Genomic DNA, 142,175 nt, shown 5'->3' with positions numbered 1-142,175 from the left:
TCATTGATGTTAAGGTCCCAAGTCAAGTTGCAAGTCCTTTTTTGATTTTGTCTAGTCGAGTCATCAAATTTATGACTTGAGTCTGACTCTAGTCCACACCTCTGCAACACGAGTGATGACCATGTCTGCTATATGCACAAATAAAACCAAAGGTAATGCACAAATGTATTTGAAAGGTAAAAAATACAAGAAAAAAGTCAAAATGTACATGGCAAAATAGTAGCTGCAATAACAGTTTGTTAAAGTTGGTCTGTATGCACATTTGTATTGTCTGGGTGAGCCAATCGGTCGCCATCCTCTGTTTCAGGGTGCAGAGTTCTACGTTTGAAATAGACTCAGCATTCTATCACACAGTGTTGCCGTAGAAAAGGCTTGCTGCTTCCTGTCCCAAGACATGATCCAGGAGGCACCTCACTGCGGGTCAGTGCTGGACTCTCCCACAATACTGTTCTGCATCAACAGGTTCCTCAGGATCTGGTTCTTGGACTTCAAGTCCTCCACCTGGACCACCACATGGAACCACACAGAACCAAGAGGAACCAGAGAAAACAAAGCAGACAGTCAGTTAACAGAGAAGTAGACAGATACAAAGTTCTACTAGGAACCCTTAAGGCCAGAAGAGTGTAGGCTAGGGTTAGGTCTATTTTACCACCTGTCTCAGTAGCAGTGTTACAGGCCTTTACCTCCTGTCTCAGTAGCAGTGTTACATGCTGTTACCTCCTGACTCAGTAGCAGTGTTACAGGCTGTTAGCTCCTGACTCGGTAGCAGTGTTACAGGCTGTTACCTCCTGTCTCAGTAGCTGGTTGTCGGTGCGGTGGCTTTCCAGGACGCCCAGGTCATCTCCTAGCTTATGGTTGCTCTGACGGAGCTCCTTGATGTAGTCACATGCTTTAGAAAGGATCCCTCCTTTACTCTGCAACACAGGCAACCCATCAGACCAGGTGGAATATCACAGCTCTCCTGTTACAAGTTTCTGGTTTATTTCAGATGAAAGTGCATTTAACAACAGCATGGTCTCAACAAACTGGCATCGCTAGAGCATAAGGCACACACTGGTAAATATGCTAGTCCATACAGAGCCTTCTCTCCCTTAGTCTGCCCTCAAGACCAATTCTACACCTGGTTATCTTCTTCTTCATTCACAGATTGAAAATTCAACACAAGATTGTCACCTGGTCAGTCTCCATTTCGGGTCTCACCTGGCCAGCCTTGGTATAGTCTACATTACAGTCTGGGATGGTCTTAGACAGCTGGACCATCCAGTTGTTGATCTTGTCTCTACGCCGACGCTCGACTAGGAGAGAGAACAGAAAGAGTGTTATAGGGCTGAGTAGGGCAGCAGGGAAGAAAGCAAGGTGCCAGGTGTGTGTGTGTGTGCTTGTGTGTGTGCGCGCAGGTGTGTGTGTGTACAGATCATCTAACCCTCGTTGTGCTGGGCCCTCCTTTTCTTATCCCTGGACGTACGAGGAACCTCAGGCTCCCTGCAGCACACAGCAACAACAGGAGTCAATGCAGACACTCACAGGACCAGAGTCAATACAGACACTCACAGAACAGGAGTCGATACAGAAACTCAGGGGACAGGAGTCAATACAGACACTCACAGGACAGGAGTCAATACAGACACTCAGGGGACAGGAATCACTGCAAACACTCACAGGACAAGAGTCAATACAGACACTCACAGGACAGGAGTCAATACAGACACTCACAGGACAGGTGTCAATACAGACACTCACAGGACAGGTGTCAATACAGACACTCAGGGGACAGGAGTCACTGCAAACACTCACAGGACAGGAGTCAATACAGATACTCACAGGACAGGAGTCAATACAGACACTCACAGGACAGGAGTCAATACAGACACTCACAGGACAGGAGTCAATACAGACACTCAGGGGACAGGAGTCAATACAGACACTCACATGACAGGAGTCAATACAGACACTCACAGGACAGGAGTCAATACAGACACTCACAGGACAGGAGTCAATACAGACACTCAGGGGACAGGAGTCACTGCAAACACTCACAGGACAGGAGTCAATACAGACACTCACAGGACAGGAGTCAATACAGACACTCACAGGACAGGAGTCAATACAGACACTCAGGGGACAGGAGTCAATACAGACACTCACATGACAGGAGTCAATACAGACACTCACAGGACAGGTGTCAATACAGACACTCACAGGACAGGTGTCAATACAGACACTCAGGGGACAGGAGTCACTGCAAACACTCACAGGACAGGAGTCAATACAGATACTCACAGGACAGGAGTCAATACAGACACTCACAGGACAGGTGTCAATACAGACACTCAGGGGACAGGAGTCACTGCAAACACTCACAGGACAGGAGTCAATACAGACACTCACAGGACAGGAGTCAATACAGACACTCACAGGACAGGAGTCAATACAGACACTCACAGAACAGGAGTCAATACAGACACTCACAGGACAGGAGTCAATACAGACACTCATAGGACAGGAGTTAATTCAGACTCGCACAGGACAGTAGTCAATGCAGACACTTACAGGACAGGAGTCAATACAGACACTCTACAGGACAGGAGTAAACCTACGCATAGTATGGCTCCGTGCGAGGTGCTATGGTCCTTTGATTGGCTGCTGTCAGCACTTCCTGGGGCGACATCATCACATACACTTGCCCTGGAGAACAAGAGAGTGCCAGTGACAATCTCGTTCATTCCTATGTCTTTGTGATTATTTTTTTTGATTAAAGCATGTCTCGACAAGACACAGGGGAAGAAAGGTATTACACAAACAGTACAAAATTACACCTATACAAATGGTAAATGGTTAATGGACTGCGCTTATATAGCACTTTTATCCAAAGCACTTTACAACGAAGGCCTCTCATTCACACGTTCACACACACATACACACACAACGGCAGCATCTGCCATGCAAGGTGCTAGCCTGGTCATTGACGTTATTCACACGGCGGCCATTTCGCTCGTACTGTATGTCATGCTCAGGGTGGGAGAATGCGGAAGTATCCATAGACCATATAGTACAAGTTTGTTATAAAAATAACACTTCAAGATTCAAAATAGTCAAAAATAACATTAAGAATACACTACTGGAATTACAAACTCATGATTACTGGACTCTGATTGTTTTTCACCGTGGTAGTTTTCACGTTATGAAATACATAGGAGCACATTAGTCATCAGCTCATTCCCGTCCATGTATTTCATAATTTGAAAACTACCGCGGTGAAAAACAATCAGAGTCCAGTAATCATGAGTTTGTAATTCCAGTAGTGTATTCTGGATGTTATTTCTGACTATTTCAAATCTTGAAGTGTTATTTTCATAACAAACTTGTACTATATGGTCTATAGATACTTCCGCATTCTCCCACTCTGAGCGTGACATAAGAGAGAAATGGCCGCCGTGTGAATAAGGTCAATTGGGAGCAATTTTGGGGTTCAGTGTCTTGCCTAAGGACACTTTCACATGTCGTCAGGAGGAGCCGGGATTCGAACCGCCAAACCTACGATCATTGGACGATCCGCTCTACTTCCTGAGCTACAGCTCCTGACTGTACGCCTATACAGTGTGCATTATTATACCTCCTGCTCTCCCATATAATGTTTCCTGACATGTTAAGAGGATAGGTGGAACCTGTGGGCTTGGCCTGGCCGAGCAGGGCGTCAGAGGCCTGTACGGTGGTAGCAATGCTAGCAGCCGTAGTGTCTGCAATGGTGGCAGGGTAGTAGCTGTAGTGGGTCTCTGTCCCATCTGCCTCCAAACCCTCTGACTGGGTGAACACAGCCTGTAGCAACGAAACATTCATCATGTCAAATAAACTTTCTCTGCTGTTATGTAGAAATGGTTGAGTTGAATCATTTTGCATCCATGGAGTAGGAGCCCCTGAACAAGAAATGGCATCTGTTTGACATCTGACCTGTGTGGCAGGATGAGAGACAGCAGGAAAACCTGTGAGCTGTCCATCCGCGACCTGGATCACACGATAGGTCACCTGCAACAGAACACACAGGGTTAAATAGCTAAACAGAAGGGTTGAGTTGACTCATTAAAAGCAGGGTTAACTACTTTTAACAGTAGACACACAGGGTTGACTAAGAAGAAGAAATGAATAAAATACTTTGTCATTAAGTTGTACAAGCAACTGAAATGTATCTTCTGCTCTTCTATCAAGTCAAGTTGAGACTAACACGGGGGTTAGCCACGGTGCAGCCCTGGATGGAGAAGCTAGTTGAGGGGTTAGGTGCCTTGCTCAAGGGTACAGCAGTATGGCTGAAGCTGAAATCTTAATCCAGTATCCCCCCAGTAGCTCAATCAACTCATGCTATTTCTCCAGCGCCTGGATTGGAATTACAATTTCCTACCTGCACCACTCATCCCTCCCTGCCATTAGAACCTCTGAAACTGTCCTCCAATCTGCCCCAAGGGAGGGCAAAGCCTCCTCCATACCTGCCCTCCGGGCCCTTCCGTCTGAAACAGGTATTTGATTTGCTGATTGTCAGATGACAACATGGTAGCTGATTGGATTGCTGCAATTGCTGATGGATCCTCTGCCGTGGCCACTGCACCTACACACAGCAGGGAGAGAGACCTGAACACCCAGCAGGGAGATAAACCTACACACAGCAGGGAGAGAGACCTGAACACCCAGCAGGGAGATAAACCTACACACAGCAGGGAGAGAGACCTGAACACCCAGCAGGGAGATAAACCTACACACAGCAGGGAGAGAGACCTGAACACCCAGCAGGGAGATAAACCTACACACAGCAGGGAGAGAGACCTGAACACCCAGCAGGGAGATAAACCTACACACAGCAGGGAGGGAGACCTGGACACAGCAGAGAAAGACACCCAAACACAGCAGGGAGAGAGACACAGCAGAGAGATATACACACAGCAGGAAGAAAGACCTAAAGACAGCAGGGAGATATACACATATTGTAGCAGGGAGAGAGACCTAAAGACAGCAGAGAGATATGCACATAGTGTAGCAGGGAGAGAGACCTAAATACAACAGAGATATACACATATTGTAGCAGGGAGAGAGACCTAAAGACAGCAGAGAGAGAGAGAGAGAGAGAGAGAGAGATTTACACACCGCAGAGAGGGAGGTCCTTCAGTCAGGGAACAACATGGCTGTCAACAGCATGTGTTTACACTTGGTGACAGTGGGTTTCTTAACTCAAGTGGTTGTTAGCCTACCTTCTGCCATGATTGTGATCTGCCCATCTGCGTCTGCACTCTTCTGCTGACTACTGGGCACGGAAAAAGAGATGGAACACACTATAGACTGCAAAATACCATAATTACTGTTTCTGGATCCAATAACTGTTCAGGCTGATGTTTGGTGTACTCCGGCGACTGAGAAACTCACCCCTTCATGACCTCTGTCCTCTAGAGCCAGGCGAGCTGCAGCAGGGAAGAAACAACCCGATTGTCATTGTTGGTAACTCGGCCATATGCTACGGTAGCTCGACTCTAACAATTAGGCTTCTGTACGTAGCACAGTCCCTGCTCAGAAGATACAATGTTGCACTGACTTCCAACGTCGTGGACAAATAATACAATGTTGCACCGTTGCCCGTTGACATATAGGCCTACAATGGTGGGTCGGGTCGGGTAAGTTTAGGATATGTAGGCTATCGCTTCTGAATTACCAGTGGTTTACAGCTGCGTCAACAAACCCATCCGTAGTTTTTCCACTGTCTGGTTGTAATTTATCCTACACAACATGGCCAACAGAAAATTCGTGTTGCCTAAAGTCGGACTGGTTCGGAGCATATCTAATTTGAAAAGGCTAAATGCATAATAGAAGTAGTTTCTTACCGTAGGCTACAGTCGCCCTGTTGTCAATAGCTGCCTGACTGCGTAAGTGCGCATGCACCGACATACGATTCTGCCGCCCGGACCCATCCTGATCACGTGAGCTCACATTCTGTTTCTCTACACGGATCATAAACCACGATCAGTTTGTCCGCCCAGAATAAATACAACCTCCTTTGGTAAGACTACTGCACATTAGCCTACCCGTGGAGCCGTCGTTGTCTATCGATCGATCAATCGATCTTAAACTGACATTTTGCCTCCTGAGCCCAAGTCAAAATGAATGGAGGTGAATGAGTGGCCTTGTTTGGGCGGCTTTGTGGCGCACCCCACGGGTCGGAGCCGGCAGGGGGCGGTTCGGTGCACTCCAGGCTCTCCCCCGCACACTCCTCCACTCCAGTCCAAACCTGTGTCTCTAGCGCCCCCACCCAAGTCCCCACATGGGGAGCTGGCTTCAAGGTTTACATCTTGTGGTGGCCAAAGTCACCCTGCTTCTTAGCAGACCAGCACTCTGGGAACACAGATAGAGGGGGAGGCAGTCAGCCAGTTTGTGTTGTTAATATAATCATAATCTTCAACTATCTATAGCCTACAAGTGGGAAGCCCTATAAGACCACAGCATGTGCTTTGGAATTCCACCCTCACTACTGGACGAGCATGCGCTTAGATCAAGGCACTCTAGACGGAACAAGTGTCTCTGGGAACTAGAAACTAGAAGAGGGCGAACTAGAAATGGTGCTCGGAGAGCAAAGACCTCTATCCATTAATGCATTTTGTGGCTCTGCGAGCAGGACATGTTTGGTATTGCTGCATTTGTTAGGCTGAGAGCTTTATGCCAGACCAACCCCCTTGTCTCTGTGACCTTCCCACGTTGAGATATAGCCATTTCAACCCCCCCCTGCCCATTGACAATGAATGGTGGGAAACTTTTACTCCTGAGCCCAAGTCCAAACCAGACCAGGTCAAGCCTGGCTTATGTGCGTGGCTGGCTTGTTTCTGTTCAGGACTTGTAGGACGGAAGCTAGTCATGCCACTGAAAAAGCTGTGAATTGAAATGACATTAAATAATGTGTGATAAATTAAGATAGGTCTTGTCGCCTGGACACATCAGTTCCAATGCTTCCAATGCTAATCCAGCACAATAAGAGCGGGATAGCCAGTTAGCTCATGAGCTCACAACAACTAGCAGCAGCTTCCATAACATTAATTGGGATTAGAATAAGGGTTGGGACAGGATCTGACCTATAAGGAAAGGGGTAAAGGTTGGAGTGAAAGGATGAAGGTTTCGGGTATAGTCCCATCAAGTCATCCCCACCAGGTCTTGAACCCTGGTCTCCTGGGTGGGAGTCCAATGCTCTGACCACTACTCTACTTGTGCAGTGGAGATTGGTGGATTGATTTTGGTGTCCTTCTTGATTTTGATGTGATGGGTCTACTGCCTCTTGTGGTGCCAACAGAGAGATGCAGGCCAACATTGTCGAGAGTAACGGAGTAAGGGACAGACTCTTTTTAATGAAGAGTCCAACAGACGAGCGAATGGCTTACACATGTGATGTTGGTTTTATTGACAAAGCAACATCCGGGTTCATTGCAAACAACTGACATTTGAGAATACACAACAGCTTATAAAGGCTTGTAATGATTACACAACTTCTTGCTATCAAAGTAGAGAGGAGGTGTTTACCGGTACCCTATTGGATATCAGCTCCAAAGTTGGGCAATAAAGGAGGGGTGATATTATTCCAGGCCACACAAGAGAAACACTGAATCATCATTAGGAGCTATTGGGCCCAAGGAGGGAAGGACTTCCCTATGAGCCATTTCAGAGCAGCAGGCACTGGTCAGCTACTCTAATATTAGGATGGTATGTAAGGTTAAGGTTAAGGTAAGGTAAGGTTACCGGGTCAAATATCAAAATGGCACAAGACTCAAAACTACCTTTTTAAGGAAGGGAGGGAGGTAAGGGAGGGAGGTAAGGGCGGGAGGGAGTGATAACCAGACAAATGCTGTACTAGCTGTGAGACTGGCCAGCCACGCACAAAAATGAATGGAGGTGAATGGGCAGGCATGTTCGGGCAGGTCTCTGTGGTGTCCCCCTCGGGTCACAGCCAGCGGGGGGGCAGTCCGGTGCACAGTGGGCTCTCGCCCCGCCTCCTCCAATCAAAACCTGCTGTCTCTTGTGCTCACATACAGGGAGCTGGCTTCGCTTAAAGTTTTGTTTTAATTCGTGGATCCACTCCAAAACTAAATGGATTCTAAGTTTGGCTTTGCTACACCCCTCCACCAAGTTTCATGAAAATCTGTCTGGTCGTTTTTGCGTAATCATGCTATCCAGTCAACTAACTAATCAACCAATCAACCAACCAACCAACGAATGAAACAACCAACACACACCACCACCAAAAACAATACCTTCCATGTTGTGCTGTTGCCGGGGCAGAGGTAAGGAAACGCAATGGTCAGAAGCTACATAATTGGGGCGCCCGGTGGCTTAATGGGTTGGGGAGCGTACCACGTGAAGGCCAGTCCTTACCACAGCGGTGTGAGTTTGAATCCAGCCCACGCCCTTTGCTGCATGTCTTCCCCACTCTCTCTCTCCCAGCTTTCCTGACTGTCCAATCACAATAAAGCAGAAATATCACACACACAAAAAATAATACAGTACATGAATGTATCATACTCAAGGGTGGCCAGGGAGGGCCGTGGCCATCATTAAAATTAATGGTCCCCCAACTGAGAAGCCCCAGTCATTCTAATCTTTTCTGAGCCCCAAGACTTTCACTGGCCCCATCAAGCCCCACCACTAAATAGTTCCTGTAGGTGCCACTGATCAAACTACTCTGAATCCTTTAATGAACGTGCAGACAGTCACAAATGCATGAACAATATAACACAGCGTCTGCTTCGCGTTGCCAAGATGCAATCAAAAAACGGAGTGGTGCACATTACTTCAGCACCACTGTCGGACAATTAAGGAGGGTCGTTTGTAACCTGACGCACCACGTTGTTTGATCCGCAGGATGCACTGCAAATTGTTCTGTGCTTGCCAAGATTTAAAATCTTACATTTGGAAATATCAGATGAATTATCTTGTTTTAATAGTTATTTCCTAGTTTCTATCTTATTTCTAGACTCGAACCCTCTTATTTTAAGATTTCTTATCAAGTGAAATTATCTTGCTGCATGGACAGATAATTCCACTAGTATTAAGTAATTTCTCCTCAAATTCAGTATTAATTTATTGTATTTTAACTAATGTTTTTGCAGTGTGTAAGCTCAAAAGATCGTGAGGCTTAGTCATTTGTGGGGTTTTCTGGATTTCCAGAAATGAAAAAAAGTGCCCTTTTACTTCTCACAAAGAGTCTAGAGCTCTGGGAGTTAGATACAGTACTATCCACATAAATGAATGACACTTAAAACATTAATTATTCATATTCATGAAGAAAATATCATGTTTCCCCTTAGACACTTTATTACCACAAAGGAACATGCATCATGGGTGGGTGTCCTCTTGTTTCTGAAGGAAACTCAACGAAGTAACCACTGAACTATGCCGGTGTGAGACAAACTCTAAACATTTACAAGCATGAATATACACAAGATGCACTAAAGAAATTAAGGCTACTTGTCCAACTGTTTCAGCCTTTTATTGGTCATTTGCTCTGACTTCCCCTTCTGGGGTGAAGGTTCCTTCAGGAGAGGAGCCTCTTCAGCAGCTGGAGTATCAGGGGCCACAAAATGGAGGGGCCCTGGTGCAGCAGCAGGCCTGCAGAGGAACAAGGCTTGATGTGATCTGAGGAGAGGGGTGGGGGTGGTCCAGGGGAGGGGAGAGGGGTGGGGGCGGTACAGGGGAGGGGAGAGGGGTGGAAAGATGTCATTCACTTTGAGCCAAGGAATTTTCATCAACATCTATGTTAGAGTTAAGGTCAATTCCATTTCAATTCAGTTGATTCAATGTGTGAGATTAAACCACAATACAAAAATCAAAACATGTTGGTGATGAAAAAAGCTTTCTCTTACCAAAAGAATTTGAAATAATTTGCGTAATTGAAATGATGGAAGGGTACTTCAGTTTAAAATCTCAATTAAATGTATTGAAACTGAGTTGACACCAGCCCTGATCTATGCTTTGACCACTTTCTGTCTGTCAGGACAGAGATGTCAGGAGATTCTGTATTCAACAGTGCAACACTCATCTATTAATCAAAACAGTGTATATAATATATTAATCAAAGTAGTAGGTATAATATATTAATCAAAGCAGTGGGTGTAATATATTAATCAACGCAGTGGGTATAGTATATTAATCAAAGCAGTGAGTATAGTATATTAATCAAAGCAGTGAGTATAGTATATTAATCAAAGCAGTGAGTATTGTATATTAATCAAAGCAGTGAGTATAATATATTAATCAAAGCCGTGGGTATAGTATATTAATCAAAGCAGTGGGTGTAATAGCAGGACATTTCTTTGACTTTCTGTTGACTAGTCAGTGACCCCCAGTCAGTGACCCCCAGTCAGTGATTCTCTAGTCAGTGTTCCTCTAGTCAGGGATTCTATAAAAAAAAAAAAGTAAAGGTAAAATGTATAATTTCAATGACATTGTTATGATTGAATATCACCAAGCCAATCACATCCGTTGGTGTTGAGATAAATGTGTTGGGCTAACGTAGCTAGCGAACATTCCCTCGGATCTCATGTATTTGGGAAGGTGGTCTTCTGAATTTTTTTTTTACAATCAAAAGTGGGGCCTTAAGTTACAAAAGGTTGAGAATCCCTGCTCTAATCAGTGATCCCCATTCAGTGAACCCCGTGTTTGATCTCCAGGCTGATAGCGACCCTTGCCAGTCCTGATGCTGTAGTTGATGGTGATGTATTTCTCCTCTCTCCGCTGTCTGCGGACCAGGGTGCAGTTGTAGCTGGTGGTGTCTTTAGCATGGCTCTCCTTGTGGCCCGGGAGTAGAAGCGTGCACACGCCCTCTTTCCTGAAGAAGACAGAGTCGCTCCTGTGGAGATGGGGCCCCTGGGAGCTAGCCAATAGGATGTCCTCCCCTGTCTTAAACTGGCAACTGAAGTCCGTGGAGCCAATTGGGCAGGGTGGGTAATAGCACTCCAGCTTCAGGCTACTGTTTTTGGTGAAGCAGCCAGTCAGCTGGCCAAAGTTCCCCTGCTTCCTAGCAGAACAGCACTCTGGGAACACACATAGAGGGGGAGGGAGTCAGACAGTTTGTGTTGTTAATATAATCATAATCTTCAACTATCTATATCTTACAATAGGGAAGCCCTATTGGACTGTTGGCTAGATGAATGTCTAAGGACAGCCCCTCGTCACCTCAACAAACATGCTTCTGTTGGCACATGGCCGAAGAGAGAAAACAGACAGACAGAAAACCATCAACAAGAGACAGAGAGAACCTACTATAGCACGGGCACTCTGGGCTAATCCAATCAGAGAGCAGATGAGATTAGAGGATGTTACCAATTGATGGGTTTGTTATAAGGGCGAGGCTGCCTTACCCATGAAGAGGAGGAGCAGGCTGGAGGAGAGCAGCATGACGTAAACACTAGAGACCGTCTGTGGGAGAGAGTAGTCACTAGAGAGCTACCGTACCCTGATCAGCCTCAATATAGTATACTAACGTTATAATATACTATCTGTTTTAATGAGTATCATATAAACCACATCCATACGGTCAGTAAGTATTGGTTCACACTCAGATTCAGTATAATATCAAGCACATTTCATGCACAGTGGCAACACAATGTGCTTCACAGAAAAAAATAAATGATTTTTTTTAAAGGCAGAAAAGACAGTAAAGTTAAAAGCAAGTTGTAAACAAATGCAAAGTTCACACAGATTATACATTTAGCTTCCGTTCACAGAGAAAAAGGACAGAGTATCATACGTATTGTGCCCCGTACAACCTCTCTCCCTCCCTCTCTCCCCCAGTTCAAAACAGACTGTATACTGTATAACAGTACAATATCATGGAGACACTCAGACTTTCAACAGTCTAGCAACTCCACCTCTGCAACACAGGAACCACCGGGGTGTGAGCCATGTGATCGGCCTCCTGGAGGGAACACAGGAACCACCGGGGTGTGAGCCATGTGATCGGCCTCCTGGAGGGAACACAGGAACCACCGGGGTGTGAGCCATGTGATCGGCCTCCTGGAGGGAACACAGGAACCATCGGGGTGTGAGCCATGTGATCGGCCTCCTGGAGGGAACACAGGAACCACCGGGGTGTGACCCACTAAGCAAAGAAACATCTAAAAGACATCTTTTAGATGTATTTTTCGGACGTCCAAAAGACATTCAATTAGGAGCCAGAATGAAAGTTTTTTAAGACGTTCAGATATTGAACCTGTTCTGCACGTCCAGAGACGTTTTAGAGGGGTACAAGCCAGACGTTTGAATATTGAGGGTTGCAGCAGACGTACAAATGGGGTTCTGGGCCGACAGACGTTATTAAGACATGATCTGAACGTCTCCCTGACGTCGCATGTTTGCTGGGGAGCCATGTGATCGGCCTCCGGGAGGGAAGCCTATAAGACGCTGATCATCTGCAGGTGGAGATCCCTGCTCTCTCTGTTCCTCCTTCCCCCTCCTCTGCCCCTCTCCCTCCTTCCTTCTCCACTCCTAGTTCTCTACTCTTCTCTCCTCCCTCCTTCTCCTCCTCCACTCTTCCCTCCTCCTCCTCCTCCTCCCCTCTCTCCTTCCCATTATGTCCTACAGCTACTGGATCCATTTGTCATCTACTGAACCCAGACCTGCCCTGAGATGAACTGGTGAAACTACATCTATGGTTACTACCATACAGTACGGTACATCACTATGGTTACAGACAGCCATACAGTACAACTCTATTGGTTACCACCATTACAATACTATTATGTTTACTGTCGTCCAATACACATCTATGGCAGTAATCTCTCTCTGTCTCTGTGGTCATAGCTTTATAGTCAATACAGCCTTTCTGCTAAAGCGGCTCCCTCTACCAGAGCGGTCCCGTCCACAGCGGTCCCCTCTACCACAGCGGTCTTCTCTAGCCATCGCTAACGCTGCCCCTGCTGCCGTGGAGTCTCCGTGCAACAGGTTGGTGGTCTCGCAGTGTCCTCCTGGCGTCTCTCGACACGACAGAGTCTCATGAGTCTCTCTATACGCGACAGGCCTCGTGAGAGTCTACGCAACAGAGCCGCTCCGAGTGGACCAAATGTCCTACCTTGGATCCAAGGCGTGTCTTCAGTTTCCCCAGGGCAGTGCTCAGCAGGGCGGGATGCACTGCTGTATGTCCTGGTACTGTACTAGGGCTCTGGAGGAGAGCAGATATTACACAGGCTCTGGTGGGCAGGGCAGGAGAGAGGGAGAGGAGGAGGGAGGGGGCTTTAAAGAGCTACTGTACTGTTGAGTCAAGTGTGTGTCACTGTGTGTGTGTCACTGTGTGTGTGTCACTGTGTGTGTGTGTGTGTGTGTGTGTGTTTGTGTGTGAGAGACACTGTGTGTGTGTGTGTGGGGGTGGGGGGGTTGGGGGAGGTCACTGTGTTTGTGTGTGTGTGTGTGTGTGTGCACATGTGTGTGCATGTGTGTGTGTGTGTGTGTGGGTAGGGGGGTCACTGTGTGTGTGTGCGCATGTGTGTGCAGGTGTGTGTGTGTGTGTGTGTGTGTGTGTGTGTGTGTGTGCACGTGTGTATGCATGTGTGTGTGTGCGCACGTGTGTGCATGTGTGTGCACTCCTCCGCAGGCTCAGGGGACAGGTTCAGAGGTCATCTCCCAGAGGACGGTAGATCTGGGTTCATGTGATCACGTTCTCCTCTATACACACACTCTTTCTCATGAACTTGTGAGGTACCTGAAGGTTTTCAGGATGATGCTTCTCAACAACCCAGATACAACAGGTTGTTACTGTGAAGGTTCGTTTGGTAGCCTACTCACTGTATGCGCATGTGTGTGTGTGTGTGTGTGTGTGTGTGTGTGTGTGTGTGTGTGTGTGTGTGTGTGTGTGTGTGTGTGTGTGTGTGTGAGAGGCATTTGCAACCACATGTTCTAACCACATCTTTGTATCCTAATGCGCTCATGCAGAGCATTAGGACTGATTCATAATGGAGCTTACTGAAAGGATGTTTACAGGGCAATCAGATCAGGCCATGACGTTTGTTGATGAGGTTTGGAGTGTTTATTTACTGGCCCTCAGTCCCTGTGGATGAATATATACCAGTCCCACACACCCAATGAAAAACGAGGAAAGCTATTGATTAGAATGTTTCTTTGCTGCTTTGGGACGCGGGAAGGTGGGAAGGAAAATATCACATCAACAAATGTGGCAACGACTTGCAAGATCATGAGATCATTTCATAGGGTAAATCACTGACTAGAGAATCACTGACTAGAGGATCACTGACTAGAGAATCACTGACTAGAGGATCACTGACTAGAGAATCACTGACTAGAGGATCACTGACTAGAGGATCACTGACTAGAGAATCACTGACTAGAGTCTAGAGGATCACTGACTAGAGGATCACTGACTAGAGGATCACTGACTAGAGTCTAGAGGATCACTGACTAGAGTCTAGAGGATCACTGACTAGAGTCTAGAGGATCACTGACTAGAGGATCACTGACTAGAGGATCACTGACTAGAGTCTAGAGGATCACTGACTAGAGAATCACTGACTAGAGTAGATGATCACTGACTAGAGGATCACTGACTGGGGTTCATCAACAAAAAAAAAAGAAAACAAAAAATCGTAAAAGTAGGTCAGAGTGAATGAAGATGCTCCAGATGTTTAATAGATAGTTGCCAGCCAATGAGCTGTAGGAGAGCTGTGGGCTCTGCTCCACTGACCTGCACTGAGGCACAAGCAGTGCCTTTAACCTGTATGGGGTACCTCCCCGCCAGGGCCTGCAGCGCCCTCTCCTGGTAGAGCAGCTTGTTGCTCTGGTTGACTTCAAAGAGCTGCACCTCCCCACTTGGAGGCTGGACTGACACTGAGCTGGAGCCCTCTGGACTGAACACCAGAGTAGAGAAGCGAGCCAGGGCCTGGAGCACCACCACTGTGTCCTACACACACACACACACACACATACACACACACGCACACACACACACACACACACACACACACACACACACACACGTGCACGCACACACACACACACACACACACACATACACACACACTCACAGTTTATCAGGCATATTAATCAGGAGCTAGTAATGGTGCTCAGAGAGCACAGACCTCTGCCCCTGAATGCATTTCGTGGCTTTCATGGCATTTTGTGCGCCAAAATTGAATGAGTGCTAAATTGTTCCATGCTACACTCCTCCACCAATTTTCATGAAAGGTGGTCTGGTAATTTTTGTGTAATCCTGCAACAAACAAATAAACCAACAAATGGCTCGTGGACCCGCCCTGTGATTCGGATCCACTCCCAAATTGAATGGGTTCTACGTTGGCCCATGCTGCATCCCTCCACCAAATTTCACTAAATTCGGTCTGGTAGTTTTTGCGTAATCCTGGTCCAAAAACTGAATGGCCGGCCACATTTGGGCGGCTTGTGGATCCGCCCCGTAAGTCGGATCTGCTGTCGCTGGGCGGAGGTAAACATGTGACCAGGACCGCCCAGCCAGGTGTGTCCTCTGTGGTGCTGGGGTGTACCTGGGTGGAGGAGAAGCCTCCGTAGGCGTTCTGCTGGCGGACCAGCCACCTGACGATACGGGAGGCATAACCCTGGTCTGCAGCCGACACAGAGGAGGAGCTGAGGGTCGCCAGCAGCACGTAGGAGCTGATCTCTACCGACAAAGAGACTGACGAGGAGGAGGAAGAAAAAAAAGGTGCAAATTGCTGGACAAACGTTTCGGTCATGTTGGACGCTGGTCGCGAAGACCCAAACAGAGCTTCAACTGTCTAAGGAGTCTTCCTTAACGTTTTTGTGGTGTCCAAGTCTTTCCATACTCTGTGTCTTATTATTTTTGAGACTGCCGCACCTGGAACAACTAAGCGAAAATGGACAAAGAAAGGTGCAACAGTTTACCCTGGACTCTAATCTAGATTCATATACAATACAGTATTAGTATTAAAATATGTACTGTAATATAATTACTTTACAGACAGATGGAGTCTTACGTGAAGCTTCACAGTGCTGTAATGGGAGAGACCAACTTATAATACAGGTTTACTGTGTGAATCCTGCGCCTCAAAACGAATACTGGTGGCTCACGCTAGAAATACAGGAAGTGGTGGTGCTCATGGGAAATGCAGTCATCTTTCTGGGAAAACACTACTGCTTTAGTCCACAGGTGCCGCTAAAATCAACACAAACTGAAAACTCCTTAGTTGCTTTAAGAGGCGACAAATGTTGAAGAATAAGGGTGGTGCATCACTGTTTCAGTTTATGAGCAGCTAGGTTTGACACAGCTGGGGTTGGCTGAACAGGTGCTCTTGGGCGCTGCTCTCTGATGTATCTCAGCTACCTAGCTACCTAGCTAGATATGACAAGACTGACAGCAGTAATCTACTGCTAGCGCTACAAGCATAGCTAGCAAAGCAGTTGGTCTTAGCCATCATGAAATTATTTCAGTCCTAATACCTGCAAAATAGCTAGCTGAAACAGTCCTTCCCAGCATGCTATTGATACCTACAGTATATTGATGTCTATGCTAAAAACGCCTTACTGCGCATGTCTGTGACGGCACTGTCAAGACCATGTCCACGACAACTCTAGTAGTTTCGGGTGGCCTATCACCCCCCCTGAAAAAATCTTAGGGGAAACACTGGGACTGTTTATGTTTTATTATTTGTTGTTATTAAAGTTGTTCATTATTATTGTTCCCCTGTGTTCCCAGTTCCCTTACTTCGTTGATTGTCCAAGGTAATTGTTCAAGCCATAGAGGGCCGCCTGGTAATGGTGGCCAGCCCATTAGTTTAGTTTAGTTTAGTTTAGTTTATTAGGACCCCCATTAGCTGTTACAAATGGTAACAGCTACTCTTCTAGAGGTCGACAAAAAAACAATATTGTCACCTTCTTAAAATAATGGCTTAAGTCTTATTTTCAAATTTTTCAAAAAACACAACAATACATAGTAAAGTGACAAGAAAAAAATCACAGATAAATAATGTTATAAATAAACACATTAAAAACAAATTAACATTGCCATTGAGTCAGTAAACACTAACATTGGTCCTGAATCCGTGAACAGAGCAGCTCTGCTGTACCTTAGCCCTTAGATGTATTGCATGGTTACAGCTGCAACTCTGACCTCTTTGTGTGCTGTGATCAAACAAAAAAGACAGGCTAAAGAGCAACGCTTGCCTGGTTCAAGACCTTTCAATCCACCCACTCCATGTTAGAGTTGTTGCAGATGTCCACAGAGATGACCCTGAAGTGCACTGCAGAGGGACAGAGAGAGATGCTAGCCTGTGATTTAACCTCTTCTACCACTATTATAACCACCACATAACCAACCATTATCAACCTTGGATAACTCTAATTCTGTTAACAGTGGAGAACAGCCTTGGAGTTTCCTGGCTGACAGACAGCAGGAGGAGCGAGGTCAGTAGCATCCACCTCCATACCAGAACCACACGATCCATCCGCCACAGCTTACAGTACTCTTCATACAGTAGTCAGTTGAGAAACTACTGGGTATACACAAAGAGACAATTTTACTGTATATTAGTCTTGGAATAGAGGAATAGGGTTTGGAATGGGTGATGCACAGGGAGAGCCCGGAGTGCACCAAACCGTCCCCTGTTGGCTGTGACGCGAGGGGGATGCCAAACATGGCTGCCCACTCACCTTCATACATTTTTTGGGCAGGAGTGAAAAGTTTTCAGTGGCATGTGTTTGTTTGTTCGTGCGTTTATTTGTCTGTTGGGGTGTAGCATGGGCCAACATAGAACCCATTCAATTTTGGGCGGATGTGGCTCAGGAGGTGGGTCGTCCAATGATTGTAGGGGTACTGTAGCAGTTTGAATCCCGGCTCCTCTTGTCCACATGTCGAAGTCTTCTTGGGCAAAACACTGCACCCCAAATTGCTCCCAATGAGCAGGCTAGCACCCTGCATGGCAAACACAGACGGCCATTCACCTCCATTCATTTTTGGACTTCATTGTCAATGGGGAGAAATGAAATGGCCATATCTCAACATGGGAAGGTCGCAGAGACACTGAGTTTGGACTAGTATAAAGCTCTCAACCCAAGGGTGAGTGGGAAGATAGCAGCAAGGAGAATGAGGCTGGTTGGGCACTGCTGCATACACCATGAGCTTCCAGCCAGGAAGCTGGTGTTAAGGGAGCCATATGCATGGTGCAGACGCAAGTCGTGAGGAACGTCCTACCAAAACATTTGTGGACATAATCAAGATGGATGCTGGAGTGGAGACCAGCGATGAGATGGCCGGGTGTATGGAGGGCCGGGATAACTGGAGACAAAGATGGGAGGCCCGTCTGTGGACGACCCGATGATAAATATCACACATGTCCATGGTTTTGTGCTGGAATGTCAAAACACTCTGAGTTGCAGTCTCCGTCTGAAAAGTGCTATACAAATAAAGCTCATTATTGTTATTATTATTATTATTATTATTATTATTATTATTATTATTATTATTATTATTGCTATTATTGTTATTATTGCTATTATTATTATTGTTGTTATTATTATTATTGCTATTATTGTTATTATTAGTATTATTCAATCAACTTTTTTATGCAGACTCATGGTCCATTACAAAACACATACAACAAAAATTAAAAAAGGCAACAACAGTGTTTCCACATAGGTGACTGGTATCTCACCGCACTGAAACCAGGATTCGACAGCAGCACAATAATGGAATTCTGAGAACCATTCAGTCGGCATATACATTTGTACATCAGATTCCTCAACAGGGCATGAAACGTATTGACACCTGCACTACAAAACAGTTCACTTGCACTGCACCACCTTGGCTTTTTAAGCAATATACGCATGCAGTCATTATAGGCAACCTTTAGCTTATGGATGCTAGCGTTATTAAACTTTATCCACAAGGGAGCAGTGTAGAGAGGAGTACAGTACGCTCTAAACAGGCTTATCTTGACATTGTCTGAGCACCAGTGGAATTTCCTAACCAACATGTTAGCTTGTGCATATAACATGCGGCGCTGTCTATACAAGTCATCATCATCAGACATTTGATCTGTGATGACATGTCCCAGATACTTAGCTTTACAGCAGACAGATAGAACTTGCCCTGACAGGTAAAATGATGTGAAGATTAGATCTTTGTCCCCTTATTGCTATTATTATTATTATTATTATTATTATTATTATTATTATTATTATTATTATTATTATTATTATTATTATTATTATTATTATTATTATTATTATTGCCTTCCCTCTCCCTGCCTTCCCTCTCCCTAGTGCCTCTCTCTCTCCCTCCTATCTTCTAACCAGGTCCAGTGGATGCCCCACTGTCACCAGCAGACCTCCCGAAGTCCGATAGATACCCCTGTGTCTGCTGTAGATGATGTAGCATGTCCGTAGAATATTCTCTCTCCTATTATGCTTTTAACCTCTCACTCTGAAATGTAATTTAATGCAATGTATTGCTTTATAAATGTTCTTAGCCGGTAGACAAACATACTCCTGGAGCTTGCTCGATCGCCTCTGTTGAGAGGGGTCAGGGAAGAATTTTTACAGCTCACTTATCTGGCCCCCGGGTGATTACTGTTTTTTTGCTTCCCTCTGGAATATGTAGAGAGTGGGTCGTATGCCCACCTCCCTTGTTCTCTGTAAAGCGCATTGTGTTGCCTCTGGGTATGAAATGCGCTATACAAATAAAGCTTTGATTGATTGATTGATTGATTATTGCAGCTCTCAGAAGAGCCTTTGGACTGTAGCCAAAGTTCATGATGCTGGTCTGTACTGCTCAGTGTGCTGCAAGCCCCAGGTATTGACACAAGCCTGTTAATGATTGGTGCTCCTGACTCCTCCGGGGCTGTATAAGTACCTCTGCTCATCCCTCAGCTCAGTGTGCTGTAGGAGTTGTGTGTGACCAGTTTTACACAGGCGACACAGCAGCTTCAGATATGGTTGTTCCTGGGGTATCGATGTGGAGGTGGATGCTGCTGGCCTCGCTCCTCCTGCTGGCCGTCGGTCAGGAAACCCCAAAGCCGTGAGTAAACCTGCACTCTTAAAGATACCAGGCATAACAGTACTCTACCCTTTATGCTACAGTAGTCACCAAATAATAGATACTTTAAGCCAACATGTCTGTGTGCATGTCTGTGTGTGTGTGTGTGTGTGTGTGTGTGTGTGTGTGTGTGTGTGTGTGTGTCTTCTCCCTGCAGGGCTTACATGGTGGCCATCCCTGCGGTGATCCCAGCCGGCTCTGAGGCCCAGTTGTGCGCCAGCCTCCTGAGGCCCAGCGAGACTCTGGTCATGACCATCTCTCTGCTGTCCGAGGGGCAGAACCGGATCCTCCTCCAGGAGACCTCTGACCAGGAGTTCCACCGCTGCTTCCAGTTCCAGGTCAGTCCAGCAGCCATGCTGTTCTCATTGGAGCACAGACTCTCTGGCCAGGCCACCTGTTGCTTCTCCTCCACTGCATCTTCTGAGTGCCGTGTTTTTGGTCGTATCAATGTAAATGGTTAATGGACTGCACTTATATAGCGCTTTTATCCAAAGCGCTTTACAATGGCCTCTCATTCACCCATTCACACAACAATGGAGGCAGCTGCCATGCAAGGTGGTAGTCTGCTCATTGGGAGCTATTTGGGGTTCAGTGTCCTGTCCAAGGACACTTTGACATGTGGACAGGAGGAGCCGGGATTCGAACCGCCGACCTTAGGGTCATTGAACGACCCGCTCTACCTCCTGAGCCGCAGCCGCCCGAATGTGATCTGGTGAAATCTATCTGGTTCTGAATATGTGCTGTTTTTTGATTGACTCTCTTTCTCTCTCTCTCTCTTTCCCTCTCTCTCTCTCTCTCTCTCTCTCTCTCTGTCTCTCTCTCTCTCCCCCCTCTCTCTCTTTCTCTCTCTCTCTTTTTCTCTGTCTCTCTCTCTGTCTCTCTCTCTCTCTCCCCTCTCTCTCTCTCTGTCTCTCTCTCTTTCTCTCTGTCTCTCTCTCTCTATCTCTCTCTCTCTCACTCCCCCCCCTCTCTCCCTCTCTCTATCTCTCTCTCTCTCACTCCCCCCCCTCTCTCTCTCTCTCTTTCTCTCTCTCTCTCTCTCTCTTTCTCTCTCTCTTTCTCTCTCTCTCTCTCTCTCTCTTCCTGATAGGCTCCAGTAGTGCAGGAGGAGAAGGTGCAGAACTTCAAGGTGGAGGTTCGAGGTGAAGCGTTTTCATCGACAGAGGAGAGGAAAGTCATGATTAGACCCTATGGTCCCCTGACATTCATCCAGACAGACAAACCCATCTACATCCCAGGACAGACAGGTGATTTGTCCAGTGAACATGTCTCCTGTGTCAAACTATTGACAAAGCCAAGACAATCATATGTCAAACAAAAGAAAGAAAAGTTCATCCACCATTGTACTGTATCTGTTTAGAGCAGTTTTGGATGCTTTATATCATCTGAAGAGTCTGTTCCCCTATTTCTCTGCAGTGCATTTCAGAGTGGTAACATTGGACACTAGCTTCAGACCGGTCAATCAGCAGGTGAGTGTTTGATGTGGACCTCCGACCCCTCTGTTTACACAGAGCTCTGTTTGGACGACCCCTCGATAACTAGTCCCTTCCTCTGCTAGCCAGCAGGATCATAAGTGTGTGACCACTGTGTGAGCAATATCAATCAGATAAACATGTAAAGATACTGCATCTGTATTGTCAGAAATGCTGCTTTTGTACAGGCTTTTGTACAGTGAGACAAAACCTTTCATTATCCAACACTGCTATGACTGACTGGGCATCCTCCATGAACATCTAGGCATTCTGTAACTCTATAGTACTGCTCTTTAGCCTGCCTTGTCTGTTTGATCAGGCTACACAAACAGCTCAGAGTTGCAGCTGTAACCGTACGGTACGTGTCAGGGCTAAAGTACAGCAGAGCCCCTTGAAAAATAAATCTATAGAACCAGAAGTCATGACACTGTTCCTGACCATATGACCCCCCCCCCCCCCCCCAGAGAACACCATGAGATACCCCCCACACCCCAGAGAGCAACATTATGTAATCTAGGAAGCTCATGTTGTTTAGATCATTTAGACATTTAGACAGTGGAGATGTACTGTAGATGTATCTCCTTGAGACATCAGTATAAAGATGGTGTGAATATCAGACCAGTTGACTGACAGAGACACATACACTAGTGCAGTGATTCTCAACCGGGGGATCCCAAGAACATTAATGAATCACACAATCCTTTCTCTAAATGCTTTCCTAGAGATCTACTGTAATGTATCTAAACAATTATTTGTGAAAATGACAGACAATAAATAAGCAGGTTTGTTTTTGCCTAATAAAATCTCATCAAAACTGACTTTTTCACGGCAATTATGATACAATGTCATAGATGGTAGACTAGTGGACAACTATAGATAGTAGACTAGTGGACAATTTTAGATAGTAGACTAGTGGACAACTATAGATAGTAGACTAGTGGACAACTATAGATAGTAGACTAGTGGACAACTATGGATAGTAGACTAGTGGACAATTTTAGATAGTAGACTAGTGGACAACTATAGATAGTAGACTAGTGGACAACTATAGATAGTAGACTAGTGGACAACTATAGATAGTAGACTAGTGGACAACTATAGATAGTAGACTAGTGGACAACTATAGATAGTAGACTAGTGGACAACTATAGATAGTAGACTAGTGGACAACTATAGATAGTAGAATAGTGGACAACTATGGATAGTAGACTAGTGGACAACTATGGATAGTAGACTAGTGGACAATTTTAGATAGTAGACTAGTGGACAACTATAGATAGTAGACTAGTGGACAACTATAGATAGTAGACTAGTGGACAACTATAGATAGTAGACTAGTGGACAACTATGGATAGTAGACTAGTGGACAACTATGGATAGTAGACTAGTGGACAACTATGGATAGTAGACTAGTGGACAACTATGGATAGTAGACTAGTGGACAACTATGGATAGTAGACTAGTGGACAATTTTAGATAGTAGACTAGTGGACAATTTTAGATAGTAGACTAGTGGACAACTATAGATAGTAGACTAGTGGACAACTATAGATAGTAGACTAGTGGACAACTATAGATAGTAGACTAGTGGACAACTATGGATAGTAGACTAGTGGACAACAATAGATAGTAGACTAGTGGACAACTATGGATGGCTGGCAGACTAGTGGACAACTGTGGATGTAGACTAGTGGACAACCATAGATGGAAGACGAGTAAGGCTGTCATAGATAGACTAGTCTAGTCTAGTACTGCAGAGGGCAGCTTAATGTTGATCCTCTGCATCAGTACTCTGATTCAGTACTGGTATTGTGTCATGCGCCGACAGATTTTCCTCACCAGCTAAAATATCCCACATGCCTCCCACCACCATTCTGTTCTCTGGTAATACTTCAGAAGGTTGTCGTTCTGAAGGGATTTTAAATGTAACTCTTCTGCTTTGTGTTTGCTCTTCACAGTACGACGTCATAGAGGTGGAGGTAAGATAGTCTCCAGTCCTTTACTTGATAATGACAGGCACATTGGTCATCATCCACCTTTCATGTACATCATCCAAATACATCATCCATGACAGGTATTGTAGTAAAAGGAACTGTTGAACACTTTCAGAACTTTTGAATAAGATATGTTATGTGGCTTCTAGCAGACAGTGGCACACTGAGCTGTCATCCATATCCATCATCCATGTGCACTACCCCCCCCCCCCCCCAGCTGTTCCTCAGCTCTACCTCCCTGCCACCCCCCCCCCCCCCCCCCCCCCCCCAGCCCATACTCAGCTGTTTCTCAGCATTACCAGGGACATCAATCATTGATATATGTCTTTCTATCAGTCTTATTTTCCCCAATTCTAAACTTGAATTCTAACTGTAATTTTCATGTCTTTCACATCCTGTCACTTAACCAGGATGTGAATTCCAACAGGATTGGACAGTGGATCAACACGACATCCAATGGCAAAATACTGCAGCTTTCTCACCCGTTGAACTCCGAAGCTCCCAAAGGAAGTTATTATGTTGTTGTGGTTATTGGTGAAAAGAGAATCTATCACAGCTTCAAGGTAGAGAAGTATGGTGAGTTGTGCTACTTGACCTTTAACCTGGATGGCAGTCTGCTTGAGTTCCCAGGCTGATGTAGTGGAGTAGGTGGTTTAGAACTACACTATCCTGAACTCAGTTTGCCCTGAGAGATTGTCATTCTGAAACCATGAGGATATCCTTTTAACATAATGGCAGATATTTGAGTTAGCGTGCAGAAAACCAAGGTTCAATCCAAAATCAAGACACTGACCCTGCCTGGTACTCTCTGTGTTCAGTTGACCCTACCTGGTACTCTCTGTGTTCAGTTGACCCTGCCTGGTACTCTCTGCGTTCAGTTGACCCTGCCTGGTACTCTGTGTTCAGTTGACCCTGCCTGGTACTCTCTGTGTTCAGTTGACCCTGCCTGGTACTCTGTGTTCAGTTGACCCTGCCTGGTACTCTCTGCGTTCAGTTGACCCTGCCTGGTACTCTCTGTGTTCAGTTGACCCTGCCTGGTACTCTGTGTTCAGTTGACCCTGCCTGGTACTCTCTGTGTTCAGTTTTGCCAAAGTTTGACATCAAGCTGAAGATGGAAGAGAGCATCAGCATTGTTCAAGAGCAATTCAAAGCTGAAGTGTGTGCCACGTAAGTCTTCCTCATCACAGTTAAGCAATGTTTGATTGATTGATTGATTGATTGATTGATTGATTATGGATTGAGTAAAAATCATTTGATATACAAGACAACAATAACACAACACATTACTTAATGACCCAAACAAAAACAAAACAAAATTATGGATTAAGATCATTTAAGAAAAAAACAGGATAAAGTAGGCTAGATTTAGGCTTTCTTAACTGGTCACCTTAGTCCAGAGATACCTCAAAGAAGGGGGTTAACACTGAATGTTAACACTTTATCTTTAAGTGTACATGTATTACTCCATAGCAATACCTGTAATAATAACATTGTAGTTGCATAAGAGCTGCCATGTCACTATAAACTGCTTATCTGAACACCCATGAGGTGGGATTTATACAGGTTTGAATGGGCTGTCAGAATAGTTTGACCTCAGACGTTTAAGGTTGTTGTTACGCGTGTTCTGCTGCCAGGTACACGTATGGCCAGCCAGTCCCTGGAACAGTGGAAATGGAGATCTGCAGACCGCTGAACCAACACTTGTTTAGACCTGAAGATTTTACAGAAACCCTAGAGATCACTGCCCCCTGTCACATAGAGGCCACGCAGGTATGTACAGGACTGTATACGGTGCTGTATGTAGCAGAGTAGCTTTGCCTGCAACCAGAAAAGCACAAATATCACCCTTGGACTTCTGGGAATTCCTGTTTTAACTAGCGGTCTGATATTTGGGTTGCCATGCAGAGTCTTGGCGGTCAAAGGGGTAGTTAATCCTCAGTTGCTGTGTCTGCTTTCCTTAAGCCGGACTCATCAGGACCAGCTGTGGCCGGCACACAGTAATACTATGTCTGTGTGACTGTATGATGCTGCAGATACAAGCCCAGTTTTGCTCTGTTCTCAGTTGGACAAGACTGGCTGTGGCTCTTATGTCTTCAACATGTCAACCTTCACAAAGATGGACCAGAAGGCTGTCAGAGACACACTCATACTCAGCGCCAAGGTAGAGGAGGAGGGGACAGGTGAGCACTGATGACTTGGTCTTTTCATACAACAGTGTTACTATATTGTATTATGTACAACACTGTATTACTACATTGTATTACTACTTCTTTTATTTTATTTTTTTTACACTATACTGTATTAGTGCACTGTATTTATTTCTACACTATTCTACAGTTCACTCTAGAGCACTTTCATCTTGTGGTTTTAGAAACACTCAGGGTTTGTCCACTTTGTCCACTGGTGCTGTTCTAACATGTCTCCCCTTGACAGGTATAACAAGCCACCAGGTGAAACATATTGAACTTTCATATGTGAGGGGAACACACACGTTTATCGAAACACCAAAGGTTTTCGAGCGTGGAGCAATAGTCCAGGGCAAGGTAAATACAAATAGGATTTATTCAAATGACAGATTACTTCCATTAAGTGTAAACTATGAAGTGTCATTCTAAGGCTTGTTACTGAGGTAACAAAGACCTTACATCCAGCACCGTATCTTCCCCCGCTCAGGTTAAAGTGGTCCACCTCAACAACAGCCCCATAACTGACCAGGTGGTCTACCTGTTTGAGGGGGAGCAGTGGTCCCCACGCCTTTTACAGAATCTGACCACTGACAGAGATGGCATCGCCACTTTCACCCTCAACACAACGGACTTCCGTGAAGACGATATTAAGCTGATAGTAAGATCAAGTCTTTCTAGCTTTTTGAAAGACAGTCTTGCCAGGAGTGGAAGTAGTGTTTAAATAATGCTTTTTTATTTATTTTTTTACAGGCAAGTGCCACAAGAAAAGTTGAATATTATGGATATAGGTCTCCCTACTTTAAAACAGGAGTACACACACTGTCTATGATCCAGCCCACCTCAGCCGACAGCAAAACAATCAGCTTTCTGGCCATTCAGAAGAAAGACGAACCTCTGCCTTGTGGGGGAAAAGAGATGATCACCGTCAAATACACCCTGGTTGGTGAGACAGTCACCAGGGGCTCTGTGGATTTAATATACCTGGTGAGTCAGACCAGGAAACACCTGGAGATCCTAACTCTGCCCCCACCCTCACCCTCACCCTCACCCTGCCCTCCCCTCCCCTCCCCTCCCCTCCCCTCCCCTCCCCTCCCCTCCCCTCCCCTCCCCTCCCCTCCCCTCCCCTCCCCTCCCCTCCCCTCCCCTCCCCTCCCCTCCCCCTCACCCTAACCCTGCCCCCACCCTCACCCTAACCCTGCCCTCCCCCTCACCCTAACCCTGCCCTCCCCATCACCCTAATCCTGCCCCCACCCTCCCCCTCACCCTAACCCTGCCCTCCCCCTCACCCTGCCCTCCCCCTCACCCTAACCCTGCCCCCACCCTCAGAGGATGTCTTGCTCTTCCCCTCAGTGTGTGTTGTAGAATATGTAGGGGTGGGACTTATGCGCCCCCCCCCCCCCCCCCATTTCTCTCTGTAAAGCGCATTGTGTTGCCTCTGTGTATGAAATGTGCTATACAAATAAAGTTTGATTTGATTTGATTTGATTTGTGTAAACAGCTGCTCTCCACTCTCCCTCTTCCAGGCGTTATCCAGGGGCGTCATCGTGCAGCAGGGACACATGAAGGTGGAGTTTGGGGACAGTCCTGGTGAGTAAAGAGGAGTAGGATTGTTCCAGGTGAGGAGGAGGAGGAGAAGGATAGCCCTGCTGTATGAAGAGGAGGAGTAGGATTGTTCCAGGTGAGGAGAACGAGGAGTAGAATTAGGATAGTCCTGGTGAGTAAAGAGGTGGAGGATTGTTCCAGGTGAGGAGGAGAAGGAGGAGGATAGTCCTGGTGTGTGAAGAGGAGGAGTAGGATTGTTCCATGTGAGGAGGAGGACGACAAGGAGGAGTAGGATAGTCCTAGTGAGTAAAGAGGAGTCGGATTGTTCCAGGCGAGGAGGAGGAGAAGTAAGATAGTCCTGGTGAGTAAAGAGGAGTCGGATTGTTCCAGGTGAGGAGGAGGAGGAGTAGGATAGTCCTGGTGAGTAAAGAGGAGCAGGATTGTTCCAGGCGAGGAGGAGGAGGAGTAGGATAGTCCTGGTGAGTAAAGAGGAGTAGGATTGTTCCAGGCGAGGAGGAGGAGGAGTAGGATAGTCCTGGTGAGTAAATAGGAGCAGGATCGTTCCAGGTGAGGAGGAGGAGTAGGATAGTCCTGGTGAGTAAAGAGGAGTAGGATTGTTCCAGGCGAGGAGAAGGAGGAGGAGGAGTAGGATAGTCCTGGTGAGTAAAGAGGAGCAGGATTGTTCCAGGTGAGGAGGAGGAGTAGGATAGTCCTGGTGAGTAAAGAGGAGCAGGATTGTTCCAGGTGAGGAGGAGGAGGATAGTCCCTGTTAGTGAGGAGGAGTAGGATCGTCTTGGCTAGTGAGGAGGAGGGTCTGACTGGAAGGGTCTTGACCTACTGTGATGTTGTAGTGTCTGAGGGGGAGGTGACCTTCCAGCTGGGCGTGTCTCCGGAGATGGCTCCCCTCGTCCAGGTGCTGGTCTACAGCGTCCTGCCTAGTGAGAGCATCATTGCTCACAGCATGGACTTCCCCACCCAGAAATGCTTCAAACACAAGGTGAGTTTGTAATGTCAGATTAAAGAATGCATGTAGATACAAATGGTGACATGATATAGATTTGGTGTGTGTGTGTGTGTATGTGTGTGTGTGTGTGTGTGTATGTGTGTGTGTGTGTGCGTGTGTGCGTGCGTGCGTGGGTGTGTGTGTGTGTGTGTGTATGTATGTGTGTGTGTGTGTGTGTGTGTATGTGTGTGTGTGTGTGTGTGTGTGCGTGCGTGCGTGCGTGGGTGTGTGTGTGTGTGTGTGTATGTATGTGTGTGTTTGTGTGTGTGTGTGCGTGCGTGTGTGTGTGTATGTGTGAGTGTGTGTGTGTGTGTGTGTGTGTGTGTGTGTGTGTGTGTGTGTGTGTGTGTGTTTCAGGTGTCGGTGGCGTTCTCTCCGTCCAGAGCGATCCCGGGAGAGGAGAGCAGTCTGCAGGTGTTGGCCCAGCCGGGCTCCCTGTGTGGCCTCAGCGCCGTGGACCGCAGTGTCCTCATCATGGAGCCTGGGAAGCAGCTGGATGTGGACAAAGTAATAATAATAATAATAATAATAATAATAATTTTAAGCCTTTTTTTAAGGCTTTTTAGCCTAGGTAGTAACACCAGGACTCACACACTCAACACACTCAGAACTCTCAACACACTCAACGCACTCAGAATACCCAACACATTCAGAAGTCTGGTCTGCTGCTGGGCTGACAAACCTAATGGGTTCATGTCTGGTTTTCTGAGGGACCTCTGTCCTCCCTTCTGCTCCTCACTAGATATTTCAAATGCTGCCGGTCACAAAGGCAGATTCCCCTCCCTACGAGGTGAACGATCCTCAGAGCTGCCTCCACGTGCGTCCCAGGAGGTATGTGCTTCCCTACCCCGGCCGTGCCGACGAGGGCGCCTACGCCGTGTTTCAGGTACGTTCCTCCAGGGATTATTTCACCTTTATTCATACATGTTTGTCTTATTGAGGTAAATATATTTTGCCAGACAGACCTCTCCAAGATAGTACTGCACATCTGCCCCCTCCGGTTTTGGACTGAGAAAGTGTGGGGCTGTGTGTCTGTTCCTTCAGCCAGCTGGTCCTAGATGTAATGAGACCAGGACACTCCTGGCCCCCTGCCTCACTAACATAGTACAAGTTTAGTTTACTTTCGTTTACATATATTTAATAGGACAATGTGCACATGCATTAAATGTTTGCAAGAAACAAAAAGATGGCCGCACCAGATTTTGCTAAAAGCTTCATTCCATCTGTAGTCCTTAACAGGAGTAAGAAACATGATTGTTTTGTTTAGAGTTTGGGACTGAAGGTGGCAACAAACCTGTTGCTCAGAGAACCATCCTGCCTAAAGTACAAAGGAAGAGATTATTATCATCACAGTTATGGTGAGATTTTTCTTTGTATTGTGTGGTTTTCATAGAGCAGACATGCAGTTGGACGTAACAGAAGGACCTTAGAAGACATGAATGTTTCCTGTGGGCATGGCAATTATTTAGGGGAATAAATTCATTTATGAATACGTTTTAGTATTGTATTACTTTATATGGCATAAAATGTTTTTGTGTGTTTTTGCTGTTGTATAAAAACAGTATATGTTGTGTGTTTTTTCCACAGTGGGGAGGTATGGAGACAGTGGTCCTATAGCAATGGCCATTGATATGGCTGGAGCCGGTCCGAAAGGCTCTAGTTATGGTCCTCCTCCCCCAGTCCTGACAGTCCGAACCTTCTTCCCTGAGACCTGGATCTGGGACCTGGTGGAGGTGGGGTGAGTAGCACACAGCTGATACTCTTTATGCCGGATCAGACTACAGAATTTGTAGGCCGATTTATCCCCGATTCACCCCTCCCGACAATTGGAGGAGAAATCTGGTCTGGAACGTTGGTCGGGGCCGATGATCGGTCCAGATGATCTTGTATTGTGAGGGGTTCACAGAACCAATCTTAAACCTCCCGATCGGCTCGCAGACCCATCGGAGCGGCCCCGATAATATCAAACATGTTTGATATTTAAGATTATTACGTCCCGACTTTACAAGCGAGACAGCCAGACCAGTGGTTCGTTGCTCCCTCGGGCACGATAAGATCCTGTAGTGTGTGCTGGGACGTTATTTTCAAGGAACACACTTGCTGTGTGTGCTTGTTTGAGATGCGCAAGAAGAATATCTGTTAAGATTCTCCTTATGTGCGTGATGTAACCCGATTTCGAAATTGGTTAGGATTTGAAAAATCCTGTAGTGTGAGCTCGGCATTAGTGTTTCTGTCTTTCTACCATCTGACCTCTACTGTACATACGGTATATCACATCTTTCTATCTGTCTGTCCAGGGAGTCTGGCTCAGCAGATGTAGCCCTGACTGTCCCAGACACCATCACCACCTGGGAGATGGAGGCGTTCTGCCTGTCCCCTGGGGGCCTTGGCCTGGCTCCTCCCCAGCAGCTCAACGTCTTCCAGCCCTTCTTCCTGGAGCTCAGCCTGCCCTACTCCGTCATCCGGGGAGAGCTGTGTGAGCTGAAGGCCACCGTCTTCAACTACCTGCCCAGTTGCATCATGGTACTCTGTCTCTCTCTGATGATGTCACCACCTGACCACACCAGCAGGGTTCTAGAACTGGTTCCATGTTAATGTCAGTGGTTTAAATGTGCTTCTCCAGATAGACCTGGGTCTTATGGTTGGTTCTGTCAGGTGTTTCTTCTCCACAATTGAAGCAGCGTTCTCCTCCTGGACTCTCAGCGGTGTTGGTCTCTTGCAGGTGTCTGTGAGCCCAGCTCCCTCCTTGGACTACACTCTCACCCCCCTCACCGGTGTCCAGTACTCCTCCTGTCTGTGTGCTAACGGACGCAGCACCTTTAGCTGGACTATGGACCCCACAGTCCTGGGTGAGATACAGTACTAGCCTCCATCCAACCTCCATCCAACCTTCATCTAATCTCCATACTGTATAGCCTCCATAATCCTGCATACAATATTCATCCAACCTGTATCCAACATCTGAAATAGAATTTCCGACAACCTCCTTTGTACATTGTAATTTGTGTGCTTGTGTGTGTGGGTGTATGTGTATGTATGTGTGTGTGTGTGTGTATGTGTGTGCGTGCGTGTGTTTGTGTGAGTGGGTGTGTGTGGGTGTGTGTGTGTGTGCGTGCGTGCGTCTGTGTGTGTGCGTGCGTGTGTGTGCGTGTGTATGTGTGTGTGTGTGTGTGTGTAGGGTCTTTGAACGTGTCTGTGACTGCGGAGGCTGTGCCGTCTCATGCTAGCTGTGACAATGGCATCGTCAGTGTACCAGAGAGAGGCCGCATCGATGTGGTGACACGCAGCCTCCTGGTGAAGGTGGGTCAGAACCATGGGTCAGAACAGGAAATGGAAGGTTCTGGGTGTCAAGTAGCCTGCTAGTTATAGTGTTGGACCAGTAACCGAAAGGTCAAGCCCAGTAGTTGAAAAATCCATTGATGTGCCCCTTAGCAACTTACTGTAACACTAATTGTTCCTGTAAATCACTCTGGATTAGAGTGTCTATTAAAGGACTAGAATGTAAAATATAAATCAAATCTCTGATCTGGGATCAGTGCAGCTCACATGACTACTGGTTTAACCAAGATGGAGACACTCCGCTGGTTGTCTCTCTGATTATGGCAGTTCTCTACATACCTTGCTGCTCTCCCTCTCTCCCTCCTTCCCTTTCTCTCTCTCTCCCTCTCTCCCTCCTTCCCTTTCTCTCTCTCTCCCTCTCTCCCTCCTTCCCTTTCTCTCTCTCTCCCTCTCTCCCTCCTTCTCTTTCTCTCCCTCTCCCTCTCTCCCTCCTTCTCTTTCTGTCTCCCTCTCTCCCAGGCTGAAGGAACTGAGAAGACAGACACCTACAACTGGCTGCTATGTCCATCAGGCAGTGGTCAGTGTTGTGCAGCGTTGACTGTGATTGAGTTGGTGATATCATCTCCGTGTCTTTAAGCTGCTAAGTGTGTGAGTAGATGTGGTGTGCTGGTCGTAACCCTCATTAAGGTCTGTCCTCTCCTCCGCTGGGCTCCTGCTGGTTCTCTGCTCCCAGGAGGAGTGACAGAGGAGGTCGACATCCAGCTGCCTAAGGTAGTGGTTGATGGATCTGCCAGAGCTTCTGTCTCAGTCCTGGGTAAGTATAGCAGACTAGTTCTCTGAGAGCTCCCAGTCCTTCATGGTGATGCTTGGTTAGGGTCATTTTATTAATAGGGAGACGGGATGCCGTGGTCTTTGCTTAGAGTACACTTAACTAAGATGAACGGAAGTCACACCACAAAGCCCTATGGGTACTGTAGTCCCTCTGCAGGAAGAGCCAGTGTTCCAGTAAGGTGTGTGTTTCGCTGCAGGAGATATCCTGGGCCGGGCCCTGCAGAACCTGGATGGGCTGCTGAAGATGCCCTATGGCTGTGGGGAGCAGAACATGGCCCTGCTGGCCCCCAACATTTACATCCTGGAGTATCTGAGCAACACCCAGCAGCTCACCTCAGCCATCCAGGAAAAGGCCAAGAACTTCCTCACCAGCGGTCAGACACCAGCTACCATCTGTCTGCTAACCCTGTCTGTCTGCTAACCCTGTCTGTCTGCTGACCCTGTCTGTCTGCTAACCCGGTCTGTCTACTGACCCTGTCTGTCTACTGACCCTGTCTGTCTGCTAACCCGGTCTGTCTACTGACCCTGTCTGTCTACTGACCCTGTCTGTCTGCTGACCCTATCTGTCTTCTGACCCTGTCTGTCTGCTGACCCTGTCTGTCTGCTAACCCTGTCTGTCTGCTGACCCTGTCTGTCTGCTAACCCTGTCTATCTGCTGACCCTGTCTGTCTGCTGTCCCTGTCTGTCTACTGACCCTGTCTGTCTGCTGACCCTGTCTGTCTGCTGACCCTGTCTGTCTGCTGTCCCTGTCTGTCTGCTGACACCTTCTTTCTTGAACCTTTCCTCAGAAGCTGTGTAGACTCTCCCTCTTTATAGCTTATAGGTCATCCTAGCTTTATAGACAATAGCTTCAGTACATCTCTGAATACATGGTTGTGTATATAGCACATTATAACCACTGACCTTCTAATCCCCATTGGCAGGGTACCAAAGGCAGCTGAACTACAAGCACTCTGACGGTGCCTACAGTACATTTGGACAAGGAGCTGGAAACACATGGTGAGCATTGATAGGGTCATTGTCAAGTCAAATATACGTACAGTATGACAGCATCCTGTTAGCTTCATGACAGAGCCAGTAGAATGCAGAGTCACCGAATTTCCTTCTCTGTCCCCCCCTAGGCTGACTGCCTTTGTCTTGAGGTCTTTTGGCAAAGCCAAGTCTTTCATCTATATTGATCCCAATACTATTGAGGAATCTAAGAAGTGGTTAGCAGATCATCAAAAACCCAATGGCTGTTTCCTCCGACTGGGAAAACTCTTCAACAACAGAATGAAGGTATTTCTGCTGAGGTGGATCAGGCAGACCGATGAGATGATGTCAGAGAGGCGTCCATGCTGGTCCAGTGTGCACATGTCAGTTAATTAATTAATCAATTAATTAATTAATCAATCATCCTGTTGTATCTGCAGGGAGGAGTGAGTGATGAGGTCACTCTCACTGCCTACATTACTGCTTCAATGCTGGAGCTCAACAAGTCAGTATCGGTGAGTAGGGACTCCCTGAACTTCCTGTAGTTGAGTGTGTATACTATTTATAAACTGTACAGTATGTGTCGACAGCAGCTAGAGACATCAAGACGATGCGAAGAGTAATGTAATGTTGCTGTGTCATGTTGTTGTTGTTGTTGTTGTATAGGATCCTGTTGTTGCCAACAGCCTGTCCTGCCTGAGGAACTCCAGCAGTGATATGAGCAACACCTACACCACAGCTCTGCTGGCCTACACCTTCACTCTGGCTGGGGACATGGAGACCCGGGCCACGCTTCTGAAGCACCTGGACAAGATGGCTTCCACCCAGGGTAAGCCCTGCTCTGCTGGCCTACTGCCCTCACCACTGCTGCTTCACACATATAACACTGTGTGTGTGTGTGTGTGTGTGTGTATGTGTGTGTGTGTGTGTGTGTGTGTGTGTGTGTGTGTGTGTGTGTGTGTGTGTGCGTGCGTGTGTGTGTGTGTGTGTGTCCGTGTGTGTGTATGTGTGTGTTCCTGCTTCCTCAGGGGGTCTTCACTGGTCCCAGTCTTCCTCCCCCTCGTCAGTCTCTTTGTCGGTAGAGATCAGCTCCTACGTGCTGCTGGCGACCCTCAGCTCCTCCTCTGTGTCGGCTGCAGACCAGGGTTATGCCTCCCGTATTGTCAGGTGGCTGGTCCGCCAGCAGAACGCCTACGGAGGCTTCTCCTCCACCCAGGTACACCCCAGCACCACAGAGGACACACCTGGCTGGGCGGTCCTGGTCACATGTTTACCTCCGCCCAGCGACAGCAGATCCGACTTACGGGGCGGATCCACAAGCCGCCCAAATGTGGCCGGCCATTCAGTTTTTGGACCAGGATTACGCAAAAACTATCAGACCGAATTTAGTGAAATTTGGTGGAGGGATGCAGCATGGGCCAACGTAGAACCCATTCAATTTGGGAGTGGATCTGAATCACAGGGCGGGTTCACGAGCCATTTGTTGGTTTATTTGTTTGTTGTAGGATTACACAAAAACTACCAGACCACCTTTCATGAAAATTGGTGGAGGGGTGTAGCATGGAACAATTTAGCACTCATTCAATTTTGGCGCACAAAATGCCATGAAAGCCACGAAATGCATTCAGGGGCGGAGGTCTGTGCTCTCTGAGCACCATTACTAGCTCCTGATTAATAGCCTGATAAACTGTGTGTGTGTGTGTGTGTGTGTGTGTGTGTGTGTGTGTGTGTGTGCGTGTTTGTGTGTGTGCGTGTTTGTGTGTGTGCGTGTGTGTGTGTAGGACACAGTGGTGGCACTCCAGGCCCTGGCTCGCTTCTCTTCTCTGGTGTTCAGTCCAGAGGGCTCCAGCTCAGTGTCAGTCCAGCCTCCAAGTGGGGAGGTGCAGCTCTTTGAAGTCAACCAGAGCAACAAGCTGCTCTACCAGGAGAGGGCGCTGCAGGCCCTGGCGGGGAGGTACCGCTTACAGGTTAAAGGCACTGCTTGTGCCTCAGTGCAGGTCAGTGGAGCAGAACCCACAGCTCTCCTACAGCTCATTGGCTGGCAACTATCTATTAAACATCTGGAGCATCTTCATTCACTCTGACCTACTTCGCAAGTTTTGTTTTTCTATCTTCCTTTGTGATAGACTATGAATCTCATGATGTCACAATCTTTGCAAGGCATTACGTTATTTGTGGCATTTCCTTCTAGCTTCTTATGATCTCTAGATGCCACCAGAGCAGATGATTGGCTAACTGGCTTCCTGCTTCCCAGGTGGCTGTTCACTACAACATCCCCACCCCTACTCAACGCTCTACACTCAGCATCCAGGTGACTCCTGAAGGACTCTGCAACTCCAACTCTATGAGGCCCAGACTCACCCTGAAGCTCCAGTCCAGGTAAGCAACGACAGCAGTCTGACAAGAGCAGACACCTTCCTCAGACAATAGAGGGACCTTCTGAGGAGGTCTGGGGATCAGGAAGCTCTCCTGTGTCACCTGGAGCTCCCCGAGTGGCTGTGGAGACTCAGCTGGGTATCCAGTACTGAGTCTAATCAGTCTAGTGTGTACCTAGTACTGTGTGTAGCCAGTCTAGTGTGTGGCTAGTACTGTGTTTATACTGTATTGTGAGTATCCAGTACTGTGTAACCATTTCTCTGTGTACCCAGTATGACATGAGGTACATTTATGTACTCCTGGTCTCTCTGCCTTCTCAGATATAGTGGAAAGGAGGCCACTACCAACATGGTTATAGTGGATCTGAAAATGCTGTCTGGGTTTGTCCCAGACCCAGAGTCTTTGAACAAGGTGAGTTCTAATCAGAACATTCCTTATTGTCCTGGGATGTGTTTTTTTGGTATAATTTAGGAACCATTTCAGAAACTTCCCCTGTCCTTTCAAGCTGGATATCCATCTCTCTGCTTGTCTTCACAGCTGAAGCACTCTCTCCTCGTCGACCGTGTTGAGACCAAGAATGACCATGTGATCATATACCTGAGAGAGGTGAGAATCTGACATTCTGGAACAGTAGCCTATACTGTACTGTATCCTGCTGTCGGTTGCTCCCACACGCCATGATGAGTCAAAATGAGAGCCATGCTTTGTCTCTCCACCAGTTGCCATCAGGCATTCCCATCAACCACTCCCTAGACATCATCCAGGAGCTCCCAGTCCAGAAGCTGAAACCAGCAGTGGTCAAGATCTACGACTACTACCAGCCAAGTAAGACAGCCTCAACTAGTCCGGTCATCCTCAACGACGCTGAACCAGTCTGGACCTCTCTAATTAGTCTTACTGAACACTGGTGTCCCTCTTCTAACCAAGCTCTCTGCTCCTCCCAGGTGACCAGGCGGAGGTAGAATATGTCTTCCCCTGTGCTACAGGTCAGTCTTTAAATCTGAAATGGATTTAATCTGCAAATGTTTGATTAAAACACATCCTCATACTCTGACATATAGCCTAGATGTAACTGAGTCTTGCTGGTTCATCCATGTTCAGCTGAATATGTGTTTGCTCTGCCTCTACAGATGAATGAAGACTGGATTTTATGGACGTCGTGCTTTAAAACGAGACTGTTGAGACATGCTTCAGCTCCTACCCATGATGTTGAAACCCTTTGTGGTGTGGGGTTCATTTTGATCAGAAATGTATCATTTCCAGGATTGAAATGTTTGTGGCATTAAGTCCTAGTTAGATCAAAGGCTGGTGTGCTGAAATATGTCAGATACATAGGATAAAAGACATCTACTTGCATCATGATTATACAAATCAGTATGGTATGATAATATGCAATCAAATAAACCTGTTCTTCCGCAAAAGCCAGTTTCTGCTTTGATGAATCTTGTGTGTGAAATCAGGAAAATTGATATTCAGTCAAATATTTCCCAATGGCACTGAGTGTTGCAAAAAAAATGCCAGGCTGTTTTCAGTCGTGACATCACTTCCGGATGAGAGTGCTGGACCAAGAATAACAAGAATATCAGATAGCAGGAGGTAAGCAGGACATATATAAATATAATATAAAAAATTCAATATAAAAAAAATACACAACGTTTGAGTAAGTCATTCTGTAGTATGTCATCCTCAAATCATTTGAGAATCCTCGTCTTGGCAATGCCTTTGAGCGCATCGGGCCATTCAACGATGCTGAGTCCATACGTGGAAACTAGGCAGCATACGCATACATTAGCCACTACACTAGCTAGTGTAGCTGTTGTATCTGTATGGCTTAACGTTAGCAAGCTATCAGCTATGCATTACCATTTCATTATATCGCTAGTCAGCCGACTGGCCACTGGATCCTAGGTTGTTTGTTTTTTGGTATAAATGTTCCTATAAGCTTGTAACAAATTAAGTTTAGCTTGCTGGCCAGCTGACGTTAGTCTTCAGTCAATATTACGACTTTATCAATCTCAATCTGCATCTCTACTGTAGATATTTCAAAACCTAGGTCACCTAGACATATGTCTGTAATTGATCTTATCGATGTACAGTAGTTTGTTACCGTTTTTACGTCGATGTGACACTTGACAGCCAGCTTGCTGCTAGCTAATACTGTCCTGTCACTGCAAGCTGTCACAACAAAGGATCTGCTGCAGATGCAAGAGGAAAACCCATTCTCCCATTTATTCTATATCCGCTGCATTATCCTTTGTTTGGACAGTGCAGTGTAGTCTAATATTTACCACCAAGCCATTGATTGTTTCCAGTTTGTCTGTCGTGGACCGGTGGATTATCAGATGCAGATAACCAAATCAGGCCATAATAGTATTAATGATTTCGATCTCGTGGCCAAGTCTTTTCTTAACAATCCATCCCATATGTCTGTTTCCCAGTACTGTGACCTGCTGGTTGGGTCTGTCTTAAGTCCAGTCCCTACCTGCCAAGTCAACAGTTGTCTAATCCAGCTCCTCAGGTCCAGCCCCAGTCCTCAGCTCCAGCGCCCGGCTACAGAGGACAGCAGACTGAGGAAGGTCGTCTCTGCAGGAGCTAGCTACCAACCAAGAGCCATCCTGGAGTAAGAAAAAAACCCACTCCTATTTAGTCTGATGGGTACTACTAGCTACCGATTCCCAGTTCATTCTGGTTTTGTAAAGTGAACTCCTGGTATCTCTCTGACCGACAGGTCGTCCATGCAGAAACGGAAGCGCGCGGTGAGCTGCAGAGGTGGCCAGCAGGTGGAGGAGGATCCGGCGGCAGGTACAACAGAGACAAAACCGGTCTCTGGGAAACTGGGGCCTGTCAGCCTGATGGCTTGACCTAGGTTTATCATCACAAGCAACTGTTGTTTTTTGTAAGTAATTATGCTCTATTTAGGCTGTGGTTCAAATCATAGCAACAGGCTAACCTCTACGAGTGGTGGGCTAACCTTTGAGTGGTCTGCTGACTGGCTAACATGTCAACCGTTGTCCTCAATAAGGCGCGAGCTGACGGGCTAACCTCTAGATTCTAGATTGAAGATTCCTTTTATTCGTCACATGCAATGTACGGTGTACAGTCACAGTGAAATTTTGCTGCCGGTGTCCGCACCGACCACCAAGGGTCGCAATGGCGTCCTACGGGGTGCGTTCCTCGTAAAACTTAACAAACCTCACCCTAACCCTAACCCTAAAAAAATATTTGACCTACGACCTTCGGTTCGGGAGTTATCGGCCGAAAACCACGTCAGTCTTTTTGGTTTTTTTGCAATTTCACCCACTTCCGGTGGTCGTAGAGACTCGCGGCCGGTCGCGTTCGAAAGCTAGACCCCGATTATGGGGGGGCGGAAAAAGAATTTAGGTCTCTATCACCTTCCATTGGAGGTTATTCCCAAAAAACACGTTTTGACTGATAGCTAAAGTAGCTTTCATCCCTTATCCTAACCCTAACCCCTAACCCTAACCCTAACCAAGATTATGCTACAGATAAATTCTAATACTCAATTACAAATTTAAAAATTACAATTTACAAAAATTATAATTTTACAAATGAACGCAAAACACAAGAAGTACCCTTTCTCTAAGTATAAAATGAAGCTGGGATGGGATATTATAGATAAAGATACCCCTCTATGAGGCAGGATAACTCTTATATAACTGGATTGTTGTGGTTTTTGTCGAGCCAGCGGAGACAGAGGAAATGTGGGAAGGAGCAATGCAGCTGTCTGAGGAGGAGGGGCGGAGCTTCATGCAGGTGATCAGTGAGAAGTACAGCCCAGAGAACTTCCCGTGCCGCCGCGGGCCCGGCATAGGCGTGGTGGTGGTGCCGTCTGGGCCCTGGCCACAGGGCTCGCCCATGAAAGGTGAGGGCTCCAGCAGAGACACACAGTGAAGACTCAGCACATTTACATTACATTACACTGACATTTTAGTCATTTACCAGACGGTTTTATCCAAAGCAAGTTAAGATAAGCACACGGACACAGCACAGATGATATCACTCCCCCTGGAGCAGATCTGAAGCAACCAGGCTTGAACAAGACATGCATTCTAGCCGAATTAGCTTCTCTACACCTAACCGCTCCACCCCCCACCCCTCCCCTCCCTACCCCTCCCCTCCACCCCCCCCACCCCTCCTCTCCCCTCCCCTCCCTCAGACCGGCTGAACCTGCCCAGTGTGCTGGTTCTGAACGGATGTGGTATCAGCACGGCGGGATACCAGGCCGATATCGCTGCCTTCTGTGCCCACGTGGTGGAGTTGGACCTGTCCCACAACAGCCTGCGGTCCTGGAGCCAGGTGGGTGGGCTGCCCCCCCCGTTTACACACCCACACATCTGCTCACATCAAAAGGTTCTTCCAGGAGCCATAGGACTGCTTACAGGGGAGATGTTAAGATACATCAGCAGAGGTAAGGTGCAATTTTTTAGAACGTCTGTCTCATTTTGCATTCGACAAATGCTCAAAACTCTCTTGGTTATTGTATCAGAGTGTGTAGCCTGAGGAATACTGCTGGGAGCATCCACATTGATGTTAGCCACTGTGTGAGGGCAGTCCTCATACAGCTTGCTCGATCGTCTCGTTGAGAGAGGTCAGGGAAGAATTTTTACAGCTCACTTCTCTGGCCCCCGGGTGAAACTGTTTTTTTTTGCTTCCCTCTGGAATATGTAGGGGTGGGACCTATGCCCACCCTCCCATTGCTCTCTGTAAAGCGCATTGTGTTGCCTCTGTGTATGAAATGCGCTATATAAAGATATATATAAAGATATATAAATTTGATTTGATTTGAGTCTTCGACTGTAGAATTCTATCTTATTGAATTACAACTACAGCTCACTATTGTGTACAGTAGTTGGTCAGAGAGGGATATGGCCTCAGGAGCTTCTGTGTCTCTCTCTTCTGTCAGGTCAGTGAGATCATCTCCAATATCCCCAACCTTGACTTCCTGAATCTGAGCTCCAATCCGCTGGGAGGGGCGGAGCTGGAGCCGCGCTGTGCCGAGGCCTTCTCCCGCGTCTCGCGCCTTGTTCTCAACAACACACGCGTGTCCTGGGACACTGTGCACACACTGACACGGGAGATGCCAGAGTAAGACTGTGTGTGTGTGTGTGTGTGTGTGTGTGTGTGTGTGTGTGTGTGTGTGTGTGTGTGTGTGTGTGTGTGTGTGTGTGTGCGTGCGTGCGTGAGTGAGAGTCAGTGAGCACTGTTTCGGCTAAATGCATCCCAGTGTTGTACTGTTGTCTGTGATGCCCTATAAGATCATTCTCTCCTCTCTACTGCCTCCTCCTCTCCTCTCCTCTCCTCTCCTCTCCTCTCCTCTCCTCTCCTCTCCTCTCCTCTCCTCTCCTCTCCTCTCCTCTCCCCACCTGTCCCATGCTCTCCTCTTCCCTCACCTCTCCTCACCTCTCCTCTCCCCACCTGTCCCATGCTCTCCTCTTCCCTCACCTCTCCTCACCTCTCCTCTCCTCTCCCCACCTGTCTCATGCTCTCCTCTCCTCTCCTCTCCTCTCCTCTCCTCTCCTCTCCTCTCCTCTCCTCTCCTCTCCTCTCCTCTCCTCTCCTCTCCTCTCCTCTCCTCTCCTCTCCTCTCCCCACCTGTCCCATGCTCTCCTCTGCTCTCCTCAGCCCTGCTCTCCTCTGCTCTCCTCTCCTCTCTCCTTCTCTCATCTCCGTTCCCCTCCGCTGCCCCCTGCAGGCTGGAGGAGCTGTTCCTGTGCCTTAACGAGTACACGTCCGTGTCTCCCTGCTCCGTGCCCTGCCCCACGCTGCGGCTGCTGCACATCACAGACAACCGTCTGCAGCACTGGTCGGAGGTGAGGAAGCTGGGCCCCATGTTCCCGGGCCTGGACGCCCTGGTCATGGCCAACAACAACCTGAGCTCCATCCAGGACCGGGACCTGCTGCCCCGCCTCTTCCCCAACCTCCGCAGCATCAACCTGCACAACTCAGGTAGCCCCTCCCAACGCTCCCCACTTTATGCTCCGTACATTCTTGTAATTTGTATTTATTGTATTTTTATGTGTTTTATTTCATTTGCTGCTGGTTTTCTTATTTCTTGTTCACCCCACCGTCCGGCCCATCTTGGCTTGTTTAATGTTTCTTTTACAGTAGAGTTCTCTTTAGGATTCTAATGACCTTTAGAATGCTCATTGGTTAGTGTATTACATTACATACATCATTGCATCCATAGAGGAACACGCATCATGGGTTTGAGATATGTTTGCTGTGCACTTGTTTTATTGTTAGTCTTATCTTATTTTATTTCTATTTAGTTTGTTTTGCTGTCTATGCAAGGAGAAGCTCTCAAGTAAGTATTTCATTGTACATCATACCCGTGTCCTGTGCATACAGTATGACAAATAAACCTACTTGAACTTGTACTCTCCTGCCTCAGCATTGGAGGGGTCTGTCTGGGTCCGTGACTGGAGAAGTGTCTGAGCATGTGGGTGTGTCTCACCTCCTGTGTGTGTGTGTGTGTGTGTGTGTGTGTTGGTCAGGTCTTAATCGATGGGATGACATAGAGAAGCTGAACTGTTTTCCCAAACTGGAGGACATTCGTCTGCTGGGGCTCCCCTTACTACAGACCTACACCAACACAGAACGCCGCAGTCTCATGATAGCACAGTAGGTCTCTCCCTGCTCCGTAGGTCTCTCTCTCTCTTTGCTCAGCAGGTCTCTCTCGCACTCTCTCCGCACAGTAGGTCTCTCTATCTCTCTGCCTCTCTCTCCCTCTGTCTTTCTCTCCTTTCTCTCTCCCAGGACTCTCCCCCAATGTACAACTGCAGTGCATTCAGTTCTACAGTACATCAGGGATATTGAGCACATTATGGACTGATATCTCATCCTGTCCTACTGTATCATACGGTCTCATCAATCAGTCACTCTTCTCTCAACTCTTCTCTTTATCTACCTCCTCCACCTCCCTCTCCTCCACCTCCCCCTCCTCCTCCTCCTCCCTCTCCTCCTCCTCCCTCCCTCTCCTCCTCCTTTCCTCCCCCTCCTCCTTCCGTCAGGTTGCCGTCGGTTACCAGTCTGAATGGCAGCGTGGTGACAGACGGAGAGAGGGAGGACGCCGAGAGGTTCTTCATCCGCTACCATCTGGACTACCCTGAAGAGGAGCTACCTGACAGGTGAGACAATGACAATGTCATTTCATTTATATACTGTAGCACCATTCAGACAAATCTATGTAGTGCTTTACATAAAAAGAGATGGATTAAAAACATAAATCATGTAAAGACTATGAGAACAGATTTTAAAGAAACAATAAAAGTAAAATAATTAAAACATTCAAAGATAGTGTAAAATAGAATAAAAAATATAAAAACAGAATACAAATTAGGAACACTTTAAGATATTAAAACAAGTAAAACTATGTGGTAAAAGCAATGTTAAAAAGGTGTGTTTTAAGATCTAGCTTAAAAGTGACCACGGTCTCAGACATTCTCAGGTCCTCTGGCAGGGTGTTCCAAAGGCTGCCTCCCCATGCCACACACACATGCACACATACACGTGTGCACACACACACACACACACACACACACACACACACACACACACACACACACCTGACTCTTTCTCCCTCTCCTCCTCCAGGTACCATTGTCTGGTGACTAAATACGGACGTCTGGAACCGCTGGCCGAGGTGGACCTGCGTCCTCGCTGCCATGCCCAGGTGGAGGTTCTGTGCGAGGAGCGGGTGGAGCAGGTGAGCATCCGGCTGGACCAGACGGTCCTGGAGCTCAAGAAGCAGCTGAGGACGGTGGTGCAGCTGTCCACCAACAACATGAGGCTCTACTACATCGACAAGGAAGAATTCTGCGCCTTCGGCCCCGAGGAGATGAAGTACAGCAGCCGCGCACTGCACTCCTACAGCATCCGAGACGGGGACCAGATCCTTGTGGTGCCCAAGAACAAGTGACCCACGCTGGCTGGCTGGCTGGCTGACTGGTTGGTTGTTCTGGCTGGCTGACTGTTCTGGTTCTGGTTAGCATTCAGCTGTGGGTGAGGTTGTCTCAGTATGACACCCAGAGCTGGGACCTCCCTCCTCCGTTCTGGTAATCTGGAACTACCAGACCTACTCCAGAACCCCACATGCCTGTCTGGTTAAATAAAGGTTAAATAAAAGAATAAAATAAAGGATCTACAGACCCTCCCCCAAGACTGCACACGCCTGCCCCAGCACCCCAAAGACCAGCCCCAGGACTCCAAAGACCAGCCCGAAGACTCCAAAGATCTTCCCCAGGACTCCTCAGACCTTCCCCATGACCTACAGACCTTCCCCAGGACCTACAGACCTTCCCCATAACATACATACCAGCCCCAGGACCTACAGACCTTCCCCAGGACCTACAGACCTTCCCCAGGACCTACAGACCTTCCTCATGACCTACAGACCTTCCTCATAATATACATACCAGCCCCAGGACCTACAGACCTTCCCCAGGACCTAAACCAGCCCCAGGACCTACAGAACTTCCTCATGACCTACAGACCTTCCTCATAATATACATACCAGCCCCAGGACCTACAGACCTTCCCCAGGACCTAAACCAGCCCCAGGACCTAAACCAGCCCCAGGACCTACAAACCAGCCCCAGGACCTACAGACCAGCCCCAGGACCTAAACCAGCCCCAAGACCTACAAACCAGCCCCAGGACCTACAGACCTTCCCAAGGACCTACAGACCTTCCCAAGGACCTACAGACCTTCCCAAGGACCTACAGACCAGCCCCAGGACCTACAGACCTTCCTAAGGACCTACAGACCTTCCCAAGGACCTAGAGACCAGCCCCAGGACCTATAGATCTTCCCAAGGACCTACAGATCAGCCCCAGGACCCCACACACCTGTCCCAGAACTCCGCAGACCTGCCCCAGAATCCCACACACCTGCCCCCGAGCCATACAGACCTGCTGCAGAACCCTACATACCTACTCCAGGACACTATAGACCTGCCCGGCACCCCAAAGACTTGCCCCAGTGTCCCAGGGCCAATCACCACTTCTCCCAGCCAGGACACGTGCTACAGTCTACCCACCCCACCCCTGTCAATCCCACCAGCCCTCCTCCTCTTACCCCCCCTCCCGCCCCCTGTCTTAACCCCTCAGACTCCATCCTCTTACCCCCCCCCTGCCTTAATGGAGTAGTAAAGGGAAAATTGCATGTTTAGCCCTGTTTTAAGGTTACTTATGATAATATACAATGGTTCAGATCAAAACGTTGACAAAACTAGCACTTTTGAGAAAGTCTGATAATTGCTCTACCACTGTTTTGGTCATACAATGGATGTGGGTGGGAAGACAAGAAGCTCACCGAGGGGGTAATTGGTGTCCGTTGGTGTTCTGACATCAAATTCGCCCTAAAGTATGAATCCTGTAGGGTTTTATTGATCATTTTATGAAATCCATTAACTTGTATTGACGCAACCGTTGTAGATGTGTAGATCAATCCGCAGAGGGGATTCAGGAAGCGGAACTACTTACGGTAGCTATTGTTATTGTTTACGTTGCTAGGCTACCTAGTTTGCGGAAGTTTACATTAGGGATGGGCACGAGTACTCGAGTACTCGAGTACTCGTTGTTGACGTCAGTACTCGAGTAACCATGGCGAGTAATTGTTTCACTATGAAAAAAAAAAGCTTCGTTATACATGCACCTGCGCACTGTGCTTTTGGCTACCTGCGTGAGGCTACTCACATCAGTCGCAACATGTCTGCTGCTTGTAAAAGTACAGTCTGGAAATACTTATGGAAACTTGCTTATCATAAGCAAACCAGCTCAAAGCAAACCAGCTCAAAGCAAACCAGCTCAACCACATGCGGTTAAAGCACAACGAAACAATGAATTAGACGACTGGACAACAACCCCGAATCACATCATTTGCTAGCCCGGCTAGCTCACGATGATGTGACGCCAAACGAACAGAAAAGATAAGTTAAAGAACACAGTATGTCCACTGTGACGTTTGTTCTTTAATAAATGCAATTGGATTGAATGTCTTAAATTGCTGGTTGTTTATTCATATGCAAATTCGCTATAACGAAATACGTCGGGATAATTTCTAAACAGTCGGGCACGTTTACTTAATCGGGCACATAGCCTACTGTAGGCCTACATCGATGGCCACGGACCTCCCGGATTTATTTTTACGGTAGGCTACAGAACAGCGAGTACTCGAGTACTCGTTCATTATGAATATAGAGTACTCGAGTATTACAATAACTGAAAATGCCCATCCCTAGTTTACATATGTATGTGCTGCGACTAAATAGTTCTATGCTAAATATTTTTAAAAAGCCTTTCCAGATGAACTACAATCTTACTTTATGGCGAATTATATGTCAGAACGCCAACTAACACCTCGGTGAGTTTCTTGTCTTTGAAATGTTTTTTTGAATGATTTTTCACGGTGCCCACCCACATCCATTGTATGACCAAAACGGTGGTAGAGCAATTATCAGACTTTCTCAAAAGTGCTAGTTTTGTCAACGTTTTGATCTGAACCATTGTATATGATCATAAGTAACCTTAAAACAGGGCTAAACATGCATGTTCCCTTTACTACTCCTTTAACCCCTCAGATTCCATCCTCTCACCAACCTTGCATCCACAGCCAGACTGGGACTCTATCAGGAATATATTATTCTGATTCTCATCACGGCACCATACACTAATGCACATTTACACACATACTAAGTGAACATTATGTGTTGTGTGCCACCTCTACAGGTGGTAACAGGGTGTGACTGATCTCTGTCCTTGTGTTGGTGTTTTAAAAAAAGAAGAAAGAAAAAGGTTTGATTGATTAACGTTCCACCTGGCTTTGACAGAGCAGCCTGTCTGTCTTAGAGACCAGGGGCCTCATTTATCATTGTGGATACACCCTTTTTCATCTACACCTGATTTTTGTACTTGCTTTTCTCCGCAAATAATGTGATGTATTACAAAATTCCATGGGAAGAATTGTGTATATATCTCACAATATTTCCCATCGAGTTTTGGCATGATACATCACATTATTTGTGGAGAAAAGCAAGTACAAAAATCAGCTGTAAATGAAAAACGGTGTATCCACAATGATAAATGAGGCCCCAGAGCGCACACACATGCACGCACGCACGCGCACGCACACACACACACACACACACACACAAACACACACACTGTTGAGAGACAGAGGGAATTATGTGGTACTGAACCAGACAATACACCAGATTGTTTGTACAGTACCTACCTTACTTTTCAAACTATCTTTACTATGGCCACTTGTTTAATCTTTCACTGGATCTCGCGGACCATATTATTATTCATGCTCAGTTTTGTCCCCTGACCATAGACTGCGTTTGGTGAGAAGTCTTTATTGGGCTGTATATTGGGCTGTGGTCTGAATATTTTGCGTTATTAATCCCTTTGCCTTGTCTGATCATAGACTCATAATCATCATAATCATAGATTACATCATTGTGCTTTTTCTATCCTGAGTGGCAAACCCAGTAGCTGGACAGATGCTAATCAGCAGAGGTAAGTCAATAGATGGACAGATGGTACTGTATCAGCAAAACCAAGCCTGTAGCTGGACAGTTGCTAGTCAGCAGAGCTAAGCCAGTATGAGTACAGTATGTTATATTCCAGTGATTACTGCTTTCATACACACTGGATCTGCAGAGAATGTCCTTCACTCTCCTTGACCTTGAAGCTGAGATGGAGCCACATCTCGTCAGCCTTCTGGGATGGCACTGGCATGAACATAGAATAGTCAATGATACTGGATCAACTCACTCTGGTAGAGTTTTATGTATTTAAAGTGTATAATGTTTGAATAGTTATTTATTTACCATGTGATTGATTTGTAGTCTGCATGATAGTTATTTTGTGTGAGTGTGTATGTATGTGCATCATCAAACTCTCCTCCATATCAAGTCCTCAGAGGACCCACGGCTGGCTGGTTGCTGCAGTATTGTAGCTCACAGGTTTCTCCGAGTGTGTTTCAGAGAAACTGCTCTAGAATGACATGACCACATCCGGAATATATCATTCAACATTTCAGCATTGTTTCATTTCAAGTATGTAGGGGTCCTCCTTTGTTTCAAGTATTGAGGGGTCCTAACCTATTGTTATTGCCAGTATTATTATTTTCTTCCTGGAAATGGGCAAATACCTCAAAAAGTCTTGGGCGAAAAATGCGAAAAATGACTTTGTCCACACTATAGACCTAGAGTAACTATGCCGCGAAGAGTCACCATGATTCGCCTATAGGTGGCGCTATAATAAGCAGATTTAGTGCACACCATTGGATGAAAATGTACGAAACCTGGTACCATGCCATTCCTCATGGGGAACAAATTTGCCATTTGGACCCATAATGTCCGCTAAGATGGATTTTTCTGCAGCTTGAAAATTTGGCAAAACCTACAAAAAGGTCCAGAAAAAAATCTGCAATTTCACACATTTGTTTAGGGTGCATGTCTCTCTAACATGGGCATGAGGAGGGCACTACCATGTTGCACCGCCAGGTCGAAGCATATGCAGATATCTCAAAAACAAGGAAATTACAGACATTTGAAATTTGACCATTTTGGCACAAAAATGCTAATGTGAATATAGCGCTTTAAAACAAATTTCCTCATGAGCGCTTTACATGATTCAGTCACCATCGCACACGTGTACTCTTGGGTATTCTGTGCCAAGGGTGGTATGGACGAGTAATTATATTCAAAATTGCAAGATTTGTAAGTAAGCCTTTTGAGAACCAATGTTTCTTGAGCCTAGTGGCCCATAGGGCAGGAGCCTGTCTACTGTTTCTATAGCGTGAGGCAGCTTGATGTACAAGTACACCCCCTGGACATGACGCTAGTATGTCGCAGGGACAGCCTGTCAGTCTACCCCCATCAGTCTCCCCTCCTGTTTACGGTCATGGGCATCGGACATGGTCATGAGGGCATGGGACCGTAGGACCCCTTCATTACGGCTTGCGGTTATATTTTACATTGTGTTTGTTCATGGGTAGGGAAGCTACAGAACATCTAGCCTAGTTATTGTGGCTTTGTGCCTAGACATGACCCTAAAATGATCTATAAAGCCATCTGTATGACAGCTTTTCTGCAGCATTAACCAGGTTATGTCCCCAGTCCCTCTAAGGTACTGTGGGTCCCAGCAGAGGTGTGTATTCTCCCTAGGCCTCTAAGAAGGGAACTCTGTTATTATTTGAAGAAAGACCTCTTATTAGAGAGGAGAATTTACATCTAGCCATTGCGCATCAGGGAGACCCCTATACACTGCTGTCGGTGAATCAGACAGCTCACCCAGTAGGACACTGTTCTATGATTGTCTGTCTGCCCCCTGGTTTGCACCAGTGCGGTGCAAACGTGTTGAGCCCCCTTACTGCAGTACATGGAACATGTTGACAAGGCATATACACAAGTGATATAGGTAAATGTGAGTGGTATGTATTAAAAAGTGGTTATATGTATGAGATTATATAATTGAATGCAATCCCACTGGCAGATGAGTATTCTGATGTCATTTGTCTATACTCTGTATTACTCATCTGAGATCATGGTATGAAAATAAACAGTAGTCTTCTTTCTACAGTGTGTCATTCCATTTATTGATGCTGTTTGAGATGTGGATGCCACTGCTTCTGGATAATTAGCTACCCACATTCCAGTGTCATTATTGCTCCGTCGCCTTTAACGTCGTCAGTTATTGAGAAATGATTGACTGTAATGTGTTGATTGTCCAGTCAGAATTGAGTATTTCAGAGAGCTGTGTAATAAGTGCTTTTAAGAATGTATTTTGACCAAAGCATTGTATACATTTGAGAATCTGACATATGTTGTCTTGTGTTACAGCGTTTGTAATGTACTCCACACATTTTCCCCTGTAATGTTTTCTGTCTGTCATTTTGCATGAAGGAGAAGATTCCCGTGGGAACAAAATATGGTGAAATCATTGAAGTGGATGAAAATAATGTATTCCTTTAGGTTATGTACTAAATTATAATACTTTCTGCGTAGTTTGATCATTCTAATTTTCACTTACATTTTCTAGCAGTAGTTCCTATTTCCACTGCCTAATGAGAATGTCTCTGTTTTTAAAAAGTGGGGAGTGCTGAAAACTGTATGGTCAGGACAGCCATCCGTCTGTTCCTCACTACCGATTTTTCTTCTGAAAGAACGTAGTTTGTGTGATGTTTACGTCCGTCACCAAGGTGATCGCGTGGGAGGCTGTACGCCGATGACGTCCGAACCTGTCCAGGACCAATCCACGCGCGTACTCAGGCGAACTGACGTCACAGTTAAAGAGAAAGATCCGTTACTTTAGCTAAAAACTAGAAATTCAAGGTGGTCTGTTTTTTGGACAGAAATGACCATATTATTTCTGTCAAATGTTATTGATATACATTGCAGATAGTGGAATCAGTGGTCTAAGGCCGTTTGGACAACTAGAAAGACCGTTTTTGGGGCGATCTGCTGTGGGACTTGACAGCTCCTGGGATGGTCTGGGATTGAGGTGAGAACAGTGTGCTATGCTGAGAATCTCTCAATAGCGGCATGTGAGCTATTCTTTCTAGCTAGAGACTATCATTTTAGGATTTCGTAACTTTTTATATTGGAATGTCTTTTCATTTGACATTAACATTAGCTAGTCGTGTGTTCTATTCAGATGGTTAAATCTCCCCTCCGCCCCTTTTTGAAACACGCACGCATAGTAAACAAGCGCGCACAGACCGTTCATCCGATCAATGCAATGTGCGAACATTAGCTAGCTGTGTCTGGCTAGCGCTAGCTAGCACTTAGGCTACAACGTTGGCCGAGACGTTATCCTACCGCAGTGACTGTTGTCCCATAAAATACACAATTTCCAACCAATTCGAGGCTATTACGTGTGTAATGGAATATGCATATGTTAAAGCAGAACGTGTGTTCTATTACCACTAGCAATCTATACTGTGGGGTAGACGCGTGAGAGCTAGTGCTAAGTGACCTAACGTAATCGAGAGATCTGAGTTGGCTACCCAGCTAGCAATCATTTGTTCTAAGAATGTGAAAACATAAGCATAACGTGTTAGGAATCTTCCCCAATGTTGGCTACACTTGGCTAGCTGTGGATTGCCCTCAAATACTCAAAACTAACTCAAATGAATTAAATCACACTTTTCTAGCGAGTGACTCAGAAGACATCAGTTACACTAGCTATGGCATCGGCATCTGAAAACCCTCGATATGGTTGTGCAGCCTGTGTTCCAAGTTCAAGTTGGTTGTCATAAGGGCATGGGGTACAACATACAATGAAATGCGTACTTGAGAGCTATAATACAACATACCAGTGAAGCCATAATGTTAACAACTGTGACCGTTTGTTTATTCACATTTCCTACTGGTTGAACATTGATTATAATGTTCTGAGGCGCACCACCGAGTTGGCTTCCAGTCCTCGCCAGTTGCCAAAGTTTCAATGATAATTTCACCAACCAATTTGGTTTGTTGCTTACCCGTCCTGTCCTATAAAAAAGCCTTAATGCTAGTCCTTTAAGGGGGAATTGGAATGCCACTGAGTGTTGGGTGACCTGTGGAGGTCAGAGGCAACTGCTATATTTACCGGCTGTGTAACCTGATCTCTGGCATTCTGGATGGCTGTGCTCATACAATCTCTCTGCTGCTGCTCTCTCATTCTGGGGCCACTGCCTCTACACTCCACGGCAGCACCCCAGTCTGTCTGGACGCCCATAGCACCCCGGAGACACGCCAAGACTTTGCTCTATTTACAAAGGGTAACATTTCTTTTTACCTCTATGTTTGTGTGTTTCTGTGTAATTCTGTGTATGTGCTTGTGTTTGTGTGTGTGTGTGTGTGTGTGTGTGTGTGTGTGTGTGTGTGTGTGTGTGTGTGTGTGTGTGTGTGTGTGTGTGTGTGTGTGTGGCACTTGCTCTGTGCTAATCCGTTTTAGGAGTGATGAGCTAGGTGGAAGGCATTTCCAGAAGTTCTCGACATTTTTAGAGTTCCAGAAATCCACCTCGTTACTGTAGTGTTATTGATGCCTGTCATCCAGTGCCTGGCTGGTTTGTGTGTATCTGTCTCTGCACCAGGGGTCTGGCTAGTGAATGTGGATATGCATTCACTGTTTCATGTCAATAGGGTGATATGTGCTGGGTTACCTAGCTTTCTACCGAACCACCCAGGCTCTGTAATACTAAGGCTACCTAGTATTACTGAACCACCCAGGCTCTGTAATACTAAGGCTACCTAGTATTACTAGGGGGGGCTAGTTCTAAACAAACAGCCTCACAACAACAACAACAACAAGTATCAAGCTTATCAGTTTTTTTTACTTCAGTGGAGAAATAAGTCTATCATGATCAGATCTGTATATATGGGAGGTATTGATCTGAGATGACTCATACTCACCCACCTCTGCTCCATCCTGTCCCTCTGTGTCCCCAGGTGTGCCAATAGGGGACCGACTCAGAGGCTGGAGGGGTTTGTACTGTACGTAGGATGAGCTGGCCCCACTCCATCGCTGTCTGCGGGGACTGAGAAACACAGCTCCACAAATAGCAGGTAATCAGAACTGAGCACACACACACACACACACTCACTCAGTGTTACAATCCTCACAACTCACAAACTCAGATCAAATTATTTTCCTGATTGATGGTTCTGAACACATGTTTGCAGTGGCTCTGACACCCTGGAACAACTCACGTGGCTGAAACTGGACACACTCCCACCACACACACCTCTGATGAAATCCAGAGCAAAGCTATCAGTCAGTGGTAATGCGTAGGTTTATTCTTGAAATAGGCTCATAAATCATTTGCTCAATAGGCCAGCTGACTAAATGATTGAGTCATTGATAAGCAAATAGTCATTATAAAAGAGGGAGCATCAGTGAGTGTACAGAGACTGCCTTTCTGTCACTGTTATAAACGACAGGTATGGATTTTTGAATGAAATCCCTATGTCTTATACTGACACCATGCAGGTTTTGACACTTGAGTCATTTTACTCAGTTTTGAGAAATGTATCACAACAGCGGCAGCCTCAAGACGTTACAATGGAAAAGATGAGGGCACCACCATCCCTCTTAGTCTCCAGGTTAGATGTCATCCTTAGCTTGAGCGGAACTAGTTCTCGGCCAACAATCTCAGGGAAGCGCCGTTAGTGGTTGTGCTCCTCATTCAGGGCTGTGATGTCATCTGGCAGGTGGTAGTGCTGAGGCGGGGGAGCTGGAGGACAGTGGGTCGTTTATGGTTGTATGCTCACTGGTGAGTTTGGTGTTGATTGTGATGTTAGGGCAGCAGGAATTTTGGGATGTGTTGCTAGGGAGGCAGGAATGGTTGGATGTTGGATTGGGGGATGTGTAGCTACTGGACAGAGGATGGTTAGATGTGTAGCTACTGGACAGAAGGAAGGCTACTGTAGATGTATACCTACTGGACAGAAGGAAGGCTAGATGTCTTTGCCACCGGGCAGTGGGAAGGCAGGCAGGCATCAGTGCAGCCTCACAGACACTAGTCTCTTATCTACTCACATTTCAGGGTAAATATAGCTGGTCCTAAGACCCAGCCACACCCCCACACCAGCTCAGTATGTCCTGATTTCAAACATGATTCCATTGAGCAGGAGTCCTTTCCACTGTTGGCTCAGCTGCTCTGGGTGAGGACAGGGTTTTTCTGTGCTGTTGAGTTGTTGTGTTGCATTTTGGACACACATTCTCATGTTGTTGTTGTTGTTGTTGTTGTTGTTGCACTAAAATCATTGTAGCTGTAGCTGCACCCCAGGGGTATGAAGAATTTGCGCTACTTTGCTAGTGTGGACAGAGCAACACTAGGGTACCAGGTACTGATGAGTATGTGACAGTGATCAGCAGGTAAACACCAGGCTATTTAAAGTGCTCCCAAAGTTAGAAGAGCAGATGGTCTAAGCACCATTTTGAAACATACACGACTCAAGCTTGGCCGCCAACCTGACTCAGCTGTAGAACCCACAGTTTACAGTAGCACAGCATTTCTCACTTCTCCAATACACACACACGCACGCACGCACACACACACACACACCCACACACACACACACACAAACTCCACAGTGAGTCAATGCTGATCCTACATGCAATGTCACCCCTGGGTAGAGCTTGCGTCATCACGCACATTCTGTAGGCTAACCCTGGTAGATGAGAACATACTCAGGATTCTCTATACTCTGAAAAGACCAGGTTAGTAGTGTATTCCAGGAGGCAGTGGCTTGATTAATGATGATCGGGTGATGCTGCAGTCTGTGTTATCACCTACAGCCTACTATGAGTTAGAATGGATGGCAGAGAGACTGTAACATTGGAACGAAATTGGATAAATCACAAAATGCAAAATGTAGGCTAATAAAAACGGAGCCTGGGGGTGCTAACCACAATTAGGGCTGGGTTAAAAAAATCGATGAATCAAATGATTCAGAATCGATTCATGAATCCCAAAATCGATCTTTTATTTAATGAATGAATTAATAAATGAAGGAATTAATAGTTTATTCATTCATTCAATGATTCATTCATTCATTCATTCATTAATTTTCGATCAGTATCGAAACCCAGCCCTAGTATTGATGTGTTGCATAACTTGGCAGTCGTGTAATAAAGGTTACAGCTAAAAAAAAAACAGGTTTTAGTAACACTAACAGAATCGATATTGAATCGAATCGAATCATGATAATCGATTCTGAACCTTGTGAATCGGAATCGAATCGATTCTTGAAATTCGAATCGATACCCAGCCCACAATAAAATGTCCCCATTGCTTTCTGCACAAAAACTATACTTTGTATGGTCCATTCTACTCCGGGGTCCTTATACTTTCCAAATCCACAGAAGTGGAGCTTCGTTGCTTCTCTGATCCTTGTTCTACATATCAGTATTCTCATAGGTTACTGTAGAGGTTAGGTACATTGTGGATACAGTTATTAGCAGTTGTATTTCACAGGATAGATTAGATAGTTCTTGTTTGGGTAGTTTGATAATGTTGGATAAATTAGACTAGTGATAATGTATGGCTAGGTCATATATGTGTCCTACTGCCAAACTGTTTGTCATGCCCATAGCTGGGGTGTCTGTGGGTGTGTATTGTATATTGGCCTATTACTCTCCTTCTTGCTCCCATGCTTGAAATTCGCTTCACCAGTTTGTCCTCTGGAGCTTTGGGCGAGCACCTTTGAGAAGCATGTCTACTCTAGCCTGCTCTCCCGTGCTTGCAAAAGGACATCTAAATGATCATAGGCTACCCAACATAACATAATAGTAATACAACTTGCCCAGCTGTTACTGACTTGATGACTAGTTGACTAGCTATTGTGTCTAGCTAGCTAGTTAGCTTATTACATTTTAAGAAGCGGTATTTATTCACTTTGACTTAGTTGTGCTTGGCTGTTAAGGGATATGAACGGGACATTGTTATGAAACTGCAGCAGCAACGATTACAGATCGGCTTATGCACGCTGATGATGCACTGTGAGCAGGTGTGCTTCATTTAACTTTCCAAATTGTTTTGGGTCTGTGATATTAGTATACAAATAAAATATCTATGGCATCAGAGATTTTTTTTTTCGCCTTTGTTTTCACAAATTTTAGTGTTCATCATGTTTATCATATGGTAAATGGACTGTACTTAGGCTATATAGCGCTTTCATCCAAAGCGCTTTACAATGGACTATCATTCACCCATTCACACAGACATTCACACACCAATGGCGGCAGCTGCCATGCAAGGTGATAGCCTGCTCATTGGGAGCAATTTGGGGTTCAGTGTCTTGCCCCAGGACACTTTGACATTATGGACAGGAGGAGCCGGGATTCGAACCGCTGACCCTGCGATCCTGTTATTGGACGATCCGCTCTACCACTGAGCCACAGCTGCCCCCATCATGAGAATACACCTGCAAATGACTTCCACAGCTTCACTGACACAAAGGGGGAGATCATTGGTGGGGGACGACATGCTTACTGAGCGATTGCAATGTGGGCCATTTTCATTGTTAAGGCCAACTAGGTTAGCAAACACAAAAACTAAACAGGAAGATAAGGCTATTGATCCACATCTACTAAACAGGAAGTTCTTCATTTTCTTCTTCTTCTTCTTCTTCTTCTTCTTCTTCTTCGTGCGGGTTAGGTGTTGTGTTCTCCTCTCCTCCCCAGGCTCGGGGCCAAGGGGCTATCCTTTTACCACCCCAAGCCTGGGTGAGGGGTAACCCGGGCTATATATCCGGGCACACCTCCAGGAGCCATGTCACCGTTTCGTCATCCAAAACCGTCAGGCCACGCATTCCGTTGGGTGTCCGGTATGTCGGACAGTCCTGGATGACATGGTCTGTGGTTTGTTCCTCAGCGCCACACTTGCACACCACACAGGATGCCAAGCCCCATCTGTGCATCGATGAGCAGAAGTGTCCGACACCGGTCCAATTAAGCCTCAGGCGATTAAGCCTCACCCACGCCGGTCTGAGTAAGTCCATCCCGGTAGGGGAAGGACCGGTGGCCGGGATGAAATCACGGAGTCTGGAGGTGTTTGCCTCCCACTCTGCACGCCAGATGTGGTCCGTCCATCCTGCCTCGTTGATGTTAAGATCTCCAATGTCCAATGTCACGCTGAGATAGGTTGGTTCGGTGCTGTATGGCAGGAATGTTCCGTCGGTGTGCACTCGGAGCTCATGTTTGGCTTCCTTGTTGTTAAGGTGGAAGGCCGCCGACACCGTCTTTGCCTCACTGAGCTTCAATCTCCATTTCTGGAGGTATGCCGCTAGTGTCTGCATGTCCTGGCTCAGGGTCTCCTCCACGGCCTGCCAGTCTCCAGCTGAGTACACCAGCGCAAGGTCGTCTGCATAGGCATACTTCCTGGAGACTGTGTTTGGCAGGTCGTAGGTGTAGATGTTATAAAGGAGGGGGGCCAGGACAGATCCCTGGGGGACGCCGTTCTTAAGGCGTTGCAACCTGCTTCGCTGTCCGCTACCGGTGGTGAGGGTAAAGCTGCGGTTTCGGACACGCTCCATGATCATGCTGACCATGTGCCTGTCGTAGGCAGCCGTCAGGTCTATAAAGACGGTTCTGACCTACTTCTTAACCGAAAAGCTGTCCTCGATGTCTTGAGTTATCAAAGAGACTTGATCTACGGTCAATCTCCCACGTCGGAGCCCGGCCTGCTCTGTGGGAGCAGCGGGTCGGTTCGATTGGTTCCAACGCGGGCGTAGATGAGCCGCTCGAGGATCTTGGATTGGTTACATTCAGAGAGATGGGGCGGTAACTCTTGGGGTCCCCTTCAGGCCTGTTCAGCTTAGGGATTGCGACAACTAGGGCTCTTCCCTAGATTTTGGGGATCCTGAGTTGGCGCAAGCAGGAAGAGAGGAACGCTCTTAACCAGGACTTCAAGGCAGGCGCGGCATGGAGTATAAGCAGATAGAATCAGGCCCCGGAGCTTCCCCTGGCTTTACATGCTGGAGGGCAGCAGCGCCGCTAGGGTTAGACAGGTTAGTGTGGCTTGAACTGGTTAGTGGTGTTAGAACAGGCTTAGTGGGGGAATGTTAGGAGTGTGAGTCTACTGCTGTAGAGTCCCTGACATCCTGCAGTGATAATCAGACACGTTGCCTTTCAGCCATAGTCTCTATGGCCTGGTATGTTTGTAGCAAGCGACCAATGCTGCTAGTTTCTGTGCCGTTATGAAAACCAGCATCTTGTGGGATCTGGGGAGGCGATACAGAATAGCCAGGAGCTGGGTTACCGTGGAGATGTCTGGAGTCCCTCCTCCCCACCTCCGATATGCTTAAATGACCCCCCTAGGGATAGGGAGAAATTTGGCGTTTCAGCAGTGGAAAAATTACAGCAAAGGTTTGGAAATGTAGATACAGAATATGCATAGTAGCAATAAGCATACAAATGAAGAAAACTGGCTCTGATGTAGGCTTATAGCTATTTTAGCCCGGACTAGGGCTGGGATGTAGGCCTGTAGCTATCTTAGCATGGACTAGGGCTGGGATGTAGGCCTGTAGCTATCTTAGCACGGACTAGGGCTGGGGTGTAGGCCTGTAGCTATCTTAGCACGGGCTAGGGCTGGGATGTAGGCCTGTAGCTATCTTAGCACGGACTAGGGCTGGGGTGTAGGCCTGTAGCTATCTTAGCACGGACTAGGGCTGGGATGTAGGCCTGTAGCTATCTTAGCACAGGCTAGAGGTGGGATGTAAGCCTGTAGCTAGCTTAGCCCAAACTGTAGCTTTAGCTAACCAGCAGTACTGCACCTGAGGTATGCACGTCTGCCTCCTATGTTCCCACTCTCCCTGTCTGCCTGTTTGTCTGTCTATCTGCCTGTCTGTCTGTATATCTGCCTGTCCACTACAGATCGATATGATGAATTATTAATACCCTGTGGCCTGTCATGAGCAACAGAGAGGGAGGGGGGTGAGAGAGAGACAGAGAGAGGGAGAGAGAGAGGGAGAGTGAGACAGATTGAAGAAATACGAGCCTACCCCACTAAACCCAACACGGATCAACAACACCAGATAGTTTTATTTATTCAGACGCTGCATTGGCTGGTGAACAGGAGCCCAAACCAGAGCGGGCCGGGCAGGAACACATAGTCCTGCTGCTGCTACCTAACCTCCTACCGTCAGCTGAGCGCTCGCTGCTACAACACAGATCCCCTTACACTCCACTCTCTCTCTCCCTCTCTTTCTCTCTCTCTCTCTCTCTCGTTCTGTCTCTCTCATTCTCTTTCTCTCTGTCTCTCTCACTCTCTCTCTCTCTGTCTCTCTCACTCTCTCTTTTGGCCCTGTATATATATATATATATATATATATATATATATATATATATATATATATATATATATATATATATGTATATACATAGATTTATTGATTTAAATAGAATATACTGATACAGATTTATAGAATGTATCAGTATATCATTATGTATACCATTAGCTCTCTCACTAACAGGTTGCTGTGTGTGTGTGTGTGTGTTCTCTCTTCTCCTTGCAGTCAATGCAGTCTCCCGCGGCGTTCTCAGAGGCTGACCCACCAGCATGTCTCGAGTGTCGACCACCGCCAAGCGCTACACAGGCTCCTCCTACTCCAGCCACTACAGCTCTTATGGCTCCTCCTTGACACCGGGCCTGAGCTCCTACAAGCCCTCCTCCTCCTCCTCAGGCTACTCCTCCTCCTACCTGAGCAGCACCAGCCGAGTGCGCAACTACAGCTCGTCGTCCGAGCCCGAGCGCGACCGCGGCCGGCCGGTCCCGCGCTCCGACCTCCTGAGCAGCGCCGGGCGGCGCAGCGAGAGCCTGAGCAGAGCCCCCGTCCGCAGCTATGGGGCGGGGCTTAGCGGCGGGGCGGGCTACTCCAGCTACGGCTACTCCTCCTCCTCCTCCTCCTCCTCCTCCGCCGGGCAGCACAGCCACCACCTCTCCTCCTCCTCGCCCACCTCCTCCGGCATCTCCCTCAGCCGCCGCAGGTCCGTGTCCCAGAGCGACCTGTGCCGCGACCTGTCCTCCCTGGGCCTGACGGAGCCCTCGCCCTCCTCGCCGTCCTCGCTCGCCAGGGGCTACCGCAGCAGGGCCAGCGAGGTGGCCGAGTCGTACAGCCCGCGGTCCGGCTACGGCGCCGGCGCGGGCCTCCCACGCAGCTCCACACAGGAGGCCCTGTCGCGCAGCTCCGCCCTGGAGACCAGCAGCAGCAGGAGCCTCACCGCCTGGGAGAAGAGCAGCACAGGGCGCTCCAGCTCCCCCTGCAGGGACTCCTCGGTAAGACACTGGGGGGAGCAGGGGGGGGGGGACATAGAGCAATGCCACTTCTTCAGAAGTGTGGAATCAATCAATCAATCAATCAATCAAAGCTTTATTTGTATAGCGCATTTCATACCCAGAGGCAACACAATGCGCGCGTGGAAGCATTATACCCCAGCCATTAAAATTAGATTTTACATGGATGGATGACACAGCCGTATATTTTCATACCGTTCCTTCCCATCAATTCTGCAAATTCCCATTGAAAGTTTCCTATTTTTTTGAAAATTTCCAGACCTTTGCCACCTTAGTCTGTTCTGGTTTAGTCTGGTGTGTGGCCTTGTCTGGTCTGACCTCTCTCCCTTGTGTGTCACACACTGAGCCAGCGGATGGCATGTGTTCCTTGGCTGTTTGTTGTAAACACAAACACTCTCCCTCTCCTGAACTACCATTATCTTGCTCCCTCTCCTTCTCTCTCTCTCTCTCTCTCTCTCTCTTACTCTCCAACTATTCAGTCCATCATCTGGTATCATTTGAGACCCAGTATAGCTACATATTCCTCCATGGTCCTAACCATTCACCACTACTACGGATGAAGTCTTGCTCTGTCATTGCTCTGACCTTGTATCTTTCATTGTAATGAACCTCTTCTGAAATACATGGATTTTACATTTAGTTATTGTTCGTTTAGAGAAATTCTGTTAATATGGACAGCAGATGGTGATGAGAATGTCCCCAGTCCCTTTGGAAAGGGTCGTACTATTTATATTCCCGGAGAGCGTGGAGGGGATCATTACGTGAATGGATCACTCGCAGTATGACGTCTGTGGCCATGGCTCGAGGCGGTTTCTGACGTTTGTACTTTTTAAGCCGAAAGGGGCGTGTCCGTAGAGCTCTTATGGTGCATTCGTTTGTGGTCGGAGTTGGCAAAAGTCGCAAGTGGCAAAATACCTACCTCCGACCTGTGTGCATTCGGGCTATATACCATTATATCACAGTTACCTAGTTATATCTAGTGCATTCGAGCAACTGGGGGCTGAAAAACATATCCGAATTTGCGACGAGGAAGTGCGAGTTCATGCGGCGTTTTATTTAATCATTCCTAGTAGCAAGTCGCAATTTGCCACCTCCTAGTTATAAACGAACGCACCATAAGTCACTGCGATGATCACCGGCACGCCCGTCATCGGTGTCATGCTTGTTGGATTTACCCGTTTTGATATTTAACGAGCGCCACAGGTCTCATGCTACATGAACCGTTCTGTGTCCCTTTACCTACGGTAGACTATTTTGAAGAATATGCTTTTTTTTACCGACCAATAAAACGATCAGGATAAAGAGTTCAAAAAACTTTTTCGGCTACAAGCAAATATTATAATTCAAATTCTTGGAACAGGGACTAGAACAAGTGAGAATCATCCCTGGTGAGTCCAGAGCTGTTTGCTACTCGCTGGAAATCGCCTATAGGCGCGCCGAGCGGCTACAATTATGCCAAGCATGCGACAGTCATATGCGGTGACCGTCCCTGAGGACCCTACGGCCGCCTGGCCGTTCTTAAAGCAAGGGATGCGGCGCAAAAGCTCGAGCATGTCGCGGTCGGCTCTCGTGTCAACGTTAGTGGGGCTTCTCATCAATCAAGCAAAGGTAAGAGTGCGCATAACGGCGACAATACTACTGGGCTCCTGTCCCGTGTGCGCAGTGGTAAGCTACCTTGTAGTGGAGTTGTCTAACGCAGGCTGTTATTACTATGATCGATGAACGCTACGTGACAATATTGTCGCTATCTGTACGGAGATGGATGGCCTACTGGGAAGTCGGCGTTGGTGGCGTGGCGATATTGGGGGTTTGGCCGTCATGCCACTCGCCGTAGCTAAGCCCCCGTTAAGCCTTTGTGCAGGAGCAGTGTCGTGGCAGGTCGCTCGTTATATAATAGGATTTTAATCGCACCACATAGTCGGTGCTCGTATGTTTCTGGTACATTGCTCACTATATTCAGAAGGGTTAAAAATATATATATGTAGCCCAAACTAAGACAAATATGTGTGACACATCTGGGCCCATTTGGTTAGACTTCATCTTCATGTGAGGCTGGGGGTCAGGCTGAGAGGATGAGGGTCAGGATGAGAGGATGAGGGTCAGGGTGAGAGGACGAGGGTCAGGGTGAGAGGATGGGGGTTAGGGTGAGAGGATAAGGGTCAGGGTGAGAGGATGAGGGTCAGGATGAGAGGATGGGGGTCAGGCTGAGAGGATGAGGGTCAGGGTGAGAGGATGAGGGTCAGGGTGGGAGGCTGGGGGTCAGGGTGAGAGGATGAGGGTCAGGGTGAGAGGATGAGTGTCAGGATGAGAGGATGGGGGTCAGGCTGAGAGGATGAGGGTCAGGGTGAGAGGCTGGGGGTCAGGGTGGGAGGCTGGGGGTCAGGGTGAGAGGATGAGGGTGAGAGGATGAGGGTCAGGGTGAGAGGATGAGGGTCAGGGTGGGAGGCTGGGGGTCAGGGTGAGAGGATGAGGGTCAGGGTGAGAGGATGAGGGTCAGGGTGAGAGGATTGAGGTCAGGCTGAGAGGATGAGGGTCAGGCTGAGAGGATGAGGGTCAGGGTGAGAGGATGAGGGTCAGGCTGAGAGGATGAGGGTCAGGGTGAGAGGATGAGGGTCAGGCTGAGAGGTTGTGGGATGTCAGAACGCCCTCTGGCTGTTGGACAGGGACAGATGGCTGAGCTGTTATATAACAGCAAAATGTCTTCTGAGATGGTTTGGTGCTCATAACGCACAGACAGGGGTGAAAATTAACTTTTTGGCTCACGGTGAGTCACCTGCCAAGGGGACTGTAGATGAAAAAATCTACTGGACAAGTATATATATTTTTCAGATAGCCTTCCCAAATCTAGTAGCCAATTGGAAATTGTACCTGCATTTGGCCGGTGGCAGGTGTTCATTTTCAGCCCTGCGCACAGATTAGGTGACGTGTTGACTAGATGATGTAAAGTGTGTGTGCTTGTGTGCGCGCGTTTATGCAGACTAAGTGATGTACAGTAGATGGTTGTGTGTGTGTGTTGTGGGTAGGTATAGACTAGAGACAGGAGACCTAGACCTCTCCTGTCCTTCTACAGATGGCTTTATTCATCCCCCAAGGGCAATGCAGTTTCTACAGTCCACAGACTGCATATACACATTCATACTATATATACACATTAATACTATATATACACACATTCATACTGCATATACACATTCATACTACATATACACATTCATACTACATATACACATTCATACTATGTATACACATTAATACTATATATACACACATTCATACTGCATATACACATTCATACTACATATACACATTCATACTACATATACACATTCATACTGCACAATCATCACCAGTGACAGAGGGAACACGATAAATGGCATGAAGTTGGGCAGAGAGCAGAAGAAAATATTCAATAAGAATACAAGAATGCTCTTCCTGGTTTCCCACCCTACTGGGGGAGGCGGATGTATAGCAGGACACTTTATTTATTTATTTTAACGTCACATTCTCGTACGCGTTCAGGCAGTTTAGTCTAATCAGGTGACGTTGCTTTTGTCTGGTCTCTCCTAGAACTCCAAGAGCGCCCAGGGCCTGGTGGGACTACGGAACCTGGGGAACACAGTGAGTACACTAGAACACTAATACAGTGAGTACACTAGAACACTAATACAGTGAGTACACTAGAACACTAATACAGTGAGTACACTAAAACACTAATACAGTGAGTACACTAGAACACTAATACAGTGAGTACACTAGAACACTGATACAGTGAGTACACTAGAACACTAATACAGTGAGTACACTAAAACACTAATACAGTGAGTACACTAGAACACTGATACAGTGAGTACACTAGAACACTTATACAGTGAGTACACTAGAACACTGATACAGTGAGTACACTAGAACACTAATACAGTGAGTACACTAAAACACTAATACAGTGAGTACACTAGAACACTGATACAGTGAGTACACTAGAACATGTCCCTATAGAGCACGGAGCATACGTGGAACATAGAGCACGGAATGTAGAACTTAGAATATATCACAAAGAACAGTAGAGAGAACACAGAACAGTGAGTGAAGGCCACACTACCAGAGAGGGGCATAGAGGTGGCCTCTCAACGGCAGAGCCTTTTCTAATCCAGTGTGTGTGTGTGTGTGTGTGTGTGTGTGTGTGTGTGTGTGTGTGTGTGTGTGTGTGTGTGTGTGTGTGCGTGTGCGCTGTGCATGCAGTGCTTCATGAACTCTATCCTCCAGTGTCTCAGCAACACCCACAGCCTGCGGGACTATTGTCTGCACAACTCCCATCGCCGGGACCTGAACAACAACAGCCGCACAAACACAGCGCTCATGGAAGGTGAGACCGAGGCCAGAGGCAAATTGCACGTCACAGGACAAACCCCAAGTAGCCAATCACAGGGCGGTTCAGTCAGCCATCTTCCCATGGGGGCTGAACCGGTAGATTTAACCTCTCTGAGACGACTGGAGTGCTGAAGGTTTAGCACGGTGCTGTCTGGCTGAACCCAGCAGAACTCCAACAGAGAGACAGGCAGTATTGAACCAGGCCATGTCTGTCCACAGCTCTGCTCTCACACTGACCAGGAAATAGAAGCCCTCACGGATATATAGTATCTGAATTGAATCTTACCTGTGGCCTTTTTGTCTATATCCAAATTATATATTTGTAATTGTAATAGAGATCTGAACCATATCCATATCTAAGGAAAAGTTGACCATATCCGTTGGTAATCTGAATCCGAGCGAGACAGACATCTACAACAGCACAGGCAATTGAATAATCAGTCACCAATGGTGCGTAGCTTTTATTCAAGGTAAAGCAAAGAAAGCTACACTCTGCTCCCCATCTGGCTCCTCTGCTGCTGCTCTTAGCTCACTGCAGCTACCAGACAGATCGCCTTTACTGTCCTCTTCTCTGGTGAAACGTTGCATCAGTCACTTTCACATCTGTCAATCATGCAATGAGTCACAAATGCCTCACACATGTTTTAATGACTTTTAATGTGTTCTTATCATTAACGTTGGATATCTAGATTGTGCACCTTATATCCCACAATGTAATCCAAGTACATCTGTACCTGACTCGTGTCCAAAAGATAATTGATTCCCCCCTCCGGAAATTGACTGGGATACGGATTGGGTCAGAAGCCATGTTTCCAACCACTTGTCAATCGAATTGTGTGAGGATCGCTAAAAATATGAATGCGAATAAAGCCGGTGAATGTGCGTTTCCATCTAGAGCTTTAAATCGGATAAAGCATTTATCACAAAAGACTTTTATCGAACAAGAGAAAATCCGATGAGATCGACAGTACAAACTTCTTGTCGATTTTCATGATTTTTAATCGAATTTTACTGTTTCCAAAAGGCATTTTTAATTCGATATAACTTAATTAGCATAAAACGTGTGGATGGAAACCTGGCTAGTGAAAAATGGATATTGGGAATATTCAAGAAGACCTCTACCAGCAGCCCTGCAACAATGACGTGTGCTCTCTGTTGTGTTTGCTAAGCTGACCAGTCTTGTTGTTGTTGTGGTTGCAGAGTTTGCCAAGCTGCTCCAGACCATTTGGTCATCTAGCAGCAGTGAGGCCGTCAGCCCGTCAGAGTTTAAGACCCAAATCCAGAGATTTGCTCCCCGCTTCGTAGGATACAAGTAAGCTCCTCCCCTTTAGACCCAAACCACCTGTCAGTTGTGCAGATGGGTTCACACTGCAGTGCAGAATGCTAACTATGCGTGCCTGGTTGTGTGCATGTCTGTGTGTGTGTGTGTGTGTGTGTATGCGTGCGCGCGTGTGTGCATGCGTGCGTGCGGTCGTGTGTGTCCTCAGCCAACAGGATGCCCAGGAGTTCCTGCGCTTCCTGCTGGACGGACTGCACAACGAGGTGAACCGGGTGTCGATGCGGCCGCGCGGCTCCACGGAGGACTTGGACCACCTGCCGTGAGTATTCACCCCGCCAGCCAACCGCCAATGGACTCCCCCGCCAGTGATTGGAATAATTGACAAACACTTTTGATAAATGTTGGATATAAACTTGCTATTCCAGTTGCGCCTCCATTTTTGATTTTTCAAAGATCAAGATGTTTCACTCACTCATTGTCTCCCTCCCATAGAGTGTTGAGGTGATGTCGTCATTTTGTTGCTTTATTTTAGCATTTCCGCCATTGTAGGGCTAGTCTAAAATGTATGGGATTTGCAAAAAATGCCCAAAATAAAGTATATGTTTAACAGAGACTCACAGAATAGAGTGTTTTGTAAAAGTTAAATTGATCATTGAAGATGAGTTTTGTGAATTTTGAAGCCCTTAGTTGCTTCTAATGATGTTGTTGTTGTTGTTCGTGTGTGTTCCTCTCTGCAGGGATGAGGAGAAAGGCAAGAAGATGTGGAGCAAATACCTAGAGAGAGAAGACAGTAAGATTGTAGGTGAGTTTATCCAGGAGGGAGAAGACAGTAAGATTGTAGGTGAGTTTATCCAGGAGGGAGAAGACAGTAGGATTATAGGTGAGTTTATCCTGGAGAGAGAAGACAGTAGGATCGTAGGTGAGTTTGTCATGGAGGGAGCAGACACTAGGATCGTAGGCGAGTTCATCCTGGACACAGGACAGTGAGATAGAAGGTGCTGCAGCTCCATGCTCAGCTCGGTTCTCTGCGAGAGACTAATCCTCCGTTGTGCCCGTCACCAGACCTGTTTGTGGGGCAGCTGAAGAGCTCTCTGACCTGCAGTCACTGTGGCTACTGCTCCACAGTGTTCGACCCCTTCTGGGACCTCTCGCTACCCATCGCCAAGGTTAGAGCACACTTTCACTCTATCTTTCTCTCTCTCTCTCTCTCTCTCACACACACACACACACACACTGCATCGTCCTTACCCCAGTGTTTACCCCCCAGTATTAGTTATTGGAGCATGGAGTATGAAGCACACTCCCATTATTATGTGGCCTTAACATGTATTCTCTCTCTCTCTGTTTGTCTTTGTGTGCTTGTACATGTACGTGTGTGTGTGTGTGTGTGTGTGTGTGTGTGTGTATATATATGTTTGTCTGTATGCGTCTGTGTTTGGGCTCAGAAGGGCTATGGAGAGGTGAGTCTGATGGACTGCATGAGGCTCTTCACCAAAGAGGACGTGCTCGACGGCGATGAGAAACCCGTAAGTATCTCTTTTGGCCTCTACCGGCCTTTACTGTGCTCTACGGGCATCTACTTTTTTGTATGTTGTAGATGTGTGTGTTTGTGCTGTAGATGTGTGTTTGTGCTGTAGATGTGTGTGTGTGTGTGCTGTAGATGTGTGTGTGTGTGTGTGTGCTGTAGATGTGTGTGTGTATGTGTGTGTGTGTGCTGTAGATGTGTGTGTGTGTGCTGTAGGTGTGTGTGTGCACAACTCCAGGCACTTCCCATCTTGACTACTGCAACTCACTTCTGTCCGGGCTGCCTTTCTCCGCCATCAGACCTCTGCAACGCGTCCAAAACACTGCAATCCTTCTGGTTTTCAAGCTTCCTAAAATCTCCCATGTAACCCTCCTCCTTAGCCCTCTTCAATGACTTCCAATTGCAGCTCACATCAGATTCAAGACCTTAAGGGGCGATCACACCTGGAAAAGACGCTAGAAACACGGACGCTTCAAAGACGCTTGAACGCTTGAAACGCCTGGGCCAAACGACGATGACGAAATGGCGCTTCTCGCGTCTGACGCTCAAAAAGTTGAAAATAGTTCAACTTTTTTTTAATTCAGCGTCTACAAACGCGCGTCAAAGCTGACGCGCCTGCAAGAAAAGACGACCTTCCCACTACTCTTATCAGGACAGGGGAGTCACTCACCAGCTTTCGCAGGAGACTCAATACCCATCTCAGCACTCATTATGTGTGTTTGTGAAATGTACAGTAGATGTGTGCTTGCTGCAGGTGCGTGTGTGTGTGTGTGTGTGTGTGTGTGTGTGTGTGCATGTGTGTGTCTGTGTGTGTAGAAGACTGCAGCTCCAGCTCGTCCTGTGGTGTGTATTTCCTGCAGACATGCTACAGGTGTAAAGCCAGGAGAAGATGCACTAAGAAGTTCACCGTCCAGAAGTTCCCCAAGATCCTGGTGCTGCGTATCCTTCCTCAAACTGACAGGGGGGCTGCCTTCCAGGCATTAGTGACCTGTATAGGGGCTGCCTTCTAGGCATTAGTGACCTGTATAGGGGCTGCCTTCCAGGCATTAGTGACCTGTATAGGGGCTGCCTTCCAGGCATTAGTGACCTGTATAGGGGCTGCCTTCCAGGCATTACTGTCCTGTATAGGGGCTGCCTTCCAGGCATTACTGTCCTGTATAGGTGCTGCCTTCCAGGCATTACTGTCCTCTATAGGTGCTGCCTTCCAGGCATTAGTGACCTGTATAGGTGCTGCCTTCCAGGCATTAGTGACCTGTATAGGTGCTGCCTTCCAGGCATTAGTGACCTGTATGGGGACCTTTATAGGGGCTGCCTTCCAGGCATTAGTGTCCTGTATAGGGGCTGCCTTCCAGGCATTAGTGACCTGTATAGGTGTGCCTTCCAGGCATTAGTGTCCTGTATAGGGGCTGCCTTCCAGGCATTAGTGTCCTGTATAGGGGCTGCCTTCCAGGAATTAGTGTCCTGTATAGGGGCTGCCTTCCAGGCATTAGTGACCTGTATAGGTGCTGCCTTCCAGGCATAAGTGACCTGTATAGGTGCTGCCTTCCAGGCATTAGTGTCCTGTATAGGTGCTGCCTTCCAGACATTAGTGTCCTGCGCTGCCTCCCAGGCACTAGCGTCTTGTATGGACTAGTATTTCCTCCTGCTGGAAGTTAGTGAAGCTGCTTTCCTTGACTCCTGCCCTTTGTCCAGATTTGAAACGTTTCTCTGAAGCTCGGGTTCGAAGCAGCAAACTCTCCACGTACGTCAACTTCCCTATGAAGGACCTGGACATGCGGGAGTTTGCCTCTGGAAGCAGCGGTGAGTTTCAGCTACGTCCGTCCGGTTGCTAGTAGCTCCCATTATCATCCATGTTCATAATGTTCTGTGTCATGCGATGCTCAGTTGGAACCATAAGGTGACGGTCTCCCTGTGTGTCTCTCCCCCCCCAGTCAATGCGGTGTATAACCTGTATGCAGTGTCCAACCACTCAGGAACCACCATGGGAGGACACTACACTGCCTACTGCCGCAGCCCCACCTCAGGAGAGTGGTACACCTTCAACGACTCCAGGTCTGTCTGTCTGTCTGTCTGCCTGTCTGTCTGACTATTTATCTGCTTTCTTTTCTTCCTCTACCTCCCACTCTACTCTCTCTTTTCTCTTCCCTCCTCCTCCATAGAGACTCCAGCTCCGCTGATCTCTCCCAATTTCAGCCTCTGTCTCTCGATCAGCTTCATGGCTCCCTCCCACTCACTACCTCTGTCTCTCTCTCTCTCCCCCCCCCCCCCCCACTCACTACCTCTCTGTCTCTCTCTCCCCCACTCACTCATCATGGGATTGGTATTGCTTAGTCAACTGAGCCTCAAGACCAGTTATTGTTTGGTTGTTTGTTTATTGTCTCTCTCTTAACTTCCTGGCTCTCTCTCAACCTCTCCCTCATCCTTCTAGCTCTCTTAGCCTCTCTCCCCCCCCCCCCCCCTCTCTCTCACCCCCCCCCCTCTCTCTGTCTGTCTCTCTCTCTCTCTCAGCCTGTCTCTCTCAGCTTATCTCTCTCTCCTGCTCCACAGCTTGTCATTCATAATGCAACCCCCATCCTGACAATGTTACCAGAGGACAAGTTATTCACAGTGTATTCAGAGCAAGAGTACTGAGCACACCGTTAAGCTTCTCTGTGTCCCTGTCTTTCTGTGTGACAGAGTAACGCCAATGTCGTCCAGCCAAGTGCGCAGCAGTGATGGCTACGTGCTCTTCTACGAGCTGGCCTCCTCACACCTGTGAGCCTGACCTCGCCTGGAGGAGGAGGGGATGATGGATGGATGGAGGGTGGGAGGGAGGAGGAGGGTAAAGCAAGGCCCGAACACACACACACACCGGAGGCTACTCCTCCCACCACCTGAAGACCTCTAACACGTGGTCAAGCAGAGAGAAAGAGAGACTTCCTGGACCTTGTCAGACTCTGGAATCTACGGGAAACATACTGATCCACCCACTCCTCCTCGTTCCCTCCCTCTGTTGTCACCGGTGTGTGTGTGTGTGCACATGTGTGTGTGTGTGTGTGTGGTTAACACAGAGGAGCACTTCCAGGCAATAAAACCAACCAACCCAGCATCTCCGCCTCTATGCACTGCAAACAAACTTTGGTCCCGACTGCGCCTTCTTCTTCTTCAAGATCGCCTCAATAATTGAAAAAGACTTGTTTCAATTTAGATTTTTGTTTTGGATTTTTCTTGTTGATTTTGTATTTGTACCACCCCTCCCCGTCGTCATCATCATCATGGAGGATGAGCTGCGTGTGGGTGCCACCTGCTGGCGAGGAGGAGGAGGACAAGACGGCCTTGTGTCGTCAGGCCGTTACTGACGGTCCCCTCGTGTCCGGACACAGTCGTCATCTCTCACCTCCACACTCCTCTCTATCTCTTTTCTCTCTGTGTGCCTCTCTCTGTATCTCTCCATCTGTAGTCATATGGGAGCCCAGGTGGGGTGCAGCAACCAAGTTGCTGCCCCCTAGTGGTACATGATGAGGATGCTCTCACAGCTGTGGTATTTTCCTGTGTGGCTGCTACTGATGTATTGAAGTGCTGTGAGTGAATGGACTGTCCTGTATGGAACGATACTCTGGATCAACAATCCTCTTCAGTGTGGTTCCTCCGTTTCACGCCATTGAACAACATTGGAAGAATGTTTTGAAAACACTATATCTGTATATTTTTATATTCTGATGCAATATAGAGAATGTACTATACAGTGGTGCTGAAGATGACCCACTACTGTTGTCAGGAGAAACCCGTTATTTATGCTTACTGGTGATCACGTATGGAGAGCCACACCTTCTCACAATGGGGGTACAAACCCATGAGTATACAGTATATATATATATGAATTAATACATTAAAACAGCTGATTTACTTTTCCCTTGTGTTGCCTCTGTTCCCCTGCATAGCCTCCCATCATTGCTCCTGCCACAACAGACGGACTACAAGAGTCTCTCTCCTCTCTCTCTCTCTCTGCTGTTAAAGGAGTAGTAAAGGGTTTAGCCCTGTTTTAAGGTTACTTATGATCATTTACAATGGTTCAGATCAAAAAGTTGACAAAACTAGCACTTTTGAGAAAGTCTGATAATTGCTCTATCACCGTTTTGGTCATACAATGAATGTGGGTGGGCACCGTGAAAAATCATTCAAAAAACATGTTAAACTCTAAATTTCAAAGACAAAAAACTCACCGAGGTGTTAGTTCTATTAATACACCCATGCCCCTAACACAACCTGCTAGCTAAACACAATTGTAAAAAAAGAAAAGAAAAAAGCTTAAGCTAACCCTAGCTACCCTGCTAGCTACAAACAACGAAGCTAGCAGAAACTAGCTCACCCTAACCCCCTAACCCTACCGAAGCTAGCTAGCTAACATTTAAGCTAGCTAACATAAGCTAGATAATAGTGTTAATTGCCCCCAACTGTACCACCCATGACACAAGCTACCCTGGTAGCTACAGTAGAAACAACAGAGCTAACAAAAATATAAAATGTCAACAGAATAGTCATAAAAACTAGACAGATTTAAATTCATAGCTATTAAAGGTTAAGACACTATGAGGAAAATAACTGCAGTCAAGTGAGCCGCACTTTTTTCTTCCACGGTCAAGTGAGCCGCACTTTTTTTTTCTAAATTCAAAACAAGAACGGGGTGCGTACCTATTAGAAGTATTACGGTGAAACGGTTTCTGCACTAGATATTTATATCGTCGCTGCTTCTTTTTCTTACACTGATATGGCTAATCGCACATTGGGACATTAATTTATATAATTAAGATATAATGTAGAATAAATAAATGTATGTATTTCGGAAATAAGTAGGCTAGACGCAGAACTAGCCTATTTCTCACCCACTCATGCACTTGACGTCAATTCTGACTCTCTCTCTTTTCTCTTGCTCTCAGTCTCTCTTCTCTTGCTCTCAGTCTCTCTCTGGCTAAGAATATGTAATGCTCATGTAGTCAATATAATGTGAATTATCCATAACTCTTCACAGGATGGATTTTGAATAATTTCCTCACAAAGTATTACTGTACAAACATTGTGTACAGTGTATTTTTCTCGTTCTTGACAAGTAATAAAAGGATAATTATACGGTGTTCATTAGAGTCTCTCATACATGCTTTCAGGACCTCTCCCTCTACCAAACTATAATTTTGACGGTCAATAATCCCATCACAAAATCCTACTGTAAGCACATTTTGACTGTTTTTCTGAATTTTGACAGGTGATTATAGGAGAAAAATAATTTTGTTCATGGGAGTGTCTCATATCCCAGAGTTCAGCACCTCTCCCTCTATCATGTCATGCAAGAATATTAGACTTTTACACTGTAGATTTTGAATAATCCCATCACAAAATCCTACTGTAAGCACATTTTGACTGTTTTTCTGAACTTTGACAGGTGATTAACGGAGAAATATAATTGTTTTCATGGGAGTGTCTCATATCCATGAGTTCAGGACCTCTCCCTCTATCATGTCATGCAAGAATATTAGACTTTTACAGTGTAGATTTTGAATAATCCAATCACAAAGTCCTACTGTAAGCACATTTTGACTTTTTCTGAACTTGGACAGGTTATTATAGGATAAATATAATTTTGTTCATGGGAGTGTCTAATATCCCTGAGTTCAGGACCTCTCCCTCTATAACTTCATGCAAGAATATTTGACTTTTACAGTGTAGATTTTCAATAATCCCATCACAAAGTCCTACTGTAAGCACATTTTGACTGTTTTTCTGAACTTTGACAGGTGATTATAGGAGAAATATAATTTTGTTAATGGGAGTGTCTCATATCACTGCGTTCAGGACCTCTCCCTCTATAACTTCATCCAAGAATATTTTAATTTTACAGTGTAGATTTTGAATAATCCCATCACAAAATCTATATGAGACATATCCCATGAACAAAATTAGATTTCTCCTATAATCACCTGTCAAAAGTTCAGAAAGTCAAAATGTGTTTACAGTAGGACTTTGTGATGGGATTATTCAAAATCTACACTGTAAAAGTCTAATAATCCTGCATGACATGATAGAGGGAGAGGTCCTGAACTCAGGGATATGAGACACTCCCATGAACAAAATTATATATATCCTATAATCACCTGTCAAAGTTCACAAAAACAGTAAAATGTGCTTACAGTAAGATTTTGTGATGGGATTATTCAAAATCTACTCTGTTAAAGTCTAATATTCTTGCATGACATGATAGAGGGAGAGGTCCTGAGCTCATATGTATGAGACACTCCCATGAACAAATTTTTGTCCTATAATCACCTGTCAAACTTCAGAAAAACAGTCAAAATGTGCTTACAGTAGGATTTTCTGATGGGATTATTCAAAATCTACACTGTAAAAGTCAAATATTCTTGCATGAAGTTATAGAGGGAGAGGTCCTGAACTCATGGATATGAGACACTCCCATGAACAAAATTATATTTCTCCTATAATCACCTGTCAAAGTTCAGAAAAACAGTCAAAATGGGCTTACAGTAGGATTTTGTGATGGGATTCTTCAAAATCTACACTGTAAAAGTCTAATATTCCTGCATGACATGATAGAGGGAGAGGTCCTGAACTCAGGGATATAAGACACTCCCATGAAGAAAATTATTTTTCTCCTATAATCACCTGTCAAAGTTCAGAAAAACAGTCAAAATGTGCTTACAGTAGGACTTTGTGATGGGATTATTCAAAATCTACACTGTAAAAGTCAAATATTCTTGCATGACTAGAGGGAGAGGTCCTGAACTCAGGGATATGAGACACTCCCATGAACAAAATTATATATATCCTATAATCACCTGTCAAAGTTCACAAAAAGTCAAAATGTGCTTACAGTAGGATTTTGTGATGGGATTATTCAAAATCTACTCTGTTAAAGTCTAATAGTCTTGCATGACATGATAGAGGGAGAGGTCCTGAGCTCATATGTATGAGACACTCCCATGAACAAAATTATTTTTGTCCTATAATCACCTGTCAAACCTCAGAAAAACAGTCAAAATGTGCTTACAGTAGGATTTTGTGATGGGATTATTCAAAATCTACACTGTAAAAGTCAAATATTCTTGCATGAAGTTATAGAGGGAGAGGTCCTGAACTCATGGATATGAGACACTCCCATGAACAAAATTATATTTCTCCTATAATCACCTGTCAAAGTTCAGAAAAACAATCAAAATGTGCTTACAGTAGGATTTTGTGATGGGATTCTTCAAAATCTACACTGTAAAAGTCAAATATTCCTGCATGACATGATAGAGGGAGAGGTCCTGAACTCTGGGATATGAGACACTCCCATGAACAAAATTATTTTTCTCCTATGATCACCTGTCAAAGTTCAGAAAAACAGTCAAAATGTGCTTACAGTAGGACTTTGTGATGGGATTATTGAAAATCCACACCGTCAAAATGACATTTTTTCATAGTTTGGTAGAGGGAGAGGTCCTGAAAGCATGTATGAGAGACTCTAATGAACACCGTACAATTATCCTTTTATTACTTGTCAAGAACGAGAAAAACACACTTCAAATGTTTGTACATTAATAATTTATGAGGATTGATTCAAAATGCATCCTGTGAAGAGTTTTGGATAATTCACATTATATTGACTACATGAGTATTAAATATTCTTAGCCAGAGAGACTGAGAGCAAGAGAAAGGCGAGCAAGGGAGAGAGAGAGAGAGAGAGAGAGAGAGAGAGAGAGAGAGAGAGAGGGAGGGAGGGAGGGGAGGGCTCAGCTCGGAGGAATCAGATTGACGTCAGTGCATGAGTGCGTGAGAAGTAGCCTAGTTCTGTGTCTAGCCTACATAATTTCCGAAATACAGACATTTGTTTATTCTACATTATATCTAAATTATATACATGGATGTCCCAATGTGTGAGTCAGTTTGAAGGAAAAGCTGCAATGACGATCTAAAATTGCATTCCAGCAACCGGTTCACTGTGTACCGTAATAGGTGCGCACCCCATTTTTTTTTCTGAATTTAGAAAAAAAAAGTGCGGCTCACTTGACCGTGGAAGAAAAAAGTGCGGCTCACTTGACTGCAGTGGAAAATACTGTAGTTGAAAATATTTACTTTCATACCTCAAAAATGAATCTTGGCAGAAAAACTAAGCTAAGTATGAGATATCAATTTGTCCTTTGGCAGGCATAGAGGGATCATCACAGAGCATGTGCATAATGAGTTTCATGGTTCTATCTCATTTCTGATTGGTGTAATTTGAGATGTTACAATTGCCCTTGTTACAATTGACCCCGGTCTCCCAAATCAATAAATGTTGAATACATATTTGTACTGTATATTAGTACATGTCTGTCGTATTTGAGAACCCTAACCCTAACCCATTTCCTTACACTTCAATGGTATTTAAGATAAAACAAAAAGCGATATACAACATAAATAAAAAGAATTGGCATCTTTCTAGTCTCGTGAGACCATCTTATCTCGCGCCCCATCCTTTGCAAATTAAGTGCGAATTAGCTGCATTGCGTTTACAATTCAAACTCCTCAAATGCTTATGAATCCCATAATCTATATATGAAGTATCACAGAATGTTGCCAGCTCAAGTTAGTTAGGCTGAAGATAGACTGGAGAGGCGATCGCCAGCGCTCGAGCGCTCGAGCCAGCGCAACAATAAATGACGAATGCAGTGCGCGACTTTTTAGGGAGTTGAAGTGTCCTCTTCCTACTTCCCGTTGATTTGCATGCATGCTTCCCCATACTCCAGTAGGCTACAGACGATCCGAGGAGTAGCATGTTAACTATCCTGGTCGGCGGAGCTGTGTTCTTCCCTGGATTATTCGCAGTTTTTAGGAGAGTGCTCAGATCAACGTTCAGTGAATGGAATGATGCTGACGTGGTAATTGTCAGTGAAAGGTAAGATATGTGCAATCAAGCGGTCATGAGGGAAGTGGGCTCATGGCTCATATTGCAATAGCTGCAAGTGTTATTACTATTACTATTACTAGTTGCTACTCAACTAGACCTATAGCCTACTACACTGCCTATTGACCTTGAATGAACATAGCCTGACGAACAGGAGCAGTAATGCAACCAATATCACGTCAGACTCTGCATCAACGTTGCCCTTTCCCCCCACAGTGGGAAAATATGGTTATACAGTTTAAATAGGAAATGTTTGATAGCATCGCTGGACATCTCACTACACTTCTGACTCTCACCCTGTCACGCTATCAAAGTAATCATTAAAGTAATTCATGCTCATAATATTACCTGACAGTACTGGTAGGCTAAATATGAGCAGTGTGTGTGTGAGTTGTGTAGGCCACCAGGCACCCCCCTCCTTGTCACGGTGCTGTATGTGCTCTCTCTAGACTGGTGTCGTCCGTCCACGCGTCACTGGCGGCCACCTCCGGGATGATCATCATGACATCCTGCCACCGCAACGTCATGACCGACAGGTAACGGACGATCTTTGTGATCTCCTAACTAACCGGGACCCTCTTATTCCCTGTGAGCTATCTATCATCTATCTATGCCCCCCCCTCCCCCTCCCATGTTCTCCAGACACCGGCTGACAGATGACTTTGCATGTTTTGGTGCCCCCTACATGGCCTATGACCTCTTCGCCATGTACCTGAGCCACTACCACAGTCAGAGGGTCAGGGGTCAGGAGGTCAGGGGTCACTCCCTCCATACGGTCAGGAGCTTCCTAGCCAGGAACCGCCTGCTGGTTGTTCATCACCTGGCACTGCTTTTCGTCTTCATGCCCATCGTTCTGGTGAGGAAGAGGCAGACAGGGAGGGACGAAGGCTGCCATTCACACTCACTACCTCTCACATACACACTTCTCTCGCACATACACTTTACCCAATCTTGGAGATCAGGCTAATTTCCACTTGTGTGTGTGTGTGTGCGCGTGCTTGCGTCTTTGTGCTAGTTGCCATGCTATCTCAATGTGATTACACACAAATCAACTTAGTTGTGAAATACAGGTTAGATAAAGAGAGTGCTCTGTGTGTGTGTGTGTGTGTGTGTGTGTGTGTGTGTGTGTGTGTGTGTGTGTGTGTGTGTGTGTGTGTGTGTGTGTGTGTGTGGGCATGCATGCTTCTCTCAGTTCTTCAGGAGAGGTCTTGGAGACTTCTTCATCGGATGTATGTTCACCACAGAGCTCAGTACTCCCTTCGTGTCCGTGGGAAAGATCCTCATCCAGGTAGGAGCTTCGGTCTGGGGGGGGTGTCTGCATTCGGACCTGGGACCTGGTCTGTCTGGGTGCGCTAGTCTGCATTTTGACCCGGTCTGTACAGGAGAAGGCTCGTCTGCACTTTGACCTACCCCTAATCAAACTCGTTTCACAATCACACAGCTGCTCTCATACAGTACGCATCTCCTGATGAGGTCTGATCAGTGTCCCCCTTCTCTCTCTCTCCGTCTAGTTAGGTCTGCAGGACAGCAGGCTCCACCAGGCCAACGGGATCCTGGTGCTGCTGAGCTTCCTGTGCTGCCGCATCCTGCTGTTCCCCTACATGTACCTGGCCTACGGACGGCAGCACGGCCTGCCCTTGCTCAGCGTGCCGCGCCACCTGCCCCTGCACTGCAACGTGGGCAACATGGTCATCCTGGCCCCTCAGGTCTACTGGTTCTACTTGCTGTGCTGCAAGGCCTGGAGGCTCTACCTGCGCAAGACCAGAGCCAAGGATCCTGCTGCTCAGAACTAAAGAGCTGTGGCTGCTTTAACCTGACTTTCACAAACCGCCCACTCAAGCTCTCCATGCTGGGTGATTTAATCAAACAGATGTTTCGGCCTAGCGACCTTGACCAGCCTTTGTCAAAGTCTTGACTTGAACAAAGGCCACTAGGCCGAAACGTTGTCTGTTTGATTAAATCACCCAGCATTGAGAGCTTGAGCGTGCGGTTTAATTTCTTTATCCAGTGTTGTTTCTGTCAGAGTTGCCTCTTCTTGGCCCAAAGTCTTAGAATGACATTCAGACTCCGTTGAAGATGGAGGTTCTCCCTTCAATCACAGAGTTAAAAAACATGATCTCTGTCTTTGGTGAATCGAGTTGTAATTGTTTTATTTGATGTGTGATGTTTATTTGATGTGTGCATTGTCCACTCGGTGACACTAAATGAGGTGCATGCACCCAAGTGTCCTTTCGAGTTTAAATAAAGGTTTGAATGAATTCTGAAGATTCCTGGGTCAGGCTGAGGTGCCTTGACAGGCCTCAGTACTTTCTGTGTAGCTGCTATGTAGCGTGTGTCCAGGCTCTCAGTGGGTCCTCTCTGTGAGTCCAACCTTACCAAGTCTCGCCCCATCATGACTGTATGTTCATTAAAGTGAGTCGACCAAACTTGTTCCAGTTCTTTCTGTGTCATAGCCACCAATAACCTGGACTTCTCTTTAATGGTCAGATTATGGCACTGACAAACCTTTAAAAGGCAACATATTCTAAGAAAACCATTTTGCCAGGATTACTGTAGTCCTTTGTCAAGGGCATCTTTTGATACATGTAAAAATGACTTAAAATGAAGCATTCAATGAAATATACTTTATTTTCAACACAAAAAGCCCATCAAGCATTTTCCTATCCCAAGGTCTCTATGTAAAATTCTATCTACCAACCAAATGTCAGAACAAAACAATTACAGTATAACTCTCACAGGCTCCAGACGGCCACAGCTAGCAGGACAAGACCTGCGAGATCTTCTGCTGCAAGACACTCTTCATCTCCAGCTCCTGCAGGTTGTTGGTGATGGTGGAGAAGAACAAGAGGGTGTCGTCTCTGTCCAGAGCAGAGCTGCTGTCCGGGTGGGCAGCCAGGACGGCCTCGTACTGGCTCAGGATCTCCAGGGCCGCCAGGAACAGGGGCTCACTGGCCCCCCCGGCCGCCTCCGACATCATCACCTGGACGTGCTGGGTGTGGCAGAACAGCTGAGTCAGCACAAACAGCACTTCCTGGGCCCCGCCCCCCTGCTGGCCACTGGGTGGGGGAGAGGGCTCCGCAGGGGTGGAGGATGTTTTCAGCGTGGAGGGCGACTTTGGGGAGGGAGCGGGATCTTCCGGAGAGGAACCAGAGGGCGGGGCGGATCTGGGCGTGGCCGCACAGGGCAGGAGGGGCAGCTTGGCCCTCAGCTCGTCCACCAGCTCCCTCACAGCCAGGGCGTAGAGGCGGCCGACGTGAGCCCAGCCGCGGGCCGGCAGCCAATCGGAGCAGCTGGACCCGCACAGCAGTTGCAGGGCGCGCAGCAGCAGTGCGGAGAGGCGGAGCTGGCAGGAGAAGGTCTGCAAGTCCAGCAGGGGCAGGAAGTCGACGTACTCCAGGCCGTAGGGCACGTGCAGCCGGCCGGACAGCAGCAGGCACCGAAGGGCCCGGAGCAGCCGCCTCCACTCACCGACGGAGCTCCAGGGCAGCATCTGCACAAGTCCCACCAGCAGCCCCTTGCTGAACATGCCCACATGGTGGGGCTGGCGCTGGTCCAGGTCCAGGCAGGCCAGCATGGTGTCCTGGAGCGGGTCGGAGAGAGCGCAGCACTCCAGCCAGGCCAGCAGGCCCGTGCCCTGCCCGTACCGGGCCAGCTCCACACCTGCCCATTCCCGCTGCCGCAGCTCGCACACCGCCAGCAGGGCGGACGGGACCTCCAGCTTGAAGTGCTCGCCCCACACGGGCTTCAGGTGCAAGCGCACGGTCCAGTCCAGCGCCTGGGCCTTGCCGTAGAGCCAGGAGAGGGCCCTGGACCAGGTGGGCGGGGCCAGGGACACCTCCCTGCCCACCGCCGACGACAGAATCGCCAGCACGCTGACCAGCAGCTCCTTGGTCTCCATGGGGATGCCAGCTGGCTCCTCCCAGCAGCGCGCTGCCAGGCCGAGCAACTGGGAGAGGACGAGGAGGAGGGGGAATGGCGAGCAGCCCAGCACCCAATGAGGAGAGTCCTCCTGGGTTGGCAGAGAGAGGGTGGACAGGAGGAGACGCAGCGCCAGCGCCAGGCCGACAGGGCGGGGGGAGGAGGAGGAGGAGGAGGAGGGGGGGGAGAGGTGAGGAAGAACGAAGACACACACCACCTCCTGAGGAGAAAGGCAGCTCTTGGCCGCGCCCGGTTCCATCAGCGCCACGAGGAACTGGAGAAGCTGCTCCTCCTCCTCCTGGGTAGACGCCGGACCGCTCCCCGCCACCGCCTCCTCCAGACAGCCGAGCAGCAGGCTCCGCCCCCGCATCCCGCCCCGCAGGCCCGGCAGCTGGCGGAGGATGTCGGCGAGGAGGGCGTGGCCTCCCCGTTGGCCGAGCGCCAGCTGGCAACAGCGCCGCAGGGCGGCCTCTGGGTCCTGGAACGCCACGCGGGCCACGGCGGAGACGGCGGCGACCTCGCCCCGCTCCGAGTCCGCACCCCCCTGAGTGATGCAGTTGAAGGCCATGTTGAGCTCCTGGGGGAAGTCCTGGGTCAGGGCTGGGGGCAGCGAGCCGTGGAGCCCCCTGCTGGAGGAGGCCAGCATCTCTGCCAGAGCGGTGTTCTTATCAGCCAGGGGCAGCTGGGAGAAAACGTCCAGGACGATGTCCTTCAGCCTCTTACGCTGGGCGGCCTGGCCGTCCGTGTCGCCGCTCGCTGCCAGGAGGGCGGAGACCAGCTTCATCACCACCTCCGGCCGCTGGAAAGCCACCTTGTTCCTCTCCAGGCAGCCGATCCACTCCTGCTCCCCGGGGCTCCAGCTCAGCTCTCCGGCCAGCAGGGCGGCGAGCTCCTCGTGGCCCTCCAGACGCTGCTCCACCACAGCCACGGCTACCCGCGCCTCCTCGGCCGGGCTGCCCTCCGGCTCCGGGAGGGACAGGGACTCTAGCGCTCTCCTCACACAGCTCTGGAAGTCCCCAAGGGCCCGCCTCTCTGCCTCTGTGCCGCCGTCACCCTGAGGCGGGTCCTCCAGGGCCGAGAGGGTCCTCTGTAGACTGGCCTGCAGTCTCAGGGCGGGGAGGCCGGGTCTGGAGCTGTCGGCCTTCAGCAGGCCTCTGCCGTCCCAAGTCCGGAGCAGCTCCGATACGCCCGCCAGCGCCGGGCCCAACCCCGGGCCGCCCCCTCTGAACCGGGAGGGAGACAGAGCGGCGCGGACGTCCCTCTGGGCTTCACGGACCACCTGGTCCAGCGCACGACCCTCCCATCCGTCGCCCATCTCTCTGAGAGCCACGGCCCGGGCCAGGCAGCGCAGTCTGAGGCGGGCGGGCAGAGGCGCGGCGCCGTCCCTCAGGTAGCAGGTGGATAGCGAGTCCAGGACGATCGACAGCGCAGAGAAGCACAGGTCCGGGGTCAGGAAGTGGTCTCTCATCTCCTCCAGCCCCTGGAGGAGGATGGCCAGCACGCCAGGAGGGGCGGATGAGGACGATAGCGGCGGTGGTTCTGCGTCTGGGTCGGACTTGAATCTCTTGGCGGCCTGAGGGGAGAGGTCAGCGGAAGGCCCCGGAAGGCGGGCGCACCACTCTGCAAACAGCCTCTCCAGGTGTCCGTCCGTCCCCTGCCCCCCGCCGCCCCTCCACAGCTCTGCCCACACCCGCAGCAGCAGGCCCACATCCTTCTCCTCGGTGGGGGCGGAGGCCAGGTGGCCCACCAGCCTGCGCAGCTCCAGGTGTCGGCGGGCAGGGGGCAGGGCCAGCAGCAGGCCGGCGTACAGCGGGGCAGCGTCCAGGGCCTCGACCAGCCCGAACAGCACGGCGGGGCTCACCGCGGGCAGGGCACTCTGCAGAGGGAACAGCGGGTTCTCCCTCCAGCCGTCCTCCACCTCCTCCCCGCTCTCCCCGGACAGCAGCTTGCTCCACACCGCGCACAGCAGCCTCTGCCTCCAGCGCTGAGCCTCCTGAGCACCACCTCCTCCTCCTGCTGCTCGCTGCTCCCGCTGGCAGACCTCTCTGACCGCCTGGATGATGGGCTGTCCCACCCTGCCCCAGTCTTGTTTTTGCAGGTTGCCCAGGGAGGCGGGCAGACACAGCTGGTCAGCCAGCAGGAAGCCTCCCTGCAGCACGGCCGTCTTCTCGCAGCTTAGCCAGGACTCTGCACACAGAATCACACAGCAGCAGGGTGATTGAGTGGAGGTTTAAGAACACACCGTTTGAAAGGAATAATTGATAGGATAGGCCAGGTCTCACGAAAGAACAACTTAACATGTCGCACATGACAGATATATATATATATATATATATAGCACTAGGTACAGTAGCTACAGAGGTATTAGATCCTGTAAGCAGCGGACTGGCTAGCCAGCTAACACTACCCAACCGAGCCCACATTTCTCCACAAAGCACAGGCGTACTGAGAGCATATTTATAGAGGTCGGTAACTGATCGGTAACGTTAGCGCTACCTTGATCCATAGTCATCCAGCCCTCGGCTTGTCCTCCCGGTCTCTGCGGCTGGACAGCACGGCACGCTATGTGGAGCAACACTTGCCGCTTCAATGTTTGTACACGCAGGTCTGATGGTCAGATAATGATAATGATACAATAGCAGCGGCTATACATGTAGGCTAAAGTTATACAAGTTACAATCTGTCTCACTTCAAAGTTAATGTATGGCTACACACAAAAACTTTCAACCCGCGACAACCGAAACACACTGTTCGATATCAACGAGTGCTTTGGAAAGAGGTGACGGCGTTTGAAAATAGGTGTTTGGTTAGCTACAGCGCGTCGTCTGGTGTAAGATGTGTATTGCAATGAGACAAGCGTAACCGTGTGAAGAAGAGTCGAGTCGAGTCCCCATCATGGTAAACTCAAGTCAACTCAGTTTACCCACCTCTTTAAAATTAGGCTGCGAGTTTACTCGCCTATTTTCTGATTAATTGTATTAATCAATGAGGGAAAACAAGGAGGGTAAACTCTAGGCTCGACAGACTTTACCCACCTCTGTTATAGCCTAACCCTGACTGACTGCGGTAGAAGAAGGGTGTTTGTTGGAAACAGCACGTTTGCTGAGGAAGTGCGTGCGGGAGGTATGATAAGATGTCATCGTATCTAGCTACTTTTCCAAACAACGAACGTTTGCTGGCTGAATTATTTGCAAAAATTGCTAATGTATATAGGCGCATATAGAGATGTTTGCCAATTAAGTTAGCATTGCTCCAACTTCCAAAGTCACCTCACCAACGAGAAATGCCATCGCTAGCCAACCAGATAGCAGGTGTATGTTACAGTTAGCATGTAGCTCTGCTGCATATCCTCTCACCTTAAGAAACGTTCAAAACAGAGATTGCATGTCATGGCTACCAGCCTCAATGCCCTATTGAAATGAAAGTTGATATCAACCATCCCGTTTCATGACTGTTGTGTCTGTGTCTTCCGTCACAGATGTCAGTGGTGAGTACAGTGAAGCTAGTGGGGATGGGGGCTGTGGCCCTCACTCTGAGTCAGTGGCTTGGCTGGCTCTTCCGTCGTCTCAGGCCCTGGAGACGTGGCACCCAAGAGCCCCTGAATGAGGTCTTCTTTTTCCCCTCCGAGGTGGCCTGTGTGGACCATCTATTCACACCTCCCTCAGTGATGCCCTGCCTCTGTCCACTGCCCCACGGTGTGGAGACCTCCTTTGCTCGCCTCCTCCGCCACGTCCTGTCGGCCTCTGCCCTGGACCTGTGTGTGTTCTCCTTCTCCAACCTGCAGCTGAGGAATGCTGTGCTAACGCTCCACAACAGAGGCCTGCCAGTCCGCGTCCTCACTGACGGGGACTATGCTTTCATCAAGGGCTCCCAGATAGAGGTCCTTCACAAAGCAGGTGTATGCGTGCGCCGCGACTCCAGCCCCGGGAGCATGCACCACAAGTTCGCCATTGTGGACGGTCGCCGCCTTATCACTGGCTCCCTCAACTGGACCCTGGGCGCGGTCCAGAGTAACAAGGAGAACGTTCTGGTCACCGAGGAACCAGACCTGGTCCGACCCTTCGCCCAAGAGTTTCAGAGACTCTGGGACATCAACGATCCGGCCACCTGCCCTATCACTGAGAAGCCGGCCAGCTTGTCTGTCTAGGGGCAAAATGGCTGACTCACGGCCATATGGCCTGTTCAGTGTTTGGAGTTCCTGCACGGCTGAAGTACTGTAGTATTGATTACTGTAGCTACATAGTTCTGTAGCAGCCAGGGAAGCGTATGAAGAAAAATTAGGGTACTTCATGGTGTAATCTAATTTCATATATTTAACACATAGGCCTACTGTGTTAAATATCACAATGTTTTATGTTGTTTTACATTGTTTCATGGCAAAGTCTGACGTTGGTTGGTTAGAGACGGTATACTGTAAGATAATTAATTTGTATTGTGTAACGGGATTGGATTATTTAAAAGTAGAAATGATGTCAACTCAGTTTGTCAGTCTTCTGTTCTGAAGTTCTACTGTGACTGCCTTCATGGGAATGGGCTGATTGGGTTGATCGTTTTGATATGGCTGGTGAGCAATGGGTAGAGTGATGGCATTATTATTTGTTGGCAAGACTATGAAAATACGAAGGGTCCAGCTGCAGGCTGCAGTTTCAGGGCTGCAGAAATAGGGCCTGCAACAGCGCCACCCAGTGGATATTATTGGTAATGCTGCAGGCAGCAGTTTCTGCGGATGACTGGTCCCTGCCGGCGCATGACTGGTCCGTGCCAATGTTGGGTTGTACTGGCACAGCCTGCCACAGCCTAGTACAGCATGGTACAGCCTAGTACAGCCTGGTACAGTCTAGTAAAACCTAGTACAGGCTAGTACAGCCTGTCACAGCCGAGTACAGCCTAGTACAGCATGGTACAGGCTAGCCCCAACAAAATGTAGCAAAACATTTATTTGAACAGCATTGAACACCCTTTTGTGTTTGCAAGCTGCAAACATTTTGTTACACCTTTTGTTAATTATTCAATTCATCGTCATTGTTCTATTATCTTCATGTTTGGTTTTGTTTGTCTTTCATGTTTTCAATCTGTAGCACTTTGAGATTTCTTTAAATGTAAAGTGCAATACAAATTAAATTTATTATTATTATTAGTAGTAGTAGTATGATTATTATTATTATTATTACTTTGCATACAGTACAGCACAGTACAATAGAGGGCTGCGTTTCCCAGAGGCATCGTAGCGCTACGATGAACGCCATAGCTTATGATGAACGTAGCGCTACAATGCCTCTGGGAAACTCAGCCCAGTACAGTGACATGTGCGTCATGAGCCAGTCAGACAAACATGGAGACGGAAACTGTTGCCTGCAGCACTACCAATAATATCCACTTGGTGGCGCTGTTGTGGGCCCTATTTCTGCAGCCCTGAAACTGCAGCCTGCAGCTGGATACTATTGGGCCAATGGGCCAAACAGAGGAAGGGTCTAATTTCCCTCCATCCAGCAGAGGGTGTGGAAGACCCACCTCTGACAGGCTGAGTAGAACATGTTGGGAGTATGGCTGTGACTATGGCAAGCTGTTTTAACTTGTATTAGCTAGACTGGATATTCATTACTGATATCTGCAACATATGACTAGTCAGAATTAAATTTTAGATATCTGAAACTGGAATTACAACTAGTCATCATTCAGTTGTAGATCTATTATACAGTTATATTATAGATAACTTGAATTTAGATTGATTAGAGATATCTCAAATTGGAGATATCTTTTAACTTTCATTCTGCCTAGGTGAAATGATATTGCAGATAGAGTTTAGACTAGGCAAAATGACGTTGCAGATATCTAGAGCTGAGCAGTCCCGCCCAATTTGGTGACGGAGCGTTGGACCCACTTTACGAAAAACCAGGCCACGTCCAGCCTGGCTTATGTGTGTGGCTGGCTTGTTTCTGTTCAGGACTGGTAGAACGGAAACTAGTTATGCCACTGAAATAGCTGTGGATTGAAATTACTGTACATGAAATAATGTCTGACAAATCAAGATAGGTCTTGTTGCAGCGTAGTAGAGCGTACAGCAGTAGTTTGAGGGGACAAATAGGGGACAGACCTCAAAATACAGTCAAATTCAGTTTTTGAGATAAAATTCTGAAAAATGTCACACTACTGTACATCTACCATGTCTTTTTTCATGAACATTGGAGATTTATTGAGTGAGTATTTGCAGTAGCTGCATACAGTACTGTTTACAATAAACCATTTAGATTAATTTTTGATATTTCAAAAATCTGAGAAGATCGTTTATGGAGGGCAGTCTGAACATGTAGTGTAGCATTTGAGGTGTCAATTGACCAAAAAATGTGGGAGGAGTAGGGTTTGAGTTTTTTCGTACAGTTTTGGGGAAAAATAGAGTGATGGACTTAATTCCTGCCAGCTGAAAGCATATGGAAGTGTGCTCACTTGGGCCTTCCTAGGAAGAATAAGAAGAAAATTGTGAAATACAAAAGGTACTGTCAGCTGAGGCTGCCCAGCCCCTAACTAGATATCTCTAACTGTTGTTCTGACTAGTCAGAATGCTGTTATACATATCTTGAATAAAAATGTAATTATGACTAGTCAAAATAAGATTGTTGATATCTGTAATGTTAATTCCAGGTAGTCAAATTTAGCAAATGCATGTTAAAACGTCTTGCCATACTGTAACCGACACTTGCACCAAGACAGGCTGCTGCGTTCCGAAACTCATACTGTACTTTTGCTTTTTACTACTAGCAGCCTACGTACTATAGCTGCCCCTAGAAAGTACGTGCTTTGCACGCAGTATCAAGTCCCAGTTGGATGCGAACTAATACATCCATGGTGGAGAGGTATGACGTTAAGGCTAAAAAGTTATGGCATTTCCGCCATTGTGGGGTGCAGTCCAAAAATGCCCAAAACAACTCACAGAATAGTTTTGTTCTAAAAGTTCAAATACATTATTGAAGATGAGCAATAGGCCTATGCTTAAAGGGCATTTCAACAAAGTTTTGTGTTGGAGTGTTATTGTAAATTTTGACACCAAGATTTTCATTTTTACTGCAAATGTAGAAAATGTTTATTCTTATTTTCTTCTTCTAATTATTATTAGGTGGGCTAGCTTGCAGAAGCTAGCCCAACTTGTGATATTCCCACTATTTCTTTCTTTCTATCTTTCTTTATTATTATTCTCCCCACTTTTTTGAACCTTAACTAGTTCTTCATACTTTGTCCTAGAAACTTCATTCAAACTTTAAAATGTTCTTAATGTTTAGCTCTTGAACGGATCCATTCAGATTTTTTATAGTTTTTATAGTTTTTTAGAAATTTAACTTTTAAAACTATTTTTTGTCCCATTGAAACTGCTTGAAACTGCTTTTGGAATGTTCAGAAACTTTATGTTTTTAGAGTGGTGGCAGCAGTTGCTTTGAAAATATTCACACATTTTGTAAACTGCTGGCACTCCTACAGTTTTGAAAGCTCACACACATATTATACATCAAAACATTCACACAACTGTGCTGATTCGTACAATGTAAGTATCTAAGCAGTGTGACTTATAGTTTTCGCTGTATGACGATTTGTTCGGCAACTGCGCTCCTCATTGAAACGTATGGCAACGCACACTAGCTTTTGAGCTGCTAATTTTGCATTTTTTCTCTTTTTCTAACTTGTCGCTATGCCTACAGTTTTAACAGCTCATACACATATTATATATCGAAACGTTCCCATAACTGCTGATTCGTACAATGTAAGTATCTAAGCCGTGTGACTTATAGTTTTCGCTGTATGACGATTTGTTCGGCAACTGCGCTCTCCATTGAAACGTATGGGCCCACACTCTACCTTTTGAGCTGCTAATTTTGCATTTTTACCCTTTTTCTAACTCGTCGCCATGCCTACAGTTTTTAAGCTACACGGACATATCATATCCTAAAATGTTCAGCATTTTCTCAGGATTCCTACGGTGTCAATATCTAGGCTGTGACATTTATACTTTTTGAGAGAGAGCTGTCTGAATCGGACATGCCTTTCCATTGAAGTGAATGAGAGGATGCTCACAGTGTCAGTTGGGATTTGAATTTGGGGACACGTGCAGGCTCTCTGTAGAGGCACCCTTTTATGACTATTGTGGTAGCATTCATATTCATTCCTTCCTTCCTTTCCTTCCTTCCATCCTTCCTTCCTTCTTTCCTTCTTTCCTTCCTTCCTTCCATCCATCCTTCCTTTCTTCCCTTCCTTCCTTCCTTCCATCCATCCTTCCTTCCTTCCATCCTTCCATCCTTCCATCCTTCCTTCCTTCTTTCCTTCCTTTCTTTCTTTCCTTTCTTTCCTTCCTTCCATCCATCCATCCATCCATCCTTCCTTCCTTCCTTCCTTCCTTCCTTCCTTCCTTCTTTCCTTCCTTCCTTCCTTCCATCCTTCCATCCATCCATCCTTCCTTCCTTCCTTCCTTCCTTCCTTCCTTCCTTCCTTCCTTCCTTCCTTCCTTCCTTCCTTTCCTTCCTTTCCTTTCCTTCCATCCATCCATCCTTCCATCCTTCCATCTTTCCTTCCCTTCCTTCCTTCCTTCCTTCCTTCCTTCCTTCCTTCCTTCCTTCCATCCTTCCTTTCTTCCCTTCCCACGCTTTAGAGGGCCTCGTGGCAGGCAGGAACTTTATTTTCATTCTAGCGCTGCCGCGACTCAGTGTCGGTGGGGGCGTTTCGGGGGGGAGACAGAGGCGTGTCGGGGGGGGGGGCTCGCAATGCCTATTTCGCACAGGGCCTCTCATATATCCAAGACGGCCCTGCACCTGGATGCACCTTCTCAATTCTTGTCAAATGATTTGATGGTAATGAGAGTTTGTCTGTTTATTAAGGTTGAAGGAAGAGATCAATGTCCATCAAAAACAGGGGAGAGAGGCAGAGCGCCTGTTGACATTCAGACTGCAGCGCTCACTTGTCTCCACAGAGAGAGAGATACTTGGGTAGGAGCAAATGTGGATGCATCTTCTCAATTCTTGCCAAATGATTTGATGGTAATGAGAGTTTCTGTCTGTTTATTAAGGTTGAAGGAAGAGTTCAATGCCCATCAAAAACAGGGGAGAGAGGCGGAGAGCCTGGAAATACTCAGACTGAGGGAGGAGAGAGACGGTCTAAAGAAAAGTCTGATACACACAGAGCGCAAAAACAGCACCTTGGAGCGCTCACTCACCTCCACAGAGAGGGAGATTCTTGGGTAGGAGCAAATGCATCTGGACAGGGCCGCCGCTAGTGGGGGGTCGAAAGGTGCGATCGCCCCGGGCCTCGCGCTTTAGAGGGCCTCACGGCAGGCAGGAACTTTATTTTCATTCTAGCGCTGCCACGACTCAGAGCCGTGTCGGGGAGGGGGGCTGGCGTTTCGGAGGGGAGACAGAGGCGTGTCGAGGGGGGGGGGGTGGCGTTTCGGGGGGTAGACAGAGCCATCTCTGGGGGGGGCTCGCAATGCCTATTTCGCACAGGGCCTCTCATATATCCCAGACGGCCCTGCACCTAGATGCACCTTCTCAATTCTTGTCAAATGACTTGATGATAATGAGAGTTTGTCTGTTTATTAAGGTTGAAGGATGAGATCAATGTCCATCAAAAACAGGGGAGAGAGGCAGAGCGCCTGGAGACATTCAGACTGAGGGAGGAGAGAGACGGCCTGAAAGAAAGTCTGTTACACACAGAGATCCAGAACAACATCCTGCAGAGCTCACTTGTCTCCACAGAGAGAGATACTTGGGTAGGAGCAAATGTGGATGCATCTTCTCAATTCTTGCCAAATGATTTGATGGTAATGAGAGTTTCTGTCTGTTTATTAAGGTTAAAGGAAGAGATTAATGGCCATCAAAAACAGGGGAGAGAGGCAGAGCGCCTGGACACATTCAGACTGAGGGAGAGAGACGGTCTAAAGAAAAGGCTGATACAGACAGAGCTCAAAAACAGCACCTTGGAGCGCTTACTCACCTTCACAGAGAGGGAGATACTTGGGTAGGAGCAAATGCATCTGGATGCACTTTCTCAATTCTTGTCAAATGATGTGATGGTAATGAGAGTTTTTGTCTGTTTATTGAGGTTGAAGGAAGAGATCAATGCTCAAAAACAGCTCATTGGCCACCAAGAACTCACAGGAAAGTGAACAAGAGAAAAACTAGTAGGGGATAACCACAGAGATCTAATGTTCAAATGCATTTAATTTGGGAAGTAAACATTATATTACATTACATTACACTCACTTAGCTGAAACTTTTATTAAAAAAAAACATTTAACGTAGGAAAAGCCAATGTACTACTTGCCAGAACTCACAAGTGCATCTCCTTTCTAAAACAAGTGACTAAGTGCATAGTCTCGTGCTGAAGGCAAAGTGCAGAATAGCAAACTAAAAATATAATAGGCGCCTAAGAGGGAGGATCGTGGTACTACTGTATCTCTTGAAGAAGTGAGTTTTGAGTGGCAAAAGATGGGCAGTCCTGATGTCAGTGGGCAGTTCATTACATCACTGCAGGGCCAGGACAGTTAAGAGCCGTGACCGTGTCGATCGACCGCTGGAGCCTCGGAGTGAGAAGGCAACCACTCACCCCAAGGTAACACAGCATAGTGGTTGGGAGGGAGTGTAGGGTTTGACTATGGCCTGGAGGTAGGAGAGAGCTGTTTAATTCATTGCCCTATAGGATAGTCCCAGAGTCTGGATGCAAGCTGCTACAGGGAGCCAGTGTAGAGAACAGAGAAGGGAAGTTTGTGGGAGAACTTGGGTGGTTGAACACCAGGTGAGCAGCAGCTTTCTGGACAAGTTCCAGGGGTTTAATGGCCGAGGCAGGGCTGCCCCAGCAAGGAGGGAGTTGCACTAGTCCAAACGCGAGATGACAAGGGCCTAGATGAGCACCTCGGTACATGCATTTTCCCTTTACTACTCCTTTAATATAGTGATAGTATACATCTTATAGTAGAAGAATGAGGAAAAAACAAAAAATTGATGAGTGGAAGATAAAATGCTATTTTGTAGTGTCTCCACTTAAGTTTTTTTGTAAAGTCTAGTTTTTATTTTTATTTCAGTCAAAAATTAAAAAAAATTAATCGTTTTAAAACTAAAAGTTTATATATTCTCACACCTAGTTTTCATTTTTTCGTTAGTTTTCGTTAACTATAATAACCTTGATCCAGGCCCTTCTCATCTCCCGCCTGGATTACTGCAACTCCCTCCTTGCTGGGGCCATGGCGTTAGCCATTAAACCCGTGGAATTTGTCCAGAAAGCTGCTCTGTGCCTGGACTTCAACCACCCCAAGTTTTTTCACACAACCTCCCTCTCCGTTCTCTACACTGACTCCCTGTAGCAGCTTACATCCAGTTTAAAACTCTGGTACTAGCCTGCTGGGCAATGAAAGGAACAGCTCCCTCCTACCTCCAGGCCATGATCAAACCCTACACTCCCGCCTGACCACTACACTCTGCTACCTCGGGAGGACTGGTTGCCCCATCACTGCGAGGCCCCTGTAGTCAAATGACGCGGTCACGGCTCTTCTCTGTCCTGGCCCCACAGTGGTGGAATGAACTACCCACTGACGTCAGGACAGTAGAGTCGCAGCCCATCTTTCACTGCAGGCTCAAAACACACCTCTTCAAGAGGTACAGTACTACCAGGAGTAGTACTGTACCAAGCACCTATTCTATTTTTAGTTTGCTATTCTTCACTTTGCCTTCAGCACTAGATTATGTTTGTCACTTGTTTTAGAAAGGTGATGCACTTGTGAGTTCTGGCAACTACTTTAAATGCAATTATTGTAAGTATATTTGGATAAAAGTGTCAGCTCAATGACTAATATATTATTAACATATTGACATCATGTTCATACAAATCAAAACATTCGCTGATTTTGTGTTTTGTGGATGGGTGTATTGCTGTTTTGAAATAAATCATTTTCAACTGTATCTGGATTGCTGTTTTGAAATAAATCATTTTCATCTGGATCTGGATTGCTGTTTTGAAATAAATTATTTTCATCTGGATATGTTTCACTAATAGGATAAAGATGATCACTTAGAATAACTTTGTATTGACTGGTAATGGCTCTACACTTTCAGTATCCAAGTGGTTTCACACTATGGACGTGTGGGGGAGCATGTGGTGTACACTAAGAGAATGGTATTGACCTGAATGCTTCAGGTGGTTCACATTCATTTGGGGATTTAGGGTTTTTGTGTTCATATAAGAGCAGTTAAAACAGATCAGTCAAATTTGGCCTTGAACACTATAAAACGGGGGCTCATTTTAGACCGTGAACCCAGGTGAGTTGTGGCTGTGGGTGTGTATGGGGATGTTTTCCATCTGCTGGATGAACATAATATTGTCTTACCCATTCATTTCCTATAGCGGGTCATTTTACCCATTCAATTCCTATGGCGGATCATTTTAAACCCAGAACACCACCTTGATCAGCTTGGTCTCACACTACAACAGATTCAGCTTCATCAAGGTGATCAATATTTCATCTGCAACATGCATTTTCAAGTTGGCCATATAGAACTGCTAAACTAAAAAAGCACACATTCAACAACTGTACATGCTGACGAAATGCATCACAGGCAGAGGTCTTTGCTCTCTGAGCGCTATTCTAGTTATTGTCATGTTTCTGTAACACAATTTAACTGGCCACCCGAAGACCTTCATCAACATGCAATGATAACAGTCAACCACATAGTGGCGGTGTTGCACAGAGCTCAGCTAGGAGACCTCAAACTGCAAGCAGAGGATGCAGATTATCAGATTATAAACACTATGAAGAGTGAAGATGTTCTTCTGAAACTCACACAGACCTAGGCCTGGTCTCCTACTGGTACACTGGGCTCCTCCAGATACACTGGTCTCTACTGGTACACTGGGCTCCTCCAGATACACTGGTCTCTACTGGTACACTGGGCTCCTCCAGATACACTGGTCTCTACTGGTACACTGCTCTCACAGAAATATTTAAGCCTAACTTTTAAGATTTATGTAATTTAATTGCATGACAAATTTCCGTGAATTTGCTTTAGGTAGTTTTAACATAAATGTACCTAATAAACTTTACATGATGCATATTTGTCAGTGTAATAAAACCTATTTATTTGAAATGCATAATCACCAGGTTTATGTATTCAGTATAAATAAAGTATATTTGCTTTAAATGCATAATAATCAGATTATGTATTCAAAATACATAACATATATTTGTTTGAAATGCATAATAATCAGGTTATCTATTCAAGATTAATAATATATTTGTTTTAAATACATAATAATGAGGCTTATGCAATAAACCTAATTAAATCAAAATGCATCACATTTATGTAATGTTTTGATTAACACCCAATGAATTTAACATTCTTTTCCATTCACCTCACATCTAACAATATCTACGATACATTAAAAGAACAATGAGACCACCTTATTGATTCAACAAATGTATTATATATTTTTATAGCTCAGTCATGTCAGTAACTTGCTAATTTGTTACAGGACAGAACATGTTAACCCAGTCCTTGTGTGGTCGACTTGGGTCTCTGTTACTCTCTTGAATGTTTATGTTTCCACAAAAAGTAAAATACCTGTAGAATAAAGTGCTTTTCTATTGTGACATGAGGCAAACAGGGTTTTGTCAAGAACTGAGGCACCAACAACAGAAAGATTAAAGATTATAAAGAAAATTAAATAATTCTGGTCAAATCTGAGCAAAGTGCAAAACTGCCAGCTAAATCGCTTGAGAAACTACCCATCCACACATCCACCCATCCACTCATCCATTCACTCACACAGTCATATGCACACACTGTCACACTCACTCACAGTCACTCACTCACACTCACACTCACACTCACACTCAGTCACACTCACACAGTCACAGTCACAGTCACTCACACACACACACAGTCACACTCAGTCACTAACACACTCACTCACATACTCAGTCACACAGTCACACTCACTGACACTCACTCAGTCACACTCACAGTCACTAACACTCACTCAGTCACTAACACTCACTCACTCACTCCCTCCCAGTCACACACACACGCACACACACACTCTCCCCTTGTGGTCTTTGGATCTCTGTTCCTCTCTTTGGGTCTCTGTTCCTCATCTCTCTCTCCCACCCTCCTCTCTCCCCTACCCTCATCTCTCTCTCCTACCCTCCTCTCTCCTACCCTCCTCTCCCACCCTCCTCTCTCCCCTACCCTCATCTCTCTCTCCTACCCTCCTCTCTCTCCCACCTTCCTCTCTCTCCTACCCTCCACTCTCCCACCCTCCTCTCTCTCCCACCCTCCTCTCTCCCACCCTCCTCTCTCCCACCCTTCTCTCTCTCCTACCCTCCTCTCTCCCAACCTCCTCTCTCTCTCCCAACCTCCTCTCTCTCTCCTAATCTCCTCCTCTCCCCTACCCTCCTCCTCTCTCCCCTACCCACCTCCGCTCTCCCCTACCCTCCTCTCTCTCTCTCCTAACCTCCTCCTCTCTCCTAACCTCCTCCTCTCTCCCCTACCCTCCTCCTCTTCTCTCAGAATTAGTAAACATTATTATGTCTGTGAGGGGACATTTGTTGAACAGCCAGTACAGAATCAAATCACAACAATACATACAAAATAGCAAATTGCATACATTGGAATACCCCCCCCCCCCCCACACACACGCACACACACACACACACACACACACACACACACACACACACACACACACACACACACACACACACACACACACACACACACACACACACACACACACATTCAGCAAAGACCCGCCCTACTTTTCCTCTGATTGGCTAGTACTCGCTGCCTCTACTCTGCCTCCGATTGGCCAGTACTCGTTGTCTTCCTCTTTTCTTCCTCTCTCCTACACGTGTGAGGGTAAACACTGTTAGCTCGTGGAAAGAGCAAGCTCAACTTTTACATGAGTAACAGTTTAGCTTAGCCAAACAATGGCAAAAAAACGACAAAGTGAAGACTCGGAGGAGTCGAACATTCCTGCTAAAAAAGAGAAAGAAACCGAGTTTAATGGAACGAGTTTCAAAGCGCTGTTGAAAGAGCCAACTAAAGCCATGAAGGGTGAGTGCTAGCATCGTGCTAGCTAGCTAGCTAACCGGCCCCCTAGTTAGTAACGTTGGGCTAGGTTACCGTAGTCCATACCCGGGCTCTGGTATACCTGATCCAGGTATACCAAGATCCAGGTATACCAAGATCCAAGATCTGTTTTATTGGCCTTTATCTAGGGTATAATGACATACGCAAACGACATAGGACAGGGTGTAGGATAGGACAGTGCTAGGACATTACAGTGCATGATATGATATTGGTTTATTTCATGTGTCATGCACCAAAAGGTGCCCAGCCCACATGGGCTTACAAGACACATTAATACAGTAAATTACATGTACAACAAATCCATAGAATAAAAACGTAACAAAATAAAGAACAATCCATTTTCTCAAACTCAGTTCAAACATACAAAGTAGTCTGCCTTTTCCCCCATGCTTTACAAATGAAAGAACCTTTCCTAAAGCATATATCAAGTGCAAATGCAATACAACAAAATACATATGCAAAATACGATATCCTGTTAAAAAAAGGGGGGGGGGTCACAACGCAATTTACGTAATATATACAAATTGAGTGTGGTGAGTAGGCTACATTGTGTGCGCAGATTGTAGTGTGAAGTATACAGTGAGTGTGTGCAATGTGTGTGTGCTGTTTAGATATGTAGAACAATCAGAGGTCGTGTGTGCAAGTGGAGCACGCTGCTAAGGGCAACACATGTTTATGGGATAAAGTTCAAAGTTGTCTGAAAGTTGCTGAACATTCTAAACGGCTAATTTTGGATGACAGTTGTCTGCTGACAGTTGTAGTACTGCGCCAGTGTACAGTACTAAACTAGATTAGTACTAAACTAGTACTAAACGGTTGTCTACTGACAGTTAGAGTACAGCGCCAGTTGTGCTGTATCTAGAGATGGCATTGTCTAGAATCCAAGCTGTTTAGCTACTGTAGCTAGAGTAATTTAACTTAGCTAATTTTAGACAGCCACTCATGTCAACTGAACTGTTGTGTTTTTATCGTTTCATTTCAGGCCTGCAAACATTCATCTTAACGGCTAAGAAACTGCCGTGCCCTGACCTGTATGATGTTGTTGAAGGCTACATAAAGATTTCTATGGAATGTGCTGAAATATTTCACCTACTGGAGGGAGAACAGCATATTGAAAGCGAGGTATATGCACTGAAGTCTGTCTTATGATCTGTCAAAGTGACCCACTGCATTGATACCCTATCAATACATCTATTGAAACTAGGGTTGCAAATTTCAAGGAATTTCATTAATCGATAACTGTTAACCTTAACAAACAATAGTCGAATAATTGATAAGAATGTCCGACGCTGGACTGCGCTTTGCTTCATTTTTGTGTCTTCTTCCGCTGTGTCCTTGAAATTTCCCGGCATCCCAATTAGCCTTCACTACATGGCATGCCGCCCTCATGTGCAGTCAGACCTTAAATCATGATTACATTTCACGCAACTCCCGTTGATAACGTTCATTCCCCCCCCAAAAAGCTCCATTCCATTAACAAACAATTAATCGAGTCACCAAATCTTACTTGAGAAAATTCTTATCGGCAATTAATCTATAGTCGATTAATTATTAACATCCCTAATTGAAACACATTACCCACAGAGTTGACAACATTGTGCTCATGTCCTCAGATGATCCTGATTTTCCAGAGCTTGGAGATGATCCTGCTGAGGACCGCCAGTGATCTGTCTCACTTCAGCATGGTTGGCACCACAATAGTGAAGAAGACGGTCTCCAGCTACATGAAACTTATACAAGGATCTCTTTCCTCTGAAAACCACAGGTATGGTGGTGGATACAGTGCAGTCACCTCAGGGAGAGGGTTAAGCCGGGCTCAGACTACAGGATTTTTGGGCCGATTTATCCCCGATTCACCCCTCCCGACAATCGGAGGAGCAATCTGGTCTGGAACGTTGGTCGGGGCCGATGATCGGCCCAGATTATCTTGTAATGTGAGGGGTTTACAGATCCAATCTTATACCTCCCCATCGGCTCGTAGACCCATCGGGGCGGCCCCGATAATATCAAACATGTTTGATATTTAAGATTATTACGTCCCGACTTTACAAGTGAGACGGCGAGACCAGTGGTTCGTTGCTCCCTCGGGCACGATAAGATCCTGTAGTGTGTGATGAGCCATTATTTTCAAATCTTGCTGTGTGTGCTTGTTTGAGATGCGCAAGAGGAATATCTGTTAAGATTCTCCTTATGTGCGTGATGTAACCCGATTTCGGGTTGGTTAGGATTTTAAATATCCTGTAGTGTGAGCCCGGCATTAGACCAAATGCATGTCAACTGATATCTGCACCAGTATCTAGTGTTCTTCACCTGTTAACAGGTTTGTCCGCCAGTGCCTCAGTTTCCTGTCTGCCATGGTGTCCCAAAGCCCAGACACAGCCAGAGAGGTTTTCAAACACATTCAGTTTAACAAAGGCCTTTCCGGATTGGCTAGAAGAAAGGATTGGATGGTGAGATGCCTGGAGGAGTGGTTCTCTAACGTGTTCATGTCATGTCCATGTAGGCTATGCATCCTCAGAATTTAATATCTTTTAAATGTCAGAGTTGCTGTTACACCCGATGATGAACCTTTCTCTTTTCAGGGAGGCCCTGATGTACGCATGGCTTACATTAAGTTCGCTCTTTCCTTCTTCGTGTCTGGGGATAATGCAACAGTGGGACAGTTGCTAGAGATGAAAGGTACCTTTTCAATGAGATTTCAAAATTAGGCCTATAGGATAACGTGACATTTTGTCTTTGTCATCATGATACTTCTCTGTCGTTTAAGATTTCCTACCAGATATCCTGAGCTCTGGGCTGAGGGAGGACAGAATCTCCATTGTCAACCTGATTTTGTCGACTCTGCAGACTAGAGTAAGCGACCGACTTGGCTGTAAACCTTCGATTTGAGATTTGTGTTGCCGGGGTACTAATTATGTCCTCTTTTGCTTCAGGTTGTTCAAAGTAAGGCGATCAGCAAGACACAGAAAGTGCGCTTCTTTAGCCCAGCTGTATTGGCTAATATCGCCTCTCTGTACAGATGGAACGGGATTGTGGATGCAAGCACGGAGGAGAGACAGGTATACAAACAGCCTGCCTATTCTGTCAGTCATACTGGCACGTGCCATGTACTAATTACTAATTGCTGCACAATTAGTAATCACGATTTCGATTAATTCGCGATTATGACCTCCGCGATTAACTAATCGCAAAAGGCCGCAATTAATGTGATTCATAATTTTGCTTTGAATTGAGTTTGCTAGGACTACATAGATGAATCACAGGCGCTTATGCTGTCTGACCAATCACATGCATTCCCGCTGAGTGCGCTGTGCACAGCAATTTCACTGAGAAGACAGATAGCAGTAGGACAAGACAAGTGTCACAAGAGTACTGTACCTGCAGCCGTGAGTAGTGAAAAAATTAGCGAAAACAAGGTCAGTGAGTTAGTAGCAAGAAAGGGATCAACGTCCGTGATTTGGGAGCATTTTGGTTATTATATATTAATATTATATATTAAATATTAATCGCAATTATTAATCGCAATTACCATTTTGAAGCAAATAATCGCAATTATTATGTTTTGTCATAATCGTGCAGCCCTACCATGTAAACAGAGTATATGAAAACAATTTGCAGGCGACGGCGACTCCAGAGGAGGCCGGAAAAACGGTGATGCGAGAACTAGTTCACAATTTCCTCCTGGATCTTTGTTGCTCTCGTAAACATGGGATCAGCTTCTATGACCCCAGCTTGGGAACAGCTGGCAGGTGAGGACTAAATCATCCGGATGTACTCCCTCTCTCCATCTGTGTCTGTCAGTAGCCATGTTTCCATCCACACGTTTTATGCAAATTAAGTTATATCGAATTAAAAATGCCTTATGGAAACAGTAAAATTCGATTAAAAATCATGAAAATCGACAAAAAGTTTGTATTGTCGATCTCATCGGATTTTCTCTTGTTCGATAAAAGTCTTTTGTGATAAATGCTTTATCCAATTTAAGCTCTAGATGGAAACGCACGTTCACCGGCTTTATTCGCATTCATATTTTTTGCGATCCTCACACAATTCGATTGACAAGTGGATGGAAACATGGCTTGTGTCTGTATGTATGTTGACCTGGGGGTTGTTGTGTTTCCAGGGCTGGGAACATAGTCCTGCTGCAGTTCCTGGTGGGGCTGAAACAGGCCACGGAGGATGAGCTGGTAGGAGAGCTAGTGGTCAGGGTGCTCAAAGTCAGTCCTGATATTCTGCCCAGATACTTTAAGGAGACTCAGTATTCCTTCACCCCACGCCTCAAGAGTGCCTGGCAGGACAACGTCACTCTACTGAAGAAGGTGAATGCTGCCTATTTGCTTGAATCAGTCCATGCCTGCCTGTCGAACCTGGAGACCGTCTAGGGAAAGGCGGAGGTTGTTTATTCTTCTGTGTGTTGCAGATCTATGAGGCCCAGCCAGAGGTTTCCAAAGCCTTTCTCATCCGTGAGCTCATCCCTCTCCCTCGCCTGCTCTCCATGGTGATGGTGACGTCTCTCCCTCTGGTCTGTAACAGAGCCTTCTTCAGTCAGGGACTCAACGTAAGTCACCCTTCAACCCTGTCCCATGTTCAGTGGCTCATAACCTCCGTCAGACACAGTGTGACTAACGTGAGTACCCAGAAGCTCTCGCCGCGACCAGAACTTCTGGGAAAGAGCGTTGATATTCGTGGACACCAATGAAAAGACTCAAATTAATTGGCCCATGCAGTAAGTGGGCTGTGCGGGGAGGCTGATCTCGCCTCTGATTGGTCACTGACCGCAGCTTTCCACTTTTCAAGTATTGCTAACGAGTTGAGCTGTCGCTAGCATGTCTGACACATAAAGTGAGATTTAGGCTACTTGGACTTTCTTCTACATCACTCACTTCACGGAGTTGCCTAGCTACAGATTTCTCCTCATCCTTATTTGGGCTGAGGATGAGTTTTTTTTTTTTAAATTTAGTCCTGACTATTACACTCCTGATGACATTATGTTCAAATGCAGCATAAAGCCCATGTTTCCAGACTACAGTGTGACTGACTGTCTTCCATTATGTGTCTCTGACAGTTTGCCAACATAGTGGTGCAGCACACAACCCTTTCCATGATGTCCTTCATCTTGAAGAGAGCCCAAAAGAACATGGAATACTGCCTGAATAAGTCTGTTTGGCAGAACGCTGACATCTATACCCCTGCCATGATGGAGGACTTTGTGCAGCTGTATCGGGAGGCCCTTAGCAAGGTAACTTCCTGTGGACACACAGAGTACTGTATACCCTCTAGTGTTGTAGAATTCTGGAGTCTAAAGAAAATTGATGAGCAAATGAGACAAGTTCCTTTCCTGATTTCCCATGCTGTACATATCTGGCCAGATATGACCTAACTAACTAACTAAACCTGTACAGGTCTTGCCAGATATGACCACCATTGTGTCAAACTGGCAGTCACTGACCAGGAAGGACAAGGGGGAGGAGGAAGGAGAGGGGGGGAAGAAAGAGGGGAGATCCAGAGATGCACAAACTAAAGGTGATGTAGGCCTACGACAAAACACCCTGTTAACTCTCTGTTTTCATCTGTTAACTCTATGTTTTTATCTGTGTATTTGCCTGCCGTAGATTTTCTTTTTTTTTTCTTGGAGAACATGACGTGACGGTAATAGGGACTTTAAGCAACGACCGCTACGACGGGCTGCTGCGGTGACCGGAAATGGATCAGTGCTCGATAGATAAACCTGCCTGCTGTAGCAGCTGATTCTACGACGGAAAAACCCCCTGTTTCACGTAGTGGCTACAACGTCTCGTAGACGCTTCGCCGTAGGGATCGGTCGGCTGTTTGCTTAACGATTTTGACCTCTACGGCGATAGCGTCATAGCAGATCTCTTTCCGGCCACCGTAGCAGTCCTGAAAACCGTCGGTGCTTAAAGTCCCTACTCTCCTGATGTCCAGCAGGGGGCGAGTCTGTGGAGGTGGTCCTTCTGAAGGCTCTGCTTCTCCAGGTCATATGCTTGTATCAGAGGGTGGTGCCACATTTGGTCAGCCAGAGCAAGTTTGACTTCAGCAAGCTCTTAAAAGGTATGCATGCGGCGTCTTTCACCAGATCTAGGACATGGAGTGTTGGTACTAATGTGATTAGGGATGTTAACAGTTAATCGACTATCGATTCATTGCCGATAAGAATTTACTCAAGTAAGATTTGGTAACTCGATTAACTGCTTGTTAATGGAACAGAATTTTTTTTTTTAACAAACGTTATCAACGGGAGTTGCGTGAAATGTAATCATGATTTAAGGTCTGACTGCACATGAGGGCGCCACGCCATGTAGCGAAGGCTAATTGGGATGCCAAGTAATTTCAACGACAAGGCGGAAGAAAGACACAAAAATGAAGCGAGCAAAGCACAGTCCGGCATGGGACGTTCTTATCAATTAATCGACTATTGTCTGTTAAGGTTAACAGTTATTGGTTAATGAAATTCCTTGAAATTTGCAACCCTAAATGTGATCAATGTGAAAATGCGATATGAAATGATGCCTGTGCAGGGATTGTGTCAGAGAAAGGCATCCGGGAGGAGGTTCCCCACGTTCTCCAGTATCAGATACTGCAGCTGGCGCTGGATCTCCCTGCCAGCAAGTTCTCCTGGTTCCGTGTTCAGGTACACACACGAGGACTATCAGCGCCAAATCCCACAGATATTTTCCAGTCTTTTAAAAAAAAAAAAAACTTTATTATGGCACCCCCTTTTTATGTTTAGTCACAGGATTTTGCTGATACAGAGACTGGATCTGGGGAGAAGTCCGTGTTTTACCTCCTCCTCAAGATGTTCGCCAGCAGCAATAACAGTCACCTGAAGACCTGCACAAGGATGCTAGTCCTCAAAGTGAGTAGGTACTCCGGGTGGAAAGGAGGGCTTTGGCGTTCTTGTAGTAAAATTAGCTTACAGAAGGTGCTCTTTGGATGTCAAGGAAAACATAGAGTGAAAGATCCAAGGCACTCTTCTTGATGTAAAAAGCTTTAATTATCAATCAATCAATCAATCAATCAATCAAAGCTTTATTTATATAGCGCATTTCATGCCCAGAGGCAACACAATGCGCTTTACAGAGAACAAGGGAGGTGGGCAGACATCCCACCCCTACATATTCCAGAGGGAAGCAAAAAAACAGTAATCACCCGGGGGCCAGATAAGTGAGCTGTAAAAATTCTTCCCTGACCCCTCTCAACGAGGCGATCGAGCAAGCTCCTGGAGTATGTTTGTCTACCGGCTAAGAACATTTATAGAGCAATAAATAACATTAAATTACATTTTCAGAGTAAGAGAGGCTAATAACATCATAGGAGAGACATGGCAAACACTGGTGTATGTCTGTGTGTGCGTGAATGTGCCTGGGCCCAGATAGAGGCAGGGGTCAAGGGTAGGATCAGGGTAGGAAAAGGATACGGACCCGGGTTAGGGTGAGGGGAAGGGGATCTGAGCCCAGGACTGGTGTATGTCAGTGTGTGTGCGAGTGTGCCTGGGTCCAGGTAGAGGCAGGGGTAGGGTGGGGGTAGGAAAATTATAGGCTAGTTCATCTTAAAACAGAATAAAATAAAACAGCTAACATGTTTTGGCCAGGAGGCCTTCATCAGCGCTAGTAGGTACTACCTGTGGGTGCTTACCCTGAGGGCATGTCTGGTTAAGCCCCGACTCACACCACTGAGTGTGTAGTCAGTGCCGTGTGTGTGAGTCAGCCGGGGGTGTGTGTGTTTCCTCTGCGGCCTGCAGGTGCTGAAGGACAGCGGTGTGTTTGAGTACACCTGGACTGAGCTGGAGCTCTGGCTCAGCCACCTGGCCCGGCTGGAGCCAACACAGCAGGAGATGGTCATCTGCTTCTTGGAGAGGGTGGGTGCCCACCCCCTCCCCCCTTGCCCACTCCACACACACACACACACACACACACACACACACACGTGAACACAAACACACACACACACGCACATTCTCCCTCCCTCTCTGTCATTGACATACCCTTTGCATCATCCCTTTAACACCCAGCGTGCATCTCTCTCTCTCTCTGACTCATCTGAGTGTTGTTTCCTCAGGTGCCCCCCCCCCCCTCCACACACACACACGCACACACACGCACACACACGGACACATAAACACACACACACATTCTCCCTCCCTCCCTCTCTGTCATTGACATGCCCTTTATATCAGCCCTTTAACACCCAGCGTGCCTCTCTCTCTCTCTCTCTGAGTCATCTGAGTGTTGTTTCCTCAGGTGCTGGTCCGGCTGGTGTGTAATCCCTACGTGTACACAGACAAGGTGGCCAGTCTGGTTCAGGAGGCGGCCTACCTGCAAGCCAACCTGAGTGGCCAGGAAGGAGACGCCGTCAGTATACCCATCTCACACATTGATGGTAGGAACCTCAAACACACACACACACATGCACACACGCTATGAGGATAACCAGTTACCCTTTGAAAAACGGTCTTGCCGGAAAAAAATTACAAATAAATTCCAACTCTTCCTGAAGGCTGAGAAACTGCTCTTTCGAGTAATATAGGGAAAATCCAATTAATATTCGGATTGTTGCCACTGTACTTACTGTACTAAAAGAGTTAAACGTTACTGATTTTGAACTGTGCTCTGATGCCGTGTTCCAGATGTCCTGGACATGGTGGATGTCATTATGGAGACCAGTGAAGGAGACATGGAGGACTTTGGGCCGTCCCTTAGTGATGACCTCATCCTCCAGACCTTCCCCTTCAGTGCAGTGGTTCCCGCTGTGCTGGAGGCCAGGAACAAACTGCCAGCCACATTCAAAACGGAGAAGGGTAAGGCGAATGGGATTGATTTTTTACAAAGATTCTCCCGAAAAGACTAGCTCTAGGCTTCCGTTTATAGTGTTGCGCGTTTGAGTCACGGCCCCCGTCGTCGAATCGTGTGCTTGTCTCCAGGGGAGGTGTACGAGTATGTGGCGGCCGTGCTCTCCGATGTTCTGCACTGTCAGAGAGACCCCCTCCCCCTCTGCCTGGCGCTGCTGCAGTGTGATAGAGAGCTGGGCTCCTCCGGGGACTCCACTCCTCCTCACCCCTCCGTCCTCCTGCTCCACCAGTACTACTCCAGGTGGCTGCCGCCGCAGTCCCAGGAACAGCTGGTCAGTGGCACCCGTCTAAAATGCTGAATTGACACTGTTGTTTGTTTGTTTTTTTTATGCCTCCACCAGGCGATAGCCTGGCCGGAGCATTATAGTTTCGGGTTGTCCGTCCGTCCGATGTTTGTTAATGCAATATCTCGGGAACGCATTGATGGAATTTCTTCCCCTTTGGTACAAATGTTCACTGGCACTCAAGGATGAACTGCTTAGATCGTGGGGGCCAAAGTTCAAGGTCACTGTGACCTCACAAAATGTGTTTTTGGCCTGATGAACACAATATCTCAAAGGCTTAACGGAATTTGTTCATATTTGGGTAAAATGTCCAGTTGGACTCAAGGATTAACTGATTACATTGTGGGGGTCAAAGGTCAAGGGTCACTGACCTCACAAAAGGTGTTTTTGGCCTGCTGAACACAATATCTCAAGAACGGCTTGACAGAATTTGTACATATTTGGCCAAATGTTCCGTTGGACTTAATTAGATTAATTAGAGTCGATTTTGGTATTCAAATGTCCAAGGTCAAGGTCACCGTGACATCACAAAAGGCACTTTTGAACGCTAACGCTAGCTAGCTAACGCTAATCCTAATGATAATGCTAATGCTAGCTAGCTAACGCTAATTCTAACACTAATGCTAGCTTTAGCTAGCGTTAGCATTAGCGTTAGCATTAGCGTTAGCATTAGTTTTAGAATTAGCGTTATTAGCTAGCATTAGCGTTAGGCTTAGGTTAGCAGTTAGTCAGAGTTAGGGTTAGGGTTAGTTAGGTTAACTGCAACTTGCATTGTAGGGCGGAGGCATTTAGCCGCTACGTGTTTTTTCTAGTTTTTAGAAATATTTTGTCATGCCTTTTGTATGCCTTTTTTCCCTTGTTTATCTTCCAGTTCGAGTCATCTGACAGCCATAGCAGTGACTCGCTGGGGTCTGTTTCTTTCACGGCGTGGATGAAGGCTGCCTACATAGAAGGGGCCTCTGCTTTTCTACACGGCTCTTTCAGGGAGAGGGTGGAGGAGTGTCTGTCCACTATGCACATAGCTGAGTTTCCAGTGGCTGTCAAACAGGTCCTGCTCTACATCAAATCTACTGTGGATGGCCTCGCTACGGTACGGGAAAAAAACACTGAACCACATTATTTGTAGTTTTCATCAAGTTAAACCTTAAGATGGACACTCACTCACAACTGCACTTTATATATTTATACTCGCTAGAATATACATATCTACTGTGAATATACAGGTGCATCTCAGAAAACTACAATATTGTGGAAAGTTGATTATTTTCCGTAATTTAATTCAAAAAGTGAAACTTTAATATATTATCATTACACGTAGTGAAATATTTCAAGGACTCCATACCATGCTCCACGTAACCCAATCTTACTCGAGTAAATTCTTATCGGCAATTAATCGATAGTAGATTAACTGTTAACATCCCTAGTAGGATGTAGTATATGACAAATAAAGCAGCCTCCTGTTTGTCCGTAGTTCTCTGAAGACACAGGGGTGCCGGTGTTGAGTGCTCTGATGGGAGTCCTGCGGGACTTGGTCACCAGACTCCAGAGCTCCCCGGAGGCGGCAGAGCCCATGGCTGTGGACGACAAGGAGGGGGCAGACCTCTTCCTGGACGTCAGCCTAGCGTCCGCACCAGAGGACAGCAAAGACCTGGTAGGAGAAGCTGGCCTGGCTCCTAAGTCCTACTAGGTGTCTGGGGCTGATAGTGGTTGATGTCTGTATTTTTTGTTGTTATTGTGACATGCTGAGTACAATGTTAATTCTGTGTTTAGACCCTTCTGGCCGTGTTGAACTCCATCTTGAAGCACCCGTGTCTGGAGCAGTGGTTCCTGGCCCTGGAGCTGGCCTCCGTGCCCCCTCACGCGCTAAACCCGGTCAGGCTGAAGCGCCTGTGTGGCCAGCTGAGCGACGACCTCCTCAGCCTGCTGCAGATCTGCGCCCCCTCCCTGACCACCATGGGCGCGCCGGAGGTCCTCGCCAGCTACCTGGCGGTGGTGGAGAGAGCCGTGCTCCGGGAACTGGGGCGGAAACCTCCCACAGGCGCCGGGGCAGAGTCTCGGCCTATCAAGTGCCTCCTAGCACTGCACGACTACATGGACTCGGCCCATTTGAAGGAGGTGGTCTCCGCCCTGCTGCTCCTCCCCCAGGAGATCCTAATCGTCCCCGGCGGCGACGGGGCCGAGCTGGGCGCGTACGGGCGCACCGCCCTCCACGTCCTGACCGAGAGCGCCTCCCGGGACCACGGCTCGTCCCTGTCCCAGGCCCACCTCCGCGGCCTGGGCGCCCTGCTGCTGTCCTGCTCCAGCCCGGCGCTGGAGGCCTACCTGCTCCGGGCGCTGGAGGCCGAGCCCGGCAGCGCCAAGCTGGTCCACACCCAGGTTCTAATAGTTTAGCTTTTTTCATTTGTTTTTATTTTTATATCGTTTTAACTTTTTGTTTTCAATTTCAGTTTAGTTTTGATTCGTTTTTAAAGCAGGGTTGCTAGTTTAGTTTATTTTTTATTTTTTGAAAATGCTTAGTTTTAGTTTAGTTTTTATTAGTTTCACTATTAGTTTTAGTCTTTTTCTTCTGCGCTAGCCTCATGAGACCATCCTGATCTCACAAGCTCACTTGTTTCACTCCGTGTGAAACTGGCGCACGTCAGGTTACTTCTGCACAGGGGCACAGTTAAAGAAAAAGGAGGATTGATTTAATATCCACCCAAAATACTAGGCTTGTATATGAAATGAAAAAGTCAATAATTTTAGTTTATTTTAGTTAGTTTTGTAAACACAATACAGTTTTAGTTAGTTATCGTTTTTTTGTAAAGCTTATTTTTTATTTTTTATTTCAGTTAACTTAAATGTTTTTTCACACTTAGTTTTAGTTTTTTCAGTTAGTTTTCGTTAACTATAATAACCTTGGTTCACACCCAGGTGCTGCGCCGCTGCCTCCAGCCTGCCCGCCCTCCGGACGCCCGGGCCATCGGCTCCCTGCTGCTGCAGAACTGCTCCGCCCACCGCCTCTGCTTCGAGCTGTGGTGCCTGGAGCCCGCCAACGCCCAGCTGCTCTCTGACCAGACCCAGGACTTCCTCCCGCTGGTCAACACCTACCTCCGGACGGCAGGCAGAGAGGACCCGGCCCGGCCCAAAGACGGTCAGTGGGGGCTCTCTTCTTCGGCCGTGGCTGCGCTATACTGCTTTTTCATTTTATTTTGTACTTTTTTTTTAAAACATTTTTTGTAAAGATTATTACGATTAGTATTTTTAGGGTCGCCTTGTGACTTGATGTGTTTTCTGGAATTCCTGCCTCTTCCTTGTGATTGGTTGTCTCAGAAAAAGACATTAACATGCAAGGTTGTCCAAAAGTTGATTAATCAGGCAGATATTTTCGATCAAACCATTGGCATTTAAGACGCTCATTTTTACACCTTGCCTCTCGAGTCCGTAGCTATCTACCGTCTGATCATTTTCAGTGTGATTTCTCTAACAATGTGTTGCAGTCCAAACAGCGGTGTTGAAGGTCCTGAAGCAGGCCCTGCTGCCTCAGCTGTGCGTCTCCGTGCTGGCCGAGGAGACGGGCGACCCCGTGGTCCAGTGTGTGGATGCTCTGGCCAGCCTGGTCAAGATGACGGCCGAGGTCAAGGACATCAGGCTCCTCGTCTCCAACCTCCCAGAGGTCCTGGCGAGGGTTGGCAGCGTTGAAAGGTAGCATCACAGTCAGAAGACATTGGTCCGTCAGACATCGAGTCATGTATTACATTTTTCTAAAGTGCGACACAGCATCGAGCCAGTCTGTCCGCTTGTCTATGTGACTGTCTGCCCCCCCTCTCTGCAGGTGGCAGCTGGTTGATGTCATCAGTGACAAGCTGACTGATTCTCCAGAGGAGCAGGAGTCCTGGAGGAAGTCTGTGCTCACTGCTGCCCTCAAGTGGTTGATCTCCTCGTATGGGCAGAAGGCTGCTGCCTCAGTGGCCCAGGAGGAGGCAGTTCTGAACAGACTGCTAGGGCTGTTGGTGGGTTGTTTCTAACGTGTATAGCTACCTGTAAGTGATTGTATATCTACACTGTGCGGTTTCACCTGTAATGATTCCTGAAACTTTTTTTCAGACATTTAGAGATGATATCACTGCTTCGGAATGGAACAGCTTTGTGAAGGCTGGACTGAAGTGAGTTGTTTGTCATTACACTATCCAGAGAGTAATTATAGATTCATAATATTATATTAGATTATTACACTCTATCCAGAGAGTAATTATAGATTCATAATATTATATTATTACACTCTATCCAGAGAGTAATTATAGATTCATAATATTATATTAGAGCTGTGGGCCACTGTATTTTAAATTATTATCTCTATAGTATATACCTACTTAATTTCTCATAAAGCTATTTCAGTATAGTGATCGCTTTAATGTATAAACCAGGTGTTGATCTAGCAGGTGTCAGTGTTGCTTCCACCATGATTTTCCCCTCACTGGGTTCGATCTTGGGTCCTCTAACCTGCGTGTATGCGTGAACACCCCTCATAAGCTTTAGCCAGCTTCACTACTTCATACGGAGGAGTGAATTTGACCAGTTCAACCTGTCCAGGTATCGCTACAGAGACCAGCCCTTCCTGAGCACCTTGCACAGCCTGCTGGAGCTGATGTACGTGGGCAGCGATGCCAACCCAGGTCTGGTGCCCCTGGCTACCCTGCATATGATGGTCAGCAGCCACTCCCTGTTCCTGCCCACCATGCTGGGCTCAGAGGACCTCCAGGCCGACCCGCAGGTCAAAGGTGACAAGGACGGGGGGGGGGGGGGGGTGGGGGGGGGGCGTATGATTTCTGTTCGTCTACCCGTGATTAAACGGTGACAGTGCTTTGCGCAGTATGAAATATTTAGTCACCCACTTCTATTGTGTGCCTTTCAGAGGCCTTGTTGTCCCTGTTGCTCGCCCTGGTTAAGAGATGCCCTGTGGTCTGTAACGCCAACCACTTAGCTGTACTTTTGGGAGCATATGGAGCTACACTGAGCACTTCAGGTAAACTCATTTTTAAATATGTGTGTATTTCTTTGAAACTCTCAATTCTCCATAATCTTACAGTAAATTGATTTGTTTCCATTTCCAGATCAGAAACTTCTACTACTTCTGCTGGAGTATGAAAGAAATAACATCAGTTTGATTGAATTCCAGTAAGTTGTACTCTTTTTGAGATTTGTCTGTGAGCGTATTTACTGTATGCTTGTTGATGTGGGTTTATCAGTTTGTTAATGTGGGTGTAAGTGTGGTCTCTAAGTGTCCTGTGTGTTTAATGTGGGTGTGGTCTCCAGGTGTTGTGTGTTTAATGTGGGTGTGGTCTCCAGGTGTTGTGTGTTTAATGTGGGTGTGGTCTCCAGGTGTTGTGTGTTTAATGTGGGTGTGGTCTCCAGGTGTTGTGTGTTTAATGTGGGTGTGGTCTCCAGGTGTTGTGTGTTTAAATGTGGGCGTGGTCTCCAGGTCTCCTGTGTGTTTAAATGTGGGCGTGGTCTCCAGGTCTCTCCTGTGTGTTTAAATGTGGGCGTGGTCTCCAGGTCTCTCCTGTGTGTTTAAATGTGGCCGTGGTCTCCAGGTCTCTCCTGTGGGGCCCTGCGGCGGTGGAACACCACAAAGCTAGGAGGAGCCTGGGAGCGTCGCTATGGCAGCAGCCCAGCGCCGAAGACCTGCTGGCCCTGCTCAGCACTGACGGGATGCTGCACACCATCGCTCACTTCCCCCAGCGCCGCACGCTCATCCCAGAGGTCACTTTCACCAAATGTATACACCACAACCAAGGGGCCAGGCTGCCATTTACTTCCTGAAACATTTTGATCAGCGCCATCTTGCCGAATCGACCCCTTTTGACATGCGCAGTTGTGCTTTTCTCAGACCCTGTCGCGTTCACGAACAGTTTGCACCATGCAATTATTATTTGCATCATTTTTTTTATCACTTAACAATGCTAATGCAGGGACATGCAATAGGGTTTGGGAAAATGTAGTCCCAGACACGACCATCTTGTTTCTACACAGGTGTATCTATTTGTCTGATTGGCTCTACTGCATAGAATCCTATGCAATCAGACAAATGGATACACCTGTGTAGAAACAAGATGGCCGGTCTGGGACTACATTTTCCCAAACCCTATACAGCGGGAGAGCGGTGAACGCGTATTAAAAATCCACATGAACGTCTAAACTTCGTGGACACGGCCGGGTCAACAAATCACGCGGTTAAAACATGAGAAAAGCACAACTGCGCATGACTGTGATGCGAGAAAACACAACTGCGCATGTCAAAAGGGGTCGGTGGCCCTGTTCAAAAAGCTTCACTCTCAAGAACGAGGCGTCAACGTAGTCACCGCATCCAGTTCTATTAATACATCCATGATCACAACCCAATGATGTGATATAAGCTTGTCTTTATGGGCATATCATATTCATGTTAATCACTGTATCCTTCAACAGGAGGGCAAAGAGCTGGTTTACAGTGAGGAGGGTGTGAAGGACCTTGGAAGTTGTTACGACCCTTGCTTTCTCCTACCTCTCTTCAGCGCTATGCTCCGGCCAGGTGAACACCATTCCTCACTCTTACAGGCTGTTGTTGCAGTAACTTAGGGAGGCATTAACCAAATCAAACCCTTTTGTCGCTGCTTGTCAGAGTCTGTGATCGACTGCTTCAAGTTTGTGTCCAGCCATGCCCTTGGGATGGCAGTGGTGGCCCTGAGTAGCTATGACCCCAAGCTGAGGGCAGCAGCCTACCAAGTCCTGGGCTGCTTCTACCAGCACCTAGAGGGAGCTCAGTTCAGAGAGAAGAGACAGGTAACCAGACTCTCCATCGCTCTGATCTTTGTTAAATATACATTTATATTACATATTCACGTTGTCTTTGGAGGAACGTAGAGCTATACCTGTTTTTGTTTGTCTTTCTCTTGCTTCTGTTCTCTTCTGTTGCTTACTTTGGTAGTTATATGTCTTTTGAATAGTGTCTTGTAAGCCCATATGGGCTGGGCTTTTTAAAGCATGACACTCTAATAAAATATATCAATCAATCAAATATACATCCCATCTATAAGAACACAAGCAGTGATCAGGTCCAGCGATACTCTGCGTATGTTAATGGAGGGATGTGAATCTGTAGCTGCTTTACCTGATGGACATGGTCAAGAATGGCATCAGACAACAGAACCGCAGGCTCCCCTTTGTGTTGACCTCGTACATCGCCAAAGTAGCCCAGCAGATGTTAAAGCCAGGTGGGTATTTGCATTAGAAATACTGAAAGTACAACATTTTATCCGGTTCAATGTATTTACAATTTGTTGCTGCATTGATTAGAATTTCCTTTATGAAAAGGTGTGTTTTGTTGATCTCCCCAGAGGACCACATGTACGTGGTGGTCAACAAGTTCCTGCTGTCCCACCAGAGTCTAGATTTCAGAAGAGTCCCAGAGTTCTTCAAACTCTTCTACAGCTTTGACATGGAGGTGAAGTAGGACAGTGACTGCATGGGTTCTACTGCTACACTGAGATGTTTGATCCTGTGGTAGAGTGATCCTTTGAATGGTCATCTGATCAAATGTATGTTTGTCCAAATTAATTTGGCTTAAATGCTTAAATCAACAGCAAATATCCTCCATCTAACATAGCTTCTTTTTTTTAATTTTTTTATATAAAAAAAATATCTCAGCTGCAATGTGGTCTGTTTGGAGGGAGGCTGTTTGTGACTCAGTCTTGGTGGTGTGATGGTGCATTTTTGTGTCCCCCTGCAGCACAAGTTGGAGCAGGAATGGATGCTGGGAGTCCTGGAGGAGGGCCTGACTGACCGATACTCCTACGAGCTGTGTGATCAGCAGGGAATCTTCCAGACTCTGCTGGGTTTCAGCAGCAGTCCCCTCTGTGACCAGCACACCCAAGTAAGGCCCTCATCCCCTCTGTGACCAGCACACCCAAGTAAGGCTCTCATCCCCTCTGTGACCAGCACACCCAAGTAAGGCCCTCATCCCTTCTGTGACCAGCACACCCAAGTAAGGCTCTCATCCTCTCTGTGACCAGCACACCCAAGTAAGGGTCTCATCCTCTCTGTGACCAGCACACCCAAGTAAGGCCCTCATCCCTTCTGTGACCAGCACACCCAAGTAAGGCTCTCATCCTCTCTGTGACCAGCACACCCAAGTAAGGCCCTCATCCCTTCTGTGACCAGCACACCCAAGTAAGGCCCTCATCCCTTCTGTGACCAGCACACCCAAGTAAGGCTCTCATCCCCTCTGTGACCAGCACACCCAAGTAAGGCCCTCATCCCTTCTGTGACCAGCACACCCAAGTAAGGCTCTCATCCTCTCTGTGACCAGCACACCCAAGTAAGGCTCTCATCCTCTCTGTGACCAGCACACCCAAGTAAGGCCCTCATCCCTTCTGTGACCAGCACACCCAAGTAAGGCTCTCATCCTCTCTGTGACTAGCACACCCAAGTAAGGCTCTCATCCTCTCTGTGACCAGCACACCCAAGTAAGGCTCTCATCCTCTCTGTGACCAGCACACCCAAGTAAGGCTCTCATCCCCTCTGTGACCAGCACACCCAAGTAAGGCTCTCATCCTCTCTGTGACCAGCACACCCAAGTAAGGCCATCATCCCCTCTGTGACCAGCACACCCAAGTAAGGCTCTCATCCTCTCTGTGACCAGCAAACCCAAGTAAGGCTCTCATCCTCTCTGTGACTGACCAGCGCACCCAAGTAAGGCCCTCATCCTCTCTGTGACCAGCAAACCCAAGTAAGGCTCTCATCCTCTCTGTGACCAGCACGCCCAAGTAAGGCTCTCATCCTCTCTGTGACCAGCACACCCAAGTAAGGCCCTCATCCTCTCTGTGACCAGCACACCCAAGTAAGGCCCTCATCCTCTCTGTGACTAGCACACCCAAGTAAGTCTCTCATCCCCTCTGTGACTAGCACACCCAAGTAAGGCCCTCATCCTCTCTGTGACCAGCACACCCAAGTAAGGCCCTCATCCTCTCTGTGACTAGCACACCCAAGTAAGGCTCTCATCCTCTCTGTGACCAGCACACCCAAGTAAGGCTCTCATCCTCTCTGTGACCAGCACACCCAAGTAAGGCCCACATCATTTGCTGAGTTTAGCTCTATTATCAATGGCCTTTGTGTTTCTACTTGTAACTGTTTTAAATCATTTAAATCTCTTAGTTTTTTTCTCACCTTATTTATTATTATTTCGTTTCTATGTTTAATGTGTTCATATGTTTTATTGTGTTTGTAATCTCGGCAACATTGTAAATGAGGGAAACCTCAATTGTCTTTTCGAGAATAATAAAGGTTTGAATTGAATGGAATCCATAGGAAGATAACCCCCCCTGTAGAAAGTCATGAACACAAACACTGACTCTGCTCTGTGTTGTTTTCTCCATTAGGCTCAGATTGTAAGGGTTCTACGCCAAGCTGCCCATGTGACCAAAGCTGCTTACAACCTCACCAAGGACCACGGGCTCCTGACCTGGGTGCTACAGGTGGTCCAGAGGAGGTGAGCTGAGCTGATACTGGACATTACGGAGTAGCACGAGCAGATCGAAGTCCTTTTTAAAAGATTAGTCGAAGCATCTTTTTCTGTTTTTCAGACACCTTGATCAGGGTGTGCTCAGTGCAGTCATAGACCTGCTCCACGTACTGTGGTTCACCAACCTTGGGCAGAAGGAGAGTGGGGGGGAGGGGGCCACTGTAGAGGACCAACCTCAGAGGAAGTGCCTCCCGCTCCCCCTCATCAACGAGTTCCTGTGCGTGTCCTCCAACATCATCAGACACCTGAGGTAAAAAATAAAAAAAAAGAGGAAAAAAAAATGTTTAAAGGGTTCCACATATGCTAATTTAACCTACCTTCTATCTCTACTTTTGGTCCCCAAAATGTGTTCTATAATGTCCTTTGGTCTGAATAAACCCCACGTGTTCCCTGGTGTTTTAGCGTGTCCTGTTGTGGTTTCAGACGGGGTGTGCAGGCGGTGCAGCTGAGCCTGTTGCTGCAGACGCTGAGCTCTGTGCTGCGGCATCGTGGGACGGCTCTGCGGGTGTACAAGGAAGCCGGGTGGGTGACTCTGCGTCCGCAGGCCCTCTCCTGCCCGGAGGCGCTCTCCCTGCTCCACTGCTACGGCTCCCTGGTCCGCGACGCTGACCTCCTGACCCAGCTGCAGAGGGTGGCTGAGGAGCACCAGGTGAAGGAGTTGCTTGGTGAGTGCTGTAGTTTTGGCCCGCCGCTGGCTCCTCTGGGGCTCTCTCGACTTTAGAGTTTTATGTTGAACGTATTAGCTTAATAAAAAAAAATATATATATATATAAAATAAAATAAATTATTTATTTAAAGGTACCCAACGAAACGTGAATCAAAACAATCCGTTCTTTGTTTATTTTCGAAATTCCTCGATTATATGGTTCCTTGTAGTCTAATAAACATGTTGAATCACTTGAATGTCTTTCCTACCTTGTAATTTCTTCGCGAAATGATATTTAGCTAATGTTTTGAAAACAACAAAGATGTGTGAAACGTCACTATTATGTGCTCCGCGTATTGATGCAATGACGTAGTACGCGATTTTCGGGGACCATCTTCTTAAATTTTCTCTAGAGCACATACTAGTGGTCAAAAACTAGATTGGGTACCTTTAAGGCACTCTGGAGATATCTCGTTCATGAGAATGAGATGGATGTAATTTCAAGGTCACAATGACCTTAGACCTTTGATCATCTCCAAAAAGCCTGGAAAATAAAACAAAACGTCAAAAGGTGCATTGTGTGTTTTTGTATTCATGGAATTATACATTTAACATAGCCTACTTGAGCAAAATTGTAAGTACAGTGTTTTGAAATATTGTGCACGTCAATGTTCTTCAGTAAATAACTGACAAAGTCCATTACAGTTTTTCCTCAGCCGATTATTGATGAGTCCTTGTAACTGACATGATATAAACATGGATGTTTGTCCACCTCCCACTCAGGGACAGTCACGGAAATGATATAATCATGGCTGTTTGTTGACTTCCCCCCTCAGGGACGGCCAAGGACAGAGGCAGAGGTAGAGGCTGGTCCGCCCAGGCCCGTGGCCAGGCAGAGGGACAGACGGGCGATGCCGAGGTGGACAACCAGGAACAAGCCCCACCGGCTGCATGTAAACCTCAACTCAGGAGCATCTTCACTCACTGGGAACCCGTCTCGCCCATCGCTGGGCCTCAGATTAGCCAGCCTCAGGAGCAAAGTGTCCATCAGGGTTGCCTGGCCAGCGCTACAGCGCACCTGCTCACCAAGTGGTCGCTGAGGTCGCTAGTAGAGGAAACGTATGATGAAAACAGAACCGTGGACTTCCTCCAGTGGTTCCAAAGGGTTGTAAGACCACACAAAGCCATAGTAGACACTCTGCTACACGACCCTGCCGTGAAAGTCGACCTCCTCAGGCTCCATCACAAGGCCTTCGAGTCCCCCCACCCGTCTACCAGCTCTTCTAGAGTCCAGTCCCTCCAGCTGGTCACCAGCATCATGACGCATCTACTGGAGGTTAATGGCTGCCCCTCAGAAGGCCTGCATCAGGCGGTGATAACTGCTTGCCTGACAGGAAGCACACACGACCAGTCCAGAAAGGGTAAGAGACCACACGTTCAGAGAAGAGCAGGATCTTTATTGTCATTTCTGAACAGTTTGCACCAGCGCACAAACAGCAACACAGTCAGTAAAACAGTAATGTGAAGGGCTACGGTTGTGGCAAAGATACCAGCACTCATGGGAATGTCCAATTCAGGATACTTTTAATACAGACAGACAGACAGACACAGACAGACACACACACAGACAGACAGACAGACACACACACAGACAGACAGACACACACACGGACACACACAGACAGACAGACGGACACACAGACGAACACACAGATAGACAGAGGACAGGACAGAACAATGGACGTTTCAGCCGCATTGGCTTTGTTCAACGTTGATATCTGCTGGTATCTTTGCCACTATTCAGAAACTGATGCATCTTGCACCTGCTAAGAGTTTTTGAAGTTTTGTGAGTTGTGCTCGCACTGTTTTTGATCTACAAGGGTTGGGTTTAGGGCTAATCATTATCAGTGTGATGAAGCCGTGTTGATGACATGTTCCTCTCATTTCCAGAGGCTGGGCTGATGTTGCTGTCGCTGTACATCCATGAGATGTGGAGTGGAGCCACGTCACCAGCACTGTTCCTGACGCATGTCAAACTGGTCACTGGAGCCGAGGGACAGAAAAAGTCGAGCCGCTTACCGACCCAAGTACCTGCAAATATTTGTAGTGACATTGTTCAATCCATGGCACAGAATTTCCCATAGGTTTAAAAAACAAAAAAACAACCAGTATGTCCTCAATCCTTTTTGTTTTTCAAAAAATTAAAGTGTATGCCTTAATCAAGAGATTGTTTATGTTTTTGTTAGTTTTTCTACATTGTATCTGAGATTTTGTTTTTAATTGATGAGAAACTTGTGCAATTTCACACAATCAAAACAACTGAATTGTGATTTTCAGAAATGTTTATATAATACACGACAGGTCAAACAAAAAATGAACGTCTTTTGAACAAATGAACGAATGTTGACTGGGTGTTGTGAGCCCTGTATGAAAGAATTCATAACTATTTCTAAAAACGAAATTGTATTTTGATTCTGTTGTATGGAATACGATGGAGTCAATAACCTGTAATAAACCAGAATGTGAGTTAACTTTGCTGTATCACACAAACACTTTGGACCCTCACCGTGGCATGTTTCCAGAGCGCGACATGAGAGATAAAGCCACGAAAAGGAAACCCACGAAAGCAGCCAAGCTTATCCAGAATATTATAACAATTACATCTAGGAAGGAAAAGTAAATTTAGTATTTCATCATCACACCAGGCTTATCCAGAATATTATAATTACATCTGGAAAAGTAAGTTCTTAGTATTTGTGTCACACTACAGAAACTGGTCATCGGTGTGGTATAAAAAGCAGCTACTTACACTTGTTGTAGTTCAGTGTGCGTTCATCCACAGCTACAGGGTCCAGGTAATCATAGTAATATTCAAATCCCCATGTATACTGAGCGACATTGGTAGAGTTCCCCATCACTGGGAGTGGGTGCATCATTCAGTCTCAACTACAGCCTGAAGGATCTTGGTTAGATAACGAGACAAGGTCTCTTGTGCAATAACGGTTCAGACAACAACCCATTTATATACAGTACATGGAGAGTTGAACCACTGTCTCATTCCAGGTCAAGGGATAGATGATAGATCAACTTTATTTCAGACGCACAGCAGGTCCATATCAAAAAATCTAATAAGATTCACGATTTATACAATACAAAATGAGGAATAAAAGTATCAATGCAATTTACAGGTGATTAAAACATGTATTTGATCAAGGCATGGATGTATTATTAAGGCCACTTGCTTTGTTCCCTGTCGGTTTTTCAATGGCATAACACTTAATCAGGTCTAATCACACAATCATTGTTAGTAACATCACCAAGATTAAATCCATCACTCCTAACACAGTTAAGCATATCACCTTAATGTTTTCTCCACAGTCCAGCAATATTTCCAAACCCAGTAATCCCATAAATAATGAATGGCAAGGGCATCTGACTGTTATTGATAACCTTAACTTATTTCCAGAATTCATATACATTATTCTGCTGCAGCGTTGGCCATGGTGTTTGCCCTGGTTGATACTAGAATAGATCGCTCAACAAAACAATGCCAAAGCTATCTAGCTAGATTGTGATACTTTGCTGGCACCCCGTGGATGTGTGAGGGGTTTCAGGTTCGTGGACTCTGTCACACCCCATTACTGACATGCGCGGGGCTGACAACGTTGCCAAGTAGCGAGAACCTTTCAAGTTGGTGTCTATGGTAGCTACAGCCAGGTTTCCAACTAGCGTAGTCAGAATGAAAGGTTAACCAAAGATATCCGTGGAATTACTGTGAATAATCATGGACGCCGTCAATGCTTTCAATTTGGAGGTAATTTAATTAATTTGTGATTAGCTACATGATGCAAGAGGTGTCCGTTAGCCTAGCTCGCTAACGTTAGCCCAACCTCGGACCGAAATGCCCCTGCTCTCTGGCCTAGCTGGCTGCTCCGAGATCGGGGGAGGGGTCTTGCTCTAGTTAACGTGAGCTTCGTAGATAGACATGGCCCCAGCCTTCGGTTTAACTAACCTTAACCCCAAGCTTATCTAGCATCAGTTTGTAGTTGTCAAATCAAGCCCACTTGCGACATTCCTAGACTCCTACATACAACTTGGTTATGCTAGGCATAACGTTAGCTAGCTAGCACTAGCTAGTCTAGCAGTCTGTCTAGCTAGCGTTGGCTAGTGCTACATCTTAGTGCTAGCGTAAGACCAAACCAGTATTTGGTGAAATTGTAGAATTGATCTTTATGCAAATGAAGTGATCCCAAATGATATATTTTTTTATACTTGACAGTACATATAATTTATTATCCTGAAGACTTTCCTAGGCGAGATACTAGTACAAGCCACATTAAAACACAGTTCCAAGCTAGCCTATGCATAACTTGGGCCTAGCTAGTTGTCGGCCAAGCAAGATTAACGTATGCTCGCTAGCCTAGCTATCTGATTGACTGGCAAACCAATCCAGCCAACACAGACAGTGGTTATGGGTGGTAATGGCCACTTTGTTGTATGGTTCCTAACCAGCTAGCAAATGTTCTATGAGTAGTAGTCTTGTTGAAAAACATTGGAATGCTAAAGTTGTTTTAACATTTTGCTTAGGCCCCTGTTGGCAGGCAACCACAGTATTTCTTATCCATGATGTTGCCAGCTTGTTTTTGTTCACTGACTTGTTTTGTTTTGTGGAGTATACCGTGTTACCTGTACTCCTCTCGTGAGAATGAACCGATGGTGTAACTTATCTTCAACTGGGTGTCAACTATCAGATGGGTCTAGCCGGTAACGTTAGCCTAACTGTGTACGTTTAGTCTACGAGGTAGCCTACCTGTACAAAACAGGCGCTGTGATTGTAGAGAAACAGATGCTACAAGCTTTTAAGCAGGGGCGTTCCACAAAAGTCTGGGCCCTATACGTTAACAATCTCTATGCCCCCCCCCTCTATGCGTGACCCTTGGCAGTCCTGTCAATCCAAACAAATTCCAGGATTTTCAAGGGCCATACTGGGGCCCCGGGTAGCCAGTTCCACCCCCACCCCCTGGAATGCCCATGCTTACAAGCCATAGTTATTTGTCACCTACCCTGTACTGTACAGCCCAATTGAGTTGCAACATATATGACGTTTTTTTGCAATGGAATTGACAGGTACATGCTCTTTCCCCTGTCCCTCAGCTGTTCTCTATGATTGACATGAAGCCTCCAATATCAAGGGCAAAGATGATGTCAGTGACAAAATCTGCAATTAAAGCAATTAAGGTATGTCGTTACAATCTGTTAAATGTGTGTCGTTACGCAATACCTACCTATCTGCGTGGTATGAGGCTCCTCCTCCGAGATGTTCTTACAATGTTTTCATTCCATGTCCACATGCAACCCTTTGCTGTTGCAGCCCCTAGACTGGAATAGCATCCCCCTCTCAATCAGATCACCCCCCTACATTCATTCCTTTAAGTCTAGGCTTAAAACTTCTATTCTCTAGCGGATGGATCCCCCTGATGTGGTTTTATACGATTGTGTATTATTATTTTTATATGTGCTCCCATTTTGTACTTGATTGTGTTGTGTTTGATGCTTATGTCTTTTTTTGTTGCCTTCTTCTTATTATTCTTATTGTATTCTTTTTGTATTTATACAGCACTTTGGTCAATGTGTTTGTGGTTTTTAAATGTGCTTTAGAAATAAATTTGATTTGATTTGAATAGATTCTTATCCCTGGCTACAATAGACAGAACCTGTAGAATGTGGTTCCCATACAACTATGTTTAAATGGAGCCAGTGTGAGGGATGCTCGTATATTGCCTTACCTCAAATGTGGCCTTAAAATACTGTCATGAATGCATTAAACCTTGAGCTTGATATTATTTCATGTTAACCTCCCCAACAGCTTTACAAACATGTTGTCCAGATCGTAGAGAAGTTCATCAAGAGGGTAAGTTAATGCAAAATTAAATGTCTCCAGCATTCCTTACAGTGTTACTGTTGTAATTTTTTGGGTCAATTTGCTTTGTATAGGCTACTAAATGTACTTAACTATAATATCTGCCTTCTCATCCTCTGTCATCAGTGCAAACCAGAGTTGAAAGTCCCTGGCCTGTATGTGGTCGACTCCATTGTTAGACAGTCACGCCATCAATTTGGAGTAGACAAGGATGTTTTTGGGCCAAGGTTCTTGAAGAACTTTGCAGATACCTTCCAAAACCTCTATCTCTGTCCAGCTGATGACAAGGTAGGTTTTTACTGTTGATATAATCAACTCACTTGATTATCAAATAATGCTTAGAAATCAGTTTCAGTGTGGTATCCCACCTCCCTTTGTCTGCAGACCAAGATTGCACGTGTCCTGAACCTCTGGCAAAAGAATGGAGTCTTTGAAATGGATATCATTCAGCCTCTGTTGGACATGGCTACTGGCTCATTTGTACCTAATATAATGACTGGCAGCGCAGTGGGAGGTACAATCACCACATTCACGTTTGGAACAAGGATAAGATCAAAATGTCCAATGATATTGACCCCAAGGACTGTTCTCTCACTTCTCCCCATGTTAACCACAGGTTTACCTGCCACTCAAGCAGAACCACAGCCGCCTGTCACCAGTGCCTCCCTAGCAGCTGCCCTGCCCCAGCTGCCCAACCCTGACGCCCTGGCGGCTGTGGCACAGCTCTTCCAGTCCTCACAGGGACAGGAGGTGAGCTATCTAGAGGACAGGACCAATAGACATGCACTAGAGGACAGGACAACTAGACACTCACTAGAGGACAGGACAACTAGACACTCACTAGAGGACAGGACAACTAGACACTCACTAGAGGACAGGACAACTAGACACTCACTAGTGGACAGAACAACTAGAGACTCACTAGAGGACAGGACCACTAGACACTCACTAGAGGACAGGACCACTTGACACTCACTAGTGGACAGGACCATTAGACACTCACCTAGAGGACAGACAACTAGACACTCGTAAGTGAACCCTTCAGTCGAATAATCTCACTTCCTATTGCAACGTTCACACGACGTGAGGCACAGCATCTCAGTCACATGCCCTGAATTCCCTCTCCTTATCAGTTGCAGAAAATGCTCCAGAATTTCCAGCAGGCTGACCGGCCACAGGCCCCTCTGGTGCCAAACACAATACCGTCCGATTTCCAGAGGAGCGCCTCCCAGCACATCCCACACAGCGCGCCGTCGGCAGAGCAAAAGCCCTCACTAGCCAAGGTAACACGCCTGTATTTTGATCATTAAATGGTAAAAAATCACTAGTTCTAATGCTTCAGGTGTTTCCCATGCGCAGACTTGGCGGCGACGGCTCGCCCCTACCTTACAGGTCTCTAGATCGCCACAGTTTCAGAATGAACCCTTCCTCTTTGCAGATCTGAGAGAATAAGAAATCTTGTTAGCACGCCAACGCCAGGTGCTTTGCAGTGCACGCCATCGCTTAAACCTGTCCCCTCTCTACTCTGCTACTGACAGCCCCACAGCTACACACTACACATGCATGTCCAACACGGCTCAAATCAGACAGGGGCTGCGCTCATTGAGGCTCCTTGGTTAATTCTCTGGTTTGGCTAATTAATGTTGGGTACTAGTGTTGCACAATATACCGAAATTCTGTACTTTTTCGATAGATTTTTGTTAAACACGGTCCGGTATTAGAATTTTTTCAATGTTCGGTACTTATTATAGGTCAAATGTTTCTCTTGTGTAAGTGATCGAGAGGATATGCGCCTAGTTGACCGTACATTTGTTTATTCTCCGCCTCAAGCTTTTTTTACTATTTAAAACGGGTGAAATCAGATCAGATTCTTTGTTCGTTACATGTAGGTCCTAATGTACAGTGTACAGTCACAGTAAAATGTTGCTGGTATTTCACTGTAGAACTGTGCACAGCGCGTTGATGCGCTCAGCCCCTCTGTCCCTCTCTCCCTCACACACACACACACACACACACACACACACACACACACACATACACACACACACACACACACACACACACACACACACACACGCTGGCCCCGTCTGTAAACAGCCCCTCCTCCGCTCCTCTCCGTGCGCTCACATGTTGGAGACAGCTGAGTAGAATCAATCCGGAGTAGCCCTACAAGAATGGTTAGTGATATCATGAACACCTCTGCACTAATTTGTCCAAAACTGATGCAGTTAGTTAACTCTGATAAGTTTGTATGTTAACACAACACTGTCAGTCTCGTAGAGCTAAGTTAGCTGATTAGCACAGCTGGCATTGACCAACATTTAGTTATCTTACTAACTTGCTAGTTAGGGTAGCCAACGTAGAAGCTCAGACATTCACTACAGTAAGAACAATGCAGCTCATCCCCATTAGCAGTGTGAATTGGGTGCTTCAGTGACCATGCACAGTAGCCTATATGAATCAAATTTAAGCATGCAGCACGATGAGACAGGAAAATCCCCCATGATTAAGATCAGTGATGGAATAGTGTCATTAGAATGTGTCAGTAGCCACCAAATTTGGGCTTTTATGGCCACAATTTTTCACATTTGGTGTCATTTCCAATGAGCTATTGATGTCTCATCATTAATGAAGAGTGAGTAGAGTAAACACCTTGTTCCCAACACAAGAGGGGAAGAGGCACAAGAGGCAAGTGACTGTTGATGTTTACAAAAATTCATAATGACTTCAAAACCCAGGTACTGTACGTAGTCTACTGAACCGGGATTTTTGCGTACCGTTACACCCCTAGTATTGAGTATCAAATTAGTATCGAATTAGTATCGTTTCAGTATCGAGTATTGTGATACTACATTTGGTATTGGTATTGAAGTAAAACATTTGTTATCGTGACAACACTACTGGGTACACACTAGACTCACATAGCCAGGCCTTTCTCCACACTTTGTTTTGTGCTGTTCCAGGGTCTTGTTGCACTCGATTATCATTCTTCTGAGATGGGGGGAGGGCTCTTTCTTTAAACCAATCACAATGGTCTTGGGCGGCGCTAAACCTTTTTTTTTCTTCTTCAATGATTCCCTAGCAAAATGGTGTCAGGGGATTGAATCTGATTTGCCACGCTGGATTTGACCGGCGCCAATAGGAGGGTTATCTCAAAAACCTACATCCGTTGAGTTAGACTAGGTGCACACTATAGGATTATTGGGCAGATTTCGGGTCCGGTTTGCCCCTCTCAACAATTGGGGAGACTCCGATCCATAGGAGGCTTTTCTACACAGCAATTGACAACTAGAAAGTACATTTCCTGGAGAAAATGTGAGGTGGGCTAGCTGCTGCAGCTGTATGTAACAGCTACTGCTAGAAATACTACGGACCAGGCAATCTCCATGCACCCACCGGCGAAGACCGTGCGTCTCTAGCCCACTCAGGGGCTGAGTTGTGGGGTCTGTGGCGTGGACAGTGGCATGGTGGTGAGACTCCGCCCCCTCAGGTCAGATCTGGTCGAGGACAGTGTACCCCTCTCCGGGCCACATACCCGCCCGCACCGGTGAAGACCATGTGTCTCTAGCCCAATCAGGGGCTGAGTTGTGGGGCCCGTGGCGTGGTGGTGAGACTCCGCCCCCTCAGGTCAGAGCTGGTCGAGGACAGTGTACCCCTCTCCGGGCCACCTATCCGCCCGCACCGGTGAAGACCATGTGTCTCTAGCCCACTCGGGCTGAGTTGTGGGGCCGTGGCGTGGATAGTGGCGTGGGGGTGAGACTCCGCCCCCTCAGGTCAGAGCCAGTCAGGGACAGTGTAGCCCTCTCCGGGCCACCTACCTGACTCAACCGGTGAAGACCGTGTGTCTCTAGCCCACTCAGGGGCTGAGTTGTGGGGCCCGTGGCGTGGATAGTGGCGTGCTGGTTAGGCCCCGCCCCCTTGGGTCACAGCTAGTCGCGGACAGTACAGTGACCTCTGGGCAATTTCAATGCATCCACCAATGAAGACTGTGTCTCTAGCCCACTCAAGAGTTGAGTTGTGGGGCCCGTGGCGTGGATAGTGGCGTGGTGATGAGACTCCACCCCCTCAGGTCAGAGCCAGTCGGGGACAGTGTACCCCTCTCCGGGCCACCTACCTGACTCCACCATGAAGACCTCCGGGCAGTCTCCTTGCACCCACTGGTGAAGACTGTGTGTCTCTAGCTCAATCAGGGGCTGAGTTGTGGGGACTGTGGCGTGGTGGCGAGACCACCACGCCACCACGAAGAGAAAGAAAGAAAGAAAGAAAGAAAGAAACAAGGAAGGATGGAAGGAAGGAAGGATGGAAGGAAGGAAGAAAGGATGGAAGGAAGGAAGGATGGAAGGATGGATGGAAGGATGGATGGAAGGATGGAAGGAAGGATGGAAGGAAGGATGGAAGGAAGCAAGGATGGAAGGAAGCAAGGATGGAAGGATGGAAGGAAGGATGGAAGGATGGAAGGAAGGATGCAAGGAAGGAAGGAAGGAGGGAAGGAAGGATGGATGGATGAAAGAAAGATACAAAGTAAGAAAGATGGATGGATGGATGAAAGAAAGAAAGAAAGAAAGAAAGATGGATGGATGGATGAAAGAAAGAAGGATGGATGGATGAAAGAAAGAAAGAAAAAGAAGGAAGGAAGGAAGGATGGAAGGAAGGATGGAAGGAAGGAAGGATGGAAGGAAGGAAGGAAGGAAGGAAGGAAGGAAGGATGGAAGGAAGGAAGGAAGGAAAGAAAGGAAGGAAGGATGGAAGGAAGGATGGATGGAAGGAAGGAAGGAAGGATGGAAGGAAGGAAGGAAAGAAGGAAGGATGGAAGGAAGGATGGAAGGAAGGAAGGAAGGAAGGATGGAAGGAAGGAAGGAAAGAAAGAAAGGAAGGAAGGAAGGAAGAAAGGAAGGAAGGATGGATGGATGGAAGGAAGGAAGGATGGAAGGAAGGAAGGAAAGAAGGAAGGATGGAAGGAAGGAAGGAAGGAAGGAAGGAAGGAAGGAAGGAAGGAAGGAAAGAAGGATGGAAGGAAGGATGGAAGGAAGGAAAGATGGAAGGAAGGAAGGAAGGAAGGAAGGAAGGAAGGGAAGAAAGGAAGGATGGATGGAGGGAAGGAAGGAAGGAAAGAAGGATGGAAGGAAGGAAGTGAATGAATGAATATGAATGCTACCACAATAGTCATAAAAGGGTGCCTGTATTTGGGCACGTGTCCCCAAATTCAAATCCCAACTGACACTGTGAGCATCCTCTCATTCACTTCAATGGAAAGGCATGTCCGATTCAGACAGCTCTCTCTCAAAAAGTATAAATGTCACAGCCTAGATATTGACACCGTAGGAATCCTGAGAAAATGCTGAACATTTTAGGATATGATATGTCCGTGTAGCTTAAAAACTGTAGGCATGGCGACGAGTTAGAAAAAGGGTAAAAATGCAAAATTAGCAGCTCAAAAGGTAGTGTGTGGGCCCATACGTTTCAATGGAGAGCGCAGTTGCCGAACAAATCGTCATACAGCGAAAACTATAAGTCACACGGCTTAGATACTTACATTGTACGAATCAGCACAGTTATGGGAACGTTTCGATATATAATATGTGTATGAGCTGTTAAAACTGTAGGCATAGCGACAAGTTAGAAAAAGAGTAAAAATGCAAAATTAGCAGCTCAAAAGCTAGAGTGCGTTGCCATACGTTTCAATGAGGAGCGCAGTTGCCGAACAAATCGTCATACAGCGAAAACTATAAGTCACACTGCTTAGATACTTACATTGTACGAATCAGCACAGTTGTGTGAATGTTTTGATGTATAATATGTGTGTGAGCTTTCAAAACTGTAGGAGTGCCAGCAGTTTACAAAATGTGTGAATATTTTCAAAGCAACTGCTGCCACCACTCTAAAAACATAAAATTTCTGAACATTCCAAAAGCATTTCAAGCAGTTTCAATAGGACAAAAAAATGTTTTAAAAGTTAAATTTCTTAAAAACTATAAAAAATATCAAAAATCTGAATGGATCCGTTCAAGAGCTGAACGTCATGAACATTTTAAAGTTTGAATGAAGTTTCTAGCACAAAGTATGAAGAACTAGTTAACGTCCAAAAAAGCGGGGAGAATAATAAAGAAAGAAAGAAAGAAATAGTGGGAATATCACAAGTTGGGCTAGCTTCTGCAAGCTAGCCCACCTAATAACCTTCGTACAAGCCCAGAGGGCAGAGCATAGTACATTAATATGGAACGGCATTTTCATGGCAATGGAAAGTCAGAGAATGTTTAAAAATGTCCACATTTCTAATGCTCTGTTCACACCAGGCGCGGCGATAAAATTTGCGCCGCCCAGTTCGCCCCAATCTCGCCTCCCCAACATTTGCGAATGTCGCCGTGCGGCGAATCCTGGCCGCCGGGTTCGCCTGATTTGCGCCGCCTGTGGGGGGGGGGGGGTACCACCTCCTGTCTTTTGTCAGGAGCACCGTTGGCCTGGTACATCTCCAGCTTCATCCACAGCTGCATCTCAGTCTTGTGGGAAACTAAAGAATAAAGACTTCTTGGAGGTTAATTTGATGTGCCTCATGAGAATCCTTATGTCTTTTTTTTCAGAAACTCCTTGACCGTTTTGATTATGACGATGAGCCAGAGGATGTGAGGAAAAATGATATGAACCCAGTTGTTCATACACCTTTGTAAGTTCAAACATGTATACATTTGTCTATTTTGACAACAAAATGTCAAACTATCTATTTTCCCAAGGGAGACATATATAGTATGACAGGCTTCATTATTCATTGTGTTCCATTTATTACAGAGGACCTCCGGGATCCGTTTACGGACAGTATCCTGGCCAGATGCCCAACGTGGAACATTTCCAGCCTCAGATGATGGGACATAGCAATGTTTCAGGCAACCAGGTAAGATGTTATAGCAGCTCAGTCTACTACTGTAAGCTACTGAGGTGCTAGTCTCGCATAGCCAGACCTATCTCCACACTTCGTTTACGCTGTGCCAGCGCCGGAGACAGGTCTGGCTGGACATATTACCATTCTGCAATGGGGGGGGGGGGGGGGGGAACGCAGTACGTCTTTAAACCAATCACAGTCGTCTTGGGCGGAGCCAGCCCCGGATGCAGTGACGGTGCTCTTGCAAAATAGTCTGGATTGAATCTGATTGGTGCTGAGAGAATCCCTCGGCCGAATCAGATTAATTTACGTCGCCAGACTCGCCACTGATTGGGCAGTGTGACAACGAATGACAAGGTTTATTGCCAAAACCTACATTCGTTGAGTCAGACTACTGAGGTGCTAATCTTCACAGTGATGGTTGACGCGCCGTACGCTCTAATTCAATTGGCATTGGTTATGTTGCTTTCCAATACATGATTAGTCAACGACCATTTGCAGTGCAGTATAACATTAATTTATTGTCTCCACGCATGCCAACAAAGTCCGTACTCACTTGTGCAGAAACTCAACAAACTTAGCGTCATAGCGGTCAAAACCTATTTGCCCTTCCGGGGTCAACACCTGACAACAACAGTGAATGCGCTACCTTTGTACCTGCCTCAGGTAATGTGACAGTGCCACCCAATGCTCACACAGTGAATCACACACAGATATCCCAGCAACATATCTGGCTCTTACATAAGATGATTCCTTTTCTCACCCTGCGGGCTCTTCTATAGAGCTCAAGCAGCTGATCTATTTATTTCATCTCACTCTGTTTGGGACATTTCTTTCCTCTCTCCTCTGTTTGCAGCCTGGAAGGCTCTCCTCCTCCAAGGGCTTCACTTGCTAAACTGCATCTTCATTTGTCAGAGTAACACCGTGTCTTAACTGCTTGGGACGCGAGCAACAGAACGCAACATCGCATGCTTGCTGTCCTAACTGAAACCGTTAAATGTCCTGTTCTGTTACGTCATTTGTCGATATTCCCAACTGAAGACAGACGCCTGTCAACGTGAGCGACGGGAGGAAAATAGGAAAAGGGCGAGCGTCAAAAGGGCAGTTAAAACATAGCGCTGTGTCGCTCGCGTCCAGTTAGGACATAACAATAGAAAATACAATACAAAACAAAGCAATGGAACGCATTTTGTCGCTGACGCTCGCTCGCGTCGCGTGTTGTTGGGACACGGTGTTATTGCCTGGACGACCTCAGGTGCAAACAACCATTTCCGGAGTTTGCGTGTTTTAAATGGATTTCAACCATGGCGAGCTTAAACGAAAACATGTCCATCCTGCACGACATGGGATCCAAACTCACGGACGGCACACCAGTTGTGAAAAACTGGACTGGGAGATCCCAGTGGTGATAGGTACCTTACGCTGGAATGACCCAGAGACCAGGAAATGCTGAATTGCGAGGAGTGTGGGCATTGCTGGCCTTGCGTGGCTCCTTGTGTCTCTAAATCATCTTGTATTTCATCCAAACCTAAAATGACATTGCTGGAAAGGCGAGTGGAAAACGCTTCTCCACGTCATTTTGCTGGCGTCTCCTTCTCACTACAATGAGTCATCTTTTTGAAGGAATCAGAATGGGCAGGTATAGGCTTAGACCTACAAGGGATTTGCTTTGGTCTGTTGGTGCTTGAGAATAAACAGTTCCAGAACAGGATTGGACAGTGCAAAACACAATAAGTGGCAAATACAATATCATATACTGTAAAAGACATTCTACAAAAATGGTGGTGGGGGGCGCTGATCCATGTGTGACGGACTAATGAATGAAGGAACCAACATACCCGGATCGATCCAAAGTCCCAGTGGGGTGGGGGACAACAACCTCTGGTAGATTTGGCCTTTGGCTAACACCCATATTTCTGTGATTGTTTCTCATCAGCACTATGGAGCGCTGATGCAGCATCCGAGTGGATATCCCCCTATGAGTGATGCCTATGCACAGCAGTCCCAGGTACACATCTAAATATGTCCATTGTGGGTGAATTCATATAGTATAGTACATTTAAGTGTGTACAAAATTGTATCTTGTTTCTCAGTGTGTACAAAGTTATAATAGGCAAATCCATTGCATTCTAAAATGTGTTGTTGTTTTTGGTGGTGTTGTTATCATTATTTGTAGCAGTAGTATAAATATTATAATAGTAACTATTATAACTAAAGGCCAGGACCTTATTCTCCCAGTAAAAGGCAAGGCTCCACCTTTCCCTTGCAAGCCTTGAGAGACTCATTCTCTGCTGGAAGTGCACATATCCATCTGAAGTTGGATGTAGAGCCCTTTAGAGCGTGAGGTGGAAGCACAGCTCCATGCTGGGTCTGCCAGCTAAGATGAGACCAGTTGAGATGTGCTCGTGTGTCAGTCATACCTCTGTCTTTCTCTGGTACTCTGACTTTTGGTGGCACTTGTTCTTATTGAAGGCTTTTCTGACAATGACTGAGATGTACTTTTGGTTCACTAACTCTAGATCAATGTATTTATTGTAAAGTCGCTTTGGACAAAAATGTCGGCTAAATGTAAAATAAAGAAAAGAAAGAAAAGCCCACAGTGTAGCTGCTTTCAGATGAACAATTCCACCCGTCCAAAGTACAACAAATGTACAGTAGCTGCATTCAGATCAGATTTATTTCATATTATGATGAGTTCAGATGAACGCATGTGTCACAGGGGACTATCGGTTACTGTGGCTTCCATCAAAGTTAAATGTTTATTGTTAATAACAATGTTTTTTAATGGTGAATTTCCGAGTGGGATCATGGGAACCAAAGAACTAGCTGCCGGCATTGCCCCCAGTAGGGAGGATCGTTTGTGTTTGGTGATGATGCTATATCAGTTATTTTTTCCTTCATGTGACAAAGGAATACAACATTTTTCAGTACCTTATTATTATTGTCTTTACAGGGACATGCTTCTTTGCGGAGGGAGGGACGACATCGCGAGCACAGCCGGCGATCTAGATCCCGCTCTGGCTCTCGGTAAGATTCTGGGTCTAGACGCTATTAGTAGTAGGACCGTGCCTTTTTAAAGCAGAACGGTAACCATCAGCACACACTCTGGGTCATGTGATCTCTCCCCCTGTTTCCAGGTCTCCTAGGAGGAGGAGGTCGAGGTCCACGTCTCGTTCACGGAGGTCACGTCAAAGACGCTCCCGCTCTCCCTCCTCGGAGCCGCGCTGGAACTCACCCGGCTCGCGCTCTCAGGAGAGGAGTGAACGAGAGAAGGAGAGGGAGAGGAAGCAGAAAGGTCTGCCCAGCTTCAAGAGCCAGACGCTCAGTGGTATGTATGTAATACCAACCCTTCTCTCCAGTGGTTCCGCACCAATCTATCTTCAACTTTCCAACCCCCAACCCATGTAGATGTGTATTGTTATGCCCCCACCAGGAGGAGAACTATTAGTGGCACCAAAGAAAATACAAAAAGAAATAATAACCCCACCCCCTTGGCAGGTGCTAAGCACCCCTAAGTACAGTGGGTGGTGCTCACTCTAACCTAGGGTTGTAACAGGTAAACCTACGTAATGTTAAGATGTAGACCCCAGGGTATTTTCCTATTCTTACTTGTCCCTGTGTGCAAAAACAAGAGATTTAACAAACAAAACACAACTAAAGTAGGCTGACAACTAAGGTAAATGGACAACAAAATACAGAAGCTTCACATGTAACATAACTAAAGGACAAACATCAAACAGAATCAAAACAAACCAGAGCTCTGCCACAGCTCTCCAACTAAACACAAACCAACCTTCTCTCAAAAGGGAGAGAGAGAACTGAAGAAAAAGGGGACTATATATAGGGCGTGGGACTGGCTGATTGGAGATATGGAACAGGTGGTGAATGATGATTGGTGAACCAGGCGCATGCATCTGAGAAGTAGGAGAAGTGAAACAGAAGGGGGAGAGAAAAACGACACAAAACAGAACCAAACACAGTAGGCTTACATCCATACAACATACATAAACCACACACGTAACATGTATGATCTAGTACTGTGACTGCTGGTGTCACTCGCTCTTACAGAAGATTTTACTGATGGATGACTGGGATGTACAGTGTCGGTGCACTTGGTCTAGGTAAATGTACCTAAGCTGCTTTGGATAAAAGTGTCCTCTGAATGGCTAAAATGTAAATCCTCTGTCCCCCTTTGAATGCCTGGGAATCTAGTATGTTCTTCTTGTTTATTTGTAATGCACAATGTTATAAATGGTGAACTCCAGTGTTTCGCTGTGTGTTAGGCTGACATGAGAGGTGTAAGGAGGCTGCTCGCGGTGTGCGTGCGTGCGTGCGTGCGTGCGCGTGTGTGTGTGTGTGTGTGTGTGTGTGTATTTGATCATATCTTTCTTGTAGTTTGCAGTACCACACTCTGGGTGGGACAGCTTGACAAGAAAACTCAACAGCAGGATGTGATGTCCCTTCTGGAGGAGTTCGGCCAAATTGAGTCCATCAATGTAAGTTTTAACAAATCGGAGAATGTGGTTGTAAGAAAACTCTTTTGTTGAGAAAACTAAAAGCTAACGTTGTCCCTTCTCTGTCCCTTGTAGATGATCCCCCCCAGGGGCTGCGCCTACATCGTCATGGTCCACAGGCAGGACGCCTACAGAGCCCTGCACAAACTCAGCAGAGGCTCCTTCAAGGTCAACGGGAAACCCATCAAGGTACAGAAAAAATATTATTCCTTAGCTGTGTACCCCCCCTCTTATTATTATTATTAATAATACTAATGTGAATATTAATATTAATAATAATAAAAGTATTATTATTAATAATAATAGTAATAATAATAAATATAATTCCTTAGTTATGTACTCCCCCCCCCCCCCCCTGTTTATATTTGATTTTATTTATAATCGATCTTATGTGAGGAGAAGGTGCAAAGCGGCCGTGTCATACTGTATGGTACTGTATCTTGAAAATGTGACAGAATAAACATAATTGAATCCCTTGAATGTCTGAAGGATTCGTAACTTCATGACATCAGGATATTTCATCTTTGTTTAGATTGCTTGGGCTTTGAACAAGGGTATTAAGACAGTGTACAAAAAGTTGTGGGATGTGGACCGGGGAGTGACCTACATCCCCTGGAGCAAGGTCAAGGTGGAGGAGCTGGAAAGCTTCAAGCAAGGAGGCATGCTGGACGCAGAGACACTGAACCCAGGTAACCATCTGACCTCCACCTCTTAACACGTACCATATGTCGCGGGCGTGGATTGAGCTGTCTTTACTGCAGAGTGATTGCAACGTTTTCGAGCCCCTCTAAGCATCGTGTGTCCTTTCTATCAGAGTGGAGTGATGCTGTGAAGGACCTGAAAAAGCCGGGAGTGAACAACGGAGCCCTGGAAGGCCAGCAGACAGACGGACCGCTCACAGCTCATGTACAGGTAAAGCCTAAAGGGTTTCACATGAAACCCTCCAGAAACTGTCCAAGTCTTGTTTGTGTTTTCTCCATGCAGATGCGTAACGATTGGTCCTCTCGGGACATTTTGTGATCTGCATCCTCAGCTATCAGTTGTTTTACTCAGGGTTGATTAAAAAAAAAAGAAGTTTGTTTTAGTTTCATACGATTACATTGCACATTTCATCAGAACACAAATGCAATAAAGTAGATGGAAAAAACGTTGGACGCTACCTTGGATGATCTACTATTTTCAAGGGTTTCGATTAATGCAGCATTTATCACTGATGTGTTCCTCACCTATGAAATACCACCCAGTGTGATGGCTTGCCAGTCATAAGACTCTTTACCCATGATGTTACCTCAGCCCAGGACAAAGTCCGGGGGTGGAGGTTATGTTTTCGGTGGCGACGAGTTGTCACCAGGATTATGCAAAAACTATCCGACCAAATTTTCAAACTTAGTGGAGGGGTGTAGCACGGGCCAAGGAAGAAGCCATTACATTTTGGAGCAGATCCGAATCACGGGGCGGATCCACACATTTTTTTTTCACTTTTGTCAGTTGCAAGGTAAACCACACCAGCACATACGGGTACTTGCAATGTTTAATACATCCATGGCTAGTTAGCTTCTAGCTAACAGAACCGATAGCATGCTGGGAAGAATTGATTCAGCTAGCTAGCTAGCTACCTAGTTATTTTATACCTAGGTTTTAGTACTGAAATTAGGTTTGCGATAATAAAAAAAATTTCAGACCGAGGATGAGTCCTCACTTTTGTGTTCTTGCCGATACCGAGTACCAATACGATTACTTTTAATAATACTGCAATTTTCCGTTACCACAATCAGCCCTGGAATATCAATAGCTAAGTAACTACAAACCTGCCAAGTGTAATATTGGATTCTAAATCTCCTAGCTAACTAGCAAGCTAGTAGCTAGGTTAAGGCTGTCAACTTACACAGAACGTTTGATTCAGTGAAGCACTCAAAGCTATCTAACGATGCTGGCTGCCAGTAGGCTAATGTAACGTAAGCCAATGTAAGCTAGCTAGTTTAATTTAGGCTATATAAACGTTATCTTGCACCTTTTATCTTTCCAACCCCGTTTCTAACTTAAGCAATAAGATTGATATTTCAAGAATTTTCGCTATTCCTATTTCCTCTGTCTGCCTGCCACACACATGCGCACGTGCAAGCAGACCCCAGTCTTTTGCATGTGAGGGAGGGAACGCAAGCCATCTTTTCAATCATTCCGATTCTATTGCTGTAATCTGATTCTGTTCAGTTGCGCTTTTGCAAGTCACTTAGTGTAATGTTATGACGATGGTATCACTTTGGAGTATCGGGACATTTTTACGAGTATGAGTACATGAGCGCAGTATCTGCCCCGATACCAGCACCGGTGCATCCCTAACTGATATGCTCGTAGCTAGCCAGATTACAGCTGTCGGCCCTGCCTAGCTAGGTAGCTGAGAAGCATCAGACAGCAGAGCTGAAGAGCACCCGTTCAGCCAATCCCAATTGAGGCACCACCACTATATTTTTGACATTTGTCACCTCTTAAGTATCGGTACTCTGTCACTGCACATGCTGACGACATGCATCGTGTGCGGAGTCCTGCTCTCCCCAGTTGCCCTTCTTGTTACAAAGTGTGTCACAACAGTGACAAATAAATGGAGGGCACAATTGTTTGTTATTCTGGTCACTACGAATCATTTTACTTGACATACCTATGCATGTTTTAATCCCACTTGCCACCACAACAGTGTCTACAGTAGTCATAATTCCTTCATATGAAAATATTGACCATGGTTGAGGTCAGGAATATGTACACTGATGGAGGGCGAAACAGCATCTGCTACTTATTAGGTTAAACAGATGACAAATTCAGATGGCTAGGTTACCTATTATTTGGAAGTGCAAATTTAGTTCCGTCGTTATATCCTTTTTATATGTCTGCTATAATAAGTCAGGCGTAGACCTACGCTTGATACATAGAGCTAGTATGCAACATTTTTGATACATTTTAAGGGATGGATCACTTAATGAAGCTTGCAGATGTAAATTATGCTACAAAACCAACAGATTTTCATTGGATATTTCTTACAAGGTTGTATCTATTGTTCAAGTGTCTGACTGAGAGGACACATTGTAGGCTATCAAAAAGTTCCACAGTATGTAACAAGGAGGTGAAGAACCTCCAATCTAAACACCCTGCTTGCTGATGCTTCATGTTCCTCATGAGATGGTGGGAAGAGCCCCTGTTCCGAAGATTCTGTTAAAGTATGGTGTTTGTCTGGAAACAGATCTTTTGCCTGTTTTCTGTTTGACTATCAATGGTTAAGGCAAAGGTTTGGGAAGATCCTAGACCTAGACCCATCACTGAGCCAGTCCAAACCTTGCATGAACCTGTGATCAGATAATATGCACATCTTAGATTTTGATCAGATTGTGGTCAGATCTGCTCACCAGGCCAGAGGTAAAGGAGGACACATAGTTTTCCAGTTGCTGCATGGCGTTGATGCATTCTGTCAACTGAAAGCAGTGGTTGGAGAATTGGCTCAGGAAAAGCTAACTTACACAAACAAACATGTATGTTGGAAAACAAATGATGGAGGAAAAAAGGCATAGCTCTACTCGAGTGCAATTGGTCAATGATCTGATCACTGTGACTAGACAACCGTGTTGTCACGTTTTGAACTTTACTTTTTTTGTATTCATATTCCTTGTTTACACAGTGATCCATCTGTCAATGCCGAGCATGTACGATGAGCTTTGCTGTTTAGTTGTGATTAAATAAGGCAAGTCTGTTGCCTGTTTCCCTTCAGAAAACATTCAGATAAGAATGTAGAACAGACATGCACCTTTCTGTCATGTCTCTATTCACAGTGAAACAAAGATGAAACCTCAGACCTCAGCCATCAAAGATATTCCATGTAGAACCTTTAACGCCTTTTAACACTTAACCAACCCAGAAGGACATCATTTGTTGCTCTCTTGTCTCTAAAATACTATACCCTTTATGCTTATACAATACTTGTATAACATGACCTCATACAGAAAGGGACTACTCTGCATATTGGTGTGTTAAGAAGAGGAGTTACCCATGAAGCATTGCGGTTGTCCCTGAATCGAGGCAGGTAGTGTCATCGTCTGATAGATCAAGATCGTCAGTCTCTCACGGGCCTCACAAAGGTGAGTGTTTATGGAAATGGTGGAATTTGGACACCGGATGTCCCTTTCTTGGACTGTACTGAGGAACCCGTTGAAAGGTAAAGGCTCACTTGCGCCGGATTGTGAAAGCCTCCACGTCTGCGTCCGCTTCCTCTCTGCACCCCCTTCCTGTAGAGCTGACGCTGAAGACAGCACAAAGGTGGTGGAGGGAATGTTTTTTTATTCAAAAGCTCAATACACACTTCAGATGTACAATGAACATGAACGTTTAGAAATTAGGTTTTCTTTTCCATTGATACTTTTCCAATGTGTAGGTTTCCTTGTTGATAGTGACAGGTAAAGCACTCAAAATCACACCAGACCTCCAGTGACAAAATTGAAATGTTTTCTGACCTCATGGGCAAAATGGTAGTAATTCGGACATAGGAGCAACTGTGCAGTATGTACAGTGAAGGTACAGCAGTGAGCCAAATGGCCCCTCAGGTTTGTGGATGTGATGTCAGGAGCAGGACGTGGCCCGGTGGCTCCCCTGAGTGGAGCTCTCCTGCAGGAAGCAGGGGCGGCATGCCCTGGAGAATCTGCTGGTGGAGTCACGCCTGGGTAAGACTAGATTCCTCCCCATGCCTCCCTGGACTGACCTGAATACTGCATGTTACCATCGCAACAAGTACACTTATTACCATGTGTATGCTTGTACTCATACACTATGCTATGTAGATCAAATTAGTATGTATATAATCTAGCTTCAGTAGATTCCATGTAAGCCAGAACATGGATGCAATACACTCTGAATTAGTCTAATGTAGATTAATTTTCTCATTGCTAAATTCAGACCTGCAAACTTGTCACCTTTTGGCTACAGTCACCTTTTTATGTTAACCATGGTAGTTTCAGTGAATCTAGAGGGTTTTAGTTTTGTATGTTGTCACCTTTTTCACTACTCCAGAGTTTGCAGGTCTGTAAATTGTGTAGATTCAGCTTGTTGCCTAAATGTTGAATAACTGGAATGTGCTCAGTCTAATTCAAGTAGTTGGGTATACTGCTATCTTATTATTATCAAGTCATCTCAGTCTGATTATTCGACTTTCTAGGTCTGAATGTCTGGCGCCTGTGGGGTTCATAATTCCCTGCGAGGTGTTTAGAGTGAGTGTTCTAGTTTTGTGCACCATAAATAAGATGCGCTTAAGTCTGCACAAGTGTTTCAAATTGAGGGCAACTTAAAACTACCAGTTTAATCTGCAGATATCAAACCACCTTCGACAAGTATCCCTCAGAGATGGCCCTCAGAAAATGCAACGGCACAAAGAGTATATTTATTGTCTCGTTTTGTTCATGTAACACTAGATTGACTACATATAAAGTCATCAGTAAACTTCTTGTATTAATTGCATCACTCACTTTTGCCCACCCAAGTTGAATAGGTTAGGGTTGTTTTCAGTGAATACTTTAGTCTCACTATTGGGGCTATAAAAAAAAGAAATTGCCGATTGGCACAGATTCTGGATTAGGTTGCCTTAAGTGGACATAGATCCACTATACTGAACTAAAGCAATTCTTGTACAACTATCATTCAAACGTAGAGAAATGAATGAGGATGGAAGAGCATGCATCAACTTTCCCTTGCACAAGAAAGCCATAGTCTCATTCTTCTTTTTTATATTATTTTAACCAGAGAAAATCACGGAGATTTATATCTCTTTTACAAATGAGCCCTGGGCAAGAAGGCAGCATACACAATTTCAGACATATGATACAAAAACACAACACAGGTTACATCAACCCTGTGTGTTGTTTTTTTGTATGTCTGGGTGTGGAGAAAATCCAGCAACACTGACCTTATTGACAAACTCTATTAGAAGACAGGAAAAAAAAACCTTTGACCTTCATCAGGTTTTAAAAGAGAATCTGAAATTCTACACGGTTGCTGCCACTGATTTCTATCTTGTGTGAGGAGAGAGGGAATATTTACAGTACATTGTTGAATTGTAATGGGTGCATTATTGTCATCAATATACAAGGTGTACCCCATTTCAACAAATTATTCTCTGGGTCTGACATCAAATGTAGTACATGTTTATATTATAGGGACACAATGAAATGAAAGGTAGGTTTTTTTTTGTTTTTTTTTAACAGAATGTAACATGCACAACTTGTTCTTGGTAATATTTACATTTAACAGGGCATTGATTTGAAAGCTGAAAATCATGTCAAAAGACGGTCAGGTTTCATTTTCAAGTTATATTTAACACTCATGGCAGTTTTCGTGGCTGAGAACTGAAATGCATGAGCATTTACAATATACACAATATATAACCTCAACCTACAAAAAACACAATATTGCACACTGAGCATTATATTTTAATGGTTCTCATTTAAAATTCTAGTGAAGGAGGGGATGGGTGACATCCTGTATCTTTCGCTTCGTGTGTAGGGGTTCTGCAGTTGTGCACTGTGAGAGGGTTCGGAGTGCATCCTGGTAGCCAAAATATGCCCTGCCCATTATGATCCGACATGCTTTTTGATACATTCGGTCTGGTGGGTTGTTTATCTCAAGAAAACCCATGGTATTCCCTTAAGAAGCTATCCTTGTTCCTTTCTGTTGGATGGTGTGTCTCTTGAATGTATCTTGAATGTATGAATTTGATATGAAACGGGTCAGATTTGCAGTTGGCACTGAAATATACCGGTCCTTAAATAATCCATAATGATAGTGTGTGATTAATGAGAAGGTTATCAATGTTCAATTAAAATGAATGGATCGTATACCTCTGACCTATTTCTAATGCTCCCTATCCCTCCCTGGTGGATGTCATCATGATCACTGGTGCTAATGAAACATCAGCATGTTAGTCTTCTTCACACTGCAGAGTCTAAATAAGATGACTTGCTGGTATAGTTAAATATTTTGTTGCAAAAGTCACCTTTTTAACTCAAAATGGGTTGCTGGGATTTATTGAATTCATTGAATGATTAATTGAATCCAATTAGGTGGGTTAGTGGGGTATGTTCAGTCAGCCAAGTAGAAATTGGGTTTGATCTGATAGTATAAATGTCCCTCTGAATCAACATATAAAAGCAAAGACAACTTGCAGCTTGATTTTGAGTGTATAGTGTCAAATGGTGCTTTCTTGCAACATGAAGAACATGAAAATATTTGTTTTCATCACTAATATTCTGCCCAAATACAAGTTTCTAAGTTTTGACAATTTTATAAATTTTAAATGGACTGCACTCATATAGCGCTTTTATCCGCTTTTATCAGTGCTTTACAATGAAGGCCTCTCATTCACCCATTCACACACACACCAATGGCGGTAGCCGCCATGCAAGGTGTTAGCTCATTGGGAGCAATTTGAGGTTCAGTGTCTTGCCCAAGGACACTTCGACATGTCGTCAGGAGGAGCCGGGATTCGAACCGCCGACCCTACAATCATTGGACGACCCGCTCTACCTCCTGAGCTACAGCCACCCCAAGCTTAAAGAAGCTTGCCTTACTGTATATACAAAGCCTTACACTGACTCGCATCTCCTCTAAGCAAATGTATTAAACAGAGCTGACAGTGGCTCCAACGACTAGGGCCTCTGCTAGAGGTGACTTGCCCTGCAGGCGCACTACCTTTGATCAGACCGCTTTCTGTCAAAGGTGGCAATTTATGGAATAGCTTCCTGCTTACAGTTAGATAATGCCACGTACAGCCCCTTTAAAACACACTTCAAGTCAAACATCACTTTATTTATAAAGCACTGTTCATACAAGCAAATGTAGCAAACTGAAGGGATGGCTAGAGTCAAACCAGACTTTAATGTGTATAGTTAATAATAATAATAATAATTCATGTTATTTATATAGCACACTTTAAAATGCAGGACAAATCTCAAGGTGCTTCACAGAGTGCAGTAAAAAAAACAAAAAACATTAAGGGCAATAACTGGCTAAAATAATTTAATTAGGATTAATGACAAATATTAAATATGAAAATAAAATAATTATAATAACAATAATAATCTAGTAGAAGGCGGCACGGAACAGGTGCGTTTTTAGACTAGATTTAAATACAGTGATGGATTCTGAGGCCCGGATGTTTCCTGGAAACATCACACAGTTGTGTGAAACGTGTTTGTGTGTGACACATAAGGTGTGTGTATGACGGGTGTGTGTGCTGTGGGTAATACTCCTTTTATATGATCTGTACTTAGTATGAGAAACAATCTGGTAGTTATGATAGAACGTACATACGGCTCTTGAAGTGTCGGCACCTTAAACTGTGGTACAGCACTTTTAAAAAGTCCACTACACACAGCACTTTAAATGTCAACATGTTATGATGTCGTGCATGGGTTCAAACGTACAGCACTTTATAATGTGTATCCCATTGTGTAATGCGCCTCTGTATGATATGTACCTTCAATACATGATTGTGATTTGATGTGTACTGTTTTATGTGATGTTTACTGCATGTATTATATGATGCATATATTGCTTATGTGTTTTTAGGTAACATTGTATTGGGGACAACAGATGGAAATTAGCCTCTGGCTACACTCTGGCTTGTTTACATTCCTTTGTTTTACAACTGTTCATTAACTTGCACTGTCCCTCCCAAATAAACTTAAAATGAGATTCAGCTCCTCGATCGCATCACAGTGGGCTGTTAGTGTAGACATAGACTAGATGAGACTAGTATTTGTTGTCCTTGCCAAAAGAGACATTGGTATTTGTTTTGTTTGATTATCAAACAAATGCTCAATTATCAGTATCAGATTTGTCACCCTTACAGGGTCACTTCACTTGTCTTTACATGCGCTTGTCATCATTCATTTCCTGAGGTTGTGTCCCCATTTGAACTGCACGTGCACACCGCAAACACAAACCTACTGTATTTCTCCTGTCTGTGCACACACTTGTTCACTCGTGTAGCTGATCATCAGGTCTCCAGGGCACCTCTCTTCTGAAACGAATGAAGTTGATTCGAGTGTGAACGGGAAGTCTTTGTGTCTGTGTTACAGTCCATTGGAGGTCCAGCTACCTTCCCCGGCCCCATGGTTCTATCTCCCCCGTCTATTCTTCCTGGGGCACCACCAGGTTTCCTGCCAACGACCTTTGACCCCACACAGATGCCTCCAGGTGAGACATGCCATGTTTAAAACACAGTACATAAAAGGCCCAAACCACAATGGGTTTTCTGGTCTTTATTCTCTGTAGATAATCACATTTGAACTCTTCACTTTCCCTGTCCCAATCGAGATGTGTGTTTGGTTGGCAGGTTTCCCGCCCCCAGCCATGGGAGTCAGGAACGCTACGGAGGACTCCTGTAAGGACGGTGCAGGGGGGAACGGTTCGTCCTCCGACGTGAGCTCTGACAACCAGCTGGGCTCCCCAGTGGCTCCCATGATGAGTCCCCCGGGCCCAGCAGGTCTGCTGGGTCCTAGAGCAGGCATGCTGCCCATGCAGCGCCCTCCTGGAATGCCACCCCCACACTTGCGGCCGTTCCTCCTACCTCCAAACATGCAACCCATGCCCCCTCAAATGATGCCCGGGGGTCTCAATCCAATGTTTCCTCGGGAACCTCTGCCACGTGCATTCAGAATGCCCATGCCCCATCATCCAATGGAGGACTTCCCGCCCCATGGCCCCCCGTTCCCCCCTGGACTTCCTGTGGGGCCTGAGGACGGGGGCGACAGGGAGGGGAGACACTTCCGAAATGAGAGACCGGGGTTCGGACGTGACAGGGATCCTGGTCCGTTTGGGGGCAACAGCTGGCCCAGGGATGGACCAGAGAGGAGGGGCCGCTTCATGGGTCGGCCTGACAGATACTAGTGATGGAAAAAGTGGGTAGAACTCAGAATCCAAATATTTGGGTCAAGTGGACTGCTGGGAGGCAGACGGACTCCACAATATTATGGGCACAGACACTATCTCTCATACTGAAGAGAGTCTCTGCTGTTTCAAAGACAGAAAGACTTGAGAGAAACGTTCAAGCGAAGTCTATGGAAATCCATTTCCTGTGAACTTTGTCCTACCTGTTTTGAGCATATAGTGTCTTGCTAGATAACCAGACATGAGAATACGGCTGTAAATAGTATATAGGCTTACACTGCCCAAAATCTTGTTTGTATATTTTCAGTTAATGTTCAGTTGACTCAAGTCTGGTGATTTTTTATGTGCAGTCCTTGAAAATAATCTTTGTATTGAAGGAGAAAAGTTCCAATGTGAAAATCTATTCAATCTTAGACATTTGATGACTAGTAGTTTGTTTTTTAGTAAACCTTTTTGCTCAAATCAAGTGCTTTATCCTTCCGGTTTTTGTCGTGGGAGTGAAAGTGGCTTTGAATTTTTTCACTCACTAGTGAGAGGAAATATTTAGGTTAATTTTCCCACCAGCAGAGGGGGGTGTGACATTTATTGCCAATGAACAACAGGGAAAATGCTTCCCAATCCTCATACTTCAGTCCCCTTGATAAAATTACCCCTTAATTTGAAAGCATATGATTGGTGTAAGCAAGAGGCCTTAAACCAATCCAATGCTTTTTTTGTCATTTTGTCAAATCATTACTCTTTAATCATAGACGCATTAGTCTAACCCTAACCCACTCTTTTGCAACATATATGTAAAGCTGGCTGAATGTTACTTTCATTTTTGCATTGTAGCATATGTGATATGGGACTAGTTTTATTAAAAATTAGTATTAGTTAGCATACATGTTGTGATGAATCTGATAATCATTTGTTTTGCCTGACGTGCGCACTTTTGGTATTTAGACTGATGGAAAATAAACATGTAGGCCTAATACATTTGTATCCTAG

General features: G+C 46.3%; 9 protein-coding genes across 13 annotated transcripts; 7 read left to right on the top strand and 2 right to left on the bottom strand.

Annotated features, from left to right (window-relative positions):
• Positions 1-152: 152 nt before the first annotated feature.
• LOC311309167 (upstream stimulatory factor 1-like) lies at positions 153-5,897 on the bottom strand. Of its 4 annotated transcripts, none has more exons than XM_084438344.1 (11): positions 5,859-5,897; positions 5,407-5,441; positions 5,235-5,284; positions 4,479-4,597; positions 3,949-4,023; positions 3,666-3,816; positions 2,598-2,685; positions 1,424-1,482; positions 1,174-1,295; positions 786-914; positions 153-501 (listed from the first exon to the last, which is right to left on the bottom strand). In XM_084438344.1, exons 2-11 carry the CDS (start codon positions 5,412-5,414, stop codon positions 412-414), a joined length of 891 nt encoding a protein of 296 aa, XP_084294470.1. In that variant the 5' UTR covers positions 5,415-5,441; positions 5,859-5,897; the 3' UTR covers positions 153-411. The 4 variants fall into 4 exon arrangements, with proteins under 4 accessions (XP_084294470.1, XP_084294471.1, XP_084294469.1 ...); XM_084438345.1 differs by having other exon boundaries at positions 4,479-4,591; XM_084438343.1 differs by having other exon boundaries at positions 5,235-5,287; positions 5,859-5,891.
• A 13,994-nt stretch (positions 5,898-19,891) lies between these two features.
• LOC311309927 (alpha-2-macroglobulin-like) lies at positions 19,892-37,114 on the top strand. Of its 2 annotated transcripts, none has more exons than XM_084439278.1 (36): positions 19,892-20,023; positions 20,199-20,379; positions 21,132-21,288; positions 21,458-21,510; positions 23,472-23,492; positions 23,918-24,083; positions 24,590-24,674; positions 25,142-25,277; positions 25,570-25,687; positions 25,941-26,050; positions 26,181-26,351; positions 26,444-26,677; positions 27,217-27,280; positions 28,087-28,232; positions 28,596-28,745; positions 28,981-29,124; positions 29,506-29,596; positions 29,826-29,976; positions 30,536-30,761; positions 30,961-31,087; positions 31,417-31,538; positions 32,037-32,094; positions 32,254-32,331; positions 32,546-32,722; positions 33,272-33,347; positions 33,470-33,626; positions 33,761-33,835; positions 33,987-34,149; positions 34,349-34,536; positions 35,102-35,317; positions 35,575-35,699; positions 36,017-36,107; positions 36,234-36,302; positions 36,416-36,521; positions 36,641-36,682; positions 36,827-37,114. In XM_084439278.1, the coding sequence occupies exons 1-36, from the start codon at positions 19,938-19,940 to the stop codon at positions 36,832-36,834; spliced, it is 4,368 nt and encodes a 1,455-aa protein (XP_084295404.1). In that variant the 5' UTR covers positions 19,892-19,937; the 3' UTR covers positions 36,835-37,114. The 2 variants fall into 2 exon arrangements, with proteins under 2 accessions (XP_084295404.1, XP_084295403.1); XM_084439277.1 differs by having other exon boundaries at positions 32,251-32,331.
• A 2,302-nt stretch (positions 37,115-39,416) lies between these two features.
• On the top strand, positions 39,417-49,191 carry tbcela (tubulin folding cofactor E-like a; the record flags this gene model as incomplete). The annotated part of the gene is made up of 7 exons (XM_084442789.1): positions 39,417-39,579; positions 39,874-40,013; positions 40,621-40,802; positions 41,410-41,663; positions 42,212-42,338; positions 42,728-42,844; positions 43,311-49,191. 7 exons carry the CDS (start codon positions 39,417-39,419, stop codon positions 43,633-43,635), a joined length of 1,308 nt encoding a protein of 435 aa, XP_084298915.1. The 3' UTR covers positions 43,636-49,191.
• A 9,582-nt stretch (positions 49,192-58,773) lies between these two features.
• Positions 58,774-69,438, top strand: LOC311325289 (ubiquitin carboxyl-terminal hydrolase 2-like; the record flags this gene model as incomplete). The annotated part of the gene is made up of 12 exons (XM_084457954.1): positions 58,774-59,490; positions 63,076-63,126; positions 63,748-63,871; positions 65,077-65,188; positions 65,364-65,474; positions 65,893-65,957; positions 66,218-66,321; positions 66,601-66,681; positions 67,541-67,619; positions 68,373-68,480; positions 68,612-68,732; positions 69,357-69,438. 12 exons carry the CDS (start codon positions 58,774-58,776, stop codon positions 69,436-69,438), a joined length of 1,755 nt encoding a protein of 584 aa, XP_084314080.1.
• Positions 69,439-75,451: 6,013 nt separating this feature from the next.
• LOC311309689 (TLC domain-containing protein 3A-like) lies at positions 75,452-77,975 on the top strand. The gene is made up of 5 exons (XM_084439015.1): positions 75,452-75,585; positions 76,044-76,130; positions 76,237-76,450; positions 76,787-76,882; positions 77,106-77,975. Exons 1-5 carry the CDS (start codon positions 75,464-75,466, stop codon positions 77,385-77,387), a joined length of 801 nt encoding a protein of 266 aa, XP_084295141.1. The 5' UTR covers positions 75,452-75,463; the 3' UTR covers positions 77,388-77,975.
• Positions 77,976-78,349: 374 nt separating this feature from the next.
• On the bottom strand, positions 78,350-82,133 carry gemin4 (gem (nuclear organelle) associated protein 4; the record flags this gene model as incomplete). Its single annotated transcript, XM_084457852.1, has 2 exons — positions 82,009-82,133; positions 78,350-81,699 (listed from the first exon to the last, which is right to left on the bottom strand). Exons 1-2 carry the CDS (start codon positions 82,022-82,024, stop codon positions 78,350-78,352), a joined length of 3,366 nt encoding a protein of 1,121 aa, XP_084313978.1. The 5' UTR covers positions 82,025-82,133.
• Positions 82,134-82,990: 857 nt separating this feature from the next.
• On the top strand, positions 82,991-83,659 carry LOC311325088 (mitochondrial cardiolipin hydrolase-like; the record flags this gene model as incomplete). Its single annotated transcript, XM_084457739.1, has 1 exon — positions 82,991-83,659. The coding sequence occupies one exon, from the start codon at positions 82,991-82,993 to the stop codon at positions 83,657-83,659; it is 669 nt and encodes a 222-aa protein (XP_084313865.1).
• A 10,806-nt stretch (positions 83,660-94,465) lies between these two features.
• Positions 94,466-116,106, top strand: urb1 (URB1 ribosome biogenesis homolog; the record flags this gene model as incomplete). Its single annotated transcript, XM_084457620.1, has 40 exons — positions 94,466-94,592; positions 95,611-95,750; positions 96,242-96,393; positions 96,949-97,078; positions 97,211-97,307; positions 97,396-97,481; positions 97,562-97,687; positions 98,253-98,377; positions 98,752-98,947; positions 99,049-99,186; positions 99,694-99,867; positions 100,031-100,151; positions 100,575-100,697; positions 101,165-101,277; positions 101,383-101,502; positions 102,388-102,504; positions 102,887-103,025; positions 103,273-103,443; positions 103,567-103,766; positions 104,650-104,868; positions 105,250-105,429; positions 105,549-106,154; positions 106,692-106,911; positions 107,258-107,462; positions 107,593-107,770; positions 107,865-107,923; positions 108,351-108,538; positions 108,673-108,783; positions 108,872-108,935; positions 109,352-109,520; positions 110,226-110,328; positions 110,419-110,579; positions 110,899-111,010; positions 111,134-111,240; positions 111,526-111,669; positions 113,174-113,283; positions 113,378-113,566; positions 113,740-113,981; positions 114,799-115,372; positions 115,881-116,106. The coding sequence occupies 40 exons, from the start codon at positions 94,466-94,468 to the stop codon at positions 116,104-116,106; spliced, it is 6,762 nt and encodes a 2,253-aa protein (XP_084313746.1).
• A 1,530-nt stretch (positions 116,107-117,636) lies between these two features.
• LOC311324903 (SR-related and CTD-associated factor 4-like) lies at positions 117,637-141,188 on the top strand (the record flags this gene model as incomplete). The annotated part of the gene is made up of 18 exons (XM_084457500.1): positions 117,637-117,776; positions 119,117-119,200; positions 119,829-119,873; positions 120,009-120,170; positions 120,267-120,396; positions 120,499-120,632; positions 121,016-121,165; positions 126,461-126,543; positions 126,666-126,768; positions 128,693-128,764; positions 129,710-129,783; positions 129,894-130,084; positions 131,152-131,252; positions 131,346-131,459; positions 131,803-131,959; positions 132,085-132,182; positions 140,378-140,495; positions 140,635-141,188. Exons 1-18 carry the CDS (start codon positions 117,747-117,749, stop codon positions 141,186-141,188), a joined length of 2,400 nt encoding a protein of 799 aa, XP_084313626.1. The 5' UTR covers positions 117,637-117,746.
• Between the last annotated feature and the right edge of the window lie 987 nt (positions 141,189-142,175).

Source organism: Borostomias antarcticus (assembly GCF_949987555.1).
Source record: "Borostomias antarcticus genome assembly, chromosome: 1".
NCBI classification, from domain to species: domain Eukaryota; kingdom Metazoa; phylum Chordata; class Actinopteri; order Stomiiformes; family Stomiidae; genus Borostomias; species Borostomias antarcticus.
Note: the sequence above shows the minus strand (reverse complement) of the source record. Positions and strands in the feature narration are given on the sequence as shown.

Excerpts from the sequence above, each read along its gene's own strand:
- LOC311309689 (XM_084439015.1), top strand. The coding sequence starts at position 75,464 with ATGTTAACTATCCTGGTCGGCGGAGCTGTGTTCTTCCCTGGATTATTC. Across the intron at positions 76,131-76,236 it reads CGCAACGTCATGACCGACAG|ACACCGGCTGACAGATGACT; the intron begins GTAACGGACGAT and ends CATGTTCTCCAG. Across the intron at positions 76,883-77,105 it reads TGGGAAAGATCCTCATCCAG|TTAGGTCTGCAGGACAGCAG; the intron begins GTAGGAGCTTCG and ends CTCTCCGTCTAG.
- LOC311309927 (XM_084439277.1), top strand. The coding sequence starts at position 19,938 with ATGGTTGTTCCTGGGGTATCGATGTGGAGGTGGATGCTGCTGGCCTCG. Across the intron at positions 24,084-24,589 it reads CTTCAAGGTAGAGAAGTATG|TTTTGCCAAAGTTTGACATC; the intron begins GTGAGTTGTGCT and ends CTCTGTGTTCAG. Across the intron at positions 35,700-36,016 it reads ACCCTGAAGCTCCAGTCCAG|ATATAGTGGAAAGGAGGCCA; the intron begins GTAAGCAACGAC and ends CTGCCTTCTCAG.
- LOC311309167 (XM_084438343.1), bottom strand. Across the intron at positions 3,817-3,948 it reads TCTCTCATCCTGCCACACAG|GCTGTGTTCACCCAGTCAGA; the intron begins GTCAGATGTCAA and ends TCGTTGCTACAG. Across the intron at positions 2,686-3,665 it reads CGGCCAGGCCAAGCCCACAG|GGCAAGTGTATGTGATGATG; the intron begins GTTCCACCTATC and ends CTTGTTCTCCAG.